At 44.0% G+C, this 143,244-nt stretch overlaps 3 protein-coding genes and 3 long non-coding RNA genes across 17 annotated transcripts; 3 read left to right on the forward strand and 3 right to left on the reverse strand.

The window, feature by feature from the left end:
* Positions 1-10,356: 10,356 nt before the first annotated feature.
* RAB1A (RAB1A, member RAS oncogene family) lies at positions 10,357-40,244 on the forward strand. 4 transcript variants are annotated; one of them, XM_086326329.1, is made up of 6 exons: positions 10,357-10,572; positions 26,246-26,318; positions 32,463-32,558; positions 36,561-36,656; positions 37,957-38,088; positions 38,424-40,244. In XM_086326329.1, the coding sequence occupies exons 1-6, from the start codon at positions 10,550-10,552 to the stop codon at positions 38,619-38,621; spliced, it is 618 nt and encodes a 205-aa protein (XP_086182455.1). In that variant the 5' UTR covers positions 10,357-10,549; the 3' UTR covers positions 38,622-40,244. The 4 variants fall into 4 exon arrangements, with proteins under 4 accessions (XP_086182455.1, XP_086182457.1, XP_086182456.1 ...); XM_086326331.1 differs by lacking the exon at positions 37,957-38,088; XM_086326330.1 differs by lacking the exon at positions 32,463-32,558.
* On the reverse strand, positions 40,083-67,465 carry CEP68 (centrosomal protein 68). 8 transcript variants are annotated; one of them, XR_015136709.1, is made up of 8 exons: positions 66,940-67,465; positions 59,715-59,793; positions 55,478-55,870; positions 52,365-53,876; positions 50,895-51,017; positions 48,130-48,226; positions 44,292-44,781; positions 40,083-43,321 (listed from the first exon to the last, which is right to left on the reverse strand). XR_015136709.1 is itself a non-coding variant. In XM_086326322.1 (8 exons), the coding sequence occupies exons 3-8, from the start codon at positions 55,826-55,828 to the stop codon at positions 43,298-43,300; spliced, it is 2,280 nt and encodes a 759-aa protein (XP_086182448.1). In that variant the 5' UTR covers positions 55,829-55,870; positions 59,715-59,793; positions 66,940-67,465; the 3' UTR covers positions 40,083-43,297. The 8 variants fall into 8 exon arrangements, 7 of the variants coding, with proteins under 7 accessions (XP_086182448.1, XP_086182449.1, XP_086182453.1 ...); XM_086326322.1 differs by having other exon boundaries at positions 44,292-44,464; XM_086326323.1 differs by lacking the exon at positions 50,895-51,017 and having other exon boundaries at positions 44,292-44,464.
* On the forward strand, positions 67,209-71,815 carry LOC147363021 (uncharacterized). Its single transcript, XR_015136710.1, has 2 exons — positions 67,209-67,341; positions 71,004-71,815. It is a non-coding gene; the product is annotated as an uncharacterized LOC147363021 (long non-coding RNA).
* An 8,857-nt stretch (positions 71,816-80,672) lies between these two features.
* LOC147363022 (uncharacterized) lies at positions 80,673-82,673 on the reverse strand. The gene is made up of 2 exons (XR_015136711.1): positions 82,372-82,673; positions 80,673-80,817 (listed from the first exon to the last, which is right to left on the reverse strand). It is a non-coding gene; the product is annotated as an uncharacterized LOC147363022 (long non-coding RNA).
* An 8,074-nt stretch (positions 82,674-90,747) lies between these two features.
* On the forward strand, positions 90,748-101,527 carry LOC147363023 (uncharacterized). The gene is made up of 2 exons (XR_015136713.1): positions 90,748-91,247; positions 101,445-101,527. It is a non-coding gene; the product is annotated as an uncharacterized LOC147363023 (long non-coding RNA).
* Positions 101,516-131,864, reverse strand: SLC1A4 (solute carrier family 1 member 4). Of its 2 annotated transcripts, XM_086326334.1 has the most exons (8): positions 131,064-131,864; positions 119,044-119,086; positions 117,055-117,117; positions 115,022-115,188; positions 108,708-108,941; positions 107,167-107,361; positions 106,734-106,868; positions 101,516-104,359 (listed from the first exon to the last, which is right to left on the reverse strand). In XM_086326334.1, exons 1-8 carry the CDS (start codon positions 131,588-131,590, stop codon positions 104,131-104,133), a joined length of 1,593 nt encoding a protein of 530 aa, XP_086182460.1. In that variant the 5' UTR covers positions 131,591-131,864; the 3' UTR covers positions 101,516-104,130. The 2 variants fall into 2 exon arrangements, 1 of the variants encoding a protein (XP_086182460.1); XR_015136712.1 differs by lacking the exon at positions 115,022-115,188.
* Positions 131,865-143,244: the final 11,380 nt, after the last annotated feature.

Below are 143,244 nucleotides of genomic sequence, written 5' to 3' on the forward strand. Positions count from 1 at the left end.
GTATTTGTATGGCTGAGTCCCTTCCCTGTTCACCTGAAACTATCACAACATTGTTTATTAATTGGCTATTCCCCAATATAGCTGATGGAGAAGAGTCATGAGAGTCCCTTGGACAGCAAGGAGATCAAACCAGTCAATCCTAAAGGAAATCAACCCTGAATATTCATTGGAAGGACTGATGCTGAAACTCCAGTACTTTGCCCGCCTGATGTGAGCCGAGTCATTGGTAAAGACTCTGATGCTGGGAAAGATTGAAGGCAAAAGGAGAAGAGGGTGGCAGAGGATGAGATGGTTGGATAGCATCACCAACTCAATAGACATGAACTTGGGCAAACTCTGAGAAATGGTGCGGAACAGGGAGGCCTGGCATGCTTCAGTCCATGGAGTCACAAAGAGTTGGACACAACTTAGGAACTGAACACCAATAATATCCCAATACAAAATAAAAGTTTACAAAATAGGTGCTTAACATGCAACTGTTGAATAAATGAGTGGATCAAAGAATAGATGAGAGACCAAGAGGGCAAAGGCAGCTCTTACTGATGAAACTTCCTGGCTAAGAGTCTTGTGGCAAAGTGACCCAGAAAAGATAACTCCACTTTCTCATCCTTCCTCTCTAACCCAATTCCAGACACCATCATGCAATTACACAGGACTTCGCCTGAAGTGCTGATGGTGACCTCATGGTGTCTTAACAGCTGCTTATCTGCTAGGTCATCATTTTTATTTGTTCAGCTACTTATGTAATAATGCCATTAGAGGAAACAGAAGTTGTCCACTCAGGGTGCCATTGTTTGAAAAGTAAGTTATAAAAATGAGTTCCTTGCACATAATAATGTCATGTGGCTTGGCTAATTGAAGAATGACTGGGAACAGAATATGGCATCCCAAAATATGCCACTTGGCATAAGGATATTTCTGAACTGAAGGCAATAGAAAAGAAGCAGATTAAAAAAAAACCAAAAACTTCTTTACCCTCTCATAGTTGCCTAAAAGCAGAACATAAATTTGTAAAGCTGTACCACTCTCTCCTCTCTACCTGGAATGATAGAAGTTAATCATCAGAGACAATTCTAGACCCTTATCAGCCCAGACATGGCACCAGAGGAGACTAAATAACAAACATTGCTAATTAGTGCTTTTCTTACACTATATGTATACTGCCCATATATACACCTTTCCACAATTTGCCACGGGTAGAAACTCAAAGTCCTTTCCCTTCCTCTTAAAACTTCTCTAAAAGTTTATTATTCTTTTGTTAAAATGCTAACGCTGTGTGAGTTACCATCTCTGAGTACGCCCATGTGTATGTACAATAAACATGTTAATAAACTTGTTTGTTTTTCTCTTGTTAATCTTTTATATGTCTAATTTATGGGGCACTGGCTAATGAACCTAAAAAGATATTTTTTGCTTTACAAGAGCATCAGCTGAAACTCGACTGATCCCGTGCAGAAGGTTATGCTGCTATGCCCAAAGGTGGTGCCATGGCAGCAGCACTGGGACACGTCCCATAAGATGAGCCATTGCTGAGATTTGTCATCCAGTGTTGTAGTTGATAAAAGCCCGACACTGTCATATTCACATTAGAGAGTAAGTGACCAGAAGACCATGATTTGCTTTTCTATAGATCTAGAAACTTCACTGTACATTTACTCAGCAATTAAACCATCTTGGGCTTCCCTTGTGGCACAGCTGGTAAAGAATCCACCTGCAATGCAGGAGACCTGGGTTTGGTCCCTGGGTTGGGACGATCCCCTGGAGAAGGGAAAGGCCACCCACTCCAGTATTCTGGCCTGGAGAATTCCATGGACTGTAGTCCATGGAGTCGAAAAGAGTTGGACATGACTGAGCGACTTTCACTTTAAAACATCTTAGGCACTGTGGAAAGTGCTTTGAGAGATATGAATATTTTTTGAAGGACACATTAAACACCTTTGTCCTGAATACATTCTTTTATGGAGAAAGATGAGCAATACCTGTGTTAAGTATAATTGACCATTTGTTAAAATATAGCTATTGATTTTACAAACAAGTCAAACACTAGGTATTTATAGAAAATATGTTACAGACTAAGCCCTGGAGATGCAAAGAAGTTTTACAGTCCTCAAGAAGCATACATGGAAGGGAAAGTAACAAAATACCCAGGCCAACAGAATTGTAAAGGGCTCAGTGCTGTTGGTAGTGGAAGCTCAGAGGACAGAGAGATCATTTCCCACTGGATGGTCAAGAGGGACTTCCTGGAGAGAAAGGGGACTTTAAATTGCATCATTAGAATGGGTATGACACAGAGGAATGGGGAAAGGAGGTGTACCTCTGGGCTAGATGCTAGAGAGGGAAACTTCCAGAGGGAGTTGACATTTTTGAGGTCTCCTCCATGGCAGGCACTTTCACAAACATTGCCTTCATTTAATCACCTCAAAAAACGTGGAGGACAGTGATGGCAATGAGGTCTCTGCTCTCAAAGGTACAAGTTTTATGCTTAAAACAATTAGAAAACAATAGAAGCTGTTAGAGAAGAAAATACTAGACTGAATATAATCAAGTGTAGTTCAGCTCTCAATTTGTTAATGGATTTCTGGGATAGATTGAGGCTTCCCTGATGGCTCAGATGGTGAAGAATCTGCCTGCAATGCAGGAGACCCGGGTTCGATCCCTGGATCAGGAAGATTCCCTGGAGAAGGGAATGGCTACCCACTCTGGTATTCTTGCCTGAAGAATTCCATGGACAGAGGAGCCTGGTGGACTACAGTCCACAGGGTCCCAAAGAGTTGGACATGAGTGACTAACACTAACACTTTTCTGGTTTTAGTAACTGAGTCCAGAAGCCGGCCTGATTGAGATCAGGTCAGTACCTGAGAACGGGGGAAGGTCAGGCTGTTGGAGGTATGCTCTATTGGAGGTCCAGGTTGACTAGCTGAGAGCCCTTTGTCATCCTGCACCTTGCATATCTGGTATTGTTCTGAGAACTATTTAGGGAACTTTCAATCTGATTTTCTTCAACACACCTCTGGCTTGCCCTACTGTTTGCTGAACACTGTGATGGCCTTGGCAGCACAGAAATATTGCAAATTGGAGACAACTTCACAGGAGGTAGAAGTCAAGGAACTAGGCATTCAGAGAGAGTTCTTTTGAGAGGGTCAAAGGCCTGGAGTTTGATATCCATGGCAGCCATAGTACACTGTAGCCAATCTCTTCCTTTGCCCTTTCTTCCTGCCGACCATGCCTGGGTAGAAAAGAGTTTCTTATCTGTTATGCTTCAGGGCATTGTACCTCTTTCTGGGAAGATGGACTGAACTTTATTTTCGGCTGAAGAAAAAAGCAAAAAAAGATTTAAGTAATCCTAGATGATTCTAAGGGCTTCCCTGATGGCTCAGTGGTAAAGAATCTGCCTGCCAAGCAGGAGACATGGGTTCTATCCCTGGGTCAGGAAGATCCCTTAGAAAAGAAAATAGCAACCGGCTCCAGCATTCTTGTCTAGAAAGTTCCATGGACAGAGGAGCCTGGCGGGCTACAGTTCATGGGGTTGCAAAGAGTCAAACATGGCTGAGCAACTAAACAGCCGCAGCAGCACTTACTAATAAGGCAATGCTTTCCTGAGGACCCAATCAATGAATATGTTGGATATTTATTAGGTATAAAGTACCATGCTACGTGCTGGTGGGAAGGGATAGAGTTTGACAAGGCGTGGTCCGTCCTCTCATGGAGCTCATAGTCTAGCTGGAAAAACAAAACATATACATGAAATATTATAACTAATGATATGTATTGCTGTGCAATAGAACTTTCCATGAGGATGGAAATGTTCTACAATGTCCATTGTCTAATAAAGTAGGCATTAGTCACATGCAGCTGTCGAGCATCTGAAATGTAGATAGGGCAACTGAAATGAATTTTTAACTTACTTAATCTTTTAAAATTAAATTAAATTAAATTATTTTTAGTTGCACCGGGTCTTCATTGCTGTATGCAGGCTTTCTCTAGTTGCAGTGAGAAGGCGCTTCTCATTGCAGTGACTTCTCTTTCCAAGCACAGACTCTAGGCGAGAGGACTCAGTAGTTGCTGCTCATGGGCTCTACAGCATGGGCTCAGTAGTTGTGATGCACAGGCTTAGTTGCTCTGTGGCATGTGGAATCTTCCTGAATCAGGGATTGAACCCATGTCCCCTGTATTGGCAGGCAAAGTCTCATCTACTGTGCCACCTGGGTGGTTCAGCTGGAAAAGAATCTGCCTTCCAGGCAGGAGACCCTGGTTTGATTCCTAGGCTGGGAAGTTCCCCTGGAGAAAGGATAGGCTACCCACTCCAGTATTCTTGGGCTTCCCTGTGTGGCTAAGATGGTAAAGAATCCGCCTGCAATGTGGGAGATCTGGGTTCGATCCCTGGGTTGGGAAGATCCCCTGGAGAAGGGCTTGGCACCCCACTCCAATATTCTTGGCTGGAAAATCCCCATAGACAGAGGGGCCTGGCAGGTTACAGTCTGTGGGGCTGGGCACAACTAAGCGACTAAGCACAACACAGCACAGTGCCACCAGGGAAGTCCTTACTTTTTTTTAAAGTATATTTATTTATTTATTTGGCTGTGCTGGGTCTTAGTGGCATGATCCTTGATCTTTGTCGGTGCGTACAAGATCTGTAGTTGTGGCATGTGGGATTTAGTTCCCCGAGCAGAGATTGAACCTGGGTCCTCCTGCATCAGGAGCACACAGTCTTAGATACTCGATCAACAAGGAAGTTCCAACTTACTTTTAATTATTTTAAATAACCATATGTGGATCATGGCTTCTGAATTGGACAGCTTTGTAGGAGGCATTATGAAAGCACTAAAAAAAGGAGCTGAGGTAAACAAGAGGGCAAAGGTTAACCCCCTTTAGGTTGATGTGGACAGGAAAGGCTGCCAGGAAGGGGTGTGGTTATAGTTGGGACCTAGGAATGTATAGAATTCCAATACGAGAATAAGAAGTTATTAGGTTGGTGCAAAAGTGATTGTGATTTTTGCATTGTTGAAATTAGCTATTTGATATTGGGTTACATTCTTAAATAAATGTGGTTACATCATTTTAACATGCATTTTTTACTTTATGTTTTTTGCTAATGATGTATTCCTTTCTGTTTATTGTATATGTCTTTTTACACTGTGGAAATGCTAGACAAAAACCAAATACGAGTGATTTTTTTATTTGAGTTCAAAATGGGTTGTAAAGCAGTGGAGATAACTTGCAACATCAACAACGCATTTGGCCCAGGAACTGCTAATGAACATTCAGTGCAGTGGTGGCTCAAGAAGTTTTGCAAAGGAGACAAGAATCTTGAAGATGAGAAGCAAAGTAGCCGGCCATCGGAAGGCGACAACAACCAATTGAGAGTAATCACTGAAGCTGATCCTCTTACAACTACAGGAGAAGCTGCTGAAGAACTCAAGTTCGACTATTCTGTGGCCATTTGGCATTTGAAGCAAATTGGAAAGGTGAAAAAACTCATTAAGTAGATGCCTCATGAACTGACCGCAAATTAAGAAAAAAAATCATCATTTTGAAGTGTCATCTTCTTTTATTCTACACAATAACAATGAACCATTTCTTGATTGGATTGTGACATGCAATGAAAAGTGGATTTTCCACAACAGCCAGTGATGACCAGCTAAGTGGCTGGACTGAAAAAAAAGCTTCAGAGCACTTTTCAAAGCCAAACTTACACCAAAAAGTTTGGTGGTCTGCTGCCCATCAGACAAGGATACTAGAGTGGGTAGCCAGTCCCTTCTTCAGGGAATCTTCCTGATCCAGGGCTCGAACCTGTGTCTCCTGCATTGCCGGCAGATTCTTTCCCATCTGCTGTGTGTGTGTGTGCGGTTTTCAGAAGGGGGACAATTCCTGGTAGTTCTAGTACTTCCACACCAGGGCAACTTTAACCCTGACCTGCCTGTCTTCCTCCTTCTCAACACTACTCCAAGCCCCTCTTCCCCTGTTCTCTGACTTGGTTGGGACCTTGTTCCCAAGCTGGCAGTTAAACTGGATATCTCTGAGCCACTTTAAGCCCCTCATGTCCCTTCACACCTTCAGATTCTATCTTCTCCTCTCTGAAATTGCCCCTCCCTTCTGTTTTATAGAACATACCATCACTCTCTTTTAAAAATTTATTTTATTGAAATATAGTTGATTTACAATGCTGTGTTAATTTCTGCTGCATAGCAAAATTCAGATATACAATGATTCAGATATATATACATATGTATCTTTCATATTATTTTCCATGGTGGTTTGTTACAGGATAGTGAATATAGTTCCCTGTGCTATATGGTAGGACAATTCTATATAGAATAGTTTGCATCTGCTAATCCCAAGTCCCCAAATCCATCCTCCCCTACTCCCGACCCCTGTTGGCAACCACAAGTCTGTATGTCTGAGTCTGTTTCTATTGTAAAGAACACAACATCTCTTGCCTAAATGAATCTACCTTTTAACTAATCTTCCTACCTTTAGTCTCCATGGAACTCCAGAATGCTCCCTTTAGAATACTGAGGTAGTCTCCTTACTTTCCTTCTTGGACACTTTCTTGGTTCTCCATTGCCTAGTGAAGAAGATTGAAACTCTTTAGCAGGTATTTGGAGCTCCCCACCATCTCACTTTAATCTAAATATCGCCTATCTCATCTCCCATGGAATCTGTGACTACCATTCCCTAAACACATGGGTGTTTTCACGTTTCCAGGCTTGTGCTCACTTTCTTTTGTCATTCTCCCTCTCCCCCATCTCTGCCAATAATTAAAATTTTATTCTTTTTCAAGACTTAATTCAAATATCACCTCCTTCATGAAAGCATTCCCAATAGTTTGAGTTGAAATTATTTCCCTCCTCTGTACTTCCATCCCATATCATTTTTGAAGGTCAGGTTCGTAATCTGGGTATAATTTATACACTATCAAATTTACCCCTTTTAGGTGTATAGTTCTACAAGTTTTGACACGGCATATATAGTTGAGTAACTAACCGTCCCCACAATGAAGCAATAGAGTCTTTCCATCAAAGCCCAAAGTTCCCTTGTGTCTCCTTGTGAACAATTCCCTCATCCCATTCCCAGTTTTTGGCAGTCACTGTTCTGATTTCTGTCCCTATACACATTGTATCATTTAAATTTATTTTTGTATTTCCCTCTCTAAGCCTTGTTTGTATACACATCTTTCTCTCAATAGGTTGTTATCTCACAGACAGAGAACTGTAATCATTCACTTTTGTATTCCTTATAGTTCCAAGCATATTTATTACAAGGCAGGTCATAAATATTTAATAAAAGAAAAAGGGAAGAATAGGAAAAGAAAGGAAGGGAAAAAGGAAGAAAGAACAGAACGAGCCAAATAGCAAATGGATATACAGCCCTAGGAGAGTTAACAATAGGGGCAATCAACAGGGCTCATGCTAGTTTAATGAATTATTGAGCTATTAATCTGAACTATAAAAGTAACTACTCTTAAGCACCTCATATAAAATATATCGGGACTCCCTTGGTGGTCCAATGGCTAAGAATCAGCCTTGCAATGCAGGGGACGTGGGTTCAACACCCAGTCAGGGAACTAAGATCCCATGTGCCACAAGGTAACTAAGCTCAGTGCTGCCACTACTGAGTGCACATGCTCTGGAGCCTACGTGCCACAGCTAGAGAAGCCTGCATGCCGCGGATAAGAACCGATGCATCCAAAAATAAACCAATCAACTACTAAAATAAAATATATTAAGGTTTGAATCAGCAAAACTGACACTTTTGGGGGAAGGAAGTCAATGTAAATGACATACAAGGTGTAGTATGGGTTTGCCTTGTAGCTCAGTTGGTAAAGAACCTGCCTACAATGAAGGAGATCCAGGTTTGATTCCTGGTTCTTCCTCTGGAAGATCCCCTGGAGGAGGAAATGGCAACCCACTTCAGTATTCTTGCCTGGAGAATCCCATGGACAGAGGAGCCTGGCAGGCTATAGTCCATGGGGTTGCAAGAGTCAGACTCGACTTAGCAAGTAAACCACCATCGTGGGCTGGGAAACGTCTAGGCACCACTGCCTCTAAGCTCCTTGCATTCTATTAATACATCACAACTAGGATATAAAGCATTCTGTCTTTGGTATACAGCTGCTAAGTTGCTTCAGTCGTGTCCAACTCTGTGCGACCCCAGAGACGGCAGCCCACCAGGCTCCCCCGTCCCTGGGATTCTCCAGGCAGGAACACTGGAGTGGGTTGCCATTTCCTTCTTCAATGCATGAAAGTGAAAAGTGAAAGTGAAGTCGCTCAGTCGTTCCCGACTTTTAGCAACCCCATGGACTGCAGCCTACCAGGTTCCTCTGTCCATGGATTTTCCAGGCAAGAGTACTAGAGTGGGGTGCCATTGCCTTCTCCGTGGTATACAGCAGGTACATTTAAAACTTTCGGGGAGAAAGGTCGTTACTATTTACCAAGTATCCTCAAAGTCACTGTACTATATACTTTATAATGTTTTAATTCTCACAACTACTCTCTCACTTAGGTTAAAGGTGATTGGTTATTTGTTAGGAAAGGACATAAATAATTAAAGAAAGTATAGCCAGGTGGCTCAGTGGTAAAGAATCAGGAGATGTGGGTTTGATCCCTGGGTCTGGAAGATCGCCTGGAACAGAAATCCGCAACCCACTTCAGTATTCTTGCCTGTGAAATCCTATGGACAGAGGAGCTTGGTGGGTTCCACAGGGTCTAAATAACAACAATATTATGGGTATACCTTCAAGGACAGGAACAGGTTAAATTTTTTATCCTTGGCTCAAGATGAATTCTTCAGAGGTTTTCTGAGTTTTTCTTCTGTGCAATCACAATAAGCAGGAAGAGATGAGAGTCTAGGATAAAATACACTTTTTGATGACTATCATTGATCCATTCAGGGTATTTTCCTGATGTGTTGATCACATTCGTTTCAGAAGCCAACATGATAAAGAGGAATTCTAGCCTACAGTTTGATGAGGTGGTCAACTAAAGCACATGTGTTGTATTTGTGTGCTAACGGGGTACAGTGGGTAAATAGAAACAAAAACTGCTTTCCTTCCATATTTTGATGTTATGGGAATTTAAAGTGATCTTGCAAAGTCTTTGAAGATAATTTTCTTGGTTCTAAGAACAAGTTGGAAGATAAACTTTGACCAGTGTATTATACCATGCCCTTTGTAATTAACTCAAGATAAAATGTTAAAGTTCAGTGGAGATTTAAATTCCTGAGCTGATTAAAAAGAGCTGTTAATATGTTTTTTTTGAAGTGTGTTCATGTTACTTCTGGAGTTTCCAGGCATTATACAGTAATGATCTGCACTATCGCTTATTACTTTCCAATCTTGTAGAATGGCTCAGAATTAAATAGCAACTAAAAATAAGTACATTTCAACTCGAAGGCTGGAACCAGGGCAGGAAGATTACTAATTTTTGTTTGGCTCAGGCTTGTGTCCTGTCCACGCAATGGGGAGGCACTGAAAGGTGTGGGGTTAGAGATGGAAATGTTTCAGGAAGATAAATCTGGATGTGACTGCAAATGGCTTGGGGCGGAGTAGAGGCAGAAGCAGATAGTCCACTCGTAGACTGCTGCAATATCCAGGCTGAGGTGATCAGAGCAGGGCTGGAAAGGGAATAGTAAGAAATAAAAAAATAAAATGGTCGTGCCAACACTGGTCGATGACCAGACCTAATGGCGTTCGTGTTTTCCAGAGACCCAAAGTTTTCCGCAGAGGCCCCTCGATCTTCTTCCATCTTTAGAGCGGACATCCTGGGACCAGCGGGGAAGCTCAAGCCTGAAGCAGGTCAGACCAGCAAAAGGCACACAAGAGCCGAGATCCCCTAGTTCCCCTTCCCTCCGCCTAGGCTCTCAGGGTCCCTCGGGCTCCGACCCCTCTCTCCCCAGCCCGCAGGGTCCCGGGATCCCCACCCCCTTCTTCCGCCAGCAGCCGGCACCGCCCTCTGTCCCTCCCCTCCCCCTCCCCCGTGGGGCGCTGACTCGCCCGGCTGCCACGTCTCACTGATGACATCACCAGGGCCGCTCGGCCTTAGCCAATCCGCTAGGGGGAGTCCGAGCGAAGTCCTAGCCAGCGAGTCAGCGGGGAGGGGAGCAGGGAGGGGCGGAGCGCGGGGGGGTTGAGAGAGGGGGGAATGGGGCGAGCGACAGCCCCTCAAGTACGCGTGCGCCAGAAGCGCGGGGCTTGGTGGGAAGCTGAGTCCAGGTCTTGGCCCTGTACCGTGGTTCCCCAGGGCCCGCAGCCGCGCTCGCAACTCTCTTTCCCGGCATGCCATGCGGTGCGGCCGCCCTTTGGGCTGTGTAAAGGCCCCTCGGTCTAAGGCTTTCCTATTTCCTGGTTCGCCGGCGGCCATTTTGGGTGGAAGCGATAGCTGAGTGGTGGCGGCTGCTGATTGTGTTCTAAGGGGACGGAGTGGGGTAAAGACGTTTGCTCTCCTGGAACAGCCTATCTCATTCCTCTCCTTCGACTACCCGTGGCGCGGAGAGTCAGGGCGGCGGCTGCAGCAGCAAGGGCGGCGGTGGCGGCGGCGGCAGCTGCAGTGACATGTCCAGCATGAATCCCGAATAGTGAGTGCAGGGGAGCACCGGTCGGCTGGGTCCCTGGGCCACCTTGGGAAGGCTTAGAGGGGGCGAGGAGGGCGGAGGAATGGGCCTCGGCCTCGGCGAGGTAAGGGTGACGGGTCAGGAGAGGTTGGCGGCTGGGAGTCGGGCCCCATTGTCTGACGGAGGAGGGGCGGTCGAGGGGAGGGGTCGGGCCGGAGGGGTGAGCCGCCTGGGCCTGGACCCGGTTTGTTTTGTAGTACTGGCCCGAGTGCCGGGCCGGTGTGTAGGGGCAGTCCGCGAAGAGGGTTGGGGCGTCCGGGAGTCGGTGGTGGGGCCGTGGGAAGGGGTAGCTTTTCTTGGAAGCAGTGACTTTTCAAGGAGGGCCAGTTTTTTAAGGAGTGGGGATGAGGTGAGACAACTCTCTTAGAGGGCATTGTCAGACCCTACGCCCGCGCTCTGCGGAGCTGTCAGAACCCTCGGGGTGGAAACCAGCTTTACTTGTAAATCTTGAGCTTGTTGGCTATTTCTTCCACCCTCCTCTCCAGGTTGCAGGTAATATGGATGCTTTTCAGGGCTGCATGAGATTGCGGGGAATAAATAGATGGTGAGAATCGATTTAAAAATTTTAGTTCTGTTTTTTAGTTATTTCCTGGAGTTCTTTACGAACTCAGCGGGCCCATTGCCTTCCTGAAAAACCTGGGCGTTCGTGAGAATTTTTTTTTAGAGGACACCGAAGTCCTTTTGCCTTGTGTAGGTCAAGGGAAAAACAAAACACTAGCACCAAACCTAGGGACATCTTTGTGATATTACCAAATAAAAGCAAGGCTTTGCCGTAAAGTTGCAAGAAAAACGAATGGGCCCTTTGATAGATCTGTATGTTTTGAATTACCTACTTGAAGGCTTGCAGATAGGGAATGAGGTTCTGTGACGTGTCATGAAAAGTTAATGCATTTCTTTTTCTTGCTTCCTCAAGAAGTCACCACAGCAGATGTGACACACCTGTCACCTTTCATGGGAACCGGTGTTTCTTTCCTTAGGAAGACTTTGTTGGGCTCTCCTTAATGGCCCTTAAAAACATCCTTCTACAGTTTGCATTTTGAAATTAGTGAATAATTGAAGGAGATTTAATTGGTATTCCTCCTCTGTGTCAGAAGGATTTGGGGGGAGATGGGGAATTTTTTAAAGCAGAGATCAGTCTTTGACCTAAATGTTGAGTTTATTTGCTGTTTTGGTCAATTACTGCTAAATATTTCCCCTAAAAGGTACACCCATGGGTTTAGCTGACTGTCATGTGTGTGTCACATGGCTCTTGCAAAATGCATTCTGACTTCAACTTTTGTAATACTGTGGTTTGACGCCGAAATGTCCCTTTCTGTTATAAACAGAAGCTGTAGTACTTTATTAAAATTTTATATACTTTAAGAAGTTGAAGATAGTGTTCTAATAGTGTCCTGTTTGCTATGCTGGCAGTTTTTTATCAAGGGCTGCAAGGACAAAGTTGGTTTTGCATAGTTGGACAGAGTTGAACTTGAGGCCTCTAATTTAGAAGTTGTCCTGGCAACAGTAAAGTACATGGATTTTCCATTTTATAGAGGTTTGTCTTATGTTTAGGGAGTTTCTTAAATTTGCTACATGTATAGAGTCTGAATTTATTTCTCCTTTTGTGAAATAGGACAACTGTTTATTCCTATCGGGGTTATGTATATGTAAAAGGATTTGGTAAACTTGTAAGAGCAGGGTACATCATTGTATAAGGCTTTCCAGTCACAGTAAAATTTAGGAATATAACCTTTATCTTCAAGGAATTTATAATGGAATACAAAAAAAATAGATATTATATATGTTAAATACCAGTAGATACGGCAAGTTCCAGATGTGTGACATGGATTGGAGCCACAAGATTTTAAAAGTAGTTATGGGGTTGTGGTTGCCTGGTATGGTTCAGAAAGACCTTATAGAGAATAAACCAGTAAGGGAATTATTAGCATTTGATTTGGAGAAGCAGAGGGAGTGAGAACGATTGTTCAGGAGGGAAGAAGAAAGAAGAATGGTTAATAAATGACAGGGATAGTAATTCTTAAGTAGAGTGTCAAACCATCCTTTATTTTGAGGGTTCTAGATTAATGACCTCAACAGAATCAATCCCAGAAATCATTTTTATATTTTTATGGCATGGAGTGTGCCAGTACCTGGGCTACTGTATTTATATTCTAGGCTGTCTCTTAAGTAAAATGACCTAGTAGCTTGGGAAAACCTTTGGAAAAGCACTAGTGAAAAGTACTTAAGGTGAGAAGAGGTGGTATTTTATTATGAATGGTCACAAGGACAACCAGCAAGCAGATTTTTAGAATCTGACTTCAGCAATTTCTTCTTGTCTTTAATCAAGTTTATTAGCATCATTAAAGTAATTAGAGAAAAATTGGGAACTAGAGAAAAGAAGGAAATTCTTAGAGTTTAATCACCCAGACACAAGCCCAATTGCTTTAAAACCGTGTTCTAAACTTTAAAATCAAAGGTTTTTTTTTTTTATTAAGTTAAAATTTTTTTTTTTATTAAGCTAAAACTTGTAATGGATGAGTGCCTTTTATGATTCCACAGTGTTACCCTAATAGCTAACATTTATGGCCACTTATTATATGCCAGCTACAATATAGTGCATTATATAATACACATGTATTATAGTGTACACTTTATATGCTAATTTGAAACAATAGAATACAAGGGAATATTTACAGGTGCACCCCAGATGTTCCTTGCTTTGGTTTGTCATATTCTTCTTACCCCTTATAGAAACTTTTAAAATCTGTTGTATGGGTGCTGCTGAATTTGGTAATGAAAATGCGTTCTTGACAAAAGTTTGGTTCTCTCAGAATGAACAAGATTTTAGATTTGTGTAGGTTGACACGATTACCTGTTGGTAGCTTTATTACTAAATGCTTTTATTTTATTATCTTTAAGTTGTAAGTTTTTGGTTTGGGAGTGAAGAGAATAAGAAATATGTCCATTAATGATTAAATCTGAAGCTTTTTCTTTGACTACTTTCCATGTTATTTGGCTGATTTGGGAGAAATGGTCCTGGGTTATCTTTATTAGCAGAAATTAAGGGTAATGACTGACTCATTTGAACTTCAAATACTACAAACAAAACCAAAATGCAACCAGAGTGGAGTCTGAGCAGTGGAAAAAGTAGATGGAAAGCATCAAAGCTCTTTTTTTTTTCTTCTGGAGATTTGAAGAAAGATTTTAATTTTCCTGAGCTAGGAGGTGAAGCAGGCAGTGATTATTTCAGCACACTGGTTAAGAAATGCTTAACATTATTCTCATACCAGAGGCATTTTTCCTAATCCACTAGCTTCTGTTGGATTTTTTTTTTAGCGTCAAAATCATTTTGGCTGCTTCATCTATAAGGAGTATGTTAAGAATGAAATACGTGTACCTCTCTCAACCAGTTAACTCCAGTCAGAAGACCTATATGTAGTAGTGTCTTTGGATTGGCTAGTTTTTTTTGTTTTAAGATCACATTTTTTTTTGACAAGTATATACCACTTTATATATTTTTGGCTGCTCTTAGTCTTTGTTGTTGCACGAGGGCTTTCTCTAGTTGCTGCGAGTGGCGGCTACTCTAGTTTGGGTGCTCTTGCTTCTCATTGTGGTGGCTTCTCTTGTTGCAGAGTTGTGGCACAGGGACTCATTCGTTGTGGCTCATGGGCCCTAGAGAGTGCAGGCCTCAGTCCAGAGGGCTCGGTTGCTCCACCATATGTGGAATCTTCCTGGAGCAGGGATGGAACCCATGTTTTCTGCATTGGCAGGTGGATTCTTATCCACTGCGCCACCAGGATAGTCCCTAGATCAACTAGTTCATTGCAGAAAAATTTATAAAAGAAAAAAAATTTTTTAAACCTTGTTTTTTTACATTTTAACATAATTATGGCATACGTTTTAATCAGTCTCCTAAACTTTGTTTTTTGTCATGGTAGATTCAAGGAACATTTGACTTTTTTTTTTTTTTTTTTGCCAGTGCTATGCTTTGAATAAGTCTATCTTTTAATTTAAGGATTTGAAAGTAAAAACAAGTTAAATCAGTTCTATTATCTGGCTAACAGTGTAATTTCATTAATAAATACATCATTATTGCCTTTTACATAATTTTTAGTTAGAATTTTTTTATTAGAAGAGAAGCAGAAACCAACTAAAAATAGGTTTTATTTTTGTTGGTTGCTTTGATGACTTTTTGATGGTGTTAGTAGTGATTTGGGAAATTCAAAGAAGTTTAAAGTATTCTCACTGTCCAGAATATGACTATTTAATGTCTGTAGAGAATCAGTGTATGTAATTTCTCTGCATAGTGTTAAGTTGCCAGTACCTATGTAGACTTTCCACAAAATACATCTTACGAGTTTGGTGTGAGTGGATGATCTTGTAGGATCATTTAAAGAAACTGAAATTTTACATTTAAAATTTCTTCTCCTTTTCATCACGAATAGGTTAAAGTATAGGATGTTGACAGTGTCTTATATATTCAAAGTTTTTTTTTTTTTTTAAGATAGAAGAGCTTTAGAATCCGGTGTTCTCTTGCCAACTGTTTAGTTGACTTTTAAAGAGAATTTTGCTTTGTGAGTAGTTTTATTTCTTTAGTATTTCAATTTTTGTTCTAGAATAAGTGATTATTCTATAGAAAATAGAATAATAGAAAAATAAGTGATTTTTCTAAGTGATGTAAAAAGTGCTTAACCTCTTGTTACATTCATATCCCATCAGCAGTCCTTTGGCTGTGTATGTGTTTTTTGCTCTCCTTGGCAACTTCTGACTACATATATGATGGTTCTACCACTTGTAGTTGTAATAGTTAAGTTTCATTTTTGATAGTTAAGAGCTTCCTTTTGCTGTCACCTACTCTTGTCTCTTTCCTAATGTATGAAATGGGGTTAAATAAAATGCCTTTTAAGATTCTGAGATTTTTTTTTTAAATTTGCAAAATAAAAAGATGAAGAGAAACTAAAAATGGGTGTAGGATGCCAGTGCCTGAGATATCTTAGATGTGTTGACTTTGCTGCTTTTTACCACTGTTCGTCTGAACTGCATTTTGAAGTTTTAGTAAGAGTTAGACAAAATGACGACCTCCCCGCCCTGCTCTCGGAGAGCAGAACAGTCAGACTTTTCCACTGTTTTCTTGTAGAAGGTGGGGCTGAGGAGAGATTGCTTCTTTGATATCAGGAATAGAATTCAGGGAAGAAAACCTAAGACTTGGCTTTTCCTTGGACCCACCCTGTGATGTTTCAAATTATAAAAGGGTAGTGGTGTAATGATACTTAAAGGGAAAATAATCCTGAGGCTTTAGGGAGCCAGAGAATAAATGTTTATTGGTTTGTTTATTTACTTAAATATGTGAAGAAATAGGGTACAAAGGAGAAGTAGGAAGTGTCCTTGGTACTTTTGTGACTGATGGGTCAGTTTATTAAATCCAAGGTTGGTGATAGGTTCCAATTAAGTTTGCTCTGTTCCATGTTTATAGATTTTGACAGGTAGTATTACTTTTGCTCATAAGAATGACTCTTTGGAAACATTATTTTTAATAATAATAGCTACTAATTGACAAGTACTTACTCTCTGTGCCAGCTACTTGGCTAGGGTCTTCACATAGGGCATTTTATGCACTCTGTACCTCAGACTAGTGAGCTTTACAAATGAGATTGAGTGAATTATATAATTGAAGTTTTCCAGGACAGTGATGAATTTAACTTGTCTGACTGTATTTTCTTTGAATAACAATAGTACTTAAATGGAATTACTACTTGTACTTGCTGCTCTGCCCATTTAGGGCAGTTATTCTTAACCCATTTATGGTCATGTACCCTTGGGAATATTTGATAAACACTATGGATCTGTCCTGTGTATATACATACTCATAGTATTCTGCATAAAGTTGCAAGTTGTTCACATTCCCTGAGCGTACTCATGAACCTCATGTTATAAATGCCTGATGTAGAAGATTGAAAACAGAAAAGAGAATTTTCACTACCATTCTTTTGAAATGTAGAAACCCAAGGGGGACAGATTTTAGTTTTAAATCTGGGATCTTGAACTAATTTCAAAATGTGAGATTTGTTTGGGTATGGCTTATTTTGATGACCTAGTCTGTGCTTTTATTTTCTTCTTCTTTTATTAAAACGTTTACCTGTTTGTTTCTCATTAAGTTACTGATAGATGAAGTGTTTCCAAGATTCTTGAAACAAAGACACTAAGTTCAAACAGCATTAGTGTTCAGATAAACAACAATGTCATCTCTGCAGTATCTTTATTGCCCTAAAATTCATATGGATGTCATTAGGGTAAATGCCTAGATCAGAGTAATATGTAATATATTCTTAATTGAATTATATGGGATTTATAAAAATAGTTAAATTTATAAAAGGATAATTTAAGCAACTTTGTCAAATTATTAATTATTTAGTGCTTAATTTATAGGTTGGTGGGTGGCATTTGTCCTCATAAAGAGCAATTGGGTTCATCACTTACTGAAGCTAATGAAGTCAGAACTCCAAAATTTACCATGCTGTTTTGAGCTGAGCTTACTCTCTACTAAAACAAATGTTCTAAGTTAATTTAAGCAGTAAGTTACACTTTATATTTGTTCAGGTTCTGTGTGCTAGTTCATAGATGGCTTGATTCATTCTGATAGGTTATATATAAAGTAGGACTTGTATACTGACTTTATTATCATCCAAGAGTGTAAAATATATCGAGGGACTTGGTGAGAAATGGGAGGGAAAGAAAACTAAGCATTTCGAGTTGAAAACCATAGGTTTAAGTTCAGACTACCACTTACTTCATACAGTCCGTTTATGCCTTTTGAGCTTGTTAAAGTTTTTCTAACACATTTAATCATCAAACATGGATCACTGACCTGTCTATTTGAAAAATGTTTTCAATACAGATATTTAAAATCTTTCAGTCAGCATACACACGCAAAAATCTAATTTCCTTGGAGAAAAAGCTTGATAAAGAAAACAGCCAGCCAGTTTTGTCATCACACTATGCTAGGAGTTGAGGGGTTTTTATTTTTGATTATACAACATAGACTTTGCTCCCAGATGCTTACCAGTTAGTTAAGATGACTCAAACTTAAGCAAGTATAATCAATTTAACAGTATTAGCGCAAATTAAATCTTGTGATTTTTTGGTAGAGAATATGATGGCATAATAGTGCAAAAAATTGGAGAAGGGGCCTAGGATTTCAATTATTGACAGAAAGTTTCAGTTATGTTGATTTAGCTGGAGAAGAACAGAGCACTGAGGAGGACTCTGCAGAAGCCCTGGTGCTAGTCTTGAGTTAAGATCAATAGGGACAACTTTGAGTTCCCACCTCTAGTCAGAAATTTTATGTATGTCCATTATTTCCCCTAATCCAATGAAGAAATAGGGTCCTAATTTTACAGGAGTCGGAGGTAGAGAAGAGTTAAATGCAGTAGAATTGGGATTTTAACTCAAGGGCCTGTGATTTTACAGTCCAAGTATGCTGTTTCCAGTTTACTGTGTGTGGTTAACTTCTAGGAATTCGAAATTAAGCCAGTTGATTAGGCAACTAGCATTTCTGTGGCCAACTATGTCTAAAATTCTTGACTGGAGAGGTCTTTTTAAAATGTTAAGAAAGTATACATATATCCTCTCCCTTCTATGGCTGATTCATGTTGAGGTTAGACAGAAAACAAAATTCTGTAAACCAGTTATCCTTCGATAAAAAAATTAAAAAAAAATGTTAAGGGTTTGTGAGGTACATATTGTTAATAGGCCTTTGACTTTCTTCACATCTTGTGTTAGGTTGATCTTTAGAGCTTCTCTCGACTTGAAGTTAATTATTGTATCCATTTTCAGTTTTTCTACTCTCATGACTATTTTTTTTTCCTCATGACTCCTCTTGACTACTTGGTGCCTTAAAGTCATGCAAGCCTTTTCTGTGAGAAAAGCAGATAAAGCAAAATGCCTTTCTTTTACTGGAGAGGTAGGCTTATTTGCTGCAGACCATTTTACGGTTATATGTGTTGCTGGTTGTGATCGTTGTACTTATAACTGTTACCTGGTTATTTTTGTACTTTATATTATAAATTAAACTGGTAAACTTCTGTGATAATTTGTCACACATCATCTGTACAAAAACTTTGGATAAACAGCTTCAACATTTTTGTCCGTAGTGCTTGAATTTTTTCATCAGGTTACATCCTAGATTGGAGGGAGGAAGGGACAATAATAATTGCCACTTATTGTGTTCCTGTAATGTACCAGACACTGCTAAGTATTTTAGAGGCGGTATTTATAATCTTGACCAGAGCCTAATCAGGTGGTTCAAGTGTGTGCCTGTGTGCTCAGTGGTGTCTGACTCTTTGCAACCCCATATACTGTAGCCCTCAGTCCATGGAATTTTCCAGGCAAGAATATTGGAGTAGGTTGCTATTTCCTTGCTCCAGGGGATCCTCCCAACCCAGGGATCGAACCCTCATCTTTAGCGTCTCCTGCATTGGCAGGTGGATTCTTTATCACTGAGCCACCTGGGAAGCCCTCTAATTGGGTGGTAGTGTGCTAATTGAATCTTTTTACAGATGAAGAAATAGAGCCTCATAGTGATAGGTGAGTACCTTGCCTTAAGATTTTGTAGCTAGTATATGATGGAGCCTGAATTCAAATACAGGTCTTTCCAGCTCTAAAACCCATGCAAGCTTTGAAAGGTAAGGAGGTAGTGCACACTTGGTGTGTTTTTCAGCAAATGTTTGCCGTTAAATGCGTTTTAAGACCATTTACTCTTCTGTCCTCTTGTATGGCTTATCACTTCCAATCAACCAAGTTTTCTCTCATTTTCAGAATTCCATCTTTGGGTTTTTGGAACACTTTTAAACAGAGCCTAAAATGGAACCTCGAAAATTAATCTATTGTCTCTAAATATATTTTATTTAGTTGTGGTTTTAGTGGTCAATTGTGGGGAGAGTTTTTTTTTTTTTAATTGCTTGGCTATTTTTTTAAATATGAAGGAAAGACTGTTGCCCTCTCAGATTCTTAATTGTTTATTTTGACTAACAGGTTGCTTTTGGCCATTACTGAAGGTTTATTTAGTTTTTATTAATTTAACCAGAAAAGTAATATGTGCTCTATAAAATTCAAACAATACAATTGAAGCATATGAAAAATTTCTTATCTCTCTTACCTCTTTTCTCTAGCCTAATGATCAATTTTGAATTGTGTTCTGTGGAGCATACTTAAAGTGAGTAAAGAAGAAGAGTTGATGTCATGCACAATTGTTGCAGCGCCAAGGTTTTATTAATTGTTTTAAACTCCAAAGGCTAATAGGCTAGTGTGTAGTTTAAAGATGAATTAAAATTTGTTGGGCCCACTGTATCATAATCTCATAATCATGACTTTTGTTTTAAATTTGTTATATGAGCTTAGTTTTAGGCTGTTTTCAAGTATGATTTTATAAAAAGATAAAACTACATGTTTCATGTCATGCAAGTGAACTTGTTCTAGGTGAAAGAGAAGAAATTACAGGTTCCATTTAACTTTTTAAAATAGCTGGTCTGTTCTAAGGTATACTTATAACTGACATTGTGAAATTTGTGTTTTGGGGGTACCATTTGGATAAAAACAATTATATAATTCTCCACTGTTCACTTTTGTCTTGTCTTCCTTGGTGTGTTTCCAAAGTGTATGTTGGAAGTTGTGTTAATGTCAGTCAACTTTCTTTTGTAATGTTTTCATTGACAGGTGAACTGTATGTGATAATCCAAATTTTATTTCATAAAAGAAGATAAAAAATGTTTATTTTTATTTAATCCAAAAAGTTGATTCATATCTTTGTTGCTTATATTGGGAGTGTGCCAGTGCTACCGCTTCCAGCCTTGACCTACTCTGCCTACCTAGGTGTCATTTGTGTTACGGCAGGTATGCTGAAAGAACTCATTAGGTTGTTTAGTCACTGAATAAGCCATTGATTAAAATTTTTTCCTCTTCTCAAATAGCATTTTTTTTTTCTGCTTAGAAAAGTAGTAACTGTGATTGTAGACATTTTAAAAATAGAAAGAAAAGACAAGTATAATCATACAGTTTAGAAGTGTCTACTTCTTTCCCCAAATCTTTGATGTGTGTACAAATTGTTTTTTAACAATAATGGGTTATACTGGACAAAGATGTTCTATAATCTTTTTACATAGTAGTATATCATGTAATAGTCTCTTGATATAATGGAATTCTGAGTAGTATTTTAGATTGAGCAACAAGCAGATTCATCTCCTACTTCCTATTTTATGTATGCAGTTTGGTAACTTCATAAAAAGGAAAACATTTTATCTAAATAGAATTTTTAATAGAAATGGGTTTTAAGTAACTTTTTCAAAATACTGTTTTCATGCTCTCACAATAGTGATTTTTTTTTAAGGTATGGAACGTATTAATGCTTACATGCAAAAATGGCATGGGTATTAAGATTATGTTCAGATCATAAATAATGGAAATAAAGGGTCTGCAGTATTGAAAAAGTAGACCATGAGTTGACCTAAGGAGAAACTGATGACAAAAATAATTTTTCACTTGCTGTTGCCTTTGGCATCCCACCATCCAGTTGTTAAAAGGCTGAATCTGCCCCCCTTCCATGCAGTCTTAATCTTTGTCAGTCTTAACGGTCTTACTTTCTCACTGAATTATGTCCACTTTTCAGTAATTTTCTGAAAAAATACTTGTGCCTCAAAACCAAAGTTTTTATTTTACAGATTCCACCATGATTTATGATTGTTGATTTAACTCAAGAAAACACAAAATGTATCTCTCACATTTAAAAAACATCAGGAGCTAGCTTTTTTCAATTAGATTATACTTATTTCATTAATGTCCTCATAGTTTGTTTTTCTAAAATCTTTTTATTTTGAAGTAAATTTAGATTCACGGAAGAATTGTAAAAGTAGTACAGAAAATTCCTGTATGCCTTTGTCCAACTTCCCCTAATGTTAGCATCTTATATACCATGGTACATTTATCAGAATTAAGACGTTAACATGGGTAAACTGAACTAAACTATAGAGTTTTATTTCAGTTTCTCCAGTTTTTGCACTAATGTCGTTTTCTGTTCCAGAATGTAAACCAAGAGACCATGTTGTATTTAATTATTATATCATATTAGCCTCCTTCCGGAGAAGGCAGTGGCACCCCACTCTAGTACTCTTGCCTGGAAAATCCCATGGACGGAGGAGCCTGGTAGGCTCCAGTCCCTGGGGTTGCTAAGAGTCGGGAACAACTAAGTGACTTCACTTTGACTTTTCACTTTCATGCGTCGGAGAAGGAAATGGCAACCCGCTCCAGTGTTCTTGCCTGGAGAATCCCAGGGACGGTGGAGCCTGATGGGCTGCCGTCTATGGGGTCGCACAGGGTTGGACACGACTGAAGCGACTTAGCAGCAGCAGCTTCCTTCAATCTGAGTTTATTAGTGTAGTTTTTCATTATCTTGGCAGTTTTGAAGAGCTTAGGTATTTTGTAAATTTTCCTCAATTTGCATTTGTCTGATGTTTTCTTTTGATTAGATGAGGTTATAGATTTGGGAAGAGATACCATAGAGGTGAGACTTCCCTGTAGCTCAAACGGTAAAGAATCTGCCTGCCATGCAGAAGGCCAGGGTTCGATTCCTGGGTTGGGAAGTTACTCTGGAGAAGGGAATGGCAATCCTCTCCAGTAGTCTTGCCTGGAGAATTCCATGGACAGAGAAGCCTGGTGGGCTACAGTCTGTGGAGTCGCAAAAAGTCGGACATGACTGAGTGACTAACACACACACACACACACACACCCCATAGAGGTGAAGCACTCTACTCATTACATCATATCAGAAGGTCCGTGATACCAGTGTGACATTGCTGGTGATGTTCACCTTGATCGCTTTGTAAAGGTGGCATCTGTCAGGTTTCTCCATTGTAAAATAACTATTTTTCCCTTGTCATACAGTGTTAGAAACCAGTCATTAAGAACCAACCCACCCTCAGGGGAAGGGAGCTAAAGAGGCTCCATCTCCTGGAGGGAGGAGTGTGCAGAGGATTTGTGGGCCTGTGTTAAAACCACTGTGGTAATAAACATTTGAGGTGGGGGGCGTATTTTGAGGTCATGCAGATACCTTAACTCTCCTTGAAGTTTCACCCACTAATTTTAGCATTCATCAGTGGCTCTTGTCTGTAGCGTGACTCTGCTAGTGATTTTCTACTTCTCTTGTTCCTTCTACATGTATTATTTGGAATCCTCGCATAAGGAAGAGTTGTCCTTTCTCTATTTAGTTAATCATTGTACCCTTATGGACTCAGGGATATTTATTTTATTCTTTCGGTTATAATCCAGTACATGATTGTTTACTTTGTGGCTCAAATTGTTGCCTTGGCCTTTGAGGTTTGCTGTCCTTTTAACATGCCATGTCCTGTAGATTTTCTCCTCTGGCATTTTGCCCAAAATGTTACTCAAGAATGACTATTCCTTAGCTGTTACTCACAATGAGAGAGACCTGATTAAAAACACAAAATTAAAATGTTCTCTGAACTCTTGACACAGTGCTTTGTTAAAGGCACAATATTATATTTTGGATGAGTAAGTCAGTTTACCATCACACAGACAGATATGTTAAACATCAGAGTGAGGAAAAACAGACTCCAGACTACTATGGGGAGAAGGTATGAAGTATCATTGTCATTGTAAATTAGACATGAAAAAGACTAGAGGAAGTTTTGATTGAAAACAGTGGATAGAATTCACTGAAACAATCTAGTTTAGGGGAGCGGCGATTGTAGTTGTACTGTAGTCTGTAAAGATTTCTTTACTTGTACAAAAATTTCTCAACTGATAGAATTCAGTTTTTCACATAAGTCAAAATGGTATTGCAGACTGAAAACTTAATCCAAATTCTTGAGAATAAAAGATACATTTTGCTAAATTATTCTTGGCTCTGTACCAGAATTGATCTTGAGCTTTCTAACTTTAGATTTGCATATTTCCTATCAACATTATCACGTGTTCTGTTTTGTAAATTACAGTTACATAAATATCTTTAAGTGATCTCAAATCTGAAGTTACCCTGTATTAATACTTCCTGTATATTAATAGTTTGGAAATAAGCTACTACAGGAGTAGGTAATTTAAAACGTTCCAATGCAGGTAACTTGCTGTTGATCATAGTCTCTTGGTGTGTAAATTCAATAAGGCAAGAAATTTGTTGGTTGATTTTGTTTGCCGTTCTTTTCCATGTGTCTTGTCATGTTAGTGAAACTGATGGTTTGGGAGAGAACAAAACAGGCTTCTTTAGCAAGACTCATTGCGGAGCACAGTGCTCAACTCTTTGTATTATTTATAATGGCTCTGGGCTTTAAATTACCAGAAACACATAAATGATGTTTCAAAATAATGCTGTTTGTGAAATTTAAAAAGAATGTGATAATTGAAAAAGCTAGTTTTAAAAAATTGACTACTAATTTCTTTGAAACCATAATGTAACTTGTAACATAGTTAGGAAGCATTCATGTTTTTCTCCAGCCTTATGGTTATTCTGGAAGAGAGAAATTGATCTTTATGGCAATTAGTGACATCACAGGCAACATGTGTAGCCCATTGCTGTCCTTTACCAGTACCACTGATTCAGGGCATGTTTATTGAGTGTTTACTGGATACCTGGCACTGTGCTCAGGAAAGTTGGTAAATTCAGTGCATTTGTTGTGCCATAATTTCTGTTAAAAACAAAGTAACTGTAGTTGTATTGGTGCTGTGATTTTTCTTGCTAACTGAAATGTAAACTTGTAAGATACTCGTTGCTAATGTTCAGTGTTCATCACTCTTAAGAATTCATTTGGTCTAATTAAAGAGAAAGGTATCAATAGTACTGAAGCCAGTCAGCAAATGTACTGACTAATAGAAGTTGTTTGGTATTAGGTATCAATCATTTATTAAGGGTAAATTTTTATAATACCTATCCCTACTATCCCCTTATATTTAGGCTCTCAAATGGGAAAGGGTGTTAGCTATTAAGTTCATCCTGTGCTTCAATCAGCCCTTCTTAATCACTTGTTTTAAAAGCTTATTACCTTATGTGACCTTTATTTTGCCATTTACCAGGGCAGGATTTAAGAAATTTTTTTTTCTTTTTGGTATAATTAGGGATAATAAGTGTACTACAGTAACTTGGTAAAGCAGAAAGCTATGTGTTTTTTGTTTGTTTTGAATATTTTTTTAATTTAGTTGGCTGCATTGGGTCTTAGTTGGTGGCCTGTAGGACCATTCCTTGTGGCCCACAGTCTCTAGTTATGGTGTGTGCACTTTGGTAGTTGTGGCACTCTGGCTTCATTGCTTTGAAGTTTGTGGGATCTTAGTTCCCCAACCATGTCCCCCCATTGCAAGGTGGATTCTTAAATACTGGACCACCAGAGAAGTCCCAGAAGGCTATGTTTTAATACTTACCACTGTATAAACCTCGGTGAAAGTGTTAGTCTCTCAGTCATGTCCCACTGTTTTGATCCCATGGACTGTAGCCCACCAGGTTCCTCTGGCAATGGAATTCTCCAGGCAAGAAGACTTGAGTGGGTTGCCATTCCCTTGTCCAGGGGATCTAACTAACCAGGGATTGAACTGAGGTCTCCTGCATTGCAGGCAGATTCTTTACTAGGAAAGCCCCCCTGGTGTTACAAATCTTGGTAAACAGTTGATTAATAATCCCAGAGATAATCGTGCCTAAACATCTTGCTTACATGTAAATACACTGGTAATCTACATTTCATTTGCAAGTGATAGTTGGATTTCATTTTAAGTGGATGGCATTTTATAAAAACTAAGTCACAGGGAAGAAATTTAAGAATCCTGTATGTCTTCTGAAAAAAATCTATAAATTCTGGATTTTTTGTCATTTTGAAATTGCTTTAAAAGAACTTATAGAACTGGTCAGAGTTGGAAAGAATAGAATCTATTAGTGGTTCCTTTGACCATGGGCTGACTATTGTCTTGAGATTTATGAAAGGCTCCCTTGAGAAAAATTTTGAGATAGTCTAAGTGATTGTAAATGTGCATAAACATAGCCTAGCTTTCAGTGGTTTTTTTTTTTTTCAGTGTTTTCTGAAGTATGATTTAATACAAGCTTAGAATGTTGGTAAAGTTGTACGTTTACACAAATAGTCCCCTTGATTTTATTGTATCTCTAGTTTAAAATAAAAGGGGAGAATTCCAGGTGGATACTAGGGAAGGATCATAAAAGCCCTTTGTTGGAGGATTGCTATGAAATAATGATTTGAGATTTGAAGTTGAAGGAGAGATTTGTTTCACTGGCAAAAACAAATGAAACTTTAACTCCCTGTATTCTAGTATTGCAGAACAGTGGGATTTTCTAGCGAAAGTCTGTTGGACTCTCCAAGAATGCATATCACTTACGTTTCCTTTTATTCATTGCTTGGACCTGGAAGTTCAGTGATGTTAGAGATACGGGTGGCATTGTCTATCTTATTTATACATAATTCTGTCATGTTCAGTGATTCATCAAAAGGGCCCCAAACTGCTGTTACTTGGAGTTTGGGCTTCTGTTAGGGCGTCCATGGGCTTTTCAGAAGCTGTAGTCTTCCTCAGTGAGCTATTATTCTTGGCTATATTTTTGTTGTTATAGAACTTATAATACAATATGCTTTTTATTAATGTGATTTTCTTTTTCTCTTCGCAGTGATTATTTATTCAAGTTACTTCTGATTGGCGACTCTGGGGTTGGAAAGTCTTGCCTTCTTCTTAGGTTTGCAGTAAGTTGAAATCAAAAATGATTTTAAAGGAATTAATGCTGTGTATATTTTCTGGGTAGACAAAAGATAAAACAGTTTTATTCTTCCGGAATTTTATATGTGAAGCCTCCAAATACACATTCCCAGTGATATCTAGACTCTTTAAATAGAGGAGATACTGTTGTTCCTAAAAGAAATTCAAGAAAACTGTGGTTATAAAGTCAAAGTGTCTGATACTCTCCTTGGAGGTCAAACAATGTTTCATTCCAACATAAATAATGAGTAAGGGAAAAAATGGTAGGTTTGTGTTGAAAATGACTTGGTGGAAGACAAATCTTCAAGTAAAACTTGAGTAGAATAAAAAGAAAAAGCAGGGCCTGGTACAGACTATTTGTTTTTTTGACAGTGGCATCGTTGTCATTTAAATTTACAAACTGATAAATAACTTAATAATAACTTCCAACTTAATGTATAAAATGCATGGTCTTGTTCATAGTGTTTATGAACTGCCTTCAAATTTAACATGTTTTCCTTCTCGCTATCTTGATCATTGCTTCTTAAGATGTGAACCAGTGGGGATTATCAAGACCCTCCTGGAGTCCATGAGATCAAAAACTGCTTGCTAATAACACTAAATCGTTAGTATTTACTGAATAAATAATTACCTAGTAATTGTACTAAGACAAAAGATGTTTGCTTTTTTTCACTCTGTTGATCTTTGCCCTGATGGTGCAAAAGCAATGGTAGGTAAAACCGCAAGTGCCTTATTAGTCCTGTGCTGAAGTAACGCTAAGCCCCAGATTATGCTCATAGTCATGGTGTTTACCTCTGTTTGCTCACAGGAGAGGGAAGAAACACCATTATCACTTAAGTGTGTCTTTGATGAAACAGTAAAAATGATTAATTTTTTTCATACTTTTAAAAATTGAGGTGTAGTTGATGTTCTGTTATATAGCTGTTACATGTACAATGTAGTGATTCACAATTTTTAGAGGTTATATTCCACTTATTATTATAGGATGTTGGCTGTATTCCCTGTGTTGTACATGTCCTTGTAACTTTCTGTATTATACATAGTAGTTTGTACCTCTTAATCCCCTACCCCTATCTTGCTCCTCCTCCTTCCCCTCTCCCTGCCAAAAACCACTAGTTTGTTCTCAAATCTGTGAGTTTCTTTTTTTGTTAAAGTCATTAGCTTGTGTTTTGTTTTTTTTAGAATCCACATATAAGTGATACCATACAGTATTTGTCTTTCTTGCTCTGACTTAGTTATCATAATACTCTCAAGTCCATCCATGTTGTTGCAAATGTCAGATTTTCATTTTTTATGCTGGACTAGTATTCCATGATATGTATATATGTATATATACATCTCCTTTATCCATTCATCTGTTGATGGTCACTTACGTTACTTCTAAAAATGATTAATTTTTAAAGATTTTGATCCTTGTTGAGTGTTTCCTTTTTAAATACTCTGTGTGAAAAAATGAGTACACATAAAACAGTTTTACTGAAGACTGGAATGTGTTGGTTGTCTTAAGGGAGAGAAAAGCATTTGTATAGTTGTTTCCATTATGAGCTAAACTAGCTGATTTTTTCATTGAACTTTTTTTTAACTTGAAAGAACAGCTAACAGGCTATATTTATCTAGAACTGAGTATTGGGTATACATTTTATCAGATGAACAGACATTGTCACTTCAAGGGAAATATCTGATAGCATTTGTTGCCTATAATAACTTCAAGCTTTTCAAGGGAAAATTAGAATTTTAAAAAATTTAAAATCCACCACTGCAAGCTTGACAGCATCTCAAATACTTAGTATTACTTTTCTGATGAGGTATTAATGAGTCTCATATATATTCATTATATATAATAATTTGAAAATGAGACCATGTTAAGTACCAGAATAAAACCTAGGTGGCTCTTTAATCATATGTGAAAGTATTTTCTAACAGGAAAAAAATCAGGAAAGAAAGGACTGTTAAATGTGATTGCATTAAAATTAATGTTGACACATAATATTAGAAAACAAAAGGTCCTAGCAAAACGTATTTGGAGGAAGAGGTGATAGTCTCAATATATAAAGCACATTTATACACTAATAAGGAAAGGATATTTGTCCTAATGGAAATAAGAATGAATGCATGAGTGGGCAGTTTACAAAAGGAGAAATACAAATTGCCAGTAAATATGAAAAAGTGTTCAGTTTTATTTGTAATTAAAGGACTTAAAAAATTTTTTTTTGTTTAGTTGCTTAGCCGTGTCCAACTCTTTGTGACACCATGGACTGTAGCCCACCAGGCTCCTCTGTCCTTGGAATTCTCCAGTCCAGAATACTGGAGTGGGTTGCCATTCCCTTCTCCAGGGAATCTGACCAGGGATCGAGCCCAGGTCTCCTGCATTACAGGCTGATTCTTTACTGTCAAAATTAGATAATACTCAGTATTTATTAAAGTGACAAGTATTAAAATTAATTACTAGTATTAAATCAGTAATCTGGGTAGGTGGGAAGAAGCTAGCATTTCTTGAGGAAAATGGCTGTAGCCTGAGGTATTTGTGCTTCAAAGAAAATCCTTTCCGGATTCCTACTGACCTAAGTCACCGGTTTTCAGTATTACCTACACAGAATCAGCCAGGAAGCATTTTAAAAATACTGATTCTCAGATCCCTAAAATAGATTCAAGCTGTAAAAAGTATGATTAAGAAATGTATAATAAGCTTTGAGAGCACAGAGGGAAGAATCTCTTTAGCTACTGGCCAAGGAATGGGGGAATGTTTGGACAATAACTGTTTCCTGAGCTCACATTTGAAAAATGGATAAAAGTTGCCAACTTGCCCACGGGCTGGGGAGTTAGGGGGGTAAAGCTTGGGAGTGGGGAGAAAGAGATACTGAGAATTTGGACAGTTGAAATGTCAAGTGCGGTGGCTCAGAGGCATGCAGGTAAGGGTCATTTAGGGGTATATTGGAGAAAGTGATGGCACCCCACTCCAATACTCTTGCCTGGAAAACCCCATGGACGGAGGAGCCTGGTAGGCTGCAGTCCACGGGGTCTCAAAGAGTCGGACACGACTAAGCGACTTCCCTTTCACTTTTCCCTTTCATGCATTGGAGAAGGAAATGGCAACCCGCTCCAGTGTTCTTGCCTGGAGAATCCCAGGGACGGGGGAGCCTGGTGGGCTGCTGTCGATGGGGTCGCACAGAGTCGGACACGACTGAAGCGACTTAGCAGCAGCAGCAGGGATGTATAAGAATTCTATTAATAACAGCATTTATAAGTTTTTCTAACAAAGCACCTGGCATGTTCTAGTGCTGAATGCTGTTCTCTATCCGTTTTCTATAGTATGTGATACTTACTTGACAATTTAAATTTAAAAAATGAATGTCAAATAATGATGAGTATTTTGTCAAATTGCATTCAGTGCTTCAAAAATATCCTTTTACCCAGTGATTCTGTTTATGCCGAAATGTGAATATATGTGGAGGATAAGTCAACATAGCTATCTCTAGCTACTTGGAACTCTGATTACATTTTACAGTTGTCTTTAGCCGTCTTTATCTCAGTGTCATGTACACATCTGATTCAGCATTATCAAGACTTGGCCCACACTCATTTCATTTCCTTCTTTTTGTTGGAGTGCTACAAATAACAATCCCAAATGTGTCATTTCCCCTTGCATACTGTATTTAATATAGGGTTTCCCTGATCTCAGATGGTAAAGAATCTGCCTGCAGTGCAGGGGATCTGGGTTCGATCCCTAGGTTGGGATGATCCCCTGAAGAAGGAAATGTCAACCCATTCCAGTATTCTTGCCTGGAGAATCCCATGGACAGAGGAGTCTGGCAGGCTACAGTCCTTAGCATTGCAGAGTCAGACACAACTGAGTAACTAACACTCATACACTATCATAAAAAACATTTGTTGACTTACAAAATAAATTTTCCTGGTTATCTTAAGTGTGGTGTTAGTTTGAATCACAATTCAAAACATGGTTCACACAGACTTATCGACATAGGGAACAGACTTGTGGTTGCCAGTAGAGGGGAGGGGAGGATGGAGAGGGATGGGAGTGGGAGTTTGGGGTTAGCAAATGCAAACTTTTATATATAGAATGGAAAAACAAGGTCCTACTGTATAGCACAGGGAACTATATTGAGTTTCCTGTGATAAACCGTAATGGAAAAGAATATGAAAAAAAGGTCTATGTATGTACAACTGAATTACTTTTCTCTGTAGCAGAAATCAACAACATTGTAAAGCAACCATATTTCAATTTTTTAAAAAAACCCATGGTTCATACTTTCATTTCGTTCCTTTGCTGCTTAGTCTTTTAGAGTTTTTCCAACTTCCCACTTCCCACCTCCTCCTTTTTTATTTATGTATTTTTCATGTCACTTTCTTTTTGCAGAAACTGGGGCAGTTGTCCTATAAATTGTCCAACATTTTAGGTGTGTCAGTTAGCTTCTCTGTGGTGTCTTTAAACTTGTCGCTCCTGTTTCTGTAATTGGAAGTAAACCCCAGAGCAGTGCTTTATCTATCATTATGGTAGTTACTGGTCCCTTGTGATTATTTAAATTTAAGTAAAATTGAATGGAATTAAAAATTCAGTTCCTTGTTCTCACTAGCCACATGGAGCTACTGGCTACTGTATTGACAGTCACAGCCTATAGAACCTTTCTGTCATCAAAGAAAGTTCTTTTTAACAGTGCTACTCTTAATAGATATAGGCTTGATTGAGCCTAAATCCATCTTTGTTAGCAGAATACTTCCTGGGTGGTGCTTTAAGCCTGATGATTGTGCAGTGGGGTTACGTGGTGAAAGTGTGATCTTTCCATTTACATATATTTTCACTTAAATAAAAAAACTGAAATTTGTTTTCATTATGAGTAAAATAATTGTAATAGGTACTTGAGGGAAAAAACAGGTGTAATTTTAAAAGTTTAGCCTTTGGGTTAATATTGTTCACACAAAAACTTATACACAAATGTCCATAGCAGCACTATTGATAATGGCTAAAATGTAGAAACCACCCAAATGTCCATGAACTGATAAACAAAATGTAGGCTATCCATACAGTGTACTATTTTTCAGCCATAAAAAGGAATGAAGTACTGATTCATGCTGTAACATGGCTGGGGCTTCCCTGGTGGCTCAGTGGTAAAGAATCTGCCTGTCAGTGCAGGAGAGACAGGTTCGATCCCTGGTCCAGGAATATCCCACATGCTGTGGACCAACTAAACCCGTGCGCCACAAGTACTGAGCCTGTGCTCTGCAACAAGAGAAGCCTCTGCAAAGAGAATACCCCTATGCACTTCAATTAGAGAATAGCCTCCACTCACCACAACTAGAGAAAAACCAGACCCAGCACAGCCAAAAATAAATAAATAGTGTGTCTATGTGTGTGTGTATATATATAAAAAGAAAGGCTGAACCTTGAAAAGTTTATGCTGAGTGAAAGAAGCCAAACACAAAAGGTCATACTGTGTGATTCCATTCATGTGAGGTGACCAAAACAGACAAATCTGTGGAAACATAAAGTAGATTAGTAGTTTCCAGAGTCTAGGGGGAGAGGAAGAAATCTGACTGCTGCTGGGTATAGGGTTTTCTTTTGGAGTGAAGAAAATGTTTTGGAATTAAAATAGTTGTGATGGTTGCACAGCCTTCTGAATATACTAAAAACCACTGAGTTGTATATTTTGAAGGGGTGAATTTTATGTATATGAATTATCTCAATTTTAAAAGTCATAACTAAGAAATAAAATTGACTTCTGAAAGAATTTCAGGAGAGGGACATGATCATAGGTTTGTGTTGAGTAAACTGAATAACCAGTGGGTGTGGAGGAACAAGAATTCTGCTGATTAGCAGATTAGAAAAATCATTCGTAATCATTCAAAATACAAAACCTTCTCTGTATGATACATATAAAGAATTCGCCAAGATATGATTGGAAAACTAAAGAATAGCTATTGGAAAAAAAAATCTTAAACCATTTTTAAATAGCACTTTGTCTTCAGAATGTGAACTGAGTGCAGGAACAGGATGGAATGGCTGTTCTCAGATTGTTATGTCTTACAAATTTTATCAGCTTTCTAGATAAAAGTTAACATATTTCTTATTTACTCTATTGAACATTTATTTTAATTGTTAACTTTTTTCCCTTTAGGATGATACATATACAGAAAGCTACATCAGCACAATTGGTGTGGATTTCAAAATAAGAACTATAGAGTTAGATGGGAAAACAATCAAACTTCAAATAGTAAGTAATTTTTGGACTAGAAATTTTTTGGAAATTATTTTGGTAAATTTAGAATGTATTTGTTATTCATAATATGTTAAAATGAAAATATCTTAGGAATCATTCATCTGTGACAGAATGGTAGAGTAAGAATAGTTTAGATTGAAAGTGATTTAAGATTACCTCCTTCATTGAGTTTTTTGTTCAGAGAGTTGAGAAATACATGTTTTAAGTCAAACCTGGTCCTAGTTCTTTTTCTTGCGCTTTTATCAGTGAGGTCTAAGGGGTCTAAGTTGATGTTTGTTTACTTCGTCTTACAGAAGAAGTATATTGAGCAGTTTTCATGTCTTTTATTATGCTGAATACTCTGGATCCAGGAAAAACCTAGGAGAGGTTCTTCATATTTGTTTTAGTTGAGTATTTATTAGATAGTATGTTCCAACTCTCTAGAAATGTAGAATTTTATTGGAAGGGAATTTAGCTTTTCTTACGTATTTTACAGCTCAGAAAATGGATGCTGAGAGATTTAATGACTTGCCTACCGTTACTAGCAGAACCACGTGACCCATAGCTCTCTGTTTTCAGTATATTGTGTTCCTGTGCCATTCTCACTCCCTTACCCATCCTTAAAACCCCAACCCTGAATTAAAAATAGGGGGTTGTAGTAGAAACTTAATATAGGTCTGGGTACCAGGATGGACATACCTTTGGTCTTTAAAAAAAAATCTCGGGTATCTTTTAGAATTGGCTCTTAGTATGAAGTAACATAGAAAACAAGTGACTGCTCTTTCTTATGGAATTGATAACGCCCTGAACTGGAAGGAGTTCTGAATTTGGAGTCAGAAACTTGGATTTGTTGTGTTCATTCTGCTGTTTATTAGTTGGAGAGTCACGGGTTTAACTTCAGCCTTTTGCCTGAGACTCTGTTTCTTACCTCTAAAATGAGTGTGATGATATTTGACTTACTAATAGGTAGTTGTGAGAACCAAATCTATAGTTCTGTGTATGTATATATGTTAATCTGTGTAAAAACCCTTTGCGGTTGCCTAATCAAAATTAATTTCTGTTGGTAGCCTGCCATTTAGATTGGTCTTATCACAACCTATCATTCCTTTCTGGAAGCATGTTTTCAGAACCGTTTACAATCTGGGTTACTCCTGTATAAGTGCCATTTACTAAAATATGATTCCTAAATTCAAATACAAGATAGTATCTAGCCAGTGTGGACTACATAGGGTAAATTCTCTATTGATTTGGTCTCTGAATTTCTTTTTTTCCCTCTCAGACTTGAGGGACTCTTGCCATTTTCTCATCATTGGCCCATACAAGGACATAGAAAGAAAGCCTGAGTTTACTACATTTGCTATCTCAATAACTATTTTACCTACTAGTTTGGGTCTTAAGGTTTTGGTTTGTTTTTTAATTCTTATATTTTGTGACTAGGGCATTAAAAATCTAAATGTAAGATTTTACTTTTAACCCTGCTACATTTCACCTTGCCTGGCTTGAATTACCCTTTCAATGTTTTCCAGGTCTTTAAAAAAAATGATTGGGTTTATCTATATTTTAATTATTTTTTCTGCTTTTCCTGTTCAAGTGTGCCATCAGGGTCTTTATCACAGTTGGTGATTACAAAACATTCAGCACTGCAGGGCATGTATGGAGTCCAGTCCCATGAAAGGCCTCTTTCTGTGACTGTTGATTCATTCACAAAGCTTTATGGAAATGCTCACATTACACAAGATACATTCAAGGTTGCAGGGAGGGATGAAAAATAGCCCCATAGGAGATCCCATTTCAGTGGGAGAGACACAGCAGGGAAAATCAGTTTACCTCGTGATTATGAGGGGTAATGAGGATTATGTACATAAAGGGTGATCAGTTACAGAGGGAAGGTACTGTTAGGATGTAGTCAGGAGAGTTTTCAGAGTGGCAAGAAGATAGCAGAAATTTTACTCTTTGGATGCCATTGTATTCAGAAATAGTTTCTTCCTGTTCTTGTCCTATCCTTGTGAAAGGGGTTAGTGGTGGTGAAGAGAAGGGAACTAACATTTTATTGAGTAGCTACTATAATGAGGTATTATGCTAGGCATTTTATAAATATTCTTTCATTTAAACTTAGCAGTTTTATAAAGTAGTGATATCTGGAATTTATGGATGAAGAAACTGTCATAATCAGGAACCTAAATTTAATGTTTTGAAGTCAAATTGACTTTACTCCAGAGATCCTGCTTCTCCAAGGGTATCCTGAAAGACTGGAGGCTCCTTACTGATGATGGTTTTCTGACTCTAATAGGCTAGTACTTTGGATGAAAAAGGTAGCTTTTGCTTGTTTTAGATGAACAATTGTTAACATATTACTTTATTACTTCCCTTGGAGTATGTTAAAGTGGTTATTGACATGATATTTTACTGCAAAAATACTAATTATGCATCTGTTTTACTGTGTAACCACCGTTACCACTTCTAACAAAACTGACACTAATGCCTTTAAAAAAGTTTTTTTAAACTTTTTTTTTGGGGTATAGCCAATTAACAATGTTGTGGTAGTTTCAAGTGGACAGCAAAAGGAGTCAGCCATACATACATATGTATCCATTCTCGCCCAGACTCCCCTACCGTCCAGGCTGCTGCATAACACTGAGCAGAGTTCCATGTGCTGTACAGTAGGTCCTTATTGGTTATCCATTTTAAATATAGCAGTGATACCAACGCCTTAATGTTATCTAATATTCAGTCTGTATTTAAATTTCCCCAAAATTGCAGCTTATTTTTAACAGCTTTGTTGGCTGGGTCTTAGAAAAGGAAGTGATTTCACTCAGTGCTCCTGAATTTTTTTATTTTTGCCATTTAGGACACTAGTTGGGAGCAATGTCAAGTTCACATATATATTCCAGAACTTTACAGCTTCTTCCCATGAAAGGCTGTTTCATCATAATCTCCACTTGTATTAGGCTACAAGTCTATTTTTTGTTTTTTTAATTGTTAACCATTAAGTAACCGTTCAGTTATTTCCCCATAAGTCAAATATTAGTTTTAGTGGGGTGTGTGCTAAGTTGCTTCCATCTTGTCTGACTCTGTGTGACCCTATGGACTAGAACCTGCCAGGCTTCTTTGTCCATGGGATTCTCAGGCAAGAATACTGGAGTGGGTTGACATTTCCTCCTCCAGGGGACAGGACTGGGGGATCTAACCTGCGTCTCTTATATCCCTTTGCCACTGCTGGGAAGCCCGTTAGTGGGGTAGGTAGCTTTTCTAAAAAAACAATATTTTTTAAAAAAGGAAAGGTCATTATTTACGAGCAATTGAAACAAAATTCTCATTGCCCTTGTTAAAATCATGGTTTTTAAAAGGAGTTTACCTGATATTTTTTAATAGTTTTAACTGCAAACTTTAATGTGGCAGTGTATTTGTTTCCAGTGTTGGAGCCTAAATGGTTGAAGTGTGGTAAATTGCTCTTAAAATGAATTTTATAAAAGCATTTGAAATCATCTTCCTTACATTGTTTTCCCTAGGATTAAAATAATTGTTCCTTAGATAGCTAACGTGACTGGTAGTTATCTGAATTATTAGGTCCTTTCAGTGTTTTCCATGATGATAAAATGTGCTAGCAAGAGATTTTGTCTTATGTTTGATGAGAGTTGTAATGTGTTAACAGGGGCACTAGACCAGTAGATTTGCTAATATCAAGTCAGCCTATCTTTGCATTCATAGTGTAAGCTTGGCACAGTGCTAAAGGCTATTGAGTATATGAAAAGTATGACATAGTTGCTAATTGGCTTATAATTACAATATTGGTAGCATTAACTGCAAGCTAAATTAGACACTGCCTTCTTTTTTGAACCTTCAGATATTTGGCAGTTTCTTTGTGATTTAGTAGTGTGAGCACAGAGAGCTAATGTTCCCATAGCAAATCCTGGTTATCCACAACTCTGTAAACTAAACTGTTCTCCCTCCTTGCTGCCTTTTCCCCAACTCTTGTTTTAATGGAATTGTTTGGATTTCTTGATTGTTTTATGATAGTGGGACACAGCGGGCCAAGAAAGATTTCGAACAATCACCTCCAGTTATTACAGAGGAGCCCATGGCATCATAGTTGTGTATGATGTGACAGATCAGGTAAGTTCCAGGAGAAAATTGTGTTACACTAACAATGTAAGTTATTATTTGATTAAATATCACACTATTTTTACTTTGCATACAAGTGATGAGTATTATTTATATAGCAGACTTTGTCCACCCCAGATGAAGTGAATGATACAAAAACATTTATCTTAAACCAGTTATCTTTTAAGAACAGGTACAGTGTTATTTTTTCTCCCCTACTAATAAAACTGGTCAACCAAAAATTTCCTATTTTAGTAAACAGAAAATTTAGTAATTGGATTTACATTTGCTTTCAAGGGACCCAAATTATATTTATTATCAGTTAAATCATTTTGTCAAGGGTTTGTAGGGAACTGGGATTGTTTGACTCATATTGTGTCCTTGGTGATAGGTGTTAACAGAAATTTGCCTGGTAGTTAGACCTGTTGGACTTGGCAAAAGTAAGATTAGGGGTCTCTGCCTGTGGAGTGTGTGGTTCAGAAATAGGGATGAGCTTTGAGGAACATTTTAAAAGGACAGTGAAAATCTAAAGATAAGCTTGTTGAAAGAAGGTAGGGGGATGTGAAGAATAGTGTAAGAATGTGGTTCAGAGGCAGTAATTGTTCTTTTGATCAGAAAGTTAGAAAATTTCAGGGTCCTTTTGCCTGCCAAGGAGTGAAAGATGAACTTTGAAAATACAATGTATAACTCTTATAGCAAATGTTCAATCTCCAGTCAAATATGAAATCAGAGCTAATTAGGAGATGACTAAAATTATAGATTTAGATTCAGCACCATTAGGAGTACTGGGTGATAAAACATGAAGAAATCATTGCTAGTTAGTAAATCTCACGTCATTTCCTTGTAATATTTAAAATGGAAATTTTCCTCCCTTAAAAATGACTGTGGAAAACAAGTATCTTTACATTGGACCCATTTATTTAATAACATTTGACATCTCTAGTAGTTAACAGTTAGGCTACCTTATTCATAAGCCAGAATTTTGACAAATTTCAAAAACTACGTTTTGTGGTGCATATAAATAGCATATTCCAAGACAATGGGATTTGCCTGAGCTATAGTTTGAGCTGTATTTCCTTCTCAAATAAGGCATTGTCATCCTCAAGCTTTCAAATTCTGTATTCTTATTCATATAAGAATATATGTATCAAAATGTCAGTTCACGTCTTTCCCAGCATTAAGAGTTCTTTTTTAATAGCTATTATCGTCTCACTAGCTCTTCTTAGGTCAGGAGACACTTCTGTTTATCACTTGCTTCATTAGAATAGTTATGTTCAGAACTATATTATCACTCTTTAAATTGTCTTTTTAGGAGTCCTTCAATAATGTTAAACAGTGGCTGCAGGAAATAGATCGTTATGCCAGTGAAAATGTCAACAAGTTGTTGGTAGGGAACAAATGTGATCTGACCACAAAGAAAGTAGTAGACTACACAACAGCAAAGGTATGTTTAAAGTTTGACTTTCAGACTGAATTGGAAGGTGCTGAATTTGAATTATATATGGGTATGGAGTCACACAATGGCTGCAACCACCTTAGGTTTTATTGTTAGTTTCCCAACCAAGGGTTGAACCCGTGCCCCCACATATTGGAAGCACGGAGTCTTCACTGGACTGCCAGGGAAGTCCCCACCTTAACTTTTAAAATACATGCACTAGAAACTTTGACAGTGATCATTCGTGCAGTCATCTGAGTTCAGTAAACTTAGTCATTCATCATTGCTTATTTCAGATGGTGAAAAAGATTTTTCAATTAATTTTGCCTTACATATTCTCTTAGGAATTTGCTGATTCCCTTGGAATTCCATTTTTGGAAACCAGTGCTAAGAATGCAACGAATGTAGAACAGTCCTTCATGACGATGGCAGCTGAGATTAAAAAGCGAATGGGTCCTGGAGCAACAGCTGGTGGTGCCGAGAAGTCCAATGTTAAAATTCAGAGCACTCCGGTCAAGCAGTCAGGTGGAGGTTGCTGCTAAAATTTGCCTCCATCCTTTTCTCACAGCAATGAATTTGCAATCTGAACCCAAGTGAAAAAAACAAAATTGCCTGAATTGTACTGTATGTAGCTGCACTACAACAGATTCTTACCGTCTCCACAAAGGTCAGAGATTGTAAATGGTCAATACTGACTTTTTTTTTATTCCCTTGACTCAAGACAGCTAACTTCATTTTCAGAACTGTTTTAAACCTTTGTGTGCTGGTTTATAAAATAATGTGTGTAATCTTTGTTGCTTTCCTGATACCAGACTGTTTCCGTGGTTGGTTAGAATATATTTTGTTTTGATGTTTATATTGGCATGTTTAGATGTCAGGTTTAGTCTTCTGAAGATGAAGTTCAGCCATTTTGTATCAAACAGCACAACCAGTGTCTGTCACTTTCCATGCATAAAGTTTAGTGAGATGTTATATGTAAGATCTGATTTGCTAGTTCTTCCTTGTAGAGTTATAAACGGAAAGATTACACTATCTGATTAATAGTTTCTTCATACTCTGCATATAATTTGTGGCTGCAGAATATTGTAATTTGTTGCACACTATGTAACAAAACAACTGAAGATATGTTTAATAAATATTGTACTTATTGGAAGTAATATCAAACTGTATGGTGATAAGTATTGTTTTAATTCTTATGGCTAAAGGGAAATAGAGCCTTGCATTATACTCAAAACAGCCATTTGTGTGTGCAACCAGGGCATTGTAGACAACTATCTTAGAGCAGCATCCAATATACTTTCCAGATAATATACCCAGTAAATGACCTAGGGAGGCTTATGTGCTGCACAGGGATTTAACCAAGCTTAGTGGTTCAGGGAGATTAAATTTTATGAAAGTAAGTTTTAGAATGTATGCTACCTAGCCTATTATCTCTGATCTTTCTCTAGAACCATCTGAAATGGCTTCACTGATCAACATTTGCTTCTTCTGTGGTAGAGGTGGAAACCACCACCTTTCCTTAATTGGCAGACTAACACGTGTGCTAACATTGTTTCTTCCATGTTTGGAGTCAGATGTCAGCTGTTTCATCCTCCACAATTGTATACCTTAGGTTGGAGGCGAGTTAAAGCATTAAAGTAGGAAGCAGGAAATTTACTATTTGCCCTAATTTTAGAAAATATGTCCCTTAAAATTAGCTGAAAACCTGAATGCTGGGTGGGAGTAATAAATAAGAGAAATATTTATTTCAGTTGAATTTTGCACATGTGAAAATTTTGTTAACTAGGACCTTAAAGATCCTAGGGTTTGTTTTTATTGTGGGGGAACAAAAATCTTTTGCTAACTCTGGCATTTTAAGGTGATAGAAGTCAAAGATAGTTTCCTTCGGGTTGAAATAGTAACCAAAATATTCTTTACTTAGGGGCGTGGGATGTGGCTGTTGGCTACACATTTTATGGTGGGGTCTTTAATTCAGTGATAAAATTTAAACTAAAAACAAGCCAAAAATTATAGGTTTCTTTATTTTCACTAAACAGGCAACTGAAATACATGGTACAAAAATAAGTGGTAAGATTATTGTAAAATGAATGGACAGAATAAATATTCAATTTAATTTTCCATCTATGAGAATTTCACAATAAAATCACAGTTTACTTTGTATTATAGATGTGCTTGTTGGGTCTATTCATCTTCACATAAGGCAACTGAAAAACTCCTCAAGCTACCAATAGTTATTTGGGTGAAATTTTTTTAGTGCTTCAAAAGGTTTATTTTTTTGCCTTATCAATACAGTACAAATAATTCAGAAACATTTTTAAAGTAGATGATACAAATTTCAGACAATGTAATGCACTTTTGTTTTATACAACAAGTTGTTCAAACTGTCAGCTTTTTCTTGGTGAGTTAGCAAAAAAATTATGTGAATTTGAGGTGTAAGCATATTTACATATTTATTTTTGAAAATTCTAGTGTTCTTTTCCTTGTGGTAGTCAAGACTGGGACAAGATGTTTCAGCACGCTTCACTACTTGCTTAATGAATGCAGTTTGGGGGATACTCCATTCCTACCCCCACTTTCAAGTACAAATATTTCAAGCTACATTATGGGCTTTTAATAATCCATTCACTCAGTAAAGGGAATTATTGCTTGCCGTATTTTGTAAGGTTGCTATGAATTAGCTCACATGTTCTAAACCTAAGCAGTCACAGTCTCTGGAAATCCTTGCAAAATGATAGCCATTCTGGTCTAAGCAATGACGTTTTATGACTTTGGACCAAAATTTCCTTTAGCATGTATGTTGTCATTGCAGCATATTTTACATCTGCCCTTCTTTGTGTTCCCATTTAAGCTTCAAAATATCATTGTATTGACATTGTCTATTGGCAGATGAGCTTAAGCCATGGAGCTGCAACAAGAACCCAGGTTTTGAAACTGCCAATCTAGCTCCCAGTACTGCCACTTGCCTGTGGACTTAAGTTCTACTACTTTAAGGGACTACTAGGAAATTATACCACAGGTAAACTTGGAGTTTTGTAACCACATGATGTGTCACTGTGAGCCACTGCTGTCCTTAAGGCTAATGCTAGAATCAAACCTGGCCGTGTCTGCTCGTGAAATGCTGCTGGCAGCATCTAGTCAGAAACAATTTCCGCTTGAGTTTTAAGGGAGGTCTTAAACCTATAGCACTGCCGAAGATACCATTAATAGCTGTGCTGATGCTCTTCAGTGATATTTATGAGCAGGTCCAGAGTAGGCAAAGGAAGTGAACAAAAATATCTTTAGATCATCGCCTGGTAAAAGTAATAGTTTTTTACAAAACAGGGCACTCTGAAATAAAATATTCTGTGAAAATTTCTGTCAGCTGAAGCCTATTATTAGATCGAATGGCACTTTTAGCTTTCAACTACTGTAAAATACCATTGGTCACTTTGAAGATGACAATCCTATAGAAACAATTTTTTTGCTAACTAGTTAAGGCATTTTCATGCCTAGCAAAATGTCAGTAAATGGGTTTAACTCCCAAGGGCTTATCCTGTAACACACTCATTGGAAAGGCATGTACCAATTTATAGTCACATCAAAGAGAAGGTGAAATATATATATCAGTTTAAGTACAGAGGCTATAAGATATGCCTTCTGAACCAATTAAGGCCTTTAAGACTATTTTACATATATAATAATCTGCTAGGAAGGTGTTCTGTCTTTTTAAATCTATGTACAGAACCAAGATTAAAACTGAGACAGCAGAATCAAAATTATGCCTTTAAGCATTTTGATAAATACTAGAATGGCAGAGGCACTTGAAATACTCCATTTTATATAACTGTTACTGAATTTTATAGTTTCCCTTTAGAATTAAAATCTTTAAACATTAAAACTTATTAACAGCTTATTTTCCAGTTTAAACTCTTGAGGATTTTAGTTCACAGAGATGGATGAGATGGTGTTAAGTTGCTCAGCTTTAAGTTCTAAACTTCTCTTAAAGAGGGTAATTTTCTATTTAGTATTTTATTCTGAGGGGTATCAGAAGACTGCTTTATGAGAGTAACTGTTCTAATGTTACCTGCTCTGGGTTCAGGTGATTTGTCCATTTCTTTATAAATCAAAGTATCTTCCTTTCTTAAGCACCCTCCCTCAAGTGAGAACCTAGAGTTTGAGAAAGGATTTTGACTTTCTTGAAGTGTTATCACATATTTAAGTGTGGAGGACCCTTTCCTCAGGTCATAGCCTACTGGAACACAAGTAAACAGGCAAAGTGCTTTCCTCCTTCCATGCACATTCACAGCCAATAAAACATTTTGAAAGCGCTGCTTTGTTTTTGCAGAATGTGTGGTTACCAGCAATGGCCAATCATTTTACTTTAAAAAGCTAGAGTTGGCTTTAAATGGTTGCTCCTTGGTCCCTCCCCCCGCCCCTAAGGTATTCACATGTCAACTCCCAAAGAAACAAAAGAATTCCCTTTTCCCCTCACCATGAACAGCCTTAGCTTCTACAGCTATTTAACCAGGCTGTGTGAGCCTATCCATGCCCTTCTGACTCTTCCCAGGGAGGAGTGCAGGATGCCTCCTCCTGGAGGTACCCTGAAGGCAGATCATTAGTGGGCTGAAGCTCAATGGCAGCTTCTTAAGCCCCTATCATTCTCCTTTAAAATGTTAGGCAGGCAGATGGAGCCCTGAGCACTTAAGATGATAAAAGGTATCTTTGCAGCCCAAAATAATTTACAGAAGTTCTATTTGTTCAAAACTTTCTATTAATTTGGAGAGTCTGAATATCTTCTACAGTCTTCAGAGAGTGATTTATAAGCCTAGTCACTTTTTGTCTTTTGGATCCTCTTGTATGCCTGAGAACACCAAGTACTGGGTACCTTCTTTCTCCTACCAGCTTTCTTTAAATGATCTCAGTACACAGAGTAGTTTAGGAGTTCTGTCTCCTCTTTTTAACTGGACGGAGGGAGAGGAAATCCTGTAAGCCTTGTCTGCATTATTTGAACAACTGCAAAGCTACATGCTCTTTGTAGAGAAGCACCAAAGGAAAACCTTAACTGGAAAGGACTCATTTAAATAAAAACAGTAACTCAACAGCCCTTACTTTCAGGGAAAAGAAAGGCATTTTAAAGCTAGTACATTAGAGTCACATTTTCCACTTGGTTTCAGAATTAAATGGCTCTCACAAGGACTTCCGAAAGTTTCCAAATAGCCACATTTTGACTGACAGATAATTACATCTCATTCAGAGAAGATGCCTAAAGAGAAAGAGAAGCATCCGTTACAGGCAGAATGCTGCAGAGGAAGAAATGACATGGCAATCATCTGCATTCATTTTAGAATTAAAATGACTACTACCCTAGATTTATTTGATGCAAATACAGGGACTCCCTGCTCCCGAGATACCTGGATTTATCCCTTACCTTCTTTTATTTGCAGTGAATTCTCACCCAGGAAATCTGAGTTAAACGCCAGATTTCGGCAGCAGGAGAAGTTTTGGAAGAAGCGTGCTCCAGTTGTGGCGGCATGGTGTTGGGCAGTGGTAGCCCCAGAGTGGGCAGCAGTCCCTCTTTGCTCTCAGCTTCTGTTCCTACCTGTGACATCTCCAAGGCCTGGTGCTCCCATCTATCCATCCCCTAACCCTATCCATCCCCTAACCCTTTTTTGGAGGGGAGTAGTGTGTGACATTTTCAGAGAGCATTTTCAGGAAAAGAAGGTGTGGGGAGTTGTAACTCAGGATCCCTGTGGCTACTTGGCTTTGTCAAGAGTTGCTTACCGATGGAGCACCACATGAGCTGGGTGGGAAGAGCCTACAGGATAGAGGCAGCCTGTACCAGAGAAGCGTATGTGCACAGACATAACAAAGTTGGTACAGGTAAAGTCTACAGTTGTTTCCACGGGTGGGGAGGGGTGACATGTCGGCCATTTAAGATGGAAGCACAGAGCACCCTAGTCCTCAGCAGGCACAGGGCGGAAAGTGAGCAATGGAGCGTGCCGCTTTCATCACCACAGAAAGCGCCCCCCCCGCCCCACTCCCTGGCAATGGCAGCATCTCCCCTTTTCAGCTCCAGGGGCTTCTCCCAGCCTCTCGCCTCTTATTTGTTTCAGTAGCTTTTTTAGTTGAAGGAGCTTCTAAGAAACAGCCAACTATTAGAACAGGAACTCTGTTCCAGAATCAGGCACTGGGGTCTGAGGACAAGTTTCCTCCTCTGGGGTTGCTCTACTTACCAGGCTAATTCCCTTCACACCGGTGCTCCTGTGTGCTGCTGGCGTGCTGTCGGGGGTGAGGGTGCAGCCGGCCAGTGTGTCTAGGGAGGCCAAGATGGTGTCGTACAGGCGATCCGCGTGGCTCTCCAGCGCGCTGGGCTGCCTAGAGATCCTGCCCAGGACATCCTTTAACACTAACAAATGAGTTTTAAAGCAGTAAGGCCAAAGACACAACACAAGTGTGCCTTCAAGGAACATACCAGGGTGTAGCAGAAAGCAGGAACATGGCCACAGTTTCACAATGTCCACTTAAAAAATACTCCCTCGACCGAACTGCACTGCGGAATCTATGTTGTTAACTTGTGATTGATGCTGAATTGTCTCAATGGCTCCACTCTGGAGTTACACATTCACAAAAATGCACAAGAGACATGGTTGTCTGATGACTGGTATTATCTGAGTTTTAGAGATAAGACCCCTGGCTCACACCCGGATCCTGTGGGGCTGAAGCCTGAAATGAAAACAGCAGGCCACCATGAGGACTCTGGGTCCTGCTACCAGGTCCCATCAGCTTGTTGGCTGTGGGACTGTCATTTAGCACATATATGGGTGATGCGGTAACGTAACATGGGATTGCTTGTGAACCCTTTTTGGTGGGTCCTAAATGAATAGACTTCAAGAGAAAATTACCTGAAAGCAGGCTAAGACAAGATGGTTCATGAGGCCAAGGTTCCAACCCCTACAGGCCAAGTTTTGAGGAAGGGAGGGGCCAGGTTCAGAGTGCATCACACACAGCAGGCTTGTTTTTTTCTTTTAAAAACTTCGACTTCCTTTGTTAAACACAAAGGCTGCTTTTGCTTCCTGTGCCTTTTATCAGCTGTGTTCACCCTCTCCCTAATTTCCTGCCACAGCTGCAACATCTGTGAGCAGAGGAAGGGAAAGGGGAAGCTGTGTTATCTGCAGAGGATGCCAGCAGATGGGTGGAAGGAGGAACAGGCTGTGGAACTTAGCCCCTAGGGAAGCCACAGCGGTGCAGCATCATCAGGGCAAAGTGCCAGCCTGACAGTTTAGAACAATCGGCAGGGCAGGCTGAGGAATGCAGCCAGGGCCCCTGGCACAGCTCACCTGTAAGGGTGAGTGGGTCAGGTTCTCTCCTCCAAGTTCACCGGTCATGTGAACAGTCCTGTGTGGGGTCAGTGGAATTCAAGGGGCCTTTGGTTTTTGAACTTTTATTTTAAAATGTTAGAACATTTGGTTGGGGCCAAACAAAAGGGAAGCTGGAACAGTGATGAAATTCTCTTTCCCAGTTGAGACTTCAATGTTTTCACTGAATACATGCATACAGGGCCCTGGTTCAGCTCGATGTCAATAGGTTCTAGTCGTCTGATCTAGGATAATGAGGAGTTAAGGTGTAAGGCAGGACTGTTACTTCATGTACCAAGGTAACCGGGTCAAAATGTAGTGAAAACTTGCCAGATAACCAAAGGAAAACCCGTTAGCTGGAGGCTGAGATGAACACATTTGGAAGGAATTAATCTGACCTGTCCCTCAGGTTTTGCACATGGCTGAGGATGAGAGTGGGCTCTGAAGAAGTTTGCGGGGACTGGGGTGTCCATGCTTGGGCTCCACTGACTCTGACAGTGTGATCTGGAGGGAAGAGTTGTGCGCCTAGCTGAAGACCCTGTGGATGTCTAGGGGAACCTGTGATTTTCATAAAACAGCCAAGTTCCTGATTAGTCCAAGCAGAGAACTGGGAGGGGCATGGTGTCCATCTGAATGAGCCTGGATACAGACCTGAAAATCACAAAATACCCCAAAGCATCTTTTTTTTTTTTTGGCCATGCACAGCTTGTGGGATCTTAGTTCCCCAATCAGAGATTGAACTGGGCCTACAGCAGTGAAAGCACCAGGGGATTCCCTGGACCACCAGAGAATTCCCTAAAAGAAAAGTCTCTTATTTAGGCAGTAAAATACCTCTAGACTCCTTTGGAGAGAAGAGCAAAGTGGGACATCATTACCAATTAAGTACTGAGAAGTATTACTGAGTCGATTTTTAAATGAAGGTCCAAGAACCACCTGTAGCTTGTAAGAAACACATGTGGCCTCCAGAAAATTTCCTGGTACTGAGTTCTTTATGCTATTGTGCGTGTGTGCAGGTGCAGGAGCCTGAGTGGGGTATTAGTGCACAGGGGTGGGAGTCAGGCTGCCATGCACTGTGTGGCCCCATGCAGATCCATAGCTCTGTGAAGTGAGAGTATTAACTATCCACCTCACGGGCCTGTGATTAAGTGAAAAAAATGTCAACGGCTTTGGCATGGTGTCTGGCACATAGTACTCAAGACAATGCTGGTATAACAAGTGGCAAAGGAGCCTGGCATAGCAAATTTCTGCCCCAATAAAAATTAAAAAATTCCTAATGCAAGAGCACAGTGGATGAGCCAAAGCAAAGGTGTCCCAAGGGCAAGGGATGCCGTGGGCTCATGTGACGGACAATGGGTAAGTCATGCCCTGCTGAAACCCTTCAGTGGCTCCCCCCAGCAAAACCCCTCTGCCACGCTGTTTTCAGTCCTGGGGGTTTCTTCCTTCCCAGGGGACATCTGGCAGTGTCTGGAGATGTTTGGGGTTGTCAAAACCGAGGAGGTATACTATTGGCATTTACTGGGCCGAGGCCGGGGATGCTGATAAGCACGGTGCAACAACAGGACAGCTGTCCTCACGACAGCGCGTCCCGTGGCCCAGTGTCAGCAGTGCTCAGGCTGGGACACTTGGCACCACCTCCCTACCACACACCCACCCACCACTGCTGGTCAGGCGCGCGCCACCTCTCCCTTCTCAAGCCAGTGGACCCTGCCCACTTTGTTCACACAGTTTTGCTTCCAGTGGAAATCCCACTTCACTCCAAAACTGAGGCAAAACACAGATGGGCTTTTTCAGCACTTGCTTGCTCAGTCTTACAGAAACATAGGGACTGCTCTGAGGGGTCCATCAATTCCTTGCTTTAACTTAGCATTCTCCTGTCATATTCGTCCTATGATACCTGCCCCCAGCAAGGGCAAGGCCAACTGTAAACACCTGCACCCTGAGATGCACTCTCAGAGTCTGATTTTCTCACCTTCCTAATCTGGGAATCCATCCTGCGAAAGGGGCTCAAGCTTAGTTTGTGTACCACCGTCCACCTGTCCCCTTCTCATCAGTTCACTTCTTCCTTCAGTCTCTTCCCATAGAACAGATTGACTGCTCTCAGGTCCTGGAACAAATCCTCCCCCAAAGCAGATAACGAGAGAGGGGTCCAGCCTGCAGGGCAAAAGGAAGGGAGCCCTGTAGGCTCCCCAGTGTCCTTGGCTCCCCTAAGCTAAGGGGAGCTGGACTAAAGCCAGCATTCCCACCAAGGACTCCACCAAGGAAAGGCAGAAGCTTAAAGAGCACTGTTCTTGGGGCTTCCCTTGTGGTCCAGTGGCTGGGACTCCGTGCTCTCAATCAGGGGCCTTGGTTTAATCCCTGGTCAGGGGACTAGATCCCACATCCAGCAGCAAGGTTCACACGCTGCAGCTGAAGCTCCTACATGCTGCTAAGACCGAGCACAGCCATATATATATTAAAGTATAAAAAAAAAAAGTGCATCTTTCTTGCAGGCTCAATGCCTGACTTCTCACACCCGCAGGGCTGTGACTGCCTCATCACGTGTTTGTGGGGCCATGAAGATGCGAGAAGCTGGCAGTCGACTGTGGGAGTCAAAGGCAATGGGTGTGGACACGAGGGATTCTTGTACACTGGCTCCGCCTGGTGACAGAGTGGGTCCCGGACTTGCACTGAGAGGTTATATTAAGCACCAGCTAAATTCAAAACCCAAGCATCTCACCTGGGGTATTATCCAGCAGGCTCTGAAGCAGGATCTCCCCTTTCTGTAAGACACTCTCCGTCAGGGACTGGTGTTCATCTATATCTTTCTTAAATTGCTTAGAGCATAACAGAAAAAAACAGGAAAAAGCTTTATTACTACCATTTCACAAAAGTCATTAAAAATGATCTTTTCTTTGGTAGTTGGACTCCCCTTTAACCCACCCACTCTTCAGGATTCCCCAAGTAAACAGTGCAGTAGTTTAACCTCATCTTCTTTGAGCCCAAAGCAAACCCAGAGTCAATCCTGTTTTTCTGTTTACAACTTGACAAAAGCAGAGTTTTCTTTTCCCTGGCAGAGCCTGGCTCCTGAACAGCCTGGAGGCCGGGATTCCCGTGTGGGCTACACCTCAAAGGTCCCATTTAGGCTCACGGGCCTGTTGAGACTGTCTTCCATTCTAGTGGACCCGCAGAGCCACAGAGGTGCCTTCAGTGTGGCCACAGGCAGCTGCAGCCTGCCCCACGTCCTCCCTGTCCCGCTCTCTCTGGACCTGAGGCCGTGGGATGGCGTCAGGGAAGCTGTGAGTCTCCTGAGCGGTTGATTTCTTTTCCCCTTGCAGTACCAAGCCTTGTAACCGTTTCTGGTTTTTCCTTCAGCTGCTAAGATGTGAAGTCAAATCCATGACCACCTTCAGCACAGGGTGCAGTTCACATTCTGAAGTTGCAGTTTTACTTCTGGATTTACTATATTCTGTCTTGTTTTTGTTTGCCCTAATTACCTGTATTGATTATTTCTTCTTTAGTTCTCTGCAGTTTATATGCTGCCACAAACCCACTGTGTTAAGACAAAATACACAAGACAGGGTCACAAGTGAAACGTGTGTGAACCAGTGTACATGTGCTTATATGTGGTATCTAAGTAGGCTCGAGGCAGCTCACATGTGGGCGTGAGCCAGGCGCCATCCTGGGTGCAGCAGCGCTGACAGTGGGGTCCCACCTGGTGATACAGTCGTGTGGATGACACAAGCGGGCTAGGCTTCGCTAACCTGCAGTGACTCCCAGCTCAGCTCTCAGCTCTACCCACAAAGCAGGATAGGTGCATGTGACTGGCCTGACACGCAGAGGACAGGAGGAGAATAAAGTGGTGGCAACAGAGCTGCTGTGAGGCGCCTGCTAGGAGGGGAGTGGGGCGGAGGCCTGCTGGAAAGGCCACCCCAGTGGGTCCAAACTCCAAGCAGTGCCCTCTCCATGGTGGTGCTGCCCTGGGCCTCCTGGGAGTGGGCCCTCACGCTCAGCCTTCCTCTCCTCTCTCAAGTGTGCTCTGGGAAAGGAACTCTGGCAACCACTCTCCATTCAGCAGGAAGCAGCATTCCCACGAGGGTAGGGCAGCTGGCCCACCCAGGCAAGGCCTTGCCCCTCAATTTTAGTTGGCTCCAAGTTGGAAAACAAAGGGTCCCCCGTCTTGCCTGGGTGTGGAAGGAGCTCTGAGTTGGGTGGTGTGGCCCTGGCTTGGTCACAAGTAAATCACACACTCTTCTATTCAAAGAACTGTCCCAGAAAACTGGACTAAACCACAAGTTCAGGCCACAAACACTACCTCTGCTCCTCCGGAAGAGGCAACAGAAAGACTGGGTCAACCAGACAGATGCACTGTAAGCCAGCAGGTGGCTCAGTTGATGTGAATATCAGTATCAAGTGATATCAGTATTGACTGATACTTTATCATCCAATTCAGAACACTTCTGAGAATGAAAGAGGGCCTACTGATAACTATGCCAGAACAGCACAAAATGTCACAAAATACACCCGTTACAAAGTTAACCAGGACCCACAAAGAGATCGTTAAAATAACAAAATCTAAAAAGAGGTAACCCCTACCCTTCAAAAGAATACCTTGAGAAGCAAACTGGGTCATATTTTGGTTTAAATACCATCAAAATGCCTTGTGTGTATTCTGGAGTCAGTGCAATTCAGCTCAAATCCTAAAAATACCAGTCAGGGCTGTCCAACAGAGTTTTCTGTGATGATAGAAATGTTCTAAAGGCTCTATTCAATATGGTAGCCACCAGACAAATGTGATGACCAAACACTCGGAATGTGGCCAGAACTGAAAAACTTAATCTTTTAATTTTACTTAATTTCAGTAGTCTTGTGATTTCCTAACAATGCAGATCTCTGTCTATCAATCCCTGAGAATCTGTAAAGTGAAAGTCAGCTGTGTCCGACTCTTTGTGACCCCAAGGACTACAGTCCATGGAATTCTCCAGGCCAGAATACTGGAGTGGGTAGCCTTTCCCTTCTCCAGGGGATCTTCCCAACCCAGGGATCGAACCCAGGTCTCCCACATTGCAGGCAGATTCTTTACCAGCTGAGCCACAAGGGAAGCCCAAGAATACCAGAGCAGGTAGCCTGGCCCTTCTCCAAGGAATCTCCCCAACCCAGGAATCGAACTGGAGTCTCCTGCATTGCTTTACCAACTGAGCTATCAGGGAAGCCTGAGACATTTGGAAAATCACATTGCAAATAACCCTGAAGTATTCTGGATTGAAGGTATAAAATGGACTTTCTTCAAGCTCTACTTGGTCTGGGAAGTAACTCATACATGTTAGTTTTTCAGCATTAAGGATTTGAAAAGAATTAGATTTCCAGTAAGATGTCTGATTAGATTTCAGGTAAAAGTCAATGGATCATGACACTGTGCATCAGTCACCCAAACTTTGACCTTCTAATCAAGTAATTTACCATCATCTAGTGAGTGAACAGTCAGAAACCAGGACCACTTATTACCCGGTAAAGCTGCAGAGAAGACTTGAGGCCTGTGAGGTTGGATCTGGGTGCAGTGAGGTGGTCAGTAGTGTCTGCAACGTTATACAGCCAGTGGATCAGCTCTTCCAGCTGACAACAAAATGTCTGTGTGGACAAATAAATCGTGTGTCACCCATGGAACCACAGGCTAAAAATATCTGGGGGATCCCAGGCTACAGGCTGCATTCCCCACCAAGGTGTTGTCTCCCCTCTGCTCCTGGTCTGTCCCCACCCGTGACTCGACTTCTGCCAGGGCAACATGGAGGGCTCACCATGGCTCTGTGGCCCCTTGGTCTGTGAAGGGCCAGCCCTGTGTGCAGGGACAGGGCAGGGCACGTGAGGGAGAGGGCAGCAGGCAAAGAGCGGCCCAGAAGGGACCTGCCCGACACAGGTCAGTTCCTCAGTCAGCACTGTACTGACTGTAGAACTGCTCCTGGGGAAGATGTGGACATAGAACACGGGACCGTGACCAAGACTGACCTGATCCTACACCTGAAAACAACTGAAGCTGCTTGTCCCTGTGCTGCTCCTTCCCGCCCAGGGAGCCGGGCCCCAGACTCCTGCCAGCCACTCACCAGGGGCTGGGAGCCCAGGCCTGTACCCCACGGCTTCACTCTTCACATGCTAACACCTGTACCACCTGCTCCACAGCACAAAGTCCACATGACACCACAGGGCAGGCTAAAGCCCTCCTTGAGAGCTAGAAAACTTCTGCGGCGTCGCTCCTGGGGACACAGCCCTCGGCTGGCTGCCCTGCTGCCTGTGGACACATCTGGGCGCTCAGGCGGGAGGCAGGCCCTGGGCTCTCCCAGGGTGTGGACAGCTGCGCGCCTGAACATCCTCATGTGAGGGACTGTACAAGGTCCGGGACATGAATTATTTCATTTAACCCACACAACGACCAAGGAGGCAAAGCTCCACATCCTACCAACAAGCAAACTAAAGAGATGGAGCCAAAACACACAACTACCTGGCGCGGACAACCCTGTTCCATGCAGTATCAGCTCCACCTCCTTTCTCACATGGTCCACCAGAGTCCAGCAAGTCTAGGCAACAGTGTGCCTGACACCCTCCAATCTGCAGTTACAGCACTTTATCAAATTAAAGCTCTGGGCAGTCTTTTGGCCAAGAAAACACTTTTATTGAGCCTGTACTTCCTGAAGGCATCTGAGCACAGGTCCCTCTTGTGCAGAGGGCCTCTTGATCCTCAAGGTCAAGCAGCCTGGGGAGTGGTTAGCAGCACAGGCTCTACTCTCACTGACAGTGAAGGCGCAGGTTACCTAACATCTCGCTGCCTTTTCCTCCAGCGTTGACAAGAGAATGCCAGTCCTCATCAGGACTGGACAGAAGGTGCAGTACGGCGCCTGGCACCTAAGTGCTCAACGTCACCAAGCTTCCTACAAGGTCAGTGGACGGGGGAAGAAGGCAACAGTGCCGAGACGCTGAGTTTACCTGCACGCACTGCACGAGTGACTCTTTCCCCTGCTCGCCGCCCTTCCTGGGAGGCTGCCCTTCAGCATCTGGATCCAACACTGCCGACCAGGAGGCGCGCGTTCTCACTGGTCCGGAGGAGACTCCCAGGGCCTGGCTGCTCACCAGACTGCCCTCTCCGGCAGAGCGCCTTGCATGGACGAAGGAGCGTCGCAAACAGTGCTTCTGGTCCTCAGCACTCCAGGACCCTCTGAGGGTAGCCCCGGAGGGAAGCTGGCTTTGGCTGGAGTCTGACGGGAGGGAAGCTGGCCCATCACTGTCTGACACGTCCAGGGAGCTCTGCCCTTCGGCAGCATCCGTGGACAGGGGCACCAAGGTGGGAATGGAGCCCAAATACGAAATCAAGCTAGAAACCTGTGTCAGCCGAGTGGGTAGGGCCAGATACTCGTCGTCACTTTCCACCTCCTCTTGGGGTTTCCATCCAGACTCCTCGCAGGTGAGGCGCCTGAGGCCCTGGCTGGCCCCCTTCTCCCTCTCCAACCCCGGTGAGGACCACCCTTTGTCCCTTGTCCTCAGGCGTGGAGAACCCAGCTCAAGGTGCCGGCCCACAGGTGGCCAGTCCCTCAGGTTCCTCCGGGCTGGCTCTCTGCTCACCCAAGGAGTGGCCCTACCGCTTGGGGCTCTGGGAGTAGAGGCAAAGAGGCTGCAAGATGCTAACCCCACACCACCCTGCTTCTGGGGTACTCCAGAGGGCCCCCGCTTAAGGCTTGGCTCTCTGGGCCCAGAGAATGACAGGGCAGCGGTCTCAGCTGGTGGGCAACTATGGGAGACGTTAGTGGGTGACTTAAGGGTGCTCGCCGGGGAGACAGAGAAGCTATCCAGGTCTATGCCCGAGTCCTGCAGGACGGGCTCAGCCAGCACGTGGCTATCGAGCTGCTTCGGGAGCCGGGGCCCGGGCCTGAGGGGATAGGTGTAGTCCAGCAGATCTTCGTACTCTTTGTTCGGGTTCCAGAGTGGGGAGCGGCGGTCTGGGGAGGGAGGCAGGGAATCGGGCAGCACACAGGCCCAGTACTCGGCCTGGAAGGAGAGACGTCTCCTGCCCAGCCCGGGGGCATCACCCGCTGAGGACACAGGCTGGGGCAACCACTGGAGCCGAGGCCCAGGGCTGACCACTGAGGGCGCTGACGGCGGGACTGCCAGCTCCAAGGAGGAGGAGACCTTGGCGAGGCAGCCACTCCGAGGCTCCGCCTTTTCCTGGTGACCCTGGAGACTGCTGCCTGGGGAAGAGGCGGACATGCTGCAACTGGAAGATGGTGGCGCGGGCGTCCCTGGGCTCACGGCCGACCTCCACCTCGATGGGCACGGGAAGCCCGAGATGGGAGACTGTGGGCAGAGGTCTGGCACCTGCGGCGATTCCACAGGAGACGGGTCATCTTCGGTGTCAGCATCGTGTCCCAAGCAAAGAGCAGCAGCTCTGGGAATGGCGTGAGTCTGAGGTAGCGCCTCCGGGGCAGGAAGCCTGGTCTCCTCCATCTACAGTGACAGGAGGGAGGGAAAAGATCAAACAGGCGAGCCAGACTTCTCTCTTCGGGGACAACTCTGGGGTGGTTTTGGGGACCCAGATGACCCGGAGGAAAGTTCTTGAAAAGAAGAGCCTGCTACCTGGTGCAAGAGTCAGACACAGTGAGGGTGCAGCTGGAGATGGAGATGAGGGGAGCAGACAGTCCTCCCGGAGCTGATCTCCCCAACCCCCACCACCGTTCCTCCCCGGTTCTTCCTGCACAGATGCCTCCTTCGTGAGCCAGCAGAACTCAAATAGCTCTGTCGTGCTGAAGCTGGAACACACTGCCTAACCTCTGAGAAGCGTGCCCTGCGCAAGCAGGACCTTAGCAGTTCCGCTGCTGACAGGACACACATCCGAACCTGGCAGTCAGGCGGCCCACCAGGCCCCACCCGCTCGGCTCACACCCAGCGGTGACTCAATAGTGGCAAAATGAGTCATTCACCCCAGCCTCCTCACTCAGACTTTTAATCAGCTCGCTGAAGAGCCCACCCCCAGGGAGGCAGGGTGGCACTAGAGGTTAGGGTGTGGGCTTTAGAACCAGACAGCCCTGAGGCCACCCCTAGCTGCCAGCTCCCAGACTCACTTCTCTCACTTCTGAGCCTCACTTCCCTCACCTGCAAAGCGGGGGTGGTGACAGGGCCGCCTCCTCAGGCTATGCAGATTAAATGAGCTCCAGGGTGAACAATGAGAGCTCAACCAACAGCAGCGCTGCAACAAGCACCAGACTGATACTCACGAACAGCCCATCTCTGTGTTCGCTCACTCAGTCTGACTCAGGTGCCCTGAGCCTCGCAGTGCCCCAGCCCCCTGGCAGGTGGGCCTAGCCTCTGTCTTCTCCCAGGCAGTCACGCTCAGAACTTCCTCATGTCACAGGGCTCTGGGCAGCAGCACGTGGTAGCCAGTGCCACGATGACATGGCACAGATCAAAGCCGTCACCATGAGAGGTCTTGGCAGGCAGACCACCACAGGCTGTCGGAGCTGGGAGGGACAGGTCAATCAGGTAACCTTCCCAACTGTCCTGAGGGCCTGCAAGATCCGGTGGTTTGCCCGAGGTCAGAGACAGTCAGGACTCCCTGCTCCACATGACACCCACTAGGCGAGGTTGCCTGTAGTCAGGGAGGCCCCTGAAATCCTCTTTGCCCAGAGACAGTGCTGCCAGGTCCCCAAGGGCCCAGTGGGATACAGCCCCCAGGAGCCCATGGCCCTGGAACCTTCTTCCCCACGTCTCCCCAGGGGCTCCAGAAAGCCTCCACATCACGAAGTCAAACACAGGACATGGGTCCCCCACCGTGGCTCCCCTGCCTGCCCTCTGGGCAGGATGTCTTGGTCACAGCATCCCCAATCCTCAAAAGGTCACCAGTCATACTCCTGAAGAAGTGGAGATGCTGTGGACAGAGCTATCTGCTGGGCCCACCTGTCCATATGAGCCTGCAGAACAGAAATCAGCACATTCAAGCTACCTAAGCTCCCCTACCTCCCCGCCTCACACGGGTGCTGGGGAAGCTGTAAGATGGTGAGACAATGCTGGAGTGGACTCTCAAAGGACAGCCCCACTACCCTGGTGCCTACCTGACTTCCTGCAGAGGGCAGATCACCAGTCTCCAGGCCAGCAGAAGGCACGCAACCAAAAGCGGGCTTAGACCCACCAGCTGCTGGCTCCCTGCTGGCCCCGCTTGCTGGTGGCTGGCAGGCTCTGGAGGGGCCAGGGCCAACCCCACCATAGCAGGCAGGGCCGGGGAGCCCCTCGGTGCCCTCAACAGGAGAGGCGGGTCCTCCCTCGGCTTCCAGGCGTGGTGGCTGCTCCCCGAGCACAGGCCCTACGGGGATCAGCTCCTGCTCCCCACGGCTCCAGCTCCCACAGGAAGGGGCTTTCGTGTCTGAGGACGCCTGCCCCTCTGCCTTTTCTGCTCCCAGGGCCATTGAGATGTCCCTGGGTCAGGATTCTGCTGAAGCTTCAGCTCCCTACAAGATGGGAAAGGGAGAGACAAAGATAAACTTCCTGCTTCCATGACCAGGAAACCTTTTGTTTCTTAATGATTAAGACAAAATTTTTTTGGCCAAAAGAACAAATAAATGATGGCTACTTCCTCAAAGAAGAACAGAGGTGTGGCTTTTCCTCAGCTCGAGACCCTTCCGAAGGGGAAGCAGGAGCTGTTATCCTATCCTCTGCTGTTATGTGGCCGGAGCCCATCCTATCATACCTGCCCCCAGCAAGGGCAAGGCCAACTGTAAACACCTGCACCCCGAGATGCACCCTGAGACCCAACAGATGCCCAGGAGGGTCAACGCAAGTCCAAACCAGAGTCAAGCTTTGTGCTGCGTGCTAAGTTGCTTCAGTCGTGTCTCTTTTCAACCCCGTACACTGCAGTCACCAGGCTCCTCTAGTCCATGGGATTCTCCAGGCAAGAATACTGAGGTGGGTTGCCATCCCCTCCTCCAGGGGATCTTCCCAACCCAGGAATCAAACCCACATCTATTACGTCTACCTGCATTGGCAGGTGGGTTCTTTACCACTAGTACTGGGAAGCCTGAGTCATGGTTTGCTGCTGCTGCTGCTGCTGCTAAGTCGCTTCAGTCGTGTCCGACTCCTAGCAACCCCATGGACTGCAGCCCACAAGGCCCTCCGTCCATGGGATTTTCCAGGCAAGAGTACTGGAATGGGTTGCCATTGCCTTCTCCGGAGTCATGGTTTGGTCCTGCCTAAAGTCACCCTTGCTGTCTGAGCCATAATATTTAAAAAAACCTAAGAGCATGGCATCCGGTCCCACTTCATGGCAAACAGAAGGGGAAGATGTGGAAGCAGTGACAGATTTTCTCTTCTTGGGCTCTAAGATTGGTGCAGATGGTGACTGTAGCCATGAAATTAGAACACAATTGCTTTTTGGCAGGAAAGCTATGACAAACCTAGACAGTGTGTAAAAAGGCAAAGACATCACTTTGCTGATGAAGGTCCACATAGTCAAGGCTACAGTCTTTCCAGTAGTCATGTATGGATGTGAGAGCTGGACCATAAAGGCAGAGCGCTGAAGAACTGATGCTTTGAACTATGGTGCTAGAGAAGACTCTTGAGAGTCCCTTGGAAAGCAAGGAGATCAAACCAGTTAATCCTAAAGGAAATCAACCCTGAATATTCATTGGAAGGACTGATGCTGAAGCTCCAATATTTTGGCCAGCTGATGTGAACAGCCGACTCACTGGAAAACACCTGGGAAAGACTAAAGGCAGAAGAACAGGGTGACAGAGGATGAGATGGCTGGATGGCTTCACTGACTCAATGGACATGAACTTGAGCCAACTCCAAGAGATGGTGAGGGGCAGGGAGGCCTGGTGTGCTGCAGTCCTTGGGGTTGCAAAGAGTCGGACATGACTTGGTGACTGAACACACAAGGTCACCTGTCCCTTTGGCCCAGCCCCACGGGGCCAGGGGCCTGGCTGGGGCCCTCCCTGTGCCAGCGCTGCAGCAGTTGCCGTCACCACAGCCCAGCAGCAGGCAAGCGGCTCCAGCCTGGCTCTGACTGCTCTACTTCAGGCTGTGGCTGAGCTCAGGGCTCCCACAGTGCCTGCTCTGCTGGCGAAGGAGAGGCAGTCGGGAAGCCACACCCTGGGCTGTGCAGCAGGTGGGCACTTCTCATTCCAAGGATGGCCAGGGCTACAGCACCAACTGTCCTCCCGCTGACCTGGGTTCCAATTAATGGGTAACTGAGGGAAGCCGTGGAAGTCCGGGTGGATGACAATGGCAGTGGTCACACGGCATGCAGGCATGTGACAACAACAGACAAGTACACAGGGCAGGCAGCAAGGAGGAGAGAACCAGGGTGAGCCCTTGGGGCGAGGGAAGGAATGACTGGGAGCTGGATCTGAGAACAGAGCCATTCCAACAGGAGCTTCACGGACCACAGAGGGGGGACCCTGAGCCTGAGTGTGCAGGCGAGGGCTCTGCTGGGAGCCATGGCCAGATGAGGCTGGAATGAAAGCAGGCAGGAGAACTCCCGGAGGACTGAACAGGGAGGCAAGGGAGTACAAGCGCCCAGGATCTGGGCAGCTGCCTGGAATGCACTGCCAACCTCAAAGCTAAAACCTAGCCACAAACAGCCTCGTTTCCTCAGAGACAAGAAGGCACTGATGGCAACAGGAGGTGCTGGGGCAGCAGGGAAGCCAGAGCAGGTGGAGGTGGCCACAGAGGGGGCTCATCCTGCTCGGCCCTCACACCGGAAACACCACTGGTGGGGACAGCACGCCCAGAAAACAAGAGTGTTCTGCCCGGCCTGGCTGACTGGCGAGGCTCCAGTCAGCAGCGAGCCAAGAGCAGAACACAGGTCATGTGCACACTTACCACTTCTCATGGCCATCGCGTGCACAGGGACTCATCAGAACGACTGCCTTGAACTGGGTACATGTGGTTCAGATACAGAATACGCTGCACATGCAAGTCTCCCTCCCCTACCCCCAGAGGACACAGGGCATGTGGACAGCCGCACAGAGCATGGGGCGGGGCGGGGCGGGGGCGCCACGAGGAGACAGAATTAATGAAGCAAGGCACCTTACAAGGAACCAAGGAGTCCAACAGGGGAAGACAAAGCCACCAATTTTTCATATAAATCAGGCAAAAATATTTACCACTAGATACTCCCACAAAAAACCAGGTAGGTCTAATGAATGCTGTGTGTGTTTCTCATCTCTTGAGTATATGTAGACAAACACAAAAATTTATTTCATCTTCCCCCACTGCCCCCTTTAACACGGAAGTAGTTAACTGTACAGGACACGCTGTTTGGAATCTTGTGTTCTTTTTTTAAATGAAATACCTTGGAGATCTTTCCTTAGCAAGGCACAGTCAGCACCTTCTGTTTTCCGCCCCCACCCAGCACTGTACTCCACTGTAGGGATGCACGCTAGCATATTCCACCTCCTGGTGGATATTTATGTGATTTCCACCTTTTGCTACTAATGCTGTGATGAACAAGCACGCACGCGTATGCACACACACACACACCACTGCACACATACTAGCACACCCACAGTATCAAGAGTCAGAGGAAATGCTGAGGTGAAGGGGACTCACACCGGTACTTTGGGCGTGAAGGGGACTCACACCGGTACTTTGGGCATCTGGTATACTCCCACCTGTGGCCTGAGAGCATGCCGGTTTCCCACAGCAGGTGGGTCCTTTTATCCTAATTTCACAGAGCGGGGAAACCTTTCAGAGAGTCAAATCCAGGCCTGAGTGACTCCAGAACCCAAGCTCTTTATGAACCAACTGGGGAACAAGGTACAAAACAGACACACAGAGCAGGCTTAGAGAGACTGGTAAGGGACCAAGTCCCACAGGACAGAACCTTCATGGAGCCACATCCTCGCCTAGTGGCTACTTAAGAAGCGGCAAGAAGACGATGACAGGCAAACTGTTTCCACAATTATAGGAACAAGCGGAGCCCACCAGCTGGAAGAATTAGGGTGAAGGCTGAACCTAATCAGAGGCCCCAATTTCTTGCTCCGTTTCTAGAAATCCTTTCAATGTCCAGAGTCAAGCCATGATGGGTGGCTAATCCATATTTACTCTCCTGGTCCCCCCTCACTAAAGCAGGTGGTCTTAACGACAGGGGACTAAAATAAGATGATACTGGGGCAATAGAGGGGTACAAAGAAATGATCTCTATCTTTGTTTAACAATGTGTTTTTGATTTGTCTTGTCTGGATTTCACTATTCAAAAAGAAGGTATCTCTACATCCTGGGGATGAGTGATGGGCTAGAATTAAAAGCTCCTCTGGGGATACCGCTAGGTAACTTTCAAGTATAGATACAAACCTGAACTAAGCGAACAGTGTCACCAGAAGTCCTTCAGCAACCAGGAGAGGTCTGAAATTCAGCGATTTTCATTGATTTTCTGAAAAGACAGATCATAGGTGGTTATTTTCTCAGTCTGGATACATAGTCTGTTCATAATCTCACTTATTAATCTGCCTAACAAATCAAGGTGTATTTTCCCTGTGCCACATGAGCTTTTTTTTTTTTTTAAATGAGAATTAAAACAGATTCATGTGAAAAGAAAAAAGTCTACCATGAGTGTTCAATCCAAATTGTACATAAGTATTACAGAAAACAAAGAAAGGGAGAAATCAACTGGGATAGGGAAAACTCCTTGAAGGAATGACTACTGAAGACATCAATCATCTGCCAAGCAAATGGATAAAGAGCTCAACTCTGTGGGCAAGTGTCAGGTGGGCATGTTAACATGCCCAGTTGCATGACAGTCCAGCTCTCATTTCCACACAGATTCTAGATTTTACACATCATCGTTTCTTCTCACGCCTCTGAGGATGAGGGTGGAGAAGGGGATTCTGCTTGAATCCTTCCAGTGAGACAAGCTTCCACCTTTCCAGAACACCAAATGGACTGCTCAGATGAAAATGTGCTATGCTGTCAGTAGCGTTAAACAATCTGCTACTCTTCGTGGGTCATCCCTGCTCTCTGATCACACACTTTACAGTGTTTTTGGAGGTCAGCAGCTCCTAGGTGGGCAGAGGCCCCAGTCAGCGGCCTTTTCTAACAAGAAAGTGACAAGAAATTGGACTGAGTGACTGGAGGGCTCTGAGCGGACAATGAATTCAAGCCTCCCATCTGAGAAAGATCTGCACGCACCAGTTCAGCCCTGTGCTTGGCCAAGTCAAGAGACTAGCCACTTGAGCTGCAGGATGAGAGAGCAAATCGCCAACATTCAGTAGATCATGGAGAGAGTAAAGGAATTCCAGAAAAACATCTACTTCCACTTCACTGACTACAAAAAAGCCTTTGACTGTGTGGATCACAACGAACTGGGGAAATTCTTTAAGAGATGGGAATACTAGACCACTTACCTGCCTCCTGAGATACCTGTATGCAGGTCAAGAAACAACAGTTACAAGCAGACATGGAACAACAGACCAGTTCAAAACTGGGAAAGGAGTATGACAAAACTATAGATTGTTACCCTGTTTATTTAACTTATATGCAGAGTACATCATGTGAAATGCAAAGCTGGATAAATCACAGACTGGAATCAAGATTGCCAGGAGAAATATCAATAACTTCAGATATGCAGATGATACCACTATAATGGCAGAAAGTGAAGAGGAATAAAGAGCCTCTTGATGAAAGTCAAAAAACGGAGTGAAAAAGCTCGTTTAAAATTCAACATTCAAAAAACTAAGATCATGGCATCCAGTCCCATCACTTCATGGCTAATAGAAGGGGAAAAAGTAGAAGCAGTGACAGACTATATTTTCTTGGGTTCCAAAATCACTGCGGACAGTGATTGAGGCCATTATAATTAAAAGACGCTTGCTCCTTGGAAGGAAACCTAAGACAATCCTAGACAGCATATTAAACATCAGAAACATCACTCTGCCAACAAAGCTCAGTATAATCAAAGCTAATGGTTTCCAGGAGTCATGTATGGATGTGATAGACCATAAAGAAGGTTGAGCACTAAAGAACTGATACTTTTGAACTGTGGTGTTGAAGAAGACTCTTGAGAGTCCTGTGGACTGCAGGGAGATCAAATCAGTCATCCTGAAGGAAATCAACCCTGAATATTCACTGGAAGGACTGATGCTGAAACTCCAATACTTTGGCCACCTGATGCGAGGAGCTGACTCTTTGGAAGACTCTGATGCTGGGAAAGACTGAAGGCAAAAGGAGAAACAGGTGGCAGAGGATGAGATAGTTAGATAGCATCAACCAACTCAATGGACATGAGTTTGGGCAAACTCCGGGAGAGGGACCACGTGGAGTTTGGTATTAAAATTCTGTCAGTTTCCAGGACCCGCAGAGACAATATGACCTACCAGATGAAATTAGGAATGATGGAGGCTTGGCTTACTCTTGCCCTACGGTAAAGATATGCTCACATATCATGTATGGGGTCACACTAACTGGTTAAGTCTGGACATCTGACCCTTTCTGGTACTGGCCGCACACTCCTTGTGCAGCCCCGTCACAGTTGCCAGGACTTCCTCCCACTCACGCCTGTCCAGGATGGAGAACAGAGAACTTGGAAGTCCGCATGTGGGTGGAAAGGGGGGGAAGTTGAGGGGGGCTGGCTATGTCCTTAACTAAACCATTCAAATGTACAAATGCTCAACTTAGGGGGCAATCCTCTGATCAGGATTTTCTAAATCACAAGCTCACAAACCATCTGATTTACAGCAACTCTGCCCAGGAAGCCAGGTTCTGCCTGGGACCCATCTCTGTACCTGGGTGCACAGAAGGCACCTCTACCAGCCACGGAGACCAGGTGCTGCCTGAGCCAGCCCTACCAGTTCAGGGGCTAAAGCCCTTAAGCTCTGAGCTGTTTCCATAGGAGCCCATAGGTGTAAGTGGTCAATGAATGCCATGCACTGAATTCTGAGGTGGCAGAATCAGGCCAGAGAAGCAGACAAAGAAGGTCTCCGTGCTGCCCTTTCTCTAGGAACATGAATCTTCACTCGAGGAAGAAAGGGGGGCGGTGGGGTGGACCCAGCACTGTCAGTTTTGCTGGAAGGCTTCTGGGGGAACTAGATGGATGGCAGAAAGGGGCTCAAAGGCAGAAGCCAGTCCAGGCATGCGAGGCAGTATGAAAGCAGGTGAAGACGTGTGTGGGGAGGCCAACAAGAGGGGCAGTCACGAGAGGCCCAGGCCGGCCTCAGAGTGGGGTGGCTGCCAAGAACGCTGTGCAGGAGGCTTGAGACTGGGAGGCCCACGGCTCAAAGCCACCCCCTTCCACCTGCTCCTTCCCTGGTTGCGCAAGCCCTGCAGCCCTTCGAGGCCTGAGCTCCTATTACCATGTGATCGTATGTGAAGCACATCTTACTACTGCACTATTTTTGTTGCCTTTGTTCATGACAAGAACTGTTAACATGAGAACATATAATATCTTTTACGCAGCCAGCTTAATAAAGAAGTTAAAAAAAAAAATCAACCAAAACTGTGCTCTCTGTGACTGGGGCCACAGAGAACCTCACAGCAAGGCCAACCTTTTAACTTGTCACGAGAGGTCTTTAGATGGCCTTTAAGGAGATGCACTGCCACATCTACAAGGATCTTAACTGAGCTTCCAGCCACCCCTCCCCCTACCCCAAGCTCTCGGGCCTCCTTGGCAGCAGATTATTGCCATCCAACGAAGCTCAAAGTATGAGGATGATGGGGACTGAACATATCCATTAAGTGGACCCTCTGTTCCCACCTAAGTCTTCCCTGTAGCTCAAATGGTAAAGAATCTGCCTGCAACGCCAGAGACCTGGGTTCGATCCCTGGGTCGGGAAGATCCTGTGGAGAAGGGAATGGCAACCCACTACAGTATTCTTACCAGGAGAATCCCATGGACAGAGGAGCCTGGCGGATATAGACCATGGGGTTTGCAAAGAGTTGGACATCAAGGAGTAGCTAACACTACTCTGTTCCCAACAGAGAGCAAGGTCAAAAAACCATCTGCCCCATAACACAAATCATTCCTACTGTCTAAAGAAGCTGGCCCTGGACCATATGGCTGCAGCTCCACAGGCCACTGCTTTTACTGTACTAACAGTTTTCTATGAGTCCGTCGGGCCACAAGATGTGAAGACTGATTAAGAAACTGACTGATACTCGGGAGGTGCCATTAAGAACGTTTCTCTTTGGAGAAGAATTCTCAGGTCTCTGTAACAGACACTGTGATTTCACTGAGTAGCCAGTTTACTCTTTACTTTATATAGGTACTGGCAAATCTGATTTAAAAAAAATTCTCCTCTTTGCTCTTGCTGCTTGGAAGCTCAGAAGCAAATCAGTAGTCTCATGCAAGTAAAATCCAGAGGCCAAAGAGGCATTCAACTTTGGTATTTTTCACCTGATCTGTCTCAATCAGTTTTCTTAAAAATCTTGTTACACTGGGAAAGATTACTCAATTTTTGGAACAAAATAGAGGAGTGTTAAAAACAGAATTTTTTTTTTTTTAAAAAAGCTCTAAATCCAACACTTCATCAAATGCCAGAAAAAAACAAAGCCTGTTTACCAGTACGTCTAAAAATCAAATGTAGATCCTTATGTTAGTATCTTTCTACTCAAAGTGTTGTCCATGGAAAAGCAGCACCTGCATCACCTCAGAGCTTGCTGGGAATGCAGATTCTCAGGCACCACCCCAGAGCTCTGGAATCAGAATCTGCATCTTAGCAAGCTTTCCAGGTGGTTGGTAGGCATAGTAATGTTTCAGAACCACCAAGTTAGTAAGCCTATTTCAGCATCCTGAAAGGGAAATACAATGGCTTTCCAACCATTCACCAAGCACCCACTTTATGCAAGGCAGACAAAAGTAGGAAATTTACGGTCCCTGTCCTTAAGGTCCGGAGAAGGCAATGGCACCCCACTCCAGTACTCTTGCCTGGAAAATCCCATGGATGGAGAAGCCTGGTGGGCTGCAGTCCATGGGGTCGCTAAGAGTCGGACATGACTGAGCGACTTCACTTTCACTTTCATGCACTGGAGAAGGAAATGGCAACCCACTCCAGTGTTCTTGCCTGGAGAATCCCAGGAACGGGGGAGCCTTGGTAGGCTCCCGTCTATGGGGTCGCGTAGAGTTGGACATGACTGAAGCAACTTAGCAGCAGCAGCAGCAGTCCTTAAGGTCCTTCCAATAGGACACTAGGAAAAGCTTCCACCTGTGGCAGGTTTCTTAATGGTTAATGACAGGATGTCACAACTGGAGGGCATCTTCAGAAAGAATGGTATTTCCTAAAAAGGATTCCAGATTCATATAGCTACACTAAAAGCACAATCAGAGACCAGAATTCTCCTGTGATCCTTACAAGTGAGAGGAGACAAGGTCTTTGTTTTGGAGATTCCAAGTAATTTAAGAGAAACTGACATACCAAGGGGACCTACAGCTGGCAGGAAATAGACAGCCTGTTTCCTGTGACCAGAAAGTGGTACAGGAAAATCCGGAAGTGAGGCAACCTCCCCCTAGGGGGTGCATCTGCCACCTCAATGTCTAGCAAATAGATTCAGAGCTACTAGAAGACTTTTTCCAGTGTTCACAATGTTTGTGAACAACTTTCAAGACAGGAAGGAGTTTTTTCATGAAAACAGATTTAAGTTAAAAGGAGAGACAACATCTCAAGTCCACTTCCATCTGAACCAACTTTGTCAGCCACATCAGCCTCCCTCTCCTCTGCTTTTATATGACCATTTCAGTAACAGACCACATGAAAAGTTCATCAAATATTACTGCAATACTTGACCAAATTGTTATTTGGCACTCCATCAATCTCCAGTGGGTGACGGTACTTTAAATGCATAAACAGTAATCTTCCATGGAATACTTTTACAGTGGGGGGGGGGGGGGGCGGGGGGAAATCTTGAATGGCTTAAGGAATATTTTTAAAATCAAGGAACAGATAAGGACCAAAAGGCAGACAGAACCTGAGGGTTAAATACTATATAGATGTTTAGTATTAGTGAATCTGCTCAAATACGTTTATTTTTATCCTAACAAGTGTGAACACCTAAGGAACATGGTGCCAGGGAACTATGCCAAGCATTTTATTTCAATATTTTATTTAATCCTCAGAAATCATGAAGTAGGTACTACTGTCACTCCCATTTAACTGAGCAAACTGAGGCATGAAGAAGTTACCTAACTTATGCAAAGTTAGTAACAAGGTTGAGCTAAAGTCATGGGATTTGACTTGAAAGCCACAGCTCAACTGCTTTCCTCACCTGTACAAATAGCTGGCCCAACATGTTAATAGAATTAAAGTTTTTGTCGACTTTTGGTTGCACTACTGAGTTTTTGCTTTCTTTTGGCTTCCTTCAGCCACTGAGTGTCTTCTGTGTTCCAAGCACTGTCCTAGGGGCTGGGGAAACCACAATATAGTGTGATGTATAAAGACAGAGGCTACAGAAGGCAGACCAAAGTAGGGAGTGATTATTAGTTGAGGGGTAGGGAAAGACCTTTAAAAAGCTTTCCAGAAGAGGTGAAACCTGAGTTATTTCCTCTTTTCTGCAGCAGGAGACTCAGAACTGATGGACCCAGGTGGTGGAAGGAACAAGAATGAGAAGGGATGACCTCTACCTTTTTTTTTTTTTTTTCAATTTTTTAATCGAAGGATAATTGCTTTACAGAATTTTGTTGTTACCTCAACCTCTTAATCAAGCCTTGTACCGTTGATTTCTTGACCCAAAACACTGTGTTATGCATTATTTTAACAACAACCTTCACATCCTAGGTCTAGGAACATAAGGGTTTTTATGAATGTCATCTATCTTCGTGTCCGCCCTCCCCATCCTCCTCCAGTAAACTCCCAGTGAGGTCCAAATCTGCGGTGGCACTGGCTGGTTTCCGTTCATTTTTATTACAAACAATACACCGAACCCAACCCAATAATTATAAAGGGCCTGGACAGGTTTTGGACTTGTGCCCCTGGGCTGAGAACCATTCTAGTGATGACAGTTGGAAAGGGTGGCCTTTCCAGGCAAAACATGTGAGACGAATTGCATTTTCTCCTCGGCAGCAGGGCTGCCGCATTCTAAGCGACCAGAAGGCATCGTTCGTCTCCATCTTAATAGCCGGAATGACCCTGAGCGGGTGAGAGAGAGTCTCTAAGGCAGCCCGGATCCAGGAGCAGCTCGAGCCCCTAACTCCCGGAGCACCTGGGCAGGGCAAGCGCGCAGGGTAATAAACAAGACACGCCCGAGGCGAGGCCGCGGAGGAGAGTCAGTCCTCTGAAGCCGGGGCAGCAACGCGGCGCAGCTGCTCGGACGGGAGGATGCCCGGACACGCTCGCTCCCGCGGCCCGATTTCGCCGCGCTCAGGCTTTTCCAAAGACGGCCTCCCGCCTCCGCGCCCCGACTCCCGGCAGCTACTCTCACCCGCCGTTCCGCCTGCAAAATGGAGGCTCAGGCACGAGGCGCCCCCGGCCCCTTAAAGCCTCGGCGCCCTTAGGGGAAGGGGACGCAAGGCCCCGCGGCCCGCCCCCGCAGAGCGAGGGGGCCGGGCCGCAGCCCCCCGAGCTCCGCGCCTGTGCACCAGCCGGTCGCTACCTACCGCGTCCGGAACCCTTCGGACTCCCCGAATGAGCCGGCGGCGTCAGCAGTCGCATGCGGCAGCTACGAAGACGGAGTCCCAGGTGGACACAGAGGCCCTCCCGCCGGAGTCCTGAACGCCTGGGGCGGGACCGAGCGCCGGTCACGCCCTCCGCCGCCCCGCCTCCGCGCGGAGGGCGCCTTCGGAGAGGCGCGACCAATCCCAGCCCTTAGGCCGGAGGCTCGACCAATGCACGACCCGCTCCTGCAAGAACAGCCCACCCTGGTACGGCCTTGGCCTATGGGAAGCCGGCGCTTCTTCGGTCGGCTGTCCTTCCTCGCCTTCCGCGCTGGCGGCTCACGTTCTAGTGTCCTGGATGAAAGGGGTAGTGAGAGGGCGCGTAGTCCCCGGCCGCGAGGAACGGTGGGTGCTCTCGGGCTCTGTGTTTTAGCTAGTAGGCCGCAGCCCAAGTCATGCACCCGTTCATTTCCATTCATTTTGGGCGAAGCGCCTGGTAGTGTTTCTGGCGCGCCGCTGCCAGAGAGGCGGACCCAGTCTTCGTGCGTCTGTTTACATTCGCATCTAAACAATTAGGCGTGTGACCGAGGTCTGAACAGGTGCCACAGCGCTCGAGCGCCGGAAGAGGCAAGGTCCTCCCGGCCTGGTGGTTGGGGACAGCTTTAGGTGGAACCTTAGGCAGGCTCGGGAAGGATGGGAGGCTTGTGAATAAATGAACCGGGAGCTGCTTAGCGGCTCTCCGAGCAGCCCGTTCCGATGGGGAATCGGTGATGGAATTTGAGGGGAAGTGGATCCAGTTCGTGGGAGGCCACGATGCACATACTTTTCCGCCACCTCCTCCTCTCCAGCTAGCATGAGGCCTGGGAGCTTAATTGCACAGCTGGTACTGCTGAGCGAATCCTGGGGTATAAAAGAACTACCACCGGCCTGGAATGGTGAAGGGATCACCTGGTTATCTGTGTCAGACCCGTCCTCCGTTCTGATACGTTTACCCAGCAGCACTTGAGCAATCTGGCTTACCTTTAATGTCTCACCAGTTCATCAAACAGATCTGTAAATGTCTGAACCCCCGCTGTGGGCAACTTGAATTCCAGAGCACACATTCTTTACCATTAAGCTCTTTGGCCTCAGACAGGTTACCAGATAAAAACTTGTTGGGTTTTCCAGAACCTGCAATGATAGCTGGGGGTTCTTCTAATCCAAGAGTCATAAATTTTGACAGAGAAGAAACTAGCCCACATGGTTTCTTGGTTTTACTTGGGCAACACATTGATTTTATTTGCTTTTGCTTTTTAGATAAAAAATTTAAATCCCATAAGCACCACTTCTGTATTAAGTAACAGCCAGCCTGACACTGGAAGATGTTTTTGTTTGTGGCCCTTGGTCTTCTCTGAATACACAGAAGACCTCTGGGGCCGTCATCCAGTCCCACTGGTTGAGACTTGGGGCTTTCCTAGCCAAGACAACCAGCTGGACAGAGAATGAACCAAGTCAAACAGGTAATCAGGTCGAGGATAGAATCAGGGTACCAAATACAAGTGAAGGGAATTTGAAAACAAAATCAAGGGCAAATGAGTAAGCTCTCAAAAAGCCAAGGAAATTATGGGAGGTGGAATTTGAAATAAGCAGACTATGAGCGGAAAAGTAATTCTGAAGTTAGCAAAACACTAGCCCAGTACCCCTGTTGTATGTCAGGTCCCAGATCAAATCCCACCTCGATCTCCTCAACCAGACATGCCCTCTTCCTCCTTTCAACTCTGCAGCATTGTGTGTATCTTGTGCCTAGCCTTCATAATCTTCAACCCTGTGTGGTTTCCTTGTCTGTAAGAGGGTGTAGGATGGATGACTCCTGAGGTTCCTTTTAGCAATGTTCACATCCATGCTCACTCAGTTGTGTCCAACTCTTTGCAACCCCATGGACTGTAGCCTGCCAGGGTCCTCGGATTTTCCAGGCAAGCATCCAGGAGTGGGTTGCCATTTCCTTCTCCAGAGGATCTTCCCCATCCAGGGATCAAACCCGTGTCTCCTGTATCTCCTGCACTGGCAGGTGGATTCTTTACCACTGTGCCACCTTTTAGCTATGATTTCCTGTAATTATGTGTTGTGAGCATCTTTTGCTTTTGCCTGAGAAGTAATCTTTCCTTTGAGGAGTTGTCTGAAATTCCTTGGATCAGATGAATCTTTAGGGGCATCACATTTCTCACCTCCCAAGGCAGGAAGGATAGAGAACAAGAAGGCATGGAGCCCAGGGCAGACCAACTATAATCTCCTTCCTCTTCACAAAGGTGTGACCCAACCTGAGATGGCCTGAATCACTGGGATTTTAAAGAATGAGGCTGAGAGAGAGTTTCTTACCTATGGTGCCTCTAAGCTTAAGCAAAATAAATCTAGAAATGTATATGGTTATATTGCTTATATCAGAAAAGCTGAGAGATCAGGTCTGGAAATGGTAAAAATCCAGTAAGACTGGGGAGCAAGATACTCAGCCCAAGCCACACTGCTCCAGCCGCTCTGGTTAGGATGTATGTCTGCACTTTCAGTGCCACCATGAATTATTTTCCAACTCTTCTGTGATGTTAGGTATTCATTCAAGATTCAAGTTTTGGGCAGGACTATTGACTTGTCTAACTGTAGGTCATATTCCTGTGTTCTAACTACCATTAGGCAAGCAGAGTTCTGGTTTCTGTCATGGTTTGTGCTGGATCATTTGGCTTCTAGTGTGGGAGAGGGGCCCAACCTCAATCTAAGACTCAGAGGAGGGGGGATCACTCCAAATCAGAAGCATATTCAGGTCCTGGTGGCCAAAAGGACCTCCACTATAGTCCGTCTCTGAGGCTGCACAATGCAACCATGTCTCCTACAGCAACAAAAATGTCCTCATGCCTGCCCCCAGGAGAACAGTTCGAAGGCTCAGCAGTCATTGTATCTGGTCCCAGGGCCAAGTATGCAGGTGATGTCCATTTGAGACAGGCTGGGACCTGGGACCCTTTCCTGCAGTGCTTGCACCTGGACATCTCCTCAAGCAACAAAATACAAAGAAACTATAAGAGACTAAAAATAACTGCATGTGTGAGCAGGTGGCTCAAACTATGAACAAAAAGATACAAAAAGGCCAAAACCCAACTGCCACTTCTGAGGTTCCGGGAACAAAAGCAGGGTGCCATGCATGATGCCTGCACAGAGCACCACAAAGGGGGTGGGCAGACCACTCAAACCCCTTCTGGCCCCCACAGATCCACCCCTCCCCTCACCCCACTTAAGGAACCAGCTCGCCCCCTTCGGGGAGTGAGCAAGGGAACTTTTTACTTGTCTTTACTCCCTCATGCTACAGCACTGGTCCCCATAAAGCCTTGCCTGAATTCCTCCTTTGTCCTCTTATCAGGGTCTATTGATTAGAGTCCAGGTTGGCAACACATTCATCTTCTAAATCTTCATCAGTATCCTATCTCAATGTAATACGTAGACTAAATTTTGGAGTTAACTATCACTGATATATTTTAAATGCAATAATGAAGAGAAAGAGGATGAAAATCTCTTAAAAATCACTGAAAACTTTACATTTGTAAATACAGCAAGAAGGGAGATACAAATAGAGTCTATACTCCCCATTTTTAAAACTGGTATATGCTTGCTTGTGTGCATGCTCAGTTGTGTCCGACTCTTTGAACCCCACGGACTACAGCCTGCTAGGCTCCTCTGTCCATAGGATTTCCCAGGCAAGCTTACTGGAGTGGGTTGCCATTCCCTTTCCAGGGGTTCTTCCTGACCCAGGAGTGGAACCCATATCTCCTACATTTCAGGCAGATTCTTTGCCACTGAGCCACTGGGGAAACCTGCACAATGTGAGAATTTTAAGTCCAGTTTTATTTAGGGCAAAATGAGGACGCTAGCCTGGGAAACAGCCTCTCAGAGAGCTCTGAGGCACTGCTCTGAAGAGGTGGGGGAGGAAGTCAGGACATATGTGAGCTTAGTGAAGGGGTCACTTGTACTTAAGCACACATTTTGGCAGAAGGTTGCTTCAGTCAGGAGGGACGGATGTCTCTGGTAACGATTTTATGCTTTTCTAGGTATGAGATGTCAGAAATTGGGCTCATGAAAACTCCTCCTGAAAATATCTAACTGAAGGCCTGTCCTGCCAATTTTTCCCAGAGCACAGAGTGCCTCATTCCTAATGTCCACCCTGAACTTGAAGGATGTGCTGAAAGTCAGAGACTGCAGTGGCCAATGACTTCATTCTTGTAGAACCAGAGGGCAACTGACAATTTTTATTTGGCAGTAACAGTCCATTCATTCGCCTCTGAAGTGGTACCAGATGGAACAACTACAAAAGAGCTGCTAAACCAGGGGTGCCAGCAGGCGTCTTGAGGCTTCTAGGGGGGTGTAGTGTCAGGGAAGGAACTTCACTTGGCCTGTGTACTCCATCTCGCTGACAGAAAGAAGACATGCACAGAGAAAGCTGACTTGGGCGTAATGGTTAACTTTGGACATAAAGTGAAGGTGAGGGGTCTAGTGGTGCTGATTTGTGGTTAGTTGGAGACGTATAGAGGAAGTTCAGAAGTCAGAGCTGGAGGTGAAAATGACATAGAGATATGTTAAGATTATTCAGCAGAAACCTCAAGTAAATAGAGTTTAGAGGCCAGAATGGGGGCTGACTCATGCCCTGCAACCATAGCAGAGCCCAACAGAAAGAAGAAAAGACACCTTTTCTTTCCTGGCAAGGAAAAGTCAAGGACTCTGTTTCCTACAGCACTCTCCGTGCCTTTGCCCCTCTGAAAAACAATCTCCTTCCCTTAAGGTGGGGAACTTGCATGACAGAATTGAAGACCCCTGCCTTTCAAATTTCAGTTGATCCCAAATAAACCCATCTTTACTGGAGAAATATCTGGCAGTCTATTTTTTAAGAGTTTGAAAAATGTGGCCTGTTTTGAAAAATCTTTATTTAATTTGTTACAATATTGTTTCTCTTTTATGTTTTGGTTTTAGGGCCAGGAGGCAGGTGGGATCTTAGCTCCCGGACCAGGGATTGAACACATACCCCCTGCATTGGAAGGCAAAGTCCTAAGCACTAGACTGGAGTGCCAAGGAATCCCAGTCTATTTGTTTTAGATCCACAAACGTGAAATAACAAAAGCTACAGACAGGAAAGAGATTTCCACAGGCATGGAAGAGACTGGAAAAGCAGAGGGTTATTGCTGTAATATATCTATTTTTCAACCATTTTGCCCTCTTCCCCTTCCTCAAGCAGGTAGCAGGCCCTGTGTTTACTTTCCTCAGGGGAGGTTTGTGGTGACATGAAAGAAGCAGCTGAAAAACATTCCCTTCCTGGCTTTGTTTTCAAAGTCTACCCCACTGAGGTGACTGAGTGTACAGTGGGGAGAAGAGACAGGAAATGGCTCTGAGGGAAACCTGAGCTGAGGCACTTGTGGATTTTCTCCAAAATAAAAGATGTCCTCTGGCCAGGGGAAGGGTCCAGGCTACTGTGACAGCCAGGACCTACGCTCTCCTCCCTGACAACTCCTTAACCCCTCCTCCCAGGGGCTGGCCAGACCTCAGAGGGAACAGTGAGGTGTCTCCAACTCACCAAACTTCCACATGCCCTGAGGGTGACATGGAAGCTAGTGGCTGTTAGACCTGAAGAACTAAAGAGCCTCTTGATGAGGGTGAAAGAGGAGAGTGAAAAAGCGGGCTTAAAACTCAACATTCAAAACCCTAAGATCACGGCATCCAGTCCCATCACTTCATGGCTAATAGATGGGGAAAAAGTGGAGACAGTGACAGACTTTATTTTCTTGGCTCGAAAGTCACTGAGGACAGTTGACTGTGAAGTTTAAAAGACGCTTGCTCCTTGAAAGAAAAGCTATGACAAACCTAGACATATTAAAAAACAGAGACATCACTTTGCTGACAAAGGTCCAGATTGTCAAAGCTATGGTTTTTCCAGTAGTCATGTGCAGATGTGATAGTTACACCATAAAGAACACAGCGCTGAAGAATTGATGCTTTTGAACTGTGGTGCTGGAGGAGACTCTTGAGAGTCCCTTGGACTGGAAGGAGATAAAACCAGTCAATCCTAAAGGAAATCAACGCTGAATATTCCTTGGAAGGACTGATGCTGAAGCTCCAGTACTTTGGCCACCTAATGAGAAGAGCCAACTCATTGGAAAAGATCCTGATGCTGGGAAAGATTGAGAGCAGGAGGAGAAGGGGATGACAGAGGTTGAGGTGGTTGGATGGCATCATTGACTCAATGGACATGAGTTTGAGCAAACCCTGGGAGATGGTGGAGGACAGGGAAGCCTGGCAGGCTGTAGTCTATGGAGTCACAAAGAGTTGGACACAATGAGAGACTTAACAACAACAGACCTGAGAGAACCAGGTACATGGAGACTGGGGGCCTTGGCAGTGACCAGGGAGGACTCATAACCACAGTCTTCCAAGGACCTCCCAAAGATGGCATGAGACAGATTTTCTTATTGTTGGGAGTTGAAAGTAACTTGATATAACTTGATATATAACTTGACACTTTATTCCATAATGGAGTTTTTAAAAACTTGGAGGGGATGAATGTACTACGTCAGTAATACTGCCCTGATCATCTTTGTGCACTTAAGCTTTCTCCACCCACCAGATTCTTTGTGAAAGGTAGATTCACAGAAGTAGAAGAATTACTGATTGAAAGGGTACAGTCATTTTTAAGGCTCTTGGTATATATGGCTTAAATGTCCTCTGGATGGTCTGTGACTTTTCAGATTTAGAATTTAAAACTAGGACCGGGACTTCCCTGGCAGTCTGGTGGCTAAAACTGCACGTTCCCAGTGCAGGGGTTAGTTAGTGTTAGTTGCTCAGTCAAGTCTGACTCTTTTACAACCCCACAGACTATAGCCTGCCAGGCTCCTCTGTCCATGGAATTCTCCAGCCAAGAATACTGGCGTGGGTAGCCATTCCCTTCTCCAGGGGATCTTCCTGAACCTGAGTCTCCTGCATTGCAGGCAGATTCTTTATCATCTGAGCCATAGCGGCACGGGTTCAATTCCTGGTCAGGAAACTAGATCCCAAATGTTGCAACTAAGAGTTCACATGCCATAACTAAGATGCAGGGCAGCCAAAAAAAAAAAAAAAAAACCCACTAGGACCTTTCCCCAGTTGGGTGGGGATGGAGGGGCGGGGAATGGAAACTTGTTAGAAGGCTATTGCAGTATTTTACATGAGATATGAGGAAGGGCCGAAGATTATAGCAGTGGGGAAAAAGGAAGGGACAAATTCTAACATCATGTAGGAGGTGATATCAGTAAAACTTCTCTGCCTATCTATGAAGGAGAGATAGAGTAACCAAGAGCATCTTACTATTTTCCAATTTCAAAATGTGGGTAGATGAAAATCCTATTAATCAGGGGGCAGTGAGGTTTGCTGGAAAGTCTGGGTTATGTATTTAATTGACCTAGTTCAAATTCCACCCCCCACCACATCCCTAATTAGCTGTGTGGCCTTGGGCAAGTTACTGAAACTCTTGAGCCCACAGTCCTAGATTTCCTCACTTGTGAAATGGTCATAGTAATAAACATCAGTCTCCCGGACTACTGAAAGGATTAAATGTGAAAGTGTTTTTAAAGCACTGTCCTATTGTGGCTTTGAAGAAATTAAAGAAAACCAATTATATAGATAGAAGAAGATGTGGAGACTTGGAGAATAAAGAATATATGTGGTTTGAGAGAAATTGTTTTTAAGATGTCTGCATGAGATTCCATGCAATAGACTGGGTGTACTTTTGGGGGTGGGGCGGGGGAGGAGCTGTGCAGAATATAGGATCTTAGTTCCCTGACCAGAGATGGAGCCCGAGTCCCCTGCAGTGGAAGCACACACAGAGTCTTAACCACTGGACTGCCAGAGAAGTCCCTATCATGGTGTACTTTTTAAAGTGAAGTGAAAGTGAAGTCGCTCAGTCGTGTCTGACTCTGTGACCCCATGGACTGTAGCCTACCAGGCTCCTCCGCCCATGGGATTTTTAAAGAGACCTAGAAATATGTGAGGGCTTCCCTGATGGCTCATCAGTAAAGAATCTGCCAGCAATGCAGGAGAAGTGGGTTCAATCCCTGAGTCAGAAAGATACTCTAGACAAGGAAATGGCAACCCACTCCAGTTTTCTTGCCTGGGAAATCCCATGGACAGAGGAGCTTCACGGTTGCAGTCCATGGGGTCACAAAAGAGTCAGACAGGTCTCAGCGACTAAATGACATCAAGAGGTATAAGAACTACAAAAGAAGGGGTGATGATTCTGCTGCCCTTGGGCAGTGGTGCAGTTCTCAAAGATGGCCATAAGGTGGAGTCTGTTCAGTGCAAAAAGCTTCCCGAGTGAGTGAAGTCTCTCAGTAGTGTGGGACTCTTTTGCGACCCCATGGACGGTAGCCTGCCAGGCTCCACTGTCCATGGGATTTTCCAGGCAAGAATACTGGAGTGGGTTGCCATTTCCTTCTCCAGGGGATATTCCCAACCCAGGGCTCAAACTCACATCTCCTACATTAAAGGTGGATTCTTTACCACTGAGCCACCAGGGGAGCCCATACTAATGGGGTGGGAGTACAGTATTGATCTGCCAAACATCTATGGAGCATCTTCCCTGTACTGGACTCTGCCTTTTAGAAGCATCCTGACTTGTATAGTGGGGGACTCAGCTTGGTGGGAGGATATAGGGGTACCACTGTAGGGGTTTAGGCTTTGACCTAATCAAGGGAAGTTTTCCTTCCAGGATGCTGACTGATATATCTGACCAGGTGCAGTCAGCTGCAAAACTCAGTTCCCTAAAGGCTTGAAGTACTTTTTGTTTCTGAAAATGCACTTAGAAAACAGAGAACATTTAACAGAACTCAAGCGATTTCCTGGAACTTTCTACCAAAGCTCTTCCCTACCCTTCATTTCTTTAGAACAAATAAACAAAAACAAAACCAAAAAATGAGAACACTGACCCATTTGAAAAGGGCAAATCTGACTGAAGGCACAGATCTTCCCTGTAAAGTGTTGATGGACAGTAAACCTCTATTATCTGGAGAAAAGAAAATGCCTTATTAATAGGAAGTAAACTGTTATCAGCATTATTAATCTCACTGTAAGTTTAAAAAAGATGGATTTATGAGTTATAATCCAAACAGCAACTTTAGTTTTAAATCCCATTATCCCTTTCAAAAATGGTTGTTGTTAAGTCGTGTCTGACTTTTTGAGACCCTGTGGACTGGTGCCCGCCTGGATCCCTGGTCCATGGGATTTCCCAGGCAAGAACAGTGGAGTGGGTTAACACTTTCTTTTCCAGGGGATCTTCCTGACCCAGGGATCAAACCCAAGTCTCCTGCATCAGGAGGCAGATTCTTTACCACTGAGCCAGGGAGACAATTAAATACACAAATAAAAAATAATTAAACATTATGCTAAATGCCAGAAAAGAGACAAATGAGGTGTTGAGAGAAGAAAAATGCTGATGGCCTACTTCAGATTGTGTGGTCAGGGAAAGCTCCTCGGAGGAGGTGACATTAGGTGAGAAAGGCACCTCACTCCAGTACTCTTGCCTGGAGAATCCATAGACGGAGGAGCCTGGTAGGCTGCAGTCCATGGGGTCGCAAAAAGTCGGACACGACTGAGCGGCTTCCCTTTCACTTTTCACTTTCATGCATTGGAGAAGGAAATGGCAACCCACCCCAGTGTTCTTGCCTGGAGAATCCCAGGGACGGGGGAGCCTGGTGGGCTGCTGTCTATGAGGTCACAGAGTTGGACATGACTGAAGTGACTTAGCAGCAGCAGCAGAGAGATGAGGAACCAACAAGGACAGGGAGATCATGAGCTCCAGGCATCCAGATGGGCACAGGCTTGTGAGTGGGTAAGCACCAGGTGCATGGGGAACCTATACAAGGCCCGTGGATGGAATGAGGTGGGCAAGGGGCACAGCTGCAGGGATGAGGCAGGAGAGGTGGCAAGGGTTCCTGGATAAGGGTGTGGATTCTGTTCTGGGTGCAGAGAGGAGCCACTGAAGGACTTTAAGCAGAAGTGAGCCTTACTCCAACTCACATCTGAAGATCACGCAAGAAAAAGGGGACATGAATCTGGAACCTGCTGCAACTGTCCAGGTGAGAGATGGCAGACAGATAGGTGCCAACAGTGGGGTGGAAGAACCAAGTGAATCTGAGATCTAGTTTAGAGGTAAAATCAGCAGGAGTGACTTATTAATGGGTGGTAGGAGGTGAAAGAAGAAAGCAGAGGAAGTCCTCAGCAGCTGGCCTGAACAGAGCTGTGCTGATGGAGGTGGGAATCTGGAGTATCCAGCAGAGGCCTCAACACATCTCAGGTCCTAACTGCAAATTCCAACAAGAGTAATTGGCTTCCTTTGGGTCAAGTGCCCGCCCTGATCCACTAGCTACACAGAGATGGGGGAAGGTATACAGAAGCAAGTGTATGAGGGCCTGCCTAAATTTCCGAACAATCTCTTAAGGTGGGAATAAAAGTGAAGAGGAACTAAAAAGCCTCTTGATGAAAGTGAAAGAGGAGAGTGAAAAGTTGGCTTAAAGCTCAACATTCAGAAAACTAAGATCATGGCATCCGGTCCCATCACTTCATGGGAAATAGATGGGGAAACAGTGGAAACAGTGTCAGACTTTATTTTTCTGGGCTCCAAAATCACTGCAGATGGTGACTGCAGCCATGAAATTAAAAGATGCTTACTCCTTGGAAGGAAAGTTATGACCAACCTAGACAGCATATTAAAAAGCAGAGACGGTCCAAGTCTAGTCAAGGCTATGGTTTTTCCAGTGGTCATGTATGGATGTGAGAGTTGGACTGTGAAGAAAGCTGAGTGCTGAAGAATTGATTCTTTTCAACTGTGGTGTTGGAGAAGACTTGAGAGTCCCTTGGACTGCAAGGAGATCCAACCAGTCCATCCTAAAGGAGATCAGTCCAGGGTGTTCATTGGAAGTACTGATGCTAAAGCTGAAACTCCAATACTTTGGCCACCTCATGCGAAGAGTGGCCTCATTGGAAAAGACCCTGATGCTGGGAGGGATTGGGGTCAGGAGGAGAAGGGGACGGCAGAGGATGAGATGGTTGGATGGCATCACTGACTCGATGGACATGAGTTTGAGTGAACTCTGGGAGTTGGTGATGGACAGGGAGGCCTGGCGTGCTGCGATTCATGGGGTTGCAAAGAGTCAGACGTGACTGAGTGACTGAACTGAACTGAACTGAACTGAATCATACAAGTAACTAGGAGACAAAGCATTCCAAGGCCTGGGACACATATCATTTGGCAGTATCTTCTTAGCCCCACCAGCCATTCGCTGCAGCCTTTCTCTGCAGCTGGCCCACCTGCCCTGGGGTGGGGGCTAGCTACAGCTGATGGCAGAAAGAGACTCTCCTATGAGAAAACAAAGAACAACAGCACAGTTGAGAACAAGGTGGAGCATGTCCGTAGACACACCTCTCATTTTGTGTCTGAAGATCTGACAATTCCACAATGACTTTTATCTACTTTGATTTCTCATTGATTCCAAGTTACCTCATTTATATATATAATCAATCTACACAATAGATTGGTCACTTTTTTTCACATGCCAGAAAAGATTTAAAATGGTTTTCAAGTTACTTTATGGATCTATGTCTATCTAAATTTTGTGCCTGCCTGAGAGGCCCCCTGAATCCACGGAAACTTCTCCATGAATTCTTGTTTACAAGTCATTCAGGACCTCTAAGTATTTTGGGGCACTGATGTCTACAAATTCACTGTATAAATGGTCTTTCTATCTTTATGTCTAACTTCTCTATCTTTATGTCTAACTAGAGAGAAAGATGGGCTTCTCTGGTGGCTTAGACAGTAAAGAATCTGCCCGCAATGCAGGAGACCTGGGTTCGATCCCTGGATTGGAAAGATCCCCTGGAGGAGAGTACGGCAGTCCACCCCAGTATTCTTGCCTGGAGAATCCCCATGGACAGGGGAGCCTGGTGGGCTACAGTCCATGGGGTTGCAAAGAGTCAAACGTGACTGAGCGACTAAGCACAAGAGAGAAAGAAATACATGGATAATGTTGGCCTAAAGTTTACCCACTTCCGGTTTCTATCCTAAAAAAGTATTCACTGCTTTTCGGCTGGGTGACCAATCTCTTAACTTTTAATTTCTCATTTGTAAAATGGCAATTGTAGTAGTGCCAGCCTCACTGGGTTGTTCTGAGGATTAAATGGGATAATCTGTGTAAGCCACTCAGCACAGTGCCTGGCACATGGTAAACCAAATACTCAATTACACTTGGCAGCTATCCACCTGAAAGAAATAAAGAATATGTCTAAATGCTACCATGGTGTGGTCTCCAGCATGTATGGTAAAGTGAGAAAAAAGCAAGGTAGAGAAAGGTGTACAACCATAAAAAAATGTATAAAATATTAAATACATAAATGTATAGATTACATATATATACACACACACACTTATATTTAAAAGCCAAGTGATGGAAAAATAACCAATAAAATTTAAAAATGGTTACCCATGGGGATGGGGCTTCCCAGTGGCTTACAGTAAAGAATCTGTCTGCTGATGCAGGAGGTACAGGTTCGATCCCTGGGTCGGGAAGATCCCATGGAGGAGGGCATGTAACCCAGTCCAGTATTTTTGCCTGGAAAATCCCATGGACAAAGGAGCCTAGTGGGCTCCATGAGGTCTCAAAGACTCAGACATGACTGAGTGACTGAGCATGCACGCACCTATGGGACAGAGGGAACAGGGTCCTCTGGGAGGAGGAAGACAGAGAGCGAAGTCGGACTTCTCTGAACATAACTTCATATCTAGATTTGACTTTGGAGCCATGTGAATAATACGCGTAATTATGAAGTGTGTGTGTGTGTTTTAGTTGCTCAGTCGTGTCCGATTCTTTGCAATCCCAAAGAATCCAAAATTTTAAAGTCAACCATAAAATAAAAAATGCAGTAAAACAGATCAGTTTTGGGGATAACTCCCGAGAGGAGGAACTCTTCTAAATGACTGAAAAACAGTAATTTAAGGGTACATTCCTGATTGGATATACTCTCAGGACAAAAAAGAATGGCCAAAATAAAATTATTAAGCTGTGTGGACTTTCCTGGTAATCCAGTGGTTGAGAATTCACCTGCCAATGCAGGGGGCGTGGATTTGATCCCTGGTCTGGGAAGATTCCACATGCCATGGAGCAACTGAACCCGTGCACCACAATTACTAAGCTCATGCTATGCAACAAGTCACTGCAATGAGAAGCCCATGCCCCGCAACTGGACAGCAGCCCCCACCTGCCACAACTAGAGGAAACCTGCGTGCAACAACAAAGACCTGGTGTAGCCAAAAATAAATAAATATTAAGCTGTACGATCAGATTTTTGCTAGCAGAAGTGTTATTCTGAGATTGCTGTACATTTGTTGTAGTATAATAATACAATATGTGAAATTGGAATTATGTCACTCCCAGTATAAATGGGAGACAGATTTCTCAGTGTGGGAGAAAGAGGATATGGGTATAAGACAGAAGGGGTCAAGTAAAATCCCTAAGGTCCTGATTTTGAACAGGAACTATTGGGATGAATTCAGAATGTGTTTCTTAGCTCTGTCCATGGAAAAGACCTAGAAATAATGACCAACCCTGTACCAGTAATGAGCATGCCTAGCCTCCAGATTGTGGCCTCGTATTAAAACATACCCATAGGATATTAATTCATGGAGGTGACTGAGTGATGACACAGAGAGGTAATGCCATTAAAAGAATTTATTACTCACATTTTCCAAGAGCAGGGCATGCCACACCATGCTGGGCCACGTGGGGAAACACCAGGTTTCATCAGAAGGCATAAGGAGTGAGGAGAGAGCGTGGTTCAGAGCCTTTGTTGTGTTTTCTGTGGGAAAGGCAAGGCAGAGAAGGATAAACAGTTTAGGACTAAATAGTCTGAACAATGTTGGTGGTCTCTGGGTTCTAAGATGGTCTCTAGTTGTCTGGTTCTGGCCCTGGGTTGACTTTGGGCAGGGGAAATACTGGCCTGGTGTGTGACAGATAAAGGCGGTGGCTGGGGCTTTGGACTTAGGGTTGCTTGGTTTGCATGTGAGAGGTACACTTGCAGGGGAGTTGTCTGTTATTTTTGGAACTAGCTAGCCCTGGGAGAGGCAGTCTTCTCCCAGTCACCAAGGCTCCCCAAGATGTCAAAATATATAAAATTCAAGCATGATCAATACATCTTAAAATACCATTTCCTACTAAAAGGAACCAGTAGTCCTGGGAGAAATTGTTAGCTCTGGGAAATATAAGATGGGCCTGGAAGGTCTTATCATACCAGGGAGTAAAGTGAAAGTGTTAGTTGCTTAGTCATGTCCGACTCTTTGCGACCCCAGGGACTGTAGCCCACCAGGCTCCTCTGTCCATGGAGTTCTCCAGGGAGTAAGGAGGTTTTTCAAAGATGACTTGGGTCATCCCCAAAGGACCTAAGGGCCAACTTGAGAAGCCTCCCTCTGGCAAAAGATGGGATGATTTCAGCATCAATAAAGATAAAAACTGCAATGGATTAAAATATATTTAGTGACACGTTAACAATGTTACTAAAAAGAAGTTTATTGTTCCTGATTAGAGGATGCTCGGAAGTCAGTTTTGTGCTTTGAAAACCAGTACATAGAAGGAATCAAGTATTTATCCCATTTTTCTGAACTGTACCGCTGGGTAGCCAGATAGTAAATGAAAGGTGTTTCAGTGTATAACAGGGGAATTAGACTATCACCATTTGATAAGCCCTTATACATTAAAGGATCTAGGCATTGAGTGTCAACATCCCTTGTCATAACCAAAAGACCCTGCCAGACATGAAGAGCCTCCTGCTACTATAGTACTTAGGAAGTTATCTTGCAAAAACATTGAGCCTGAATCTGAATACACCTATAGTTCCAACACACAATTTATAAGAAATTCAAAGGTGAGGCAAGAGAAATATGATATATGATGCCACCATAGAGCTGTAATTGGCAAAATCCAGACTGTGGGAAACTCTCCCAGCCAAAACCACTGTTGTGTTCAACAAATTTATTTCGGTGAACAAGTATTATACGGGGCAGAGGTGAGGGGGATGGGGCACTTATGGACAGATCAATCAGTATCCGTGTGGACCTGAGATAGATCCTAAATCAAATGAACCTTTTAAACGTTGTAATTTGGGAATTCCCTGGTGGCTCAGTTGTCACGATTCACTCTGTGCTTCCACTGCAGGGGGCACAGGCTTCATGCCTTGATGGGGAACAAAGATCTTGCATGCCAAGTGGCCAAGCAAATAAATGAATAAATAAAAGTTATAATTTTATGAAGTGACTGGAAATTTAAACTCTGATTAGAAGTCAAGAGAAATATTTTAAAACTATTTTTTTAAAGATATAATAATGGAAATGGGGGGATTTTTTTAAAGAGTCCTTACCTGTTAGAAATAGATACTGAAACATTTATGGCAGGGAATGTGTCTGTCCGAGGATGAACACTGTGGGGTGAGGCTCTGGACCTGCCGGCAGCCTGCCATTTGGAAATGCTGCTCTCCTGGGTAAGATGATAATCCTGCTCAGAGTCACACAGCAGTGAGGTAAAGCTGGGCTTTGGCCGGTCTGTCTGCTTCCAAAGCTCCTAGTCTTCAGTTCAGCCTTTGTCTTCACTGGGAAGTAACCAGGAAACGGGTCTGCAGGAACCCCCAGGCCACTACCTGGGGAAGAGTTTTGGTTTCTGGAGCTGGTGAAGAAAGGAAAGGGGGAAGGTATTACTTGCTCTCAAACCTTGGCTCTGGGACAGAACTGTGTGTGAGTGTCTCCTGTGGAGGTACAGGTCAGCAGTGGACTGCTGCACGGGCAGAGGCTCTGGGTGCAGTAGACCTGGGTACGGCACAAGCCCTCCTGGAGAAGGTGGCCATTAACCCCACCATAGAGCCACGAGAACTTACACAGGACTGGGGAAATCAACTCTTGGAGGGCACAAATAAAACCTCATGTGCACCAGGACCCAGGAGAAAGGGGCAGTGACCCCACAAGAGACTGACCCAGACTTGCCCAGCAGTGTCCAGGAGTCTCTGGTGGAGGCGTGGGTTGGTGATGGCCTGATGCAGGGCTGAGGGCACTGAATGCAGCAGTGCCTGCATGGGACCTTTTGAAGGAGGTCGCCATTATCTTCATTACCTCCATCATAGTTTGGTCTCAGGTCAAACAACAGGGTGGGAACACAGCCCCGCCCATCAACAGAAAATTGGATTAAAGATTTACTGAGCACAGCCTGGCCCATCAGAACAAGACTCAGAATCCCCCTCAGTCAGTCTATGCCATCAGGAAGTTTCCATAAGCCTCTTATTCTTCTCCACCAGAGGGCAGACAGACTGAAAGCCACAATCACAGAAAACTAACCAATCCGATCACATGGACCACAGCCTGTCTAACTGAGTGAAACTATGAGCCATGCCATGTAGGGCCACCCAAGATGGACGGGTCATGGTGGAGAGTTCTGACAAAATGCAGTCCACTGGAGAAGAGAATGGCAAACCACTTCAGTATTCTTGCCTTCAGAATCCCATGAATAAAATGAAAAGGCAAAAAGATAGGACACTGAAAGATGAACTCCTCAGGTTGATAGGTGCCCAATATACTACTGGAGATCAGTGGAGAAATAACTCCAGAAAGACTGAAGGGACAGAGCCAAAGCAAAAACAATACCCAGTTGAGGATGTGACTGGTGATGGAAGTAAAGTCCGATGCTGTAAAGAGCAATATTGCATAGGAACCTGGAATGTCAGGTCCATGAATCAAGGCAAACTGGAAATAGTCAAACAGGAGATGGCAAGATTGAACATTGACATTTTAGGAATCAGTGAACTAAAATGGGCTGGAATGGGTGAATTTAACTCAGATGACCATTATATCTACTACTGTGGGCAAGAATCCCTTAGAAGAAATGAAGTAGCCATCATAATCAACAAAAGAGCCCGAAATACAGTACTTGGATGCAGTCTCAAAAACAACAGAACCATCTCTGTTTGTTTCCAAGGCAAACCATTCCACATCACGGTAATCCAAGTCTATGCCCCAACCAGTAACGCTGAAGAAGCTGAAGTTGAACGGTTCTATGAAGACCTACAAGACCTTCTAGAACTAACACCCCAAAAAGATGTTCTTTTCATTATAGGGGACTGGAATGCAAAACTAGGGAGTCAAGAAATACAGAGAATAACAGGCAAATTTGGCCTTGGAGTACAGAATGAAGCAGGGCAAAGGCTAATAGAGTTTTGCCAAGAGAACGCACTGGTCATAGCAAACACCCTCTTCCAACAACACAAGAGAAGACTCTACACATGGATATCACCAGATGGTCAATACAGAAATCAGATTGATTATATTCTTTGCAGCTAAAGATGGAGAAGCTCTATACAGTCAGCAAAAACAAGACTGGGAGCTGACTGTGGCTCAGATCATGAACTCCTTATTGTCAAATTCAGACTTAAATTGAAGAAAGTAGGGAAAACCACAAGACCATTTGGGTATGACCTAAATCAAACCCCTTACATTATACAGTGGAAGTGACAAATAGATTCAAGGGATTAGATCTGATACACAGAGTGCCTGAAGAACTATGGACAGAGGTTTGTTACATTGTACAGGAGGCAGTGATCAAGATCATCCCCAAGAAAAAAGAAATGCACAAAGGCAAAATGGCTGTCTGAGGAGGCCTTACAAATAGCTGTGAAAAGAAGAGAAGTGAAAGGCAAAGGAGAAAAGGGAAGATATACCCATTTGAATGCAGAGATCCAAAGAATAGCAAGGAGAGATAAGAAAGCCTTCCTTAGCGGTCAATGCAAAGAAATAGAGGAAAACAATAGAATGGGAAAGACTAGTTCAGTCGCTCAGTTGTGTCCGACTCTTTGCGACCCCATGAATCGCAGCACGCCAGGCCTCCCTGTCCATCACCAACTCCTGGAGTTCACCCAGACTCACGTCCATCGAGTCAGTGATGCCATCCAGCCATCTCATCCTCTGTCGTCCCCTTCTCCTCCTGCCCCCAATCCCTCCCAGCATCAGAGTCTTTTCCAATGAGGCAACTCTTCGCATGAGGTGGCCAAAGTATTGGAGTTTCAGCTTTAGCATCAGTCCTTCCAAAGAAATCCCAGGGCTGATCTCCTTTAGAATGGACTGGTTGGATCTCCTTGCAGTCCAAGGGACTCTCAAGAGTCTTCTCCAACACCACACTTCAAAAGCATCAATTCTTTGGTGCTCAGCTTTCTTCACAGTCCAACTCTCACATCCATACCTGACCACAGGAAAAACCATAGCCTTGACTAGACGGACCTTTGTTGGCAAAGTAATGTCTCTGCTTCTGAATATGCTATCTAGGTTGGTCATAACTTTCCTTCCAAGGAGTAAGCGTCTTTTAATTTCATGGCTGCAGTCACCATCTGCAGTGATTTTGGAGCCCAGAAAAATAAAGTCTGACACTGTTTCCACTGTTTCCCCATCTATTTTCTATGAAGTGATGGGACCGGATGCCATGATCTTCATTTTCTGAATGTTGAGCTTTAAGCCAACTTTTTCACTCTCCACTTTCACTTTCATCAAGAGGCTTTTTAGTTCTTCACTTTCTGCCATAAGGGTGGTGTCATCTGCATATCTGAGGTTATTGATATTTCTCCCAGCAATCTTGATTCCAGCTTGTGTTTCTTCCAATTCAGTGTTTCTCATGATGTACTCTGCATATAAGTGAAATAAGCAGGGTGACAATATACAGCCTTGACATACTCCTTTTCCTATTTGGAATCAGTCTGTTGTTCTATGTCCAGTTCTAACTGTTGCTTCCTGACCTGCATACAAATTTCTCAAGAGGCAGATCAGGTGGTCTGGTATTTGCATCGCTTTCAGAATTTTCCACAGTTTGTGGTGATCCATACAGTCAAAGTCTTTGGCATAGTCAATAAAGCAGAAATAGATGTTTTTCTGGAACTCTCTTGCTTTTTCCATGATCCAGCAGATGTTGGCAATTTGATCTCTGGTTCCTCTGCCTTTTCTAAAACCAGCTTGAACATCAGGAAGTTCATGGTTCATATATTGCTGAAGCCTGGCTTGGAGAATTTTGAGCATTACTTCACTAGTGTGTGAGAGGAGTGCAATTGTGCAGTAGTTTGAGCGTTCTTTGGCATTGCCTTTCTTTGGGATTGGAATGAAAACTGACCTTTTCCAGTCCTGTGGCCACTGCTGAGTTTTCCAAATTTGCTGGCATATTGAGTGCAGCACTTTCACAGCATCATCTTTCAGGATTTGAAATAGCTCAACTGGAATTCTGTCACCTCCACTAGCTTTGTTCGTAGTGATGCTTTCTGATCTCTGTTCGTTTCCAAGGCAAACCATTCAATATCACAGTAATCCAAGTCTATGCCCCAACCAGTAACGCTGAAGAAGCTGAAGTTGAACGGTTCTATGAAGACCTACAAGACCTATTAGAACTAACACACAAAAAAGATGTCCTTTTCATTATAGGGGAAAGACTAGAGATAGCTTCAAAAAAATTAGAGATACCAAGGGAACATTTCATGTAAAGATGGACATGATAAAGGACAGAAAATGATATGGACCTAACAGAAGCAGAAGATGTTAAGAAGAGGTGGCAAGAATACACAGAACTGTACAAAAAAGATCTTCAGGACCCAGATAATCACGATGGTGTGATCACTGACCTAGAGCCAGACATCCTGGAATGTGAAGTCAAGTGGGCCTTAGGAAGCACCACTACGAACAAAGCTAGTAGAGGTGACAGAATTCCAGGTGAGCTATTTCAAATCCTGAAAGATGATGCTGTGAAAGTGCTGCACTCAATATGCCAGCAAATTTGGAAAACTCAGCAGTGGCCACAGGACTAGAAAAGGTCAGTTTTCATTCCAATTCCAAAGAAAGCAATGCCAAAGAATGCTCAAACTACTACACAATTGAACTCATCTCACGGGCTAGCAAAGTAATGCTCAAAATTCTCCAAGCCAGGCTTCAACAGGCTGTGAACTGTAAACTTCCACATGTTCAAGCTAGATTTAGAAAAGGCAGAGGAACCAGAGATCAAATTGCCAACATCTATTGGATCATCAAAAAGGCAAGAGAGTTCCAGAAAAACATCTATTTCTGCTTTATTGACTATGCCAAAGCCTTTGACTGTGTGGATCACCACAAACTGTGGAAAATTCTTAAAGAGATGGCGATACCAGACCACCTGACCTGCCTCCTGAGAAATCTGTATGCAGGTCAGGAAGCAACAGTTAGAACTGGACATGGAACAACAGACTGATTCCAAATAGGAAAAGGAGTATGTCAAGGCTGTATATTGTCACCCTGCTTATTTCACTTATATGCAGAGTACATCATGAGAAATGCTGGACTGGAGGAAACACAAGCTGGAATCAAGATTGCCAGGAGAAATATCAATAACCTCAGATACGCATATGACACCACCCTTATGGCAGAAAGAGAAGAAGAACTAAAGAGCCTCTTGATGAAAGTGAAAGAGAAGAGTGAAAAAGTTGGCTTAAAGCTCAGCATTCAGATAACTAAGATCATGGCATCCCGTCCCACCACTTCATGTCAAATAGATGGGGAAACAGTGGAAACAGTGGCTGACTTTATTTTTTGGGGCTCCAAAATCACTGCAGATGGTGATTGCAGCCATGAAATTAAAAGATGCTTACTCCTTGGAAGGAAAGTTAAGACCAACCTAGATAGCATATGGAAAAGCAGAGACATTACTTTGCCAACAAAGGTCCAAGTCTAGTCAAGGCTATGGTTTTCCCAATGGTCATATATGGATGTGAGAGGTGGACTATAGAGAAAGCTGAGCGCCGCTGAGCACCGAAGAATTGATGCTTTTCAACTGTAGTGTTGGAGAAGACTCTTGAGAGTCCCTTGGACTGCAAGGAGATCCAGCCAGTTCATTCTAAAGGATATCAGTCCTGGGTGTTCATTGGAAGGACTGATGTTTTGAAGCTGAAACTCCAATACTTTGGCCACCTGATGTGAAGAGCTGACTCATTTGAAAAGACCCTGATGCTGGGAATGATTGAGGGCAGGAGGAGAAGGGGATGACAGAGGATGAGATGGCTGGATGGCATCATCGACTCAGTGGACATGGGTTTGGGTGGACTCCGGGAGTTGGTGATGGACAGGGAGGCCTGGCATGCTGTGATTCATGGGGTTGCAAAGAATCAGACACGACTGAGGGACTGAACTGAAGACTCGATTATATATCAAAATGTATGTTTGCAGGCACACATAATTGTTGCTGATTTGTACTGCAGGAAGAACAAAAGTAGCAAATTGATAAAGGAGTTCTACTTCTACTTCTAGTATGAAGAATAGCCCTTGATTACCCAAGTAGGATCCCTACTTTCATTGTAAACACCAATGTACAGAAGTATTATCTGAAATTCCAGGCTATTTGCTGAAATTAAAACACATTTTTATAAAAGATGATGAAATATTTTGACTCCAACAAAGAATTAGGTAAATTGTGTGGAAGGAGAAACAACCCATAATCTTCATTTAATTGGTCTTTTCTACTAAAACATTCGATTTTTTTAACTGTAAGACAAAGTATATCTTTAGTAGGCACTTAATTATTTCTCAATAAATATAGTTTTGTTCAGGCACTAAACCTTGGGGTAATCTTAGATGTTCCTTGGTCTCATCTCATATCCAATTCATCTGTAAATCCTGTTGACACTACCTTTAAAATCCATCCAGAGCCAACATCTCCACCACCACACCCCAGTCCAACTCACCACTCTCCCTTGAGCTCCTTATCTGTCCCCTCCTTCCACCACTGTCAGTTCTTTATCTGTAGCTGGAGTTACTGTTGATAAGAAGACAATCTTATCATATCTCCTCCCAGCTCTGTACTCCAGTGGCTCCTATGACACACTGCATCTCCTTATGGTCTACTGTTCACACGGCCAGCCTCTGCCTGCCTCTCTGAGCTCATTCCTTTCATTCCTCCCCTTGGTTGCTCTGCTTCAATCACATGAACTTTCTTGCTGCTCTTTAAGTATGCAATAAATCTGTGTTAAATGAATGAAATACAATAGTTGCTGAATGATTGAATTAGTGAATTCTACAATAATTGCAATCAATAAAACAATTAGCTGTGACTGCTAGCACAGCCCAAGGATATGTTCTTCTACCTACCTGGTCTAAACTGGTGGATCTCAGACATTACTGGTAACAGAATCACCTGGGGAGCTTGTTAAAACTCATATGGTTGTCCCTACCCTTAGAGTATCAAATTGCCAACATCCGCTGGATCATGGAAAAAGCAAGAGAGTTCCAGAAAAACATCTATTTCTGCTTTATTGACTATGCCAAAGCCTTTGACTGTGTGGATCACAATCAACTGTGGAAAATTCTCAAAGAGATGGGATACCAGACCACCTGATCTGCCTCTTGAGAAATCTGTATGCAGGTCAGGAAGCAACAGTTAGAACTGGACATGGAACAACAGACTGGTTCCAAATAGGAAAAGGAGTACGTCAAGGCTGTATATTGTCACCCTGTTTATTTAACTTATATGCAGAGTACATCATGAGAAATGCTGGACTGGAAGAAACACAAGCTGGAATCAAGATTGCCGGGAGAAATCTCAATAACCTCAGATATGCAGATGACACCACCCTTATGGCAGAAAGTGAAGAGGAACTCAAAAGCCTCTTGATGAAGGTGAAAGTGGAGAGTGAAAAAGTTGGCTTAAAGCTCAACATTCAGAAAACTAAGATCATGGCATCTGGTCCCATCACTTCGTGGGAAATAGATGGGGAAACAGTGGAAACAGTGTCAGACTTTATTTTTCTGGGCTCCAAAATCACTGCAGATGATGACTGCAGCCATGAAATTAAAAGACGCTTACTCCTTGGAAGAAAAGTTATGACCAACCTAGATAGCATATTCAAAAGCAGAGACATTACTTTGCCAATAAAGGTTCGTTTAGACAAGGCTATGGTTTTTCCTGTGGTCATGTATGCATGTGAGAGTTGGACTGTGAAGAAGGCTAAGCGCCGAAGAATTGATGCTTTTGAACTGTGGTGTTGGAGAAGATTCTTGAGAGTCCCTTCGACTGCAAGGAGATCCAACCAGTCCATTCTAAAGGAGATCAGCCCTGGGATTTCTTTGGAAGGAATGATGCAGAAGCTGAAACTCCAGTATTTTGGCCACCTCGTGCGAAGAGTTGCCTCATTGGAAAAGACTCTGATGCTAGGAGGGATTGGGGGCAGGAGGAGAAGGGGACGACAGAGGATGAGATGGCTGGATGGCATCACTGACTCGATGGACGTGAGTCTGGGTGAACTCCGGGAGTTGGTGATGGACAGGGAGGCCTGGCGTGCTGCGATTCATGGGGTCGCAAAGAGTCGGACACGACTGAGCGACTGATCTGATCTGATCTGACCCTTAGAGTTCCAGAATCAGTAGATCTAGGGTGGGTCTAAAAACCTACATTTTTAATACATCCTCAGGTGATGCTTATGATAGTGGTTCAGGCATATACTTTGGCTTAAATATTCCAGCGTGGAAGGCCAACTGAACATTCTGAACAGGATTTTGGCAAATTTTGTTCTGGTGTCCTGTCTGGTGGTTCCGTTTTTTGTATGAAAAGATTAATTGCAGAAACATGGGAGGGGAAAAAAAAACCTCTGGATCTCACTTTTTGACACTTAACCACACGGTGGCCCCCTAGTTCCAGTCATGATTCCACTGGCCCCCATTTAAAATAGCTTTTGTTTTTTTGGAGAAGTTCCCAACTATTTCCTTTTTTAAAACGTGAATTCAGCAATAGGACGAGTAGCTTGCCGTTCACAAAATGCTGTTTCATGGGACACGCTGGCGGTTTCCTTAACAATGTGAGAGTCTATGCTGTTAGAAATCACTACTGTCCTTCACACGGAAATGATCCTGGGAAGTAGGTGAGCACGTGTGAGAAGACTCGCTATCAGAAAAGGAAAGGCGATTTCGTTGTAGCCAACAAGGAAGGGAGCACACAGAGCACAGACGTCGAGCTCTGCGCAGCCCACAGCGCCCTGGACACAGCAGACGCCATACAGGCTGACCAGCCTCTCATGCCTCTCACACGCCCCCATCACTCCCCAACCCCATCCATCCTCACTGTGCTGCGGAGGCCCCTTGCCTTCAGCGGCTGCCTGATCTTCCATGGCGTCCTCACCTCACTCCAGGCCAGCCAAGGGCCCAGGACTAGCAAGAGTCGGAGAAAAAAGTACTGAGGATTGAGAATCGGAGCTCTTCGTCTTTCTGGGTGAGGCGTGAATACCTCCGCAGGGGCTGGGCTGGCAGAGGATGGGCCAAAGTGTGGAACGTGCTGGGCGGGGCCGCCAGCGCAGGCTCCGCGGGTGGCCCCTCCCTCTTCTCCCCTGCACACCCGTTCTCTTGCTTCTTTCTCTCTGCAGTCTGAGATATACATACATTTCATATACTCATGGGGTCTGGAAAATGCAGCCAAGTGATAATGTGCAAAAGTTAAAAACAGCCTTCCGCATGACAAGGTGGTTTTCATTCCCAGAAAGGTAAACAAGACGGTAAAATTGCCAAGGGCTCTTTGTTCATCAGACTCAGTCGTCAGTGATATAGTTTCAGCCATTTAAATGAGTTCTTTATGTGCGATTAGCCAGTTGATCTTTTGTCCCAGTAAGGGTCTCAGTGAGGCTATAGGTTGACTTCTTTGGGGACTGCTAGTAGTTTTTAGCCTTTGTTTTCATTTTTATTAAATTTATGAGAACTATGCCTCTTAAGAAATTTGTATGCTGGTCAGGAAGCAACAGTTAGAACTGGACATGGAACAACAGACTGGTTCCAAATAGGAAAAGGAGTACGTCAAGGCTGTATATTGTCACCCTGCTTATTTAACTTATATACAGAGTACATCATGAGAAATGCTGGACTGGAAGAAACACAAGCTGGAATCAAGATTGCTGGGAGAAATATCAATAACCTCAGATATGCAGATGACACCACCCTTATGGCAGAAAGTGAAGAGGAACTCAAAAGCCTCTTGATGAAGGTGAAAGTGGAGAGTGAAAAAGTTGGCTTAAAGCTCAACATTCAGAAAATGAAGATCATGGCATCCGGTCCCATCACTTCATGGCAAATAGATGGGGAAACAGTGGAAACAGTGTCAGACTTTATTTTTCTGGGCTCCAAAATCACTGCAGATGATGACTGCAGCCATGAAATTAAAAGACACTTGCTCCTTGGAAGGAAAGTTATGACCACCTAGATCGCATATTGAAAAGCAGAGACATTACTTTGCCAACAAAGATTCGTCTAGTCAAGGCTATGGTTTTTCCTGTGGTCATGTATGGATGTGAGAGTTGGACTGTGAAGAAGGCTGAGCGCCGAAGAATTGATGCTTTTGAACTGTGGTGTTGGAGAAGATTCTTGAGAGTCCCTTGGACTGCAAGGAGATCCAACCAGTCCATTCTAAAGGAGATCAGCCCTGGGATTTCTTTGGAAGGAATGATGCTAAAGCTGAAACTCCAATACTTTGGCCACCTCATGCGAAGAGTTGCCTCATTGGAAAAGACTCTGATGCTGGGAGGGATTGGGGGCAAGAGGAGAAGGGGACGACAGAGGATGAGATGGCTGGATGGCATCACTGACTCGATGGACGTGAGTCTGGGTGAACTCCGGGAGTTGGTGATGGGCAGGGAGGCCTGGCGTGCTGCGATTCATGGGGTCGCAAAGAGTCGGACACGACTGAGCGACTGATCTGATCTGATGTCTCTTATCACAAATAAGTCTCATGCCTCTATTTTGTACTCCTTTGAGAGAAAAAAAGAGCAAGGGGAAGTAGATGTAAAACACGTTTTGCTAAACAGAGATAGTGACACCACAGTAACAGTTCCACAGGCCAATAGGGAACAGAACTGCAAGGCTGTTTGAAGTATTTGTTCATTTGTGAAAATCTGCATGTATCCTAATGCAGGCATTTAGGGGAATCCAGGCCTTGTCTGGAGTAGGGGGATGTGTCCTGTAAGTGGGAGCTGTAGCGGAGCCTGCCCATTGGCCCCTTGAAGCTCATTCTAACTCTGTCAGGTGTAAAGCCTGAAAAAACAGAAACCCCTTTTCCAGACTTCTTCCAAGCTCTGCCAAGCAGAGGCACTTGGGTGAAACTTAGCAGGTGTGCCTGGGACGGTGCAAGTGAGGAATACAGCGTAGAGCTGTATTGGGAAGTCAGATGCAGTAGCTGGGGACAGGACTCCGCTGCCTGGTTCCTTGTGTCCCACGTGTGGGGTGGTGGGCAGTGCCAGCAATAGCACTTCTGTTAGAACAGTTCTTCTAGAACTAGGAACTCAGCCGCATTGCTCCTCCCCACTGGGTTTTAGCAATGTTTCCCCTATCGTTCGCAGAAGTTCTACTTTTACTAATACCCTGTAATCAATGCTTTACCTATCTAGAATGGATTCTGTTGTGTGTAACTTGGAACTCTTACCAAGTTAGAGTTAGGTTACTCTAATCAAAGCTATTATTAAGACTGGGCTCAAGGTGGTGTGTTGTGACAGCATTCTCTAACCCCCCTGAAGTTATGATGAATCTGCTGCTACCTTTTCTTCTAGTTACTGTTCCCAGTTTTGATCTCTTCCTCCCACAGCTCTGATGCTTATCAGTCAGCGGGGGTTCTAGCACTCCCTATCAGACTGCCTGTTCTGCCCTATTTCTTCATCCAGATTCTTGAAGGAGTTCATTTTGAAAGCCAGCTGATACTCTTCCTCGGCACTTTTGTGGCACCTCCAGTGCTGTCACCTGGATGTTTTTTTGACAGCTTTTACCATGAGAACATAAACACCATGGAGAAGTGGATGCATTGACTTTCGTGACTCAGAATGAGAAAACAAAGCCCAAGTGCTCATTGGCCAGGGCTTACAGATGCCACCAGAGCTCTCAGCTGAGGGTGTTAATACTCCATCTACTTGCTAATGGGTATTGTTAGGAAATATCTATCTAACCCTATTCTATAATAGTGTAACTCCTCATATGAATGGCATTAATCATCTTTGCATAGAACAATGCTTAACGTGGTATACTTTTATTGTACATAAAAACACACAGCAGGAAAATTGAATATAGAGACTGAAAGCTGCCTAGAGATGTTTCATGTCAATAGCACTGACTAGACACTGAGAGAAGGCACCTGTGCTAAGAAAGAAAAGTGGCTAGCTCCGACTAACACCAGATCCCAACGTGTGGGTGGGACGGAGTTGGTTTTCTCGCACCACTGATCAGTTCTTCAACACCCTCTGGGTGTCCTAAAATTCAGCTCAATTTGGACACTGTCCCCCAGGAGGGAACATCACATTCTGCAGGTTAACACCTCGGTCCCACAAGACTGCCCCCACTTCAGATGCCAGTCACAAGTCCAGGTTATCATGTGTGCTTCTGACGGATGGGTGATAAATCAGGGGCTCCCATTTTCCCCTCCTTGGTTTTGATGAATTTTATAAGGCTCACAGAAAATATTTACTAGATTACAGGTTTATTATAACAGGATATAATTCAAGAACATCCAGATAGAAGAGATGCATAGAGCAAGATACTATAGGAAGGGGTGAGGAGCTTTGTGCTTGGAGTGTGCCCTTCTCCCCTGAGACCTCCATGAGCTTCCCAATCCAAAAGCTCTCTGAACCCTGTCCTTTGGGTATTTAAAGAGGCTTAATTACATAGGTATGTTTTTTTTTTCTTTTTTTTAAGTATAAATGTATGTATTTTAATTGGAGGCTAATTACTTTACAATATTGTACTGGTTTTGGCATACATGAATCCGCCACCAGTGTACATGTGTTCCCCATCCTGAACCCCCCTCCCACCTCCCTCTCCATACCATCCCTCTGGGTCATCCAGTGCACCAGCCCTGAGCATATGGTTGTTTAAATCATTGGCCACTGGTGATCCGTTCAACCTCCAGCTCCTCTCCCTTACCCCGAGTCAGGGGGTAGGACTGAAAGTGGCAACTGCTAATCACGTGGTCGGTTCCACTGGACACCGGCTCCCATCCTTACGTGCTTTCAAAAGCCACCTCATTAACATAAACCAAGTTGCAGTGGAAAGGGACTGCTTAGGAACAATAGGACACTCACTTCACCTTCATGGCTCCGAAGCAGTTTCAGGAACTGACCACAAGAGACCCAATATTATAATCAAAGATGCTGCTGCTATTCCAGCACTCAGGGAATTCCAAGCACATGGGGAGCTGTGGGCTAGGAACTGTGGATGAAGACCAACTGTGTATGAGAAGTGTATTTTGGCCACCTGAATGACCAGATATATATTTCTTACAATTCGCTGTGCTTCCCTGGTGGCTCCGCGGTAAAGAATCCCCCTGCCAATGCAGGAGACACGGGTTTGTGGGAAGATCCCCTGAAGAAGAAAATGGCAACCCACTCCAGAATTCTTGCCTGGGAAATCCCATGGACAGAGGAGCCTGGCCAACTACAGTCCATGGTGTTGCAAAAGAGTTGGCCACGACTTAGCAACTGAACAACGACAAATCACTAGCGCAGCAGTTCTCATCCTTGGCTCACATCCTTGGCTCAGCTGGAACTTAAAAAATGTAAGTTATCCAGGTCCAAACCTAGACCCATTGAATCAGGCTCTCTAGGGTGGGGCTTAAGCATTTTTATGCTCAGGTGATTCTAATGAGAACCACTGGGTAGGACTTTCTACTTTGCTTCATTTATTCTCATGAATGTAGCTTTACTTCTCTCTCTGGGGTCTCTGAGGATTTAAGATGAAATAACAGCATAGGTTTTTCTAGTAAGTAGTATCTGTGGCTGGAGGCCAGCTTCCAGTTCAAAGACTTACACAGATGAGGTCTACTTGTGTTATAGCTCCCATCTCCACTCACAGGCCAGGATCTCTGGGGGCCACCTCAGAGTCTCCCTGAGGTATGTGCCTTAGTTTCCCTTTCCACTGATAAACTGCCAGCCAGTCAACCCACAAACTTCAGGCCATTGTCCTAGGGTTGGGATGGCTGCGCTATCTTTCATGGGCTGAACACCACAGCCTAATTTACTTGGCTTTCCAGTTTCCAGCAAAGCACACCAGTGGCAAATGGATCAGGAGAGATGAGACATATTTTCTTTACAGCAGGGGTTGGCAACCTTTTTCCATAAAGGCCCAGCTGGTAAGTTGGGCCATCTAGATTTTCTGGGACAAGGCCAAATTGAGGATATCATGTAGGTTCTTCTATTAATGTAACAGAAGAGAAAATTCCTGCCCCATCCTACCCCCACTTTGCGTGGGGTGGACCATTCCCAGGAGTGGGCATCTTGATGCCCAGGTGCCATCAGCTTGGAGATATTTTTAGGACAGACAGCCACTGGCCTGTGTGGGGAGGGGCTTGATAGACCGTAGGTGAAGGGTTGGCTGCCAGTGTCACCTAGAGCCTGGAGCGTAAGTCCAGTCATCTCAACTTGGGCCGCTGGCCGCATTTGCCAAGTTGTCAACACATGGACTGGGCTTCTACTCCCTGATCCCCAGCATGTGCCAACAGCAAAGTCCCCAACATGTAGGTGGTGACAGCGTAGGCCCTGGGCAGGGATAAGATGTAGCCTCCAGCCAGAGAAGCTGGTGTTGGCAGTGGAGTGGGGAACAGGGACAGGGCCATGTATGACTTTCTACCAGGGCCCCTGTATCAGATACACATATTAAAGATTACAGTTTGTGACTGTGGTCTGGGCCATGTATGACTTTCCACCACACGGGCCCCTGTATCAGATACACATATTAAAGATATGGTCTTATAAAAACACATGGAATTCAGGCTGAACTATATGCTTTCCTTCTGTTTTCAAAATAAATTAAAATATTTTCGTGGGCTCCTAAATGTACTGTGGACCCAAGGCCCTGTGTGTTCTGAGACTAATGAGTGAGCTGGCCCTGACCTGGGTGGATGGGGCTACCGATGCTTAGTCTCCTTGACTGCTCTTTGTCTGTTGGAGCAGTGCCCGAGGCCATTCAAAAGCAAGAAGCAGGCTGGCTTTGACCTGGGGGCCACGGTTGGCTGACCCGCTACTCTAGATGGTCAGGATACAATTAGCTGAGAGCATTTCCCATGGGCCACAGGACACCTAAGAAAAGACATGGTCACCCAGAGAGACTGGGAACCAGTACAGAGAGCTGGATCTCCTGCCATGTCATGCCACCAACCCTGTTATTTTTCTTAATGAAGTATTCCTGACTAATGGAAAATGTATAAAACATATTCGGTCAACTTAGTGCATTATCATAAAGTAAACACCCATTCAGATCAAGAAGCAGAACATAGTGAGCATTTCTGGAGGCCCCTCTAGTTCCCTTCCAATCATCGCCCCTCTCTCCACCTGATCATGGCTACTCAACTGACTTGTAACCCTGGTCACTTTTGTTGATATAAATGGAATAGTGCCACACAGAGCATTGTACTCTTTAGTGTCTGGATGCTTTCAGTTCTGGCCATTGGTGCTCTTGTTTCTGGAAGGACTGAATTGGAGCGGATCACCACTCACAAGATCCGTTTGTTGTAAGATTGCTTCTCTTACATGGACACAGCTGGAGGTGAGGGAGGTCTGGGAGCAACCCAAAAAGGCAGCCCAGGGTGCTCTGTGGCCTAGAGAGATAAAGGGTACATTGATGCCACAAAGTGCCTGGCAACAGACCCGGTGAAAGACACACCAACAGGAAAACTGACCTGACCAGGAAAGTTAATTAAGGAGGTTCCTCTTAACCTCAACCTCATTGCCTCTGGGACTCATTAGCCACCACTTATTAAAAAGAAAAAAAAATTTTTTTACAGGGCAGACATTTTCAACATGCTTTTTATTTGTTATTGTTCAGTTGCTCAGTTGTGTCCAACTCTTTGTCACCCCATGGACTGCAGCATGCCAGGCTTTCTTGTCCTTCACTATCTCCTGGAGTTTGCTCAAACTCATGCCCATTGAGTCAGTGATGCCATCCAACCATTTCACCCTCTGTCATCCCCTTCTCCTCCTGCCTTCAATCTTCCCCAACATCAGGGTCTTTTCCAATGAGTCAGCTCTTTGCATCAGGTAGCCAAAGTATTGGATCTTCAGCTTCACCATCAGTCCTTCCAATGAATATTCAGCATTGATCTCCTTTAGAATTGACAGGTTGGATCTCTTTGCTGTCCAAGGGACAGTCTTCACCAGCACCACAGTTCAAAAGCATCAATTCTTCCAACTTCTGAGGTCAGGGCTGCACAATACACAACTCCAGGGAGCATCGAGTACACAGAACACGATGTGCACCGTATCAGGCACGGATCCGCACAGTGCAGAGACCAGAATGTTAGCAGACTCAGCTGCCTGGATCCAGGCCACACTATAACTTAGCACGTGGTCTAGATAACTAAACCTTCATCAGCTACACCTGTGTGGGGAAAAGTTCTTCAAATTAGTTAAGTGTTCTGGTTATCCACTATTAACCTAGAAATTCAATCCCCTCCATCCCCCCACCACCACCGCCAATAGGCTAAAATGACTGAATCTGTATCTGATGATAAAGAAGATCTTACATGGAATGTCCCTGGTAGTCCAGTGGTTAAGAATCTGACTTGCAATGCAGGGTATGTGGGTTCAATCCCTGATTGGGGAGCCAAGATCCCACATGCTGCAGAGTAACTGAGCCTGCATGCCACAACTAAGACCAACAAAGCAGCCAGATAAGTAAATAAATGTTTAAAAAAAAAAAGAGAGAGAGAGAGAAAATATCTTACATGTTCTCCTGTGGGTGTGTGTGGAAAGGTGGGCAATGATTACACTTTTTTTCCAAAGGTAATTTTTTTTTTTTTTTTTGCCATGCTCATTGGCATGTGAGATCTTGGTTTATGGGCTAGGGATCGAACCCACACGCCCTGCATCGGAAGTGTGGAGACTTAATCACTGGACCACCAGGGAAGTCCCAGTGATTTTAAACATCAGTTCTTTTTATCTGGGATGTATCTGTAAAAGACAATATCTATATCTACAAATACAAAATATCCAGAATAGGCAAATCCATAGAGATAGAAAATAAATTAGTGGTTGTCAGAGATTCTGGGTTTCTTTTTGAGCTGATGAAAATCTTCTGGAATCAGATTGTGGTGATGGATGCACAACTCTCTGAATGTATTGAAAACTACTAAATCTTTAAAGAAGTGAATTTTATGGTGTGTGGATTATTAAAAAAATTTTTTTTAATTCTATTATTTTTTTTCAAAACATGAACAGACACTGAATCTTCATTGACCTCAGGACATTTGCTGAAACTATTTTTTTTTTTTCCCCCACAAAGAAGGACCATGTCTGAGCTTAATGCATGATTTTCTTTTTCCCCTAAAGGCAGAGCTAGGGGACAGCCATGAAGACCACACTAAGAATCCCAAAACTATCATCTCGGTCTTGTGTGTCACTCCAAATAATCCTAAATCTGCTAAAAATCTAGCTCAACACTCTTCTGTATATTGTTTGTAGAAAATAATGTAGGTTTGAGACTCTGATAAGAGAAAATCTAGGATACTCAGTTCCAACTCTTTGAAAAGATGGAAAACAGTGGGGATCACAGTGTTCTTTCTTCCCTTGAGATGGGAAAGTTTTCTTCCAAATGACTCAAGATTTCCCTCTTGTTATATGCTCCCTCAATTCTCATTCACTGAGAGCCTCAAGAAGGGGGCCCAGGGCCCATGGCCCTACAATTGGGAGGTAGACCAGAAGCCTGCCTTTGTGTCCCCTGAACATGAGGAAAAAGGGTTGAGCTTAGGCCAGGAGAGCAACTTCCTGTGTAGAAGGCAGGACCCTGCTGGAAGCAGCTGTCTGCATTCAGAGTTGCAACTTGGGAGGATAATAGTTGAAGGAAGGAAAGCCTGAGTTTTCTAGACGTGGCCTTCTGTTATGAATAAGGGACATTCACATGCATTCTGACAATCATTTATAAAGCCTGGTTTCTTTTAGGTAGTTATCGAAGTATTTTTAGCACAAATGTTCAAAATGGGCATACTCTCATACCACACAGGCACAGATCTGCAGAAAGGCCCACGAGTTGAACTAGATCTTCCTTTCTGTCTTTCCAAGCCAAACAAGGAAATGCCACTCATTGGGCCTGATGAAAGGGCCACAGGCTGGGTGGGAAGCTTTCTTGCCGATGTGTCTGATCTGAGAGCCAGCATGACAGAGGAACTTTCCTGGGCCAGGCACTCTTTTGAGCCTCTTACAGGTATCAACTCCTCTACTCTTCACAAGCCTCTCCACTGGCAGGATTATTATCCCCATTTTAAAGATGAATAGACTGAGGCACAGAGCCATTATCATGCTCAGGGTCATACAGTAAGAAGTGGCAGAGCTGGGACTGGACACAGACAGTGCGTATTCCTCCTTGCTGCATCATTCATGCATTCATGGTGTCACCAGATGTTCCTCTGTGCAGGCTTCGGTGACCCAAAAGATCAGCACCCTCTATTCTCCCCTGGGGAGAGGTGGCTTATGGAACTGCCATTCTTGATATGACATGAAAAGCTTAATCACTGAGTACTCACCTCAGTCTCCAAATACTCCACCCAGAGAATCAAGGGAGCCACACTCCAAGGTGGGAATCTAAATGTCATTAGTTACAAGCCCCATCGGGCACTTGACCTGTGCAGGCTCTCCTCATCCCTTTGGGCCTTGCCCAGAAAGTAAAACTGGCTTCCATATTCTGTGGAGGGCTGGATATCTCCAGGTGAGAGCAGGGTTCTCTTCCTTCTGAGGGCCCAGGGTCTGGAAACTAAGGCTGTCATTGGGAGCTGGTGGGATAATCCTATTGTAAGAAGCTTCTAAATTTCCTAATAGTGCTGGGATGCAATGTCACTGAACATGTGTGCTCAGTCATTTCAGTCATGTCCGACTCTTTGCAACCCCATGGACTGTAGACCGCCAGTCTCCTCTGCCTATGGGATTCTTCAGGCAAGAACACTGGAATGGGTAGCCATGCCGTCCTCCAGGGGATCTTCCTGACCCAGGGATTGAACCCGAGTCTTTTACGTTTCCTGTGTTGGCAGCTGGGTGCTTTACCCCTAGCATCACCTGGAAAACCCCCACTGAACATGAGATGATATGAAAGAAGGTTCTGGGTATGTTAATGAGGATGGTAGGCACGGGCAACTGTTTTATGCAGGGACTTTCTCAGTGATTCTACAGACGGGGGCATTCTTCCAGCTTGGCTCTGGGCTTACACTAGATGGTCAATTAATACCTGTTGACCTTGTTCTAACAAGGCTTGGCTTAATGGAGGTATGTGGCCAAACCACTCACTGTTTCAAGGGTCTGGCTCGGCTTGAGTGGGAGGAGCCCAGGAGCCTGGAGCTCACCACCGCAAGCCACATCAGTGATGGTTCTGCAGCAGCTCTGCCACCTGAGTGGCCTGCCCTGCTACAGGGGTCATGCTGGCTAAATGCAGCTAGAAAAATAACCCCTCAATTTGTCACCCACAGGCCATCCCCCAGAAGAACTCCACCAGTCAATGCAACTTCAAAACACAAGAAAAAAATAAAGGAACATCGGATTCTAGTAGAAATCCTGTATTCATTTTGAAGACTGCTATGTTTTAAGGCAAGTGTCACATATTGAAAAGAGATGAACAGCATTATGACAAGTTAGAGCAGGGGACACATCATCAGACAATGAGAGGGTGGCATTTTTCCCCAGCTGGCTCACTCCCAGTTTGATTCCTCTTTCGGACAGAAAAACAGGGAGAAACCAGGGAAAGGGGAGCGATCATCACAGGGGTTTTACATGGAAGCACCCTTCCCTAGGCCACGTGCTCCCCACACTGCACTCCCAGGTCCTGGAGAGACTGTGTGCAGCCCCTGGGTCAGACTGTCCATGTTTTGTGAAATTCACCTTTAGAAACAGGAAAATCAGGATGCCAAAGCCACACAACTTGCAGTTAATTCACCTCTGCCCCAAAATTCAAACTTGTTTGGACTGGAGCTAAAATACACAAACACACATGTAGATATAGATGCTAAACACATGTATGCCCCCCACATGCTACACATATGTGTGTACACACATAGTTACATAGATGTGCAAGAGGGAAAGATAAGATCTAGCAAAGGCTGAAAAATAATGAATGTTCACTTGCAGTTTGGAATCCAGCCATGTGATTATTTCTCCTTTAAAAATAGAAGGCATCAACAACAAGCCAGAGGGTAAAGGCTTCCATGTACTGCTGAGCCCAGCTCCTGGTCACTCCTGCTTCACAGGGGTGGCTTAGCTTGTTTTAAAGAGGGCTAGAGGGAGCACGGCCTGCCACCGGCTGGGTCTTCCCTGTGCCCCTTGGCTCTTCCCCACCACTTCTGCTCAGGCCCATGCCCCATAATTTTAAAACAGGGGAGCTTCACTGTCTCTGTCCCTCCCCCTATTCTAGCTGTGATGGGACATACACCATAACGGTGTGCTCCCCTTCTGCAGGGCTTGGGTGATAGCAACAGAGAAAACAGGGGAATGAGCAAGGCTGCAAGTTTGGGAGCTTGAATAATGGCCAGCGTGTGGTGGCAGAAACGTGCCTGGGTCTGGGAGTCCCTGGGAGGCCAGGCACCCAAAAGTGGGCTGGGAGGTTAATTCACAAAAAGATGAAGGACAATAGGAAGAGGCTGCATTTGATGCTCACAAGAAACTGCCAAGAGCACAAGTGACGTGATAACAGTTGCTCCTGCACACAAAACAAAGCCCTGCTCATAAAAGCTGTCCTCCCCGGGAGAAGGGACCTCCCGGAGAACCTAGGTATCACTTAGGTAACAGTGAGGAAGCTACGGAGTTAAGTGTTAGCACTTAATAGCCAAGATGCAAAATGATCATTTTCCACAGATTCACTCAATTTGCCTCACCAGACTCCTCTGAGGTAGGTAAAAGGCAGGTGACGTCAGCCCCATTTTACTGATGGGGGAGAGTGAGGCCCCAGGACTTGCTGTAGGTCACCCCACACATACACACCAACAACTACAGAGAAACAGCAGTCTTGTGCCTTTTAGGTCTTCCTTCCCTGCCCCTGGCAACACTGGTTCTCTCTATAAAGCCCCCTCTCCAACGTTCAACCTGAGTCAGTAGGAATCAGGTAGACCATTTGGCTGATAATTTTAAACTCTGATGTGCTGGAGGAAAGGGAAACCACGCCTATCAAAATCAGCCAAAGCCAGGACATCTGGCTTCACCCCAGTGAAGAGTGGGTTTGTGTTTTTTTTTTTTTTTAAATTTGTTTTGCTTTAAGGGAGGGTCTAGTTGGATTGAAATCTATTGCTAGACCAGTCAGGGTCCTGAATGTAATGACCATATCACACCTCCCCAGAGGCAGAGGCCCCTCTGTGGCCTGTTTGCCAAATCAGAGTGGAGGTGGATAAAGCTACAGTGTTGGCAGAAATCCAGATCATGAAAGCAGAAAACTTTCTGGGGCTGGGGCCAGACTGGGGACATTAATATATGTGAGTGTGTGTCCTTACCCGTCAGGCTGCTTCCCTTTCCCCTGCAGGCTACACTCCCCCTCCTTTCTTTGACCTCAGAATGTAATTGTTTACCTAATGCCGCTAACCAGAGACACCAGCAGTGCTAACACCATGGAGTATTTCTAACTTGATGGGCATGCAGCGCCTCCAGCCCAGTGAACCAGAAGCCAGCCATGCCTAGTTGGAGACTCTTAACACCTGAGTCCCAGCTCAGAGAATTCCAGCCAAGGACACGAATTCGGGAATTTTTCCAATTATTCTGGTTCACAAGGTGACAGATGACTGCCACCCGCCCAGGTCTGTCCAGGAAGTATCCAAATGCTGAACTTTCCTGGGTGCAATGAAATAACATGTGCATCTTCCAAGCTTTAACTGCCAGGTCTCTGTGAGCCTGTTACTCCCCACGCTGGCAGCTCGAGGGTGTGTTTCCAGACAGAGCCAGGGTGTGCACAGTTGACCTGGACATGGTCGAGTGTCAAATGTTAGAGTGTCTTGGTCCTCAGGAGTCAGTTCCCACTGGGAAACCCAATGCCTGTGCTGAGAAGTAACCCTCACACTGGTGGCTGGGCCAGTGCATTGCTCGGGAGGCGAAAAGTCGGTGAGGGCGGTGCCAGGGCCAGGTGGCCAGACTGATGGGGTGGGCACCCCCGGTGCGTGAGCTGGAAGCCCAGCCTCATCACAGAACCGACTCCTTGGACTCTGGGGTGCTGGCTGCTGGGCCGGTGGGGTTTGGGTGTGTCACCAGGGGTGATGTCTCCTCCTCCGACTTGGAGTTAGGGATGGCCTCCACTTTGACCTCGCTCAGCTCCTGCTCCCCTCTCTTCATCGCCTTCTGATTCAGGTGGTGGAGGATGCCCGCACCCAGGGCATCGCCCTCCACGTTCACCACGGTGGTGGTGCGGTCCCTGCAGGGAGAGAACAGGCAGGCGTTACAGTCGATGCCGCCTGGAGCCACCAGGAGGCGGATGTCACTGCAGGCCGAGGTAACAGGAGGCTGTGACCCTCAGGGAGGGCAAGCTAAGGATATGGGGTGCTGCTTGATGCTAAACTGATTTTCTCCAAATATCTTTCATTCTTATGAAACTACCAGACCCACTCATTGTAGAAAACTTGGGGAGAAGAGAAGTATAAAGGAAAAATCAAAAGTCACTCCCCACCATCCTCTGCACCCCTGAGTGAACCAGTAGTGACATCTGGATCTGTTTCCTTCCAGAAATCTCCCTATGTGTGCACTTCATGTGTGAGACATCGTTGTGTAAAAGTTATAAGTAACTGGGATGACGAGTGCTTCCCTGGTGGCTCAGATGGTAAAGAATCTCCCTGCAGTGCAGAAGACCTGGATTTGATCCCTGGGTTGGGAAGATCCCCTGGAGAAGGGACTGACAATCCACTCCAGTGTTCTTGCCTGGAGAATCCCCATGGACAGAGGAGCCTGGCAAGCTACAGCCCACGGGGTCGCAAAGAGTCAGACATGACTGAGCGACTAAGTACCCACACACAATTGGGGTGATGGTGCATATTCGGTCCTGGGTCCAGCTTCCCTCCCACTCACCGTTACCCTGTGGGAACCTCCCTCTTGGTCTCACGTCCACACTGCATCTCTACTGAACTGTAACCTTCATGTGCTTCCCATGGCTGTTGGCAAATACCATCTCACAGAGAACGGCACTGCCCTTTCCAGAAGCTTTGTCTTCCCAGAACCCAACAACCAGCACCCCTCCCTGGGGCTCAGAGGAAGTATCATGCTCATTCTGAAGAAGGAGGGAAAATAGGAACTTGCCTGAGGTGCTGGAGAAGCTGAGAGTTGTGGAATCAGAGGTTGCGGGTGGTGGGGGTCTCACTTGGGCAGCTTGCTTGGTGCCAGACCTCCCTCGTCCCGACCAAGCACCCCTTAAACGCCTGCCTTCCCCATGGAGGGGAGCTGGTGAGGAAGGAGGTGGGGCCTCTGACACTCTGCCCTGGTCCCTCTTACTCACCACCACAGGGACTGAGTCCCTCCGATGTGCTGTCTGAACACTGCACAGCACTGTTCAGCATCTCCAAAGCACTTTTCACCGCCAAGGAGCTCAAGGAATTCTGAGAAGTCCCTTCAAGTTTCCAGGGCTTAAAAATAAGGTTGGGCCGGCGGGGAGCCGGGGAGGTGGGGGGGTAGCGCCCGGCGTTCCAGGCAGGTTAGGAGCGCCGCTCCAGGCGGGCGAGGAGCGAGGCGCCCGGGCGCGGAGAGGCCGGGCGGGCTGCCGCGGGGGTCCCGGAGCCCCGGGGTGGGCGGCCCGGTCGCCGGCGGGGGGCGGCCCCGCGCGGCCCCGCCCCTCGCGGCCGGTGCCCGCCCCGCTCCGCGCCCCGCCCCCTCCTTCCCCGCAGCCCCCACCCCCAGCCCCGGCTCCTCAACACAAACTTTCCGTGCGGCTCGCTCCCTCCTCCGCGCCCGGCGCCTCCCGCTCCGAAAAAAAGAAAAAAAAAAAAAAAAAAATAAGGTTGGAACCCAGCACTCCTAACCACCGTGGGCAGATCCACCAGCCCAGGGCCAGGCTCTCGTGGTCAGGATATCCACACCCGGCTCTGACCAGCCTGGCCAGGATTGTCTTCCCCAGTGCTGACTGAACGCTCTTCCATGTGCTGCGCATGTGCTAACTCGCTTAGTCTCCACTACAACTCTGCTGTAGGGCTCTGTTCTTATCCCCTTTTCGCAGACTGGCAGACTAAATCACAGACAGTTCATATCACACTAGTAAATGATGTGAACCCAGGCTCCAGGGCTCGATTCTTTTTTTTTTTTTCAGGGCTCATTTCTTATTCACGTGCTCTACCTACTGTCCAACATCAGTCCCTCACTGACCTTCCCTATGATACAGGTATTGTTTGTATCTGAGAAAAGTGTCATGGGACTCAAGGCAGCAACAATTAGAAACTTCTGCGTCTTTACAGGAGCCCTGGTGATGGTTACCGAGATCACAGCTCCTTTCTAACTCTGCCCCTGAGCCCAAGCCCAGGCCCGTGCATTAGCAGTGCTCATCTTTTCTCCCCTTACAGAAATCACTCCTTGGACATTCCAAGCCAAGAACAATCATTCCCGAAGATTCACTGCTCCAATGGTTATGACCCCTATGCAGCCAACAATCTCCACAGATGCTTGGGCCTCTGACTTTTCTGAATGTTCTAAGCAAGTTCTCAGTAATGGCATGTTCTAAGTTTCTCTGCATGCCCCGGGCCAGTGCCAAGCTCCTACGGAGCTCAATACAGACTTTCTTTTATTCAGTGCCCTTAAGACTTGCTACTTACACAATCCAGTCCACAGCCAGGATCAGAGAGAGGTCATGAGTGGGCAGCCCGATGGCCTCCAGGATAATGGCGATGGTGAGGACCCCTCCAGCGGGCACGCCTGCTGCTCCAACACTGGACGCTGTGGCCGTCACTCTAGGGGATGGGACAGCAGGATCACCCATGAGCCCAGAGCACCAAGGGGACACAGAGACATGCAGAACATGGCAGCCATGGCTTGGAACTGAAAACCACACAACCCTAGTCTGTCGACTACACCCTTGAGAGAGGATCCACTTTCTTCAAGTAATGAATTCATGCTGTCCTCATTTACAAGTGAGACGCCCGAGTCAGGGTAAGGTTGTATTCATGAAGTTTTTCAAAGGAAATCACAATAAAAAAATCTCAAAGTTTAAACCAGGCCTAAAGGTGAAGGAAAGAATACGGAACTTACAGAATGGTGAAAATCTGTCCAGCTCTCAGCTCCACGTTGTTGAGCTGGGCAATGAACACTGCGGCCACGCACTGGAAGATGGCTGCGCCATCCATGTTCACAGTGGCCCCGATGGGGAGAATGAACCGGCTGATCCTCTTGTCTACACCATTGTTTTCTTCAATGCACTTCATCATAGAGGGAAGGGTTGCTGAGCTGGGAAATGCAAACAACCAAATAAGAGAATAGTTCTTCGTGACCAGGCTAACCTATTACTCAGCTCAGACCCAGGAATAGAGCAATTAGCACCATCCTAGGTTATGGCACTCTCCCCTTGAAAGAAAAGAAAAATCAGAATTGTTGCAGAGTTTCTGTCACACATGGGGTTATGTCAATTGCTTTCCCAAAGTGTTCAAAATTGGGCTTTCTAGACTTAGTTATTCTTCACCTGGATATACCCGTTCCAGACTTCCCAAGAACCTCACATTGTCTCACAATGCAAAGTATTCTCAAGAGAACAAAGAACTATTTACTCTACACATGCATCTCCTCTCTTGAACATGTTCCCCTCCAAAAAGTAAAAGGCAAACTACGTTTTTTCTTCTACGCCAAGAAGCAGAAATGGCTCTGACAGGACCTCCCTGGTGGTCCGGGATTAGGCTCTGTGCTCCCACTGCAGGGGACATGAGTTCAATCCCTGGTCAGGGAAGTTCCGCGTGCTGTGGGAGTGTGGCCAAAAAAAGAGAAGACGAAATGGCTCTGAGAGTTTGGAAAGAGGAACTGCATCCCAAGATAACGAAGGATAAGACCCGCTCCCCACAGTGGGTTCTGCAGACTCTGCAGCCTGTGGCTGGCATAGCTGAAGTAGGCTGGTTTCTGCCAAAGCTGGAGAAACTTACCTCCTTCATTCCTCCCACACCACAACCTGGTCATAGACAGTGCAGGGCAGGATGGTGGGAAACAGGCAGCAGAGAGGCAGAAACTAAATGTGTGAATCAAACAATGTGCCGCCATCCTTTCAAAGTTTTCTTTGTATTTGGAAAGCCCAGTGTTTTTCTGGAAGAATATCAGCCATGACAAGGTCCATCTTTTGTGGTAAATTAGATAATCCCACAATATTGTGTACTCCTAGAGAGCTGAGCACACACCCCTCACCAGGATGCCTTATGTCTTGGTCTTATTTCCTAATTCACCCATCCAAAGGGAGAACTGAGCAGGTATCATTCTAGAAACTTTCCTGCAATGCGTTTTGAGTCAAGTGGTTGTCTTCTTTTACTCAGGCTGAGGTCTAGTTAGGGTGAGGACCCACAGCTGGGTAAAATTATGATCTAACTGACCTCTAAGAAGCAAGAAGGAGAAGGGAATGAGGCAATCTCTCATTCTGGCAATCCTAAAAATCTACTTCCCTAAGAGCTATGGGGCTGGCGATACAAAAAAATCAGATGAAACCAATTTAGAGTTTTCAAGAAACTAAAATTTATCAAGATGCTAGCTGTGCATCCACCACGGGCTCATCTGGTTCCAAGCTCAAGGGCAGCCAAGGGCACCTGAAAGCCACTCACCTGGAGCAGGTGGCAAATGCTGTTGCAAACGGTGTGAGGAGGCCCAGGAGGAACCTGAATGGGTTTTTTCTCGTGAAGACAAAATAAATAAGTGGCAGAACAATTCCTCCGTGAATAAAATGGCCCAATATAGACGTGAAGATGTATTTCCCCAGGCTGGTCACCAGCATGATGATGTCCTTCATTTCTACAATCTTGCTTCCAACCAGGAACATGATGCCCACAGGTACGTACCTAGGATATGAGCACAGGGCACAGCTAAGCAAGGGTGAGGATGCTGGGGCTGAGAGATGCAGGCCCTTCCTGACATGGGATTTGCGGACTCTCAGCTAGGTGGTTTTCATCTCTCCCTGGGATGACCCTGAGAAACAGAAAAGGATGGGGGTATGCCGTGCCTATTTTACAGGCCGTGAAACTGAGTAAAATTAACAGGATCACTCATCGTGGGTGTGGAGTCAGGACGAGACCCAGACTTCTTTCCCCTTGGATATTGTATGTTCTTAACAGCTGGATGCTACCAACCACGTGGGCTCCCAAGTGGAAGGAACTCTTTGAGATTATAAGCCTCTGCGACTGTGGGCTTGACTTTCAGCTTTGCTCAGGCTTGCTCTGAGAACTCAGAAACACAAAAGACTAACACCTATTACATTTTGCAGAATTGCTGTGATACAGAATTGAGCCAAAGCTGGGACTTTTGTGAAGTTTCAAATTCTTTGTGGATTGGAAAACATGATTCCATAGGAGAGAGTCACTAACAATGACCTTCTGAGAACACTCTTGGAGTGTGAAGATTTTTTTTAATGGCCGGGTGGGAGGAAGAAAGGGAGGAAATGAACTATGGGAGCTACAAAGGACAAAAGTCTGCTGTTTTGAGCTTAACTGAGGATGAATTTCAAAAATATTAAAAAGCAGAAACATTGCTGACAAAGGTCCGTCTAGTCAAAGCTACGGTTTTTCCAGTGGTCATGTATGCATGTGAGAGCTGGACCATAAAGAGTCTGATCGCCGAAAAATTGATGCTTTTGAACTGTGGTGTTGGAGAAGACTCTTGAGAGCTCCTTGGACTCCAAGGAGATCAAACCAGTCAATCCCGAAGGAAATCAGTCCTGAACACTCATTGGAGGGACTGATGCTGAAGCTTCAATACTTTGGCCACCTGATGTGAAGAACTGACTCATTGGACTGACTGGTTTGAACTGGCTCATTGAACTGACTCCCTGATGCTGGGAAAGACAGAAGGCAGGAGGAGAAGGGGACGACAGAGGATGAGATGGTTGGATGGCATCACTGACTCGTTGGACATGAGTTTGAGTAAGCTCTGGGAGTTGGTGATGGACAGGGAATCATGGCATGCCACAGTCCATGGGGTCACAGAGTTGGACATGACTGAGCGACTGGACTGAGCTGAGGATGAATTTTATAACTATTGACTTTATTTATAAATTTTAATTATATAGACAATAATGTCACACGGTTCAAATTTCAAAGGATACAAAAGGATGCAGTCTACCTGCCACCTCTGTCCTCCCAACTACCAGGTTTCCTTCCAAGGAGAGATAGCCAGTGTCACTGGTTTCTTAAGACTTCTTCCCAGAGGTGTTCTAAGAAGTATTATTATTTTTAAATCCTATAGTAATACAAAAATATATTCTCCTTTCAAAAAATTAAAACATGATTGCTAAGAGCAAAATCTTTAGGCCCTATCCTCAAGCCAGCCCTCTCCTCTGGTAACCAGTCCCACTTCCTATTCTTTTAGATACATGTGTTTAAATCTACATGTGTTTTTTAAACTCCCTATTATGTCTTTGAGACCTTTTCATATCAATACATAGACATCTACTTCATTCTGGTCTTTTTCTTTAATCATGGTAAAGTATGCATAACATAAAACTGACCATATTAACCATTTTAAGTGTACAGTTTGGTGACATCAGTATATTCAAAGTCTTGTGCAACTTTCACTGCTGTCCACCTCCAGAACTTTCTCATCATCGCAAGCAGAAACTCTGTATTCAATAAATAATAACCCCATGCTCCCCCTCACTGCTGCTTTCAGAGACCACTGTTCTACTTTCAGTCTCTATGAATTTGACTATTCAAGGTGCCCTTATAAATGGAATAATACAATTTTAGCCCCCTTGTGTCTGGCTTATTTCACCTGCGGCTTCCCTGGTGGCTCAGACAGTAAAGAATCAGACAGTAAAGAATGCAGGAGACCCAGGTTTGATCCCTGGGTCGGAAAGATCCCCTGAAGGAGAGCATGTCAACCCATTCATGTCTTTAGGGTTCCTCTATATTATAGCACTTTTCAGAATTTCACTCCTTCTTAAGGCTGAATAATATTCAATTGTATGCATATCCCACATTTTCCTTATCCATTCAATTTGTCAATGGACATTTGGGTTGATTCCACCTTTATCTCATTCTTTTAAAATAGCATCCTCAGAACTACACTATAGATTATTTGCATTGCCCTACTGATGAGCATTTAAATTATTCCCAGGTTTTCATCACCACACAGAACACTGCAAACAGGCCTCTTTGTGCCCACATGCCTATGTTCTCCAGGTAGAGACACCATGAAGTGGGGCTACTGAGTCATGGGGTGTGTTTTAAAGTTTAGTAGATCCTGACAAATTGTTCTCCAATGTGGCTGTTCTAATTCATGTTCCCAGTGGCTTCTAGGAGAATAATCCTTTTCCTGCACCACTGCTGCTGCTAAGTCGCTTCAGTCGTGTCTGACTCTGCAACTCCACAGACGGCAGCCCACCAGGATCCCCCGTCCCTGGGATTCTCCAGGCAAGAACACTGGAGTGGGTTTCCATTTCCTTCTCCAATGCATGAAAGTGAAAAGTGAAAGTGAAGTCGCTCAGTCGTGTCCGACTCTTAGCGACCCCATGGACTGCAGCCTACCAGGCTCCTCCATCCATGGGATTTTCCAGGCAAGAGTACTGGAGTGGGGTGCCGTTACCTTCTCCCCCTGCACCACTGGTTCTAATCCAATGATGATTTTGTCCCCAGGGGACATTAAGTAATATCTGGAGACAGTTTTGGTTCTCACAGCTTTGGTAGGGGGTGCTATTGGCATCTAGGGGCTACAGGCCAAGGATATGCCTAAATACGGCACACAAGACAGCTCCCCACAACAAAGAACATCAATAGTGCTGCTAATAAAGGGTACATTGTGCAGCACAATAGCCAAAATACTGGGAAGATAGCCAGTATTTTATAGTAACCATATATGGAATATAATCTATAAAGACTTTGAACCACCATGCTATATACCTGAAACTAATATAACATCATAAATCAACTATTAGTGATTAAGTGAAAGTCACTCAGTCGTGCCCAACTCTTTGCAACCCCATGGACTATTCTTCAGACCAGAATACTGGAGTGGGTAGCTGTTCCCTTCTCCAGGGGATCTTCCCAACCTAGGGATCAAACCCAGGTCTCTTGCATTGCAGGCGGAGTCTTTACCAGCTGAACCACCAGGGAAGCCCTAAATCAACTATATCTCAATAAAAAAGAAACAGGTTTTTAGTGTTGAAAGTGGGAAATACAGATAAATGAAAATAAAAATTCCTCAAATTCCAAGGGAAAAAAAAAATAGTGGTGCTGTAACTTCACCCTTATCGGTGCCTGATAGAACCAAGCTTTTACTTCCCTGATTTCTAATAAATTGGCCATCCCTTAAAACGTTTATTGGTCATTCAGGTTTCCTCTTCCATGCATTCCCTGCTCATTTCCTTTGTTCATTTTCTAAGAGTTTATTCAGTCTTTTTTTTTCTTTTTCAGTAGTCAAGGCTCTTTATATTAGTTCTTCTCAAACTATCTTTGGTGAAAGACTGGTTCATTTCTACCTAGTTGGTCATGGGCCAGCATTCTTAGAAAAGACACATGCACACACACAAAAATAGAACAATGATCATGGCTTGGATGCTGAAGAATATGAAACTGCTATAAAAGATTTTTAACACTTATTCTCAAGTTCTCTGTTAATTTCACTACAAAAAGATGAACGTTTTGTGAACTTGTACCAGTCTTTTCAATCCCAATGCTTTGAGTGTGAGTGTGTTTGTGTGTGTGTGTGTGTGTGTGTGTATAGAGACTATATGTAAATATGTATCACTTTTTTTCAATAAGTGTCTTGTCTTATAACCTCATCCAAGGTTTCCTTTGCATGCAAACATTTTTATATTCTGGTGAAATCAAATTTAGCATCTTTTTATGGCTTTTCCTTTCTATATTTTGTGTAGAAGGACTTTCTCTACCCCTGTATTTTTTTCTAATACTTTCAGAGGACTCCCTTTCCTCCTTCCTCCCTGGACAGTTTAATGCATGGGTTGGCACCATGCGTTTTACTGGAATACAGCCGAGTTCATTGATTTATAAATTGCCTATGACTGTTTTTGTCCTGGGATGGCACCACTGGCAGCTATGACAGAGACCACATGCCTGCAAGGTTTGCTGACCATCTACTGAGAAATTATTTCTATGAACAGTACAGGCTAGGCAGGTGCCTGATATTATAGTAGGTAATTAGTGAAGGAAAGAAAGAGCTGCTACTGAAGACCCTCCCACACCTGGGGGAGATCCTTTAACCAGTTATGTGTGTGTACTTGTATATGTTCTAGTTAATAAGTCATGTCAGACTCTTTAGGGATTCCATGGACTGTAGCCTGCCAAGCTCCTCTGTCCATGGAATTTTCCAGGCAAGAATACTGAAGTGGGTTGCCATGGCCTCCTCCAGGGGATCTTCCCTACCCAGGGATCGAACCTGTGTCTCCTGCTTTGCAGATTCTTTACCACTGAACCACCAGGGAAGCCCTTTAATCAGTTAAGGCATCCTAAACCCCAGTTCTGTGTGGGATGCACTTTCTGGGCAACAGATATCCTACTGCAGTGAAGACACTCAGCCGGGTCTGCCTTTCCAAATGTCTGTTTCTGTAACTAACACGTCATGTTGAAGGAATGACTGTAAATTGGTTTCAGATTGAAAACAAATGCTTTCACATAGGAACATCACTTTCCTGCACAGTTTCCTTTAATCCGACCTTTGGGAGGATTTCAGACTGAAAAAAATAAGCCAGGGAAAGAACCTGACAGGATGAAAACACTTTTTCCTTTCTGGGAATATTTTTCTCCCCAGAACAACAGGAGTCATATGAAGTGTCATGTTTCTGATGCAGACTCAGACTCTGGAGTTTGGGGCTGAGCAAGAAAACTCGGTCAAGCAGGATAAGCAGTACTAGTGGAGGCTCTGAACTTGGCTTCCCAACCAATCTCAAGCTTTCCTACTAAATTCCAGGCTTCTCTCTTAAAATCAGTCCAGCTGCCATCCCAGTATCATCTGAGAGACATCCTAGGATATTTAAGGGTTGACAATAAGGAACAAGTTTTGTGTATGAAAAGATAAACTAGTGTCTCAACAATGAGTGGGTAGAAACTAAAACCCACAAAGTCTGGCTTCAGTAAAACAGCAGGATAACGCTTACTGAAGCATTGGCGTTGGCATTGGTATGATTTCTGAGAAGTTACTTTGAGAGATTTTGTCAAATTTTTCCTTGTTAGCCAGAAGTCAATCTGGTGGTTTTTATTAAACAAGTACCCTTTCATTGCTATTATATAAAGAGACATTCATGTAAAGAGCATTCCATGTTTACCTGTACGTATGGGGTAAAGATGGATTTGTTCTCCATGTTGTAATACTATAGTAAGGGGCCCTTCATGGCACCCTACTCCAGTACTCTTGCCTGGAAAATCCCATGGACGGAGGAGCCTGGTAGGCTGCAGTCCATAGGATCACAAAGAGTCGGACATGACTGAGCGACTTCACTTTCACTTTTCACTTTCATGCATTGGAGAAGGAAATGGCAACCCACTCCAGTGTTCTTGCCTGGAGAATCCCAGGGACGGGGGAGCCTGGTGGGCTGCCATCTATGGGGTCGCACAGAGTCGGACATGATTGAAGCGACTTAGCAGCAGCAGCGGCAAAGAGAAATAAGCCTTATTTTATATGGAATTCATTGCCCCACAAGATGTGGCAAGAATAATGGTGAGACTCATCGATAAATCATCAATGACAGAACCCCAGGGGTCACTATGGGTGACAAGCAAGTGACCAGTAACCATGGTACATGCTTATTTCTCTGAGATCCTTCAACCCTTATACCAAGACTGGTAGTGGTACACCATCCACAGACAGCACTGGGCCGGGTGGCCCCACGGGGTGACCTAGAACAGCTAAGTGGGGTTCTTTTCTGGATGGCAGGAGAAATGAGTGAGAGAGTGGGTGGTAGGGTGACACTCACCACATAATCCATGACACCAGCACCATGGTAGCCTCATTGAAGGCATTGAAAAAACGAATGAGCTCTTCTCCTTCAGAGCCGAGTTTCTTCAGGGCCACTCCTAATACCAGGGCAAAAAGGACCAATCCTAAAATGTTCATCCCTTCAATTTCGGTGCCAATGGGGATCTGTAGGATCAGAGGGGACACAGGGTCTAAGTTTACAACAGATGAGTGAGGACTAAAGAATGCATTTGCTCAGGTCTCCGTCAGACTGAAACAGTGTGCTCAGAAAGAGGAAAGGCTCATATTTCCTCTAACACTAAGTGATTTCACAGATCAAGGGGCCGGAAACTCAAGGGGAGATGGAGTCTCAGGATTTGGAAAGTCAACAAACAGGATTTTCACCTACTTGTTAACTGTGAAAGCTTTGGGAATGGGCATAGGTTGAAGCAGAAAGTACTGAGCCTCTCCTCACTGGATGTGCTCAGGTAGAGGTTGGACAATCATTTCAAAGGGTTGCTTTTAAAAGACAGGGCTTCCCTTGTGGCTTAGTTGGTAAAGAATCTGCCTGCAATGCGGGAGACCTGGGTTTGATCCCTGGGTTGGGAAGACCCCCGGAGAAGGGAAAGGCTACACGCTCCAGTATTCTGGCCTAGAGAATCCCATGTATAGTCCATGGGGTTGCAAAGAGTCAGACACGACTGAGCGACTTTCACTTCACTTCACTTTAAAAGACAAGCTGATTGGTGAAAAGGTCCTTCAGATCAAGAGTCAATGATTGTAAGGAATTCCCTGATGGTCTACTGATTAGGATTCAGTGCTTTCACTGCTGTAGGCCCCGGTTCAATCCCTGGTCAGGGAACTAAGATCCCATAAGCCTCAAGGGTGTGGCAAAAAAAAAAAAGTCAGCGATTCTATCTTTGGCTACTAATTCTTTGTTGCTAGGTTCTTACCATAGTCTCCTCACTGACAAATTTCAAAAATGATGTTCAGAATCAATATGGATATTTTCAGGATATTCTTTCCTAAATCACCAACTTAAAATGTATAAATATAATGTGTTCTTTATTTTTTTCCCAGCAGTACTGAATCTCACTACTGTAAGCATATATGTTAGACAAACATTTTATTCCATCACAACACATTATGAAATTCTGAATAGGAAACATGTCAGTGTGGTAAAAACTGAAAGAGCATTTTTACCATCATTCTAGTCTGAGCTCTAGTCCCGGCGATATTAAAATAACTTCTCTGAGCTGCAGATGCTTCATCTGCAAGATGAAGTGAAAGGGACTAAATTATTAGCTTTCAACTTTTTTTAAAAAAAAGTAGAACTTTTCCTTCAATCAAAAACAGGCTGGTAGAACTCAGAGCCACTTAGCCCTGGGGAGGTGTATGGGGGATGGGGGAAGGGCAGAGTTCCTCCTTCTTCCCATGGCAGCTTCATAGCTGGACTAAATAATCCCTGAGGTCCCTTGTCCCTTTCAGCTCCAGCATGAAGGCTAGGACTTAGCTCAGTGTCTAGTAAACAACAGGTACTCAAGGGACTTCCCTGGTGGTCTAGTGGTTACTCTGTGCTTCAGCTACAAGGGACTCAAGTTCAATCCCTGGTCAGGGAACTAAAATTCCCACATACATGCCTTGTGGTGTGTTCAAACAAAACAAAACAAAACAAAACCAACACACAGACAACAACAAAAGAAACAACAGGTACTCAAAACATACTTGTGAATGAATGATGGTTATAGTGAGTTAAACCCCTAAGACAAATTCTATGTGCAAGGGTAGGTTAAATCACCTATTATTTATATTTCAGAAAAACAGAAGGGACGTTACACAATTTTTTTTAAGAAAGGGGACATTAGTTTCAATTCAATGAAATGAACATCCTAAAGATGGTAAACGGCCCAAAGAACAAACCTAAACTGTGTGATTCAAACCCCAGTCTTCAGTCCTGCTGAGAAAAAAATAAGCATCATGCATGCTCCTTGAGTTCAGAAGCATTATTTGTGTTATAGGATTTGTCGTAAGTGATCTCACAAAAATCCTTACTTTTTCAATGGTCACGTTTCCAGCGCTCGTGTTGTAGGTCACTTCTCTGTAGTCAGTTGCATACTGTGAGTGAGAGAAAGAAAACCCCGTCAGTTCACAGCTGAAGACCTTTCCCAAGAGGAATCCAGAGACCTGCTGGGCCTCTTGCTACTTCGTTGCTCTTCTCTCCAGGTCTGCTGGCATTCCTCACTTGCTTGGCCGGACAAGGGCCTCTGAGGACTGTACCAAAGTCACTTAAGATCAGGGCAACATGCACTCTAGGAGACCGCTGATTATTTAGGAACCCAAGGGAATGGAGAGAATTTCCTCGGTCCCCAGACCCTGGCTTGGAGAAGGTCTGTACAATTTCAAGCTGATATCGTAAACGGCTGAGAATTCATATTATTTGGAGAAACTTGGTATTCATTCCATAATACTAAAGTTCATTTTTTTGATGTGCCCTTTTATTTTCATTCATTTATTTATGCTCCACTCTGTTCCAAAACTTACTTGAGCTTGACTGCTTTTCAGCATCTAATATGCCTTCAGCCCTCCACTCCTCAAAACAAAGGATGGGGGCAAGATGGTGTTTTTTGGCTGAGTCTTCTGGGACACCCACTCATCAGAGGGGAACTATCTTTCCAACTCTGGTTCTGTGGTTGACTTCACACACTTCTGCCTGACACACACAGGTGTCTCCCTGCAGCTGTGTGCATTAACGTTTAGTGGACTCTGTTATATGACACCCTTCCTCACCCTTCTAAGGACACAAGGCTTTTGAACTGTTAAAAAGGGGCCCATTAGGCCCAGAGGCCTCTGCTTTGAACCTGCCTTTAAAGAGTTCTGGTCTCTCTCAGCTTTGACTTATCAAGCTTTCAGACAGGCAGAGATGGTCAGCTGTCCTGTGATTAAGGGTTGCAGGGGGTACAAAAGCCACCCCACACCTTCCGTGGCAGGCACTGAAAGCCACGACACTTTTCATTTTTCTCTTATCTTCTATCTCACATTATACATAAAAGCCACAGTTGTATTTATACCCAGGGTTTTTTTTTTTGTTTTTTTTAAAGAGCAAGACTGAGTGGAAACTGAAAAGACAGTGCGTGAAATAGGCAATCAGTTTAGTCCATCTAATCTAGACCTTTATATTCCTTCTCTGTGTAAAGCTTGGCTGTAGGAACATTACATTCAGGATTGCTAAAGTAAGGGGAAAACTAGAAACAGCCACCCACATGGGACTGATTGAGTAAAATTATGACATGTTCATACTACAGCCAATAACTTATGCAGAAGGATATTTACCGACATGAGAAAATGTTCACAATAAGAGCCGGTTACTGAAAAATAAGGGTATACATAATAACAATGTATGTAGTATAATTATTTTAAAATCTTGTGTGCGTGTGTGTCTGTGTGCAGATGCATACACACATGTATAGAAAAAACATACCAGAAAGATGATAACCAATGTTAATGGGTAGCTCTAGGTAGTGATTATGGTGATTTTTATTTCCTTCTATTCTTTTGTACTTTAATTTTTTTTGCAAGGAGCATATATTATATTTATAATCAGAAAAAAAAAATGCATTAAAAAAAAAAATTCTAGGGAATTCCCCTGGCAGTCTAGTGGTTAGGATTTAGCACTTCCACTGCCATGGCCCAGGTTCAATCCCTGGTCTGGGAACTAAGATCCCACAGGCTGTGCAATGCGGCCAAAAAACTTAACAAGATTTAAAAAAATTAAAATTCTAAAATATTTAATAGCTCCATAAAACATGATTTAAGGGTACTAGGTGATGCGAAAAGATGCTGGAACTAGAGGGATATTTTGGACAATTTTTTTGTTTCTTGTTGTTTTTTTTGTTTTCACTCCATCTATAAAAATTTAGGCCAATGATACTAAGTGCACACAACCCTCCTTGTTCCACCTTACCTAACTCTATAGCAGTAATTTATATGCTATAAACATATAATACCCAAAGTTTCCTATTTTTAGCAAAGCATCAAGCTTACCGTCCGGAAAGCTGCAACCACAAGATTTGAAGGAAACAGGTTTCTGTTGGAAAAGAAAGCACTTTGTCAGTATCCTTAAAATTTGTCATTCAACATGTTCACTTTAAGATGCCCACACCTGACAGCCTACCACACAGGGTTCCCTCTCTCCCCACGTCCTGCAGTTATTGCCATCTTCTCCTTGATCCAAGTACTCAACTGTGCCTTGGCTGAAGGGTCACAACAGAGACTCTAAAGCACTGATCTCTATCCTCATCTCCCTCGTGGTACCCTTGATATTTAGCTGTGTCCAAGCGAACCAGAATAACTGCATCACTTTCCTTTCCCCTGGTGGCTAGGCCCTAGGGCAGTGGTTTTCAGTGGGAACTGGCGCTGCCAACTTGTGAAATCCAAGGGAATGCTGTGTTGTTACAATAACTGGGGGACATTCCTGGAACTGGGGGAGTATGTTTGGGCAGAAGTGCCAGATCCCAGCTATTTGTTCTGCTAAGAGTGGCAAAGTCCTGTGTAATAAATAGTTTCAAGGCCCTCATACTTCCCAATGTCCTGTATGACACAAAACTGTAGAGGAAAATCTTATTCATAACTTATTTGAGCTTAGAGACTAACTTTAAAGCAAGGTATTTTTGTGCAGTTTGAATATACACTGAATTTTCTAGGACTGAAACTCCTGTGTAAAATGTGGGATGATTTGTTTTGCTTTGTTCAGAATATTTTCAAGTATCATTCACTTTCTGGGAAATCACATCACTAATGAAAAATTGTAGGATCTGGGCCCTTAATCACACATGCTAGTAACTGAGTATCAGTCTGAATTTAAAGCTCTCTCATTAATGGTGACTCTAAACTCAGAAGCAAGCACTTAATCATTTTGTTTTAGAGCATTCACATCTTGAAATACATTATTTTTACTATGAATTACTCTCCTTCAGTATTTCACTTTTAAAAACTTTACAGTATACTTTTTTATTTCTATTTTTTAAAATATGTAATAATCTCTTCTACCTATTTATCCCACCCTCCACCATCATCTCTGGCAACCACCACTCTGGTATGGTTTTTATATTACAGGTAAGTCATATTGATGTTTGAGATTATGTGTGGGGTAAAGTCTATTTATGGATTTCATTTCAGGATGAAAGAAATTATAGAATTTTGTTATAAAAAGAGAGCAATAGAACTGATCCAGTTACACCAGATTTTGAAACCAAAACCTTGGCAGGCAAATAGTTTTTATTGAGCCTCCTTTGGGTCAGATTTTGTACAGATGCTAGACTGATGTTGAAGCTGAAACTTCAATACTTTGGCAACCTGATGCGAAGAGCTGACTCATTGGAAAAGACCCTGATGCTGGGAAAGACTGAGGACAGGAGGAGAAGGGGATGACAGAGGACGAGATGGTTGGATGGCATCACCGACTCAATGGACACGGGTTTGGGTGGACTCCGGGAGTTGGTGATGGACAGGGAGGCCTGGCGTGCTGCGGCTCATGGGGTTGCAAAGAGCTGGACACGACTGAGCAACTGAACTGAGAACTGAGTTGTGATATATGAAAATCCCACTGACAATCCATTTTTCTACTGACCTCCTACAGTAAGTCTGGAGAGTAAAAGCTCATCCTTTACAATCTGTGCCAAACATCCATTAATTCTTACTTCTGTGGATGAGTTATTCACAGTGTTAGAATCTCTAGGCAACTATTTGCAGGTATTCAGTTTCAGAGCTCAGCAGATCTGACTGCAGCCCAGCTTGGCAAGCAGAGTCTAAGAGGCATCCTGGTAGTCACATCTTTGTGTAATATCCTCCCCTTGAGTGTGTGTGTCATGGTGGAGTGTGGGGGTGGGGGCTATGACTTGCTTCTAGTCAACAGAATGGCACTAGTAGTAAAGAACCCGCCTGTAAATGTAGGAAACGCAAGTTGTGGGTTCAGTCCCTGCGTTGGGAAGATCCCCTGGAGGAAGGCATGGCAACCCTCTCCAGTATTCTTGCCTGGAGAATCCCAAGGACAGAGGAATCTGGTGGGCTACAGTCCATGGGTTGCAAAGAGTTGGACACAAATGAAGTGACTTAGCATGAATATGAGCACAAACAAAATCCAGTAAGGGTAATGGGCTATCACTCTTGTGATATGATTACATAAACGTGTGGGTTCTATCTTGCTAGAAGACACTCTTTATTGCTTTCTGGGCTTGCATATTGATGAAACAAGCCGCCATGTTAGAAAGACCCATATGACAAGACACGGAGGACAGTCTCTGGCCAATAGCCAGCTAGGAACAGAGGCTCCCAGTGTGAACCTCAAGGAACTGAATTCTGCCAACAACCGTGTGTCCTCAGAGGGGAATCCTTCCTCAGTTTAGCCTTCAGATGAAACCCCAGCTGTGGCTGACACTTTGATTGCAACCTTGTAAGAGACTCTAAAGCAGAAAACCCAGCTAAGCCATGCTAGGATTCCTGACACTACAGATTCTGTGGGATAATAAATGTGTGACTTTAAGCTGTTAAATGGTGGTAACTTATTATACAAGAGATAATACACCCACCAACAGGGTTAACAAGACACAAAAATGACTTTGTTAGAACACTCAGGCTTCCAAAAGACAGCCAACAGCTAGAGACGGCAATTCAGCATTTCCTCACTTGCTTGTCTATGAAACCTGAATTGCTTTCAACATACTTAAAGAATACCCGAAAGTACATGGCTGTATTTAAACAGACAAGATGTGATCTGTGAATTAACCATTGCAAAATGGTGATCTGAAGTTTGATTCCTATTACAAGCATTACTTATTTTAAAAGGAAGGTAGAAACAGGCTAGGCATTGGTATTGGTTATTTGTTAATGTATAGATGAATAGCAACTTACTTTTGCCTATGATTTCCATTACAAAGCACCTTTAACAGTCTTGTTTGGTATCTCATTGCCATTTGCTATACTAGTTAGAAGCAAAAACAGGCCCTGAGCCAAGGTTTCGTCCATTCTATATCCACCACAGTAGTTCTCAGACTGAGCTGGCCACCTGCTTCTCTCCCTAAAAGGACTGAGAAGTTAAGGAGAGAGCTGGGATAGAAGCCCTCTATCTTCTCCATGGGGGATGATTTCCCCCACAAATACTTCACATCCTTCAGAAATGAGCTGTTTCCTCACTCGGTGCAAGCACAGCCTCTCCCATAGCCTTCAAACACACTCTCTTCCAAGGGTCACAGACCACTTGTTCAAACCCTACTATCTGGCCAGCCTGGTGTCTTTAGAAAGCAATAACCTAATACTGCCTCACCTAGAATGGATCTTAACTCACAACTTCTAGACCAATCTGTTTTCAGACAGTCTACAAAATCCAATGGGAATAGAGGGGTACATTCAATACTAGAGTCAAAACGGCAACTCCAGCCAAAAGAATCAAATTCCTAAGAAGAACATGATGTGTTCTGGCAGTTTCTTGTAAAGTTAAACATACACTTACCATATGACCCAGCGTTTCTACTCCTAGATATAAGCTATATGGATAACAGTATTATTCATAATTGCTCAAAATGGAAATGTCCATTAACTGATGAATGGACAAACAACATTATGATAAATCCATACAAAAGAATTCTACTTGAAAATAAAAAGGAATCAATCACTAATATACACAACATGGAGAATCTCAACAACACTGTGCTGAGCAAAAGAAGCCAGACAAAGAAAAGTACATACTGAGTGATTCCATTGCCATGAAACTCTAGAAAAAGCAAAACTAATCAATAGTGATAGAAAGCAAAACTTTCTATCCAAAGCTGCCCGGGGCCAGGGATGAAGTGTGGGAACTGCTGAGAAGGATCATGGGAGACAAAAATGTTCACTGTTTGGATTATGGTAGTGATTAAGTGGTTTATCTATCTGTCAAAACTCATTGAACTGCACCCCTGAAGTGGGTGCATCTTTTGTATGTAAATCATATCTCAAAATTCCTTAAAAAGTTAGGACAAAAGATACAGTGCTAACTGCAAAGGAGATCTGACAACCAAAAAACATACACACATTCAACGGGATGACTGAACTTTTTAGATTACACAACTCAGCTCTCAAATATTAACCCCTTGGGAGGAAATGCCTGGGGGCAATGAGTTGAACCCACTGAATCACTCTCTTTTAGTTCCCCTCGTTGCCACAGGCCAGGAGCAAGAGCGCCCCCTGCCCCACCTGCCCTCCAAGGGGCAAGGGTGTGAGGCTGAAGGATTAAGATGCAGGGGTTAATAGTCAGCCGCCTGTTGCTCTGGCTAAATGAGATAACCACCATGGGAAAAGAATAAAAGCAAAATACAGCAATACAGCGTAACCCAAATAAAAGTATATTGGGTTGATCAGTTGGGATTGTCATGCCCTGCTAAGCTAAGGAAAAACATAGTGTGAACTTTGGAATGCTGAGTCAGTGCAAGTTCAGAACACTGCTTATGCACACACTAAGATGTTTTCCCAAGGCATATGCGGGTCTATGACCTCCAGCTAGGTGATAGCCCTTGTACAAGAAAATAACAAATATAGTTTAAAGTAATCAATAAAATCGGAGATGTGACTGGGGACATAGGAGGCTGACTTCATCGTAACACAACAGATACTCTCTGCTTGCCAAGACACTAAATAAAAGTGATGTGGCTCCAAGGAACAGGGCTCTTGACCCAAGAGGTCTTGAGTCCCCCGGTCCCATCTTTAACACTTTAATTCTGTCCCTAGTTTCTTTTTTCCAAACTGTGCGTCAACCACTTTCAATCCCTACTTGCTGTGCTGGCCGCAGCAGTAAGACAAAACATTTTTCTCTACTCTTCATAGATCCTGCCTTTGGTGTTGTATCTAAAAAGTCATTGCCATATCAGAGGTCATCTTATGTTATCTTCCAGGAGTTTTATAGTTATGCATTTTACATTTAGACATGTGGTCCATTCTGAGCTGATTTTTGTGAATGGCACAAGGGCTGTGTTTAGATTCACTTTTTTTGCATGTGGATGTCCAGGTGTTCCAACACCATTTGCTGAAAAGATGTGCCATTCTACTGCCTTTACTCTTTTGTCAAAGACCAGTTGATCATATTTAGGTGGGTTGATTTCTGGGCTCTCTACCCTGTTTCACTGATGTATTTGTCTGTTCTTTTGCCGACACCACACTGTTGATCACTGTAGCTTTCTTTGTAGTAAGTCTTACAATCAGGCGTGTCGGTTCTTTGATTTTGTTCTCTCTGCACTCTTCTTTCCCCTCTTTCCTTGGCTTTTAGACACAGATGCTGCAGTGAACTCAGGCTTTTTCTTACTGCTGAGCTCTCCTGTATTGATGGATCATCTGCTCCATCACACAAGCAGTTTTTTTCCCCCAGAGCTCTGTCTCCAGGCACTTTTCCCAGCTCCTCACATTGACAGAGTAACCTTGGGTGCTTTCAAAATGAGGAACAGGATCTTAGAGTGATCAATTTAACCCTTCATTTAGTGTCCAGAGATTGGAATTCACTATATCTCCCATTCACATTCCATACTGACCAGCACCATCCAACAGGACTTTCTACATTTATGCTGTCCAATATGCTAGTTGTGTGGCTACTGAGCACTTGAACAATGGCGAGTGCTACTTAGAGTCTGAATTTATTTTATTTACATTTAAATTAGTTAGCTTTAAATAGTTACTTGTGGCTGGTGAGTTGTGGACCTCACAACTCCAGTACAGATTTGTGTTGTAAGATCCACTGTCTGGAAACCAGAAGGATCAAATGCTCCTCAGGCTCACCTCTGCAGAACACTCAATTTCACTGGGTACTAGTATGCTTCTAAACACTGAGCTCTTCATTTTATTCAAATTCTCAAATATGTCCTTTTTTATGTTATTTGATTCTGAGAAATGTTCTGGAATTACAAAATACCAGCTGTATTTCCCAGCTCTAAGGAGCACTCGGTAAAAGATGTAATACATTAGACAGAATATAAAAGAGCAGCATGCATCAGTACTTACAATGTGGTTTTGTGAACCTGTGTTTCAGGTTGTCTATGTGGAGGTGGGGGTGTCTATATGTGCATGCTACCATCTAAAGTGTATTTCTCATAGGGCGTCTAAGTCAAAAACATCTGCAAAAGTGCCAAGACTGTATTACTACATCCAGAGACCCAAGTCAGATCAAACTGGGAGAGAATGAATGGACGAGTCTTGCCAGTGCTTTAGGAACATTTGGACACATAGTTTAAAGCAAACAGAAAAACTGGTATAAGCCATGGCCAAACTTGTGAAAGCAGAACTACTGTGAATGGTACTGAAGACACTCGAGCAGCTCACACCATGAAAACTTACAAATGTTCCTTCTTTATACATCTGGTCCTGTTTGTTCTTCTGAGCCTATTGTCAAGGATGGTATGCATTTCCCTGTTCCATATGAGAAGAATGTAAAGCAATTTACTTTTGTCTAGGTATATTTTTTTTGTTCCAACAGCATTTCCTTTCATTTAACTTCAAACAGTCCTTAGCCAACTTATGCACATTTCAAAGACTCTTCAGAACAGGATATGACACTGTATGTACACCTGATAAATATTTATCATCTGTAGTGTTCATTGTTACAGAGTTAGCTATCAGGGGTGTGCACCTTCAGATCTTGGTACCCCCTACAAGGTCAGGAGCAGAGGGAGAGCTGGGGGTGATGGGCCCACACTATGGAGACAGTAGGGGGTCGGGGAGTAACCTGTCCTCTTTTTGAAGCCCACATTCAGTTTTAGATTCCTGCTGGAAAGGCTAATGCCGGGCCCCTAGGGTGGGGGGTGTTGGAGGAAACAAGGCTAAGAGGACCACTCATTCTCTGTATCAAGTAGCCTGCAGCTGTCCCCAAGAGGTTGGGACATGCTAGGATATTAGAGAGACACTCATATACTAACTCTTTCGATCCCTGTAACAAATCTGGGTAGTAGCTACACTATTATTAACCCCATTTTACAGATAAGGAAACTGAGGTACAAACAGGCTAAATGACTGTCCATACAGCTAGTAAGTGGTAGTGAAAGTATCAGTTGCTCAGTCGTGTCTGACTCTTTGAGACCCTCTGACTGTAGCCCGCTCCTCTGTCCAAGGGATTCTCCAGCAAGAACACTGGAGTGGGTTGCCATGCCCTTCTCCAGGGGATCTTCCCAACCCAGGGATCGAACCCGGGTCTCCCACATTGCAGGCGATTCTTTACCATCTGAGCCACTAGGAAAGCCTGTGGTGGTAAAGCTGTATTCAAACTTGGGTAGCTGACCTCAGTGTCTACTTCATCACTATCCACACTGTCTCCCTGGATTTATGTTCTTTAGGTCTGGTGTCAAGCTAAAGAAATCAGTTTTAAATTACAAGCTACCAGTTTCAGTGACTAGGTAGGCTGAGAAAACTCCATTAATTTGGATCCATGTTTGATTTGCTAGGAGTCTTCATCTAGCCTACAGAAGGGAGAGACATAGGTCAGATAACCTGCTATGGTCAACATTTAAATAAAAGATTCATCATTCACTCCCTTGACTGTGATCTAGGGACTCAGATCTCAGTCGCTGACAGTTTTCTTCACATCCACTGAAGAAATGCGTTCTTTGCAGGCTGAGAGGCCTCATAGTCATCCAGTTCTTGGGAAAAAAACTAGGACCTAGAGCCTCCTTCCAGGGGAGGAAGCCTGCAGGGGAAAGGCTCCTAGCACTGTCCTCTGTTGAGAAAATGAGCGCAAGAAAAGCAATAGAGCCTAGAAAACTGGGCAACAGGCAAAATCTCAGTTGTCTTTACCAGGCACACAGCAGCCATGGGTACACTTCTGCAAGACAATGGCCCAGGGCCATTCTCCAGGCTGCCAGTGCAGATGGTGCCTTAGACCCCTGCCTCCTTGGCACATCAGTGTCTGGTTTTCCATTTCAAAACCACAAATATTAGCACTCAGAGGAAGGTTACCTCAATCCCTTCCACTGACAGGTGAAGAAACCTGAGGTCAACTTTGGAGACCAGACATATGTCATGCAGGGGAAAAAGAAAACAGATGTTGGGGATGATATGTGAGGATTTCTGCCCCATTTCAGAATGGAAGTCTCTTCTGTGTTTAGTTTTGATTTTCTCCATTTCCCAAATGTTCCACCTTGTTGATTGTTGATTCTGTTAGTCCAAAACATAGCCACTGTTCACCAGGATTTTTCTCCAGGCTCCATGTGGTTCCCAATAGACCCAAAAAGCTCTATTAACTTCAAGTCATCCTGAGCTCTCCACACATCCTTTTCTTCCCACCCACTCTTTATTTCAGAGTATGAAAAGAGAGCCGGGCTTCACAGGTGGTGCTAGTGGTAAAGAAAGTGCCTGCCAATGCAGGAGACATAAGAAACACAGGTTTGATCCCAGGGTCGGGAAGATCCCCTGGAGGAGGAAATGGCAACCTACTTCAGTATCTTTGCCTGGAAAATCTCATGGACAGAGGAGCTTAGAGAGCTACAGTCCATGGGATTGCACAGAGTCAGACATGACTGAGCCACTTAGCACACACATAAAAAGAGAATCATCCCCATTAACTCATGTGAACCGGAAAAATATCATCACTCATAATCTTGCTCCATTTATAACAAGAGCAAACATTACTGGGTCAGTCCTATTCTTAGAGCTTTACAAACATAACTCATTCAACCCTCATCACAATCTCAAGAGGCAGGTGTTCTCATGATTGCCATTATAAAGATGAGGAAGCCAAGGCACATTTATGGACATGTCCTAGGACCCACAATCAGTAAGCAGTTAGAGACCAAGAACTCCACAATGATTGGGTCCCTGAAGACCTGCTTAAAAGTCACTCTGGGTCACATCCAGTAATGAGTTCTGACATTCTCCCAGGTTCCTAAGCATGGTGCTCAGAAGGAAACCATAACTTTCCCACCTGCCAGCTACTGTCACTTCTCAGCTCTCTAAGGGCCTGCTCTAGCCTCAGCCCCACGCCCCAGTCTGCTGTGCTATTTCTAATCCTTGTGTTGGGAAATCACAACACTTGGCAATGGCATTCTGAATTTTCCAAAAAGCTCAATCAGTATCTGTTAACTTCATTTCTTTCTGACTTGAAGTTCCATCTTGAAAAAATAAATTAGAAATCATGGCAGAGAGATCCAGTGGGAGTTTGGGGCATCTCCACCATCCAGAAAGATCATGGACTTGAGCAAAGCCTTGGACACAGCTGCACTAAATCACCTGAGGCTTTTTCCACTCCTTCCAGGTGTGGAAGTTCTAGGCAGTTACCAGGGGGCGGGCCTGCAGGATCATTGAGGTGTTTGCCTGAAGTCTCATTTCGTCACTCGCCCACAAGGCAGAAAGGACTGCACCCTGCCTTTGCCAGGGAACATGCCTGGAGTCACATGAAATCAGCATCCGTGAGGTCTCTTTGAGGGAAGTAATTTTATTTATTTATATATATTTTACTTTTTGGCCACACAATGCAGCATATGGGATCTTAGTTCCCCGACCAGGGATCAAACTCACACCCCCATTGGAAGGTGGAGTCTTAACCAATGGACCACCAGGGACCAGGTAAATCCCAACGGAAGCAATTTTAAAGCATTTACCCAGAGGGTCCCCAGACTCAGGAAGCACTTCCATGTGACTCAGGATTCTGTTTCTTCTCACATGGGCTCAAAGAGAACGTCAGATTCAACCCACATACTCGCTTTCCTTCACTGAAGGGGCTCGACTCCTCTGCTTACAAGAAGTTAGTGTCATACCCTACCTGGTTCCTGGTCAGCATCTGCATCAGGGCAAACAGTTCTGAGATGGGACTAGACCAGCAGCATAGCCTCATAACTATGGTGTGCTGATTTGGGGAAGGAAAGAGTGGGAGAAATAGAGCCCTGAACCAGAGGGGAACCAGACCCATAGCTCTTCTCTCCCTCTTTTGATAAACCACTCTGTGGCCTTGAGCAAATCACTTAATCTGTCTCAGTTTTCTGAGTGGTAAAATAGGGTCTACCACTTACCCTACCTTTATCTGTGAGCTCCTGGATTAAATAAGGAGCATCATGAAACACTACCTACTTCCAACAAGCCATGACAAAGGTTGTCTTGGTCCTTCGCTGTGTTTTCAGCCCAAGTCACTGAGAGTCTACACTTATACTGGCCACTAAGTCATGATGCCGGGTCATTCACTTCAGAAGCAGGAGTTGAAGAGACTCGGATCTAAAACTAGAAAACCACAATCAGGAAATAAGTCCCTTCTTGGGCTCGTGGTAATATGGTAACCCCTCACTTCTCCCCCTACACCCTGTTTCTTAGCCATTGCCTCTCTCTTGGAGACAAAGGAGTGCTACCAGTCTCCCTATGGGGTACCACCAACACACCAGAACATCTACACTCCTTGAGCCACTGATCCCTGCAAAAAAGACTCCTTTAAGCCCACAATCATGCTCCCTCACTGATACATTGAAGGTAATAAGTCAAAGGCACATGAAACACTACCTACTTCCAACAAGCCATGATGAAGGCTCAGCTGGTCCTTCTGTGTTTTCAGCCTGAGCCACTGAGAGTCTGCACTTACACTGACCGCTAAGCCATGATGCTTGGCGGTCAGTGTAAGCGACCACTACTCTCAACCTCAGTAGACTTTTTCAGTATCCACCTAAAAGTTAGTCCTCAAACCGTAACAATCTCTAAAGACTCCACATAATAAGCTACCAGACACTAGACAAAGGCTATAACTCATCAAAGTTGTAATAGGCCACCTCCACCTATCTTTTTGGTAAGAACTTTTTGGTCCCCCTTATCAGAGAGGTTATGGGTTTTGTTTTGTTTTGTTTTTCTAAAGTAAATGCCTTTGACTTTTTTTGTTGTTATAACTTTTTTAATATTTTATTTTATTTTATTTTTTAACTTTACAATATTTTATTGGTTTTGCCATATATCAAAATGAATCCGCCACAGGTATACATGTGTTCCCCATCCTGAACCCTCCTCCCTCCTCTCTCTTAAGTGGCAGTCATCACATTTTCCAGAAGGAGAAATGGAAACAGCAGGAAGTCAAGTCACTTTGCCCAGTGTTTGCTCTTTTTCACAGCCTCAGCAATGAGGAGCTTTGCTTCAGTGACTCAAGACAAAACATATGTCCAAGACTCTGATTCCAGAATTATTGAAAACCCAGAGAGGGAGCCAGCCAAGCTCTCCCCACTCAACTGAACCTGGCCACATCAGTAAATGCCTCTAGGTTGAAGTTTTTCCATCTGTGAACTCTGGGCTAATGGAGAAACCAAAAGAAGCTGAGGCTTTGGCGAATCCACAAAAACTACATTTCTAAGGATGAAATGCAACTTTAGAGTCCCCCGAAGCAGCAAAGTTAACTGAAGATGCTTCTTCCTCCTCCCTCTCTAGAATTCACATCTTCCCACAAATAAAGCCCCTTGAAACTCACAATACTCTACAGTGGTCCTGACTATGCAGGTGGCGAGCAACCTATCCCAAGCTCCCCCGGAGAGACATGTTTCTGGGCAATGAGCCCTGAACAACTCACTCCAGCCTTGTTATTCTTGGGTCCACTGACAACCCTTCAAAAAACTGCCAGCTTCTTCCCAGCCAAAGGGCTGAAACAGATGCCGTAGATTACAGGGGAGAATGGCCCAACAGGCAAAATTTAACCAGTGCTCTCGGAAGCTTCTTTGCACTACCTGGGGAGAAAATTAGGTGAGAACATAGGGGCGTGGTTGGAATGTTTTTCCCTAGAGAGGGCAGCCAAAGAGTATGAGCGAAGTACAAGTGAGACCTCTGCCTCTCTCTAGCACACTCCCACCTAACGGTAGAACTAGTCTTGCTGAAAGATGGAGCCCTGGTCCTTGAAAATGTCCGGTGCGACCCGGCTGACATTTGCACAGGTGTGGTCAACACTCAAAGTCTGTAGGCGTTATTTTGACATTTAAAACTGTTAAAGGCCACCAGCAGCCGATTAAGAATGAATACGGGGGCATATGAACTAGAGTGCATTAATGAGCTGGCGTCTCCCACTGAGGCTCAGGAAGGTGGGGTGGAGGTCGCGGGGACATTACCTGGTCAGGTCAAGGAAGGAGTCCACTGTCTCTTTGGGGACCGGTGGGGGCCCCGAATCCTCCAGACCCAGGTCGCTGGACTGAAGGGTCTGCGAGCCAGATCCAGGTTTGATGATGAAAGCCAAAGCAACCGCGAGAGCTGAGGCTCCTAGCGTGGTGAGGCCGAAGTAGGCGATGGCGATGCCGCCCAAGCGCCCGAGAGAGCTGGCGTCGAGGGAGGCGGCGCCCGACACCAGGCTGCAGACCACCAGCGGCAGGATGATCATACGCAGCATACGGAGCAGCATCTCGCCCGGAAAGGCCAGGTAAGTGACCTGTGTGCGATTCAGCTGGAGTCCACGCAACGCCGCGCCCAGGCCGGCACCCGCCACCACCCCGGACACCGTGAGCAGCACAAGCCCGTGGCGCCGCAGGAAGCCGGCGCAGCGCCCCGCGCGTCTAGCAGTGGTTCCGGGCTCGCCAGGCCCCGCTGCAGGCCCCTCCTGGGCGCTGTCTAGGTAGCCGTTGGTCTCGCTGCTTTTCTCCATGGCGCTTTGTCCGTGGCTTCGAGCTGGAGGAGGCGGGGGACTCGGGCTCCGGGAAAAGACTCGGCTCTCAATGAATGGATCCCGTGGAGCAGGCGAGGTCCGCTAGCTGTGCCCTAGCGGGTTCTCGGAGTCGGCCTGCTGGGGTCCCCAGCCTTGGCGCTGGAGCAGGTGCGGGAAGGACCAGGACAGACGCGGGAGACCGAACTAGAGCCCCGGCCCGAGTGGATCGCCCCGAGCCCAGCCTCTCACTGCGGCCACTGGCTGAAGATGATGCAATGAGGGAGCTCGCAGAAGCAGAGAAAAACCCGAGTGCCGAGCGGCTTAGGCCCGCCCCCTTCACACCCACCGCCCCGCCCCCTGCAGCTCCGGCCAATCAGCATCCGAGAAGGGCCGCCGCACGCCTCGCGCCGGGCTCCAGGCCACCGGTGCGGGGGGAGGGGTGGCCGCTCCGGGGCCGCCGCCTGAAGCGGCTGGGGCACGGAGTGAGCCGGCGAGTCCCGGCGCCCACAGCCTCCGAGGCCCGGCTAACCGAGGCGGGCTCCCGGCGACCGCGGAGCGGGCCGCGGCCTGAGAGACGGCCCGGGCTCGTTGGCACCTGCCGGGGCCTCTCGGGCCGGCCGGGGTCTGGGCCCTCGCGGCCAGAGGGTCGGGGAGAACGTGGAACGCCGACGCGTTCCTTGTCCTGGGGATTGGGGGAGGGGCTGCCGGCACCGTGGTACTGTCGCTCCAGTGCCGCCCGCCCCTCCTGCGAAGGGGCCTCGCGCGGTGGGGGGGATCCGGAGGTCCTCCCTCCACATCTTACTCCTGCGTCAAGTCCCCCCTCTAGTCCTGTGTGGTTGCGTGCGATAAAGCCTTGACCCGGCACAGGCCTTGACGTTGAGACAAAGGATGGATGGGTGGATAGGCAAATGCAAAAGCCTTATCACCCTCCCAATAAGAGGTCTGACAAAGCTTTACTCTTAAGTGAAACGGGGTCTTTAATTTAGCCCCTACACCCCACCACTTCGCTCCCTCGCGTGCTCCTAGGCGCTTGGCCTGAGGCCACCGGCATAGGCCCTGGGTCGCCCGGCAGCTGTCTTCCGTTGTGTGAGCTGAGGACCGAAACTTGGAGAAGAAACAGAGCTCTCACCACCACTTCCAGTTGCGTTTGTTTCTACCGTGTACCTTCAGCTGAAACAACCCACTGGCTTTTAACCTTTTCCATCCCCTGGTCCCCAGCCATCCCATGAAAGTAGTGCAAAGATTCAGCCAGCTTGCTGAGATGTTTCCCTAAGGTTCACATTAGATTCATTTCCTTTTTATTTCAAGTTTTATTTAACAACTGCTCTAGTCGTGGCAGATATAAGAGAAGTCTATGCAGAGGCGTCTTACTGTCACATATATTAATTAGATTTTCATATTCTCTCATTCTGCTTTTGAAAGGAATTGTTCTTTTAAGACATCTGTGGAAGGGAAGCCTTCTTATGTGTGGCTAACCTGAATTAAGGAGGAAGACCATTTACTATAGATCTCTTGGTGAAAAGGAGTCATCTTTGAACATATGAGCATTACTATCTGTGCAAATCATAATGCCTTAGTAAAGAACTTTAAGGAGCTGTCCACATTTTGAGACAGCGAGGATTTCATTGCCTGAAGCCAGCCAGCTTGTAGGGTCTTTTGAGGGAGGGGGTATAAATCAAGTGAAGAGCTTACATATTTTTATCTGGTTTTGCAGAGCAAAGTTTATTTCTGTGTGCACTGAAGAAAGGAATCGCTATAGACACACTCTCTATTTTGCCAACCAGCCCCTCCCTTCATTTTGACTACCACTTTTATGCAAAGGGCTCTCAAATCAAGCTGCAGAAATGAATTTCCAATGGCCTGCTTTACATCTCCCCCTGGATATCTTGCAGGCATCTCAGCTCAATATGCTCAGGACTGAATTCCTAGTTGCCTTCCTCAAGGATGCCTCCTTATCCTGCTGCTGCTGCTGCTGCCGCTGCTAAGTCGCATCAGTCGTGTCCGACTCTGTGCGACCCCATAGACGGAAGCCCACCAGGTTCCCCCGTCCCTGGGATTCTCCAGGCAAGAACACTGGAGTGGGTTGCCATTTCCTTCTCCAAAGCATGAAAGTGAAAAGTGAAAGTGAAGTTGCTCAGTCGTGTCCGACTCTTAGCGGCCCCATGGACTGTAGCCTAGCAGGCTCCTCTGTCCATGGGATTTTCCAGGCAAGAGTACTGGTGTGGGGTGCCATCGCCTTCTCCACCTTATCCTGCTGATCCCCCTATTTCTGTTACCAATATCTTTGACTTCCCAGTCACCTCTGCTTGAAACCTCAGAATGACCTTTGATTCTTCCTGGTGTGTCCTCTCACCTGACCTATTGCCAAGTCCCACAGACTCTCCTTTCGCAATATTTAGCCCATCCACCCTTCCCATCTGTTCCCAAAGCTGCCATTCTGGCTCAGTTCTTATTTCCACACTTCTTATCTTCACCATTGAGGTGTTCTCCTAATTGTCTTCCCACCTCCAATGCTACTCTGTTCCAGCCATCAGGTGTTTTGTCTTGCCCCAGGCCAATCTTCCTAATAAATAATATGCATATTAGGATCTGGCTGGGCTTCCATCCAGAAGGAAAAAATAAGAAGGAACAAAGCCTTCTCCCTCTGAGAATACTTCCTGAAAGTTGTACACACTATTTCATTTCTATTTAATTCACCAGAATCTAGTTACATGACCACACCTAGTTTCAAGAGAAGTTAGGAAAGCAATCGTAATTTGCACAGGCATAAATCCAGTTACAAACTGGGGTTTCTGTTACCAAAGAAGTAGGCAAGAATGATTTGGGAGGGCAACTCCTTCAGATCACTTCTTGTTCAAAAGCTCTCAGAGCTCCCACTGAAATAAGAAGATGCTTTCCACCCTGCATTCAAAACTTACCATGATCAGGCCTCAGCTCACTCTTCAGCCTTGTGCCCTCTACAGGTGCTCAGTTGCTCAGTCATGTCCGACTCTTTGCAACCCCATGAACTGTAGCCTGCCAGGTTCTTCTGTGCATACAATTTCCCAGGCAAGAACACTGGAATGGTTAGCCATTTCCTTCTCCAGTGGATATTCCCAACCCAGGGAGTGAACCCACATCTCCTACATTGGCAAGCAGATTCTTTACTGCTGTGCTCTCTGTACATGCAACAAAATCAAACTGTGATGCTTCCACATTTTCTGGCTTCTGTACCCAGTCCCAGTTCAGATACCACTTCTCTCCCAAAGCCTTTCCTAATGCCTGGTGCTCTAAGTCTGCCTGCTGCCCATAGCTTTGGGGGCTATCCCCATGCACTTCACAGCTGTTAATAGTTAACCCTCCAGTGCGAACGGGTAGCTCCCTGCACTGTTAGCACTTTCTTTGAGTATAACTGTGGTGCTGAGTGAGAGAGCAGTGTTTGTGGGTGCCTTATGCTATGCCACATGCATCTGTCATTTAACTAGCAAAAGCTCCCTTTAAAGAGGAACTGGTCTGTTGGGACTTCCTACAAAGACTGGTTGCCTAGCAGTAGTACTGCCTACAAATGAAGTAAACCGAGGAACAGGTGTCCACTCATGTCCCCCAACAGCTGATAAAGGGTTTCACTTCCTGCCTTCTTTTTCTCTCCTTACTTCTTTTTAAAATCCCCTCCATTTGTTCACCTATTACATTTATTTTGTCTCTTCATAATTTTTTAAATTTTATTTTAAATTTTACTTTATTTATTCATTTGGCTGTGCTGGGTCTTAGTTGTAGCATGCTGAATCCTTAGTTATGGCATATGGGATCTAGTTCCCCAACCAGGGCTCGAACTTGGTTTCCCTGCATTGGGAGTGTGAAGTCTTAGCCACTGGACCAACGGGGAAGTCCCTCTTCATAATTTTTCATTCCTCCTCCTTGTAGGGATTTAGTATCAATAAATCAATAGAGGGATTTCCCTGGTGGTCCAGTGACTAAGACTCCACACTCCCAATGCAGGGGGCCTGGGTTCAATCCCTGGTCAGGGAACTAGATTCCATATGCTGCAACTAAGAGTTCACATGCCGCAACTAAAGACCCCATATTGCACGATAAAGATTGGTCAGCTAAGACCTGACACAGCCAAATAAGAATAACTAATAATAAATATTTTTTAAAATAAATTAACACTTATTATAAATTGATAGAAATTGATAAACAGAAATATTAATGTTGTATCTGATAACAGCATCATATTTTCCACATTGTTTCACTAAAATTGCTAGTGGCATCGCTAGAATCACATCATCTGGCAGGAATTATTTTCTACTGAATGGAATGATAAAGGAAAGTTGTATCCTTCATCACAGGCAACTTTGGGTTCTAGAGGGCTCCTTTTCATTTACTAAGGGACACCAGGTATTTTAACAACCATATTGAAAAGGTTAAATTTCTGTGCAGTTCTTTCTATGGTAGCAAAATACAGCTTTGCGGAAAATCTAATGTGATTTTCAAAAATAGAATATTTGCTTTTCGAATAGATCAGATTACCTTGCAAACAGAGCAAGCAAGTTGAAAAAACAAAATAATAAATAAGTTCTTTTTCTCCCGTGATGAACAACTTAGTTCAAAGTGGCATACTGGAATCAAAGTGTGGGTCACTTCTCAACCTGTAATCATTCCTCTGGGCTCCCTTCTACATCATCTCTACTCACCAAAAAGGAAAAAAAAGGGGGGGTGAGGGGAAGGGGGCCATAAATATGTCCCTAGAACCAAAAGGTCAGGCACAGACGCAGATAAACAATTTGAGTCAACACTAAAAGGGAATTTGGTCAGAGTGGGAGTAAAAGGCAGGGAGAGCAGAAATAAGATGCCTGTTTCTATGGTTTTAGAGAAAAGCTAAGACTCTGTGAATGGACAATTTCTTCTGAGAGAACTGGTAAAATAGGAGCATTGAAAGAGATGAGTTAAAAGATGGGAAGGTAAATTCATTTGGTGTCTGTGTTTTGTGGACAAGAGTTCTGAGAATGGAGGTTTAATTCAGCGACACAAGCAGAGGTTTACAAAGTTGCTTACCAAGAGTAAATCACTCTAAACGGCCCATACAGTGAAGCGCAAAAAAGAGAGTATGGACTATCTAGGGAGCTGATTAAAATGCATACTCCTGTGTCCAGGGGAAGACCTAGGAATCTGCCTTGCAACAAGCCAATCCTCCCCTTCCACACCCCTCTACTCCCATGCTAGATTATTTGATTAAAAAGTACTTATAAGGGCAATGAATTAACAGAATTTGGAATTAAAGAGAAGTCTAAGATAAAGTCTAGGGCTAGGCTTTCAAAACCTGCCACTCAAGTTGTGAGTATAATGTTAAGAGGTGAGAAACAGGTGGGATTTGAGGAGAGGGGCAATGGTTAGGAAACAGAAGAGATGGATATCAATAATAATGAGGTATAGTTCTCCCAACAGTTTATTACTCCTGGAACAAGATTTCACTGAAGTCTGTTTGGGAAAACAGCCACGGACAGCTGAAAAGATAATTAACCTTCCAAATAGAACTCAGTGATTCCTAAGCTTGACTTCCATCAGAGTCATCCAGAAAGAATTTTCTTTTTTTTTTCTTCAGAAAGAGTTTTTTCTAAAAGATTCCTGGGATCTAACCCTGGAAATTTAGTGTCTGTAGCCTTAGGGTATGACCCAGACATCTATTTATTATTCTTCCTGTTAACAGATTAATGAGATATAACAACTAAATGCAAAAAATAAATAAAAACAACTAAATGCAGTGGGATCTGGATTAAAAGAAAACTAAAGCATAATTTTGATACAATTAGGCAAAATTCATGTGAATGGAATGTTGGACTTAATGTTGAGTTTCCCAGGTGCGACAACGGCGTCCTCAGTAACAGGACAAGGACCTCATTCTTGGGAAAAGATGGAGAATTATTTAGGGGTGAAGTGTCATGGTGCCTGCACACCACGTTTGAATGGCTCGGTAAAGGGGAAACGTGTAAATATAAAGAGAGCACTGTAGTATAGGAGGTAATTTTTTCAAAATTACAAAACATTAATTTGTTTTTTTTACAAGAGAGAATAAACGATGGAAAGGGAAGGCTCCATTCTTGATTTTCTTGTACACAGATTGAGAACCTTAGTAGGAAGGTATGGGTTACAGGAGCTCAGAGCAGAGAAGTCACTCTGGTTCTCCACTCTTTCTCTGGTACAACACACATGAAAAATGATGCTTATACACAATGCCCACAGCCACAGGTGCACCTAGGCTTAGAGGTAATTCCTGGCTACTGACCTGTAACACAACAGGTTTTCCTACTTAAGAAAAAATGCAAGTAAGTGATATTACCATAGATATAATTCTGAATTATTCAAATTTATTTTTAAAATAATACTGTCTAAACATCTCTACTTTTGTGTGGAAGAGGTTTGAAAATTTAATAAATCACTCTGAATTACAAAAAAATGTCAGTTATTTGCTATCTATATCTGATCTAATCTTTGTCACGGGCAGTCACAGCCCTGGGTCATTGCAGGGAGGAGAAAATGATTTCAACTTGACCATGAATGTACAGGAAATATTTTCTAGTTTAAATAACCTTGTGTGGATAATCAGAGTCTTTTGGTAAATACTCAGACTTCCTCTCTATCAATAAGTGGTTCTACAATGATGCGGTTATAATTTTTTAAAAACTCAAGTGGTAGTTCACTAATAACGAAAATGCACGGACATTGTGGTAGATTATTAAAAATAGTCCCATTCTTTGCTTCTCCTTGACTACCGACCCTTTGTCATGTTGCTTTTCAGGGTCCTCTGATTCCATCTGGGGTCAACTATATGATTTTCCTTAGCTTATCCTTTGCTTTTTTTTTTTTTTTTTTAAATTTTATTTTATTTTTAAACTTTACAATATTGTATTAGTTTTGCCAAATATCGAAATGAATCCGCCACAGGTATACCCGCGTTCCCCATCCTGAACCCTCCACCCTCCTCCCTCCCCTCCCCTCCCTCTGGGTCGTCCCAGTGCACCAGCCCCAAGCATCCAGTATCGTGCATCGAACCTGGACTGGCGACTCGTTTCATACATGATATTATACATGTTTCAATGCTATTTTCCCAAATCTCCCCAACCTGTCCCTCTCCCACAGAGTCCATACGACTGATCTATACATCGGTGTCTCTTTTGCTGTCTCGTACACAGGGTTATTGTTTCCATCTTTCTAAATTCCATATATATGTGTTAGTATACTGTATTGGTGTTTTTCTTTCTGGCTTACTTCACTCTGTATAATAGGTTCCAGTTTCATCCATCTCATTAGAACTGATTCAAATGTATTCTTTTTAATGGCTGAATAATACTCCATTGTGTATATGTCCCACAGCTTTCTTATCCATTCATCTGCTGATGGGCATCTAGGTTGCTTCCATGTCCTGGCTATTATAAACAGTGCTTCGATGAACATTGGGGTACATGTGTCTCTTTCCCTTCTGGTTTCCTCAGCGTGTATGCCCAGCAGTGGGATTGCTGGATCATAAGGCAGTTCTATTTCCAGTTTTTTAAGGAATCTCCACACTGTTCTCCATAGTGGCTGTACTAGTTTGCATTCCCACCAACAGTGCAAGAGAGTTCCCTTCTCTCCACACCCTCTCCAGCATTTATTGCTTGTAGACTTATGGATTGCAGCCATTCTGACTGGCGTGAAATGGTACCTCATAGTGGTTTTGATTTGCATTTCTCTGATAATGAGTGATGTTGAGCATCTTTTCATGTGTTTGTTAGCCATCTGTATGTCTTCTTTGGAGAAATGTCTATTTAGTTCTTTGGCCCATTTTTTGATTGGGTCATTTATTTTTCTGGAGTTGAGCTGTAGGAGTTGCTTGTATATTTTTGAGATTAGTTGTTTGTCAGTTGCTTCATTTGCTATTATTTTCTCCCATTCTGAAGGCTGCCTTTTCACCTTGCTAATAGTTTCCTTTGTTGTGCAGAAGCTTTTAAGTTTAATTAGGTCCCATTTGTTTATTTTTGCTTTTATTTCCAATATTCTGGGAGGTGGGTCATAGAGGATCCTGCTGTGATGTATGTCGGAGAGTGTTTTGCCTATGTTCTCCTCTAGGAGTTTTATAGTTTCTGGTCTTACATTGAGATCTTTAATCCATGCTTTTGTTTTTTGTTAAGTTGCTAAGTCATGTCCAACTCTTTGTGACCCTATGGACTGTAGGCCACCAGGTTCCTCTGTCCATGGGATTTTCCAGGCAAGAATACTGGAATGGGTTGCTATTTCCTGCTTCAGGGGCTCTTCCTGACCCAGGGGTCAAACCCAAGTCTCCTGCATTCGGCAATGGATTCTTTACCACTGAGACACCTGGGAAGCCCATAGCTGATCCTGCTGCTGCTAAGTCACTTCAGTCGTTTCCAACTCTTCGCGACCCTATGGTCTGCAGCCCACCAGGCTCCTCTGTCCATGGGATTTTCCAGGCAAGAGTACTGGAGTGGGGTGCCATTACCTTCTCCCGCTAATCCTAGGTAAGCACAAATTCGAAATAGGTTTATACGTTTGGCTTTTCCCTTATGCTTGTGCCATTGCCATCAGAACACACTGGGCCTAGCCTACTGGAGGATGAGAGATATGTGGAGTCTAGCTGAGTCCCCAGTCATCATAGAGGAAGTGATCCTAGATCACTAGGATCACTGGCCAGTCAACCCCGATACAGGAACAAACCCAGCCAAGGTCAGTGAGCTGTCTAGTCAGCAGCCCCCAGAAACAGGAGCCATAAACACCTAGTGTTGTGTGTCATGGAGGCTTATGGTTTTCTGTTACTGTGTGACTCCAAGTCCTCTAAGAAGCATATGCCAAGATAGGACAAAATGTACAAAGATTTTACTAGGGAGACATTTAGGAGAGAAAATAGAGAAGGAGCAGCATTAGCAGAGCTGTCAGAGGGTGATGAAAGTCTGGCCCCAAGTGAAGGAAAGAGGGGAGCAGGTTGGATGCAAACATCCTAGCCTGTCGTACAGCCAAGAAAAGTCAGCAAACTACTGGGGAACCTCAAGGCGAAGTCAGCAGTCAGAGGCATCTCAAGCCTTCTAGGAACAAGTTGGCCTTCGTATCCCACTGTACTCAGCCATTGGCTGGAGCACCTGTGGGATGCATGGCCTTGGCATACACTTGGCAGTGGGTTTCAGAGCACACTAGTTAGCCAACTAGATTAATAAGTCTGCAGGGTTTTTTTCCTCATGCTTGCCATGGTTACACAGCTTTATTGGTTAGGACTTAAGCGACAGAGGCAGGGAGACTACTGACTTACAGAATAGCAGTTCTTAATGTGGGAGGTACTGCGTCCTAGAGGGCGTTTTGGAAATGTCCAAGGGGCATTGCTTGACTGGTGTCATGACTGAGGAGGTACTACTGGCATTTAGTGGGCATGGGCCAAAGAAGCTAGATGTCTTGCAAACCCCTGGACCATCCTGCATGACAAAGCATTCCACGTGTTCACTAATTTTCAATGACCTATGGGGAAATAATCTGTTTAAAATGATCTGAGCCAAGAATCTAATTCTGTTTTACACAGAAACATCAAGTATTGGGGGACTTCCCAATACTTCCCAAAACATCAAGTATTGGTTCGGTGGCTAAGACTCCACACTCCTGATGCAGGGGGCTCGGATTCAATCCCTGGTCAGGGAACTAGATCCCACATGCTGCAACCAAGAATTCATATGCCACAGCTAAAGATGCTGCATGCTGCAGCAAAGATGGAAGATCCCACAACTAAGACCAAGAGCAGCCAAATAAAAAAAATTTTTTAAGTATATTTTGCCAAGCATAAATAAATATGCACTGTATTTCCAAGGTTACAATTGCCATGATGTTGAAAACTGACTGCTTTGCTTCAAACTTTACTGTGTTGGTTACTTACATGAGGAAGTCATGCCACCAAGCAACACTATTTGTGCTATTCAAATCACCAATACAACGCTCCTGACACATTGTACATTTGTGTCTGTGGTCACCGTGAGCAACATGCAAAAACATTTGATGATTTTGTTATGTGCCCTGTATGATTGTTCTCAGGTATTTGCTCAATGGAATATTTTATTGTACTGATTTTCCTGAAACTGTACAGTAGACAAGCTAAATTGCTTATGAACTTCATTTTAGAATGAGAGAAAGTGCTAGGTCAGACATGGTTAAGAATCACTCTTATAGAATGAAAGGGTACAGAAGGATTATGAGAGAGAAGGGAAACATACAACTGTGTTCTCAGCAGGATTGCACACAATAGCCAAAGAGGAAGTGACCCATGTCCACTGACAAAGGAATGGATAAACAAAATGTGGTGTGTGTGTATGTATACATACATATGTAACAGAATATTTAAAAGCCTTAGAAAGGAAGGACATTCTGATCTGTGCTACAACATGGATGAACACTGTAGACATTATGCTAAGTGAAATAAGCCAGTCACGAAAGGACAAATATTGTATGCTACCACTTACATGAAGTAGCTAGAGTAGGCAAATTTGGAGAGACAGAAAGTAGGAGGGTGGCTGCCAGGGGCTGGGGCCAGGGGAGGATTGTGAATTATTGTTTGGTGAGTATAGAGTTTCGGTTTTGCAAGATGAAAAGATTTCTGGAGGTTGGTTGCACAACAATGTAAATGAATATACCTAACACTGTTGAAGGGTACACTTAAAAATGGTTACGATGGTAAATGTTATATTATGTATATTTTACCACAATAAAAGAGAGAGAGAGTAGAAGGGAATGTAATTCCAGCCTAGGTCAGACTCTGAGTAAAATATATATGGATACTAGTAAGTAATAGTGTCCATTAATGTTATATTGATATTTAAGTACATAGGTTTGTATGAATGTGGGTACATACTTATTTAATATATAAAATTGATAAGAAATGATATGACATTTGGAGAAACTAGTAACTTGGTAATTTGTTTATACCAAAACAAGGTGTTTTTTTTTTTTAAAGAGGACTTAAATAAGTTGGAGTTTATACAGACACAGAAAACAAACTTATGGTTACCAAAGGGGAAAGGAGTGAAGGGGACAGATAAATTAGGAGCTTGAAATTAACAGATACAGACTACCACTTATAAAGTCAATAAATAATAAGTTCCTACTGTGTAGCCCAGGGAACTATATTCAGTATCTTTGATAAGCCATAATGGAAAAGAACACGAAGAAGAATATATCTGAGTTGCTTTGCTATATGCCAGAAACTAACACAACATTGTAGATCAACTACAATTCAATTAAGAAAAAGAAGTCGGAGTTTCACTGGAAGGTCTGGGTGACTTCATGAACTCTGTGCTGGTTATCCTCTATTATCACCCCCTCCAGGCCCCTCTTTCTGTGATCTTGGGGCTGAGCCATACTTCCTACTTTTCCTTGCCAGCTGGCTTCCTATGGGTCTGGAGGCACTGGTGGGAACTGGGAGGGTGGAAGTAGGAAAGAGAAGGCTGTTTTCTTGTTCCTCTCTCCTGTCGGGAGCCCTGCACAGCTCTAGCTCAGCTTCTAACTTCTTTCTGCAGCCCCAATGCTAGCCTCCAGCAGCCCCTTGGATGTGCCCCATCAGTGGAGCCACAGACTTCCTCATTATCCAGAGTCCCACCCTCCTGAGCTTTCATCCAGGACTCAGCGCACACGGGTGAGGACAGGTCTGGGTG

Source organism: Bos grunniens, chromosome 11 (genome assembly GCF_055505025.1).
Source record: "Bos grunniens cultivar Pamir isolate PY7600 chromosome 11, Bosgru_T2T1.0, whole genome shotgun sequence".
Lineage (NCBI taxonomy): Eukaryota > Metazoa > Chordata > Mammalia > Artiodactyla > Bovidae > Bos > Bos grunniens.

Excerpts from the sequence above, each read along its gene's own strand:
- RAB1A (XM_086326329.1), top strand. The coding sequence starts at position 10,550 with ATGTCCAGCATGAATCCCGAATA. Across the intron at positions 26,319-32,462 it reads GCCTTCTTCTTAGGTTTGCA|GATGATACATATACAGAAAG; the intron begins GTAAGTTGAAAT and ends TTTTCCCTTTAG. Across the intron at positions 38,089-38,423 it reads TAGACTACACAACAGCAAAG|GAATTTGCTGATTCCCTTGG; the intron begins GTATGTTTAAAG and ends ATATTCTCTTAG.
- CEP68 (XM_086326328.1), bottom strand. The coding sequence starts at position 55,828 with ATGGCCCTGGGAGCAGAAAAGGCAGAGGGGCAGGCGTCCTCAGACACG. Across the intron at positions 53,877-55,477 it reads TGCCCTCTGCAGGAAGTCAG|ATGGAGGAGACCAGGCTTCC; the intron begins GTAGGCACCAGG and ends CTGTCACTGTAG. Across the intron at positions 48,227-50,894 it reads CTTCTCTGCAGCTTTACCGG|CAATTTAAGAAAGATATAGA; the intron begins GTAATAAGTGGT and ends TTATGCTCTAAG.
- SLC1A4 (XM_086326334.1), bottom strand. The coding sequence starts at position 131,590 with ATGGAGAAAAGCAGCGAGACCAACGGCTACCTAGACAGCGCCCAGGAG. Across the intron at positions 119,087-131,063 it reads TCCTTCCTTGACCTGACCAG|AAACCTGTTTCCTTCAAATC; the intron begins GTAATGTCCCCG and ends CTTTTCCAACAG. Across the intron at positions 106,869-107,166 it reads GGACAGATTTTCACCATTCT|AGTGACGGCCACAGCGTCCA; the intron begins GTAAGTTCCGTA and ends CCCATCCCCTAG.